Source organism: Pteropus medius, unplaced genomic scaffold (assembly GCF_902729225.1).
Source record: "Pteropus medius unplaced genomic scaffold, Ma_sr-lr_union100, whole genome shotgun sequence".
Taxonomy (NCBI): Eukaryota; Metazoa; Chordata; class Mammalia; order Chiroptera; family Pteropodidae; genus Pteropus; species Pteropus medius.
In genome coordinates, this window is record NW_024349801.1 from 1,898,293 (window position 1) to 2,002,767 (window position 104,475).

A 104,475-nucleotide genomic window follows, 5' to 3' on the forward strand; every position below is an offset into this window, starting at 1 on the left:
TGTGGAGGGAGTAGCATGGAGGGGATGGGGGGTTAAGGGTCAAAAGTCAACGTGGAGCAGCTGCAGGGCCATTGGTGCCAGTCTCTGGCTACTGAGAAGATGTGGACTCCGCATGACAGCAGGAGCCACACTGTGACAGCGGAGGTCAGCAGCTGTGATGGGGACTGCATGGTTGCAGAGCTTAAAATATTGACTATCTGGCCTATCCCAGAAGTTTGTGGGCCCCTGGTCTAGAATGTTCCTTTTGAGGGGGTTGAGGGGTTACACGCAGCCGCCCAGCAGAGGCTCCAGGCACTCAGCTTCCCTGGCTCTCTGGTCGCCTGAGCTGCATCCCCATGGTGGTCAGCTTGGCCTGAAGGCCTACGTGAGTCTCCGCCAGGGTCCCTGGGGAACAGCGATGCCACTCTCATAGGATGGGCTGTCCTGGAGCTCACGGGGAAATGTGTCAGGGAGGACAGAAGAGACAATAGCATGCCCGACCCCCTCAGCTGGATGCCCAGGCCTGTCTTCAGGGTCAGCTACTCACAACTGTCGGGGTTCAACCAAGAGGGGTTGCGGGTCACCTGCGGTGGCCACATGGGCATCCCAGACAGTGGGAGACACCTTGCGCTGTGACACGCACATGTGTGCAGATGCAAGGACTCCTTGCACCTGGAGCATGGCCCCCATGCAGGCCCTGGGCAGACAGCAAGGCACAGGAATATTTTTCCTCTGTGAAGCTTTATTGCATTTTCTTTGGAAACTTGTATCCTCAGGTGACACCTAGACCTGCCTGGGACCTGCCCGGCAGCCTCGGGGAGTTTAAGGGGCCACAAAAGGGTGTGGGTGTAGCCGCAAGGATGGGCAGAGGAGGCCTCCTGCTGTGATCTCATTCCATCAGGCCTCACTCTATTCCCTCTGATTTACGGGGATTTAGCTTAAAGCTGGCTTATGGACCCCTGGCCTTGGTCTTGTGGATAGAACTGCCTGACGAGGTCCTTCTTGTTGATCTTCCCCATCTGGTTCCTCGGGATCTCTTCCACCAGCAGGAGCTCGGAAGGCACAGCGTACGGGGCCAGAACGCCTCTGCAGAGACACGCTTGGCCTGAGTAGCAGGAGATTGCGGGGCCCACACAGCATCCTTCCCGTGGCCCAGAAGCCTGGCCACCTTGTGCCTGTCCCGGAGGGTGCCTTGCTGCAGGACACACTAACACAGAGATGCCCCTCTGCCCACCCAAGGGGAGAAGATGAGCCCCACTTGGGGCCAGGTCTCCCACAGCTGGAGAGAGCTGGTCCTACTCTGTGGCCTGGTCACTACAGCAGCCTTGGACAGATGGACAGAGGAGGAAGTGGTAAGACCTTGGGTGCTGCAGCCACATGGGCTGGCACGGCCGCCCCTCCCCTTCCCTCCCCTGCCCCCCGCCCCACCAGAGTCCAGCACCTAAGCAGCGAGAGAGGCTTGTCTGGTGGTCCAGGAGCCTCCCTGCACTTCCACTCCCATGAGGGGTACCCCATTAGATGATGTGCTCTCCTGTTTTCCTGTGTACGACCCCATCTGGGGTCCCACCCCCATAGGCTCTGCTCTGGAACTCCTCAGGCTGCAGGGCCCGAGTTCTCCCTCCCAAGGCTTCCTCTGGGCAGACAAGAGCTGCCTGCTCCCTGCTCTCTCACAGCAACACCCGGGGCCATGTGCCCCTTTGTAATAAAATAGCAGAAGCACAGGATACTGCCTGGGGTGGCAGCTCCTGAGCTCTGGGACTACTGATAACAATCTTCAGGCCAGGCTAGAATGATTCAGACAGTGGGGTGCAGGACATATGGCCGCAATGTCTGCCCAGAGCCAGCAGGCATGTGTGGCCCTCCAGTCTGCAATTGTGGGGCAGCCTTGGCCACTGAGGATCAGTCATGGTGAGGAGCCAGTGATGGGGGTGGCAGAGAAATCCCAAAACTTACCTTAGCAGCCGGGTGCTTATAAATAAACATGAGCCTAATCGCCCTTGCAGGCTGGGTCCATCTGCCCACAGGCAGAAAGCGTCAGCAGTACTGTGCTGAATGCATTGTTATCTCAGGGCGGCTCCTGCCACAGTCTGCTGCAGGCCAAAGGCTACGGGGGCTCCTACTCCAGGGTGCTCGGGGTGCAGGCTGCTGGTTCATAAGGAGATTGTGCCACCATCTGTAGTCCTGGCAGCTGCAGGAGATGGCTGGCTGCCCATTGGGGCTGGGACGATGTGTGGCTCTGGGTTGGACTTTGCTGGAACAAGTCACCAGGACTGGCCTGGTGACCCTGGTGACTCTGACAGTGCAGCAGGGCAAAACCCTAAGGCCCGACACCCCCACCTGCTCCTGGAACACAGCTGCCTGCGTCCGCCCAGCCTGGCTGCTAAAACTCAGGGTCTCCAGTGGTGTTTGGGTGATACGTTGTGTGGTGTGGCTCTCCCCATGCCCCCTCTTTGCTTTGCTGCGTTAGCGCTGAGCTGGGTGCCAGGGCCCACAGAGGAGAGGGCCCAGGAGAGCGGATTCTTGCGGTGAACACTGCAGGTGAAAAGGTCGTGGAATGTGGAACGCCATTTTCCAGGAACTAAAAGAAAAACCGGTCGATCTAGAATCCTACGTCCAGAGACAGTATCTTTCAAGAATGAAGGTAAAAGTAAGGATGTTTTCAGACATATAGCAGCTGACACAGTTCCTTATTAGCAGACGTGCCCCAGAGGTGGAAGGGTGTCTGCAGGCAGGAGGAAATGCTGCTGACAAGAGTCCAGGAAAAGCCAAGGTAAGAAGAGCAGCAGAGACGGGACACAGATAGTATTTTCCTTATTATTGCATTATCTTTAGGAGATAACCGTTTGAACAAAAGTGAGAGGAATGTAGTGAGGGTGTGTAACAAATATAAAAGTGGACGCATAGCAATAACAGCACATGGGCTATCTGTGCCTGAAGAGACTGAGGTTATGGGAGGGTCACTGGTGCGTCAGAGATGCACATTATAAACCCTAACTTAGCAACCACTGAAAAAGAAACAAAAGCTATAAAAGTTAAAAAATGATCTAAAAGTGCCATGAAGGACATGGGTTTAAAATCTTGGCCTTTGCCATTTCCAAGAACGGTGGTCCCCTGGGAAGGAGACCTTCACTGAGAAACACGGGCTGAGTCTGTGGGCCGGGCCTGCCCTCCTCGAAGGGCTCCAGCTTAGCGACTGAACATGAACTCTCAGAACTGCTTCAAAGCAAAGTGAGATCTCAGACAGGAATCCGGCAAGGCTGAGTTGTTTAAGAGCAAGTTTCCGTGTGAAAAAATGCACATGGACAATAAAGGTATTACCTAGTGCCTTCCACGCTGGTCTCCTGGGAAGAGAGACAGTGGGGCACAGTTGGGACAGGACTTAAGCCACCTCCATTACTCATCGTGGCCTGATCAGATGTCAATGCCAAGAATTCTTCCCGGGTGTGTTAAGTCCCACGTGGCCCATTTCAACTTGGCAGTTTGCGGGGATGGAAGGGTGGCAGGTTGCACACGTCCGAGACCCTGAGCACATGGTGGTACCCAGCTCTGAGGCCGTGCTTACTCCTCGAGACGTGCTGCCTGCACTGGGGCTGCCAGGTCCCCTCTGACTCCTGCTAAGAGCGTACCCCAGGGCAAGAAGACAGCCCTTTACTTAGGGAGCAGAGAAATTGAGGGGGTGGCAAGCATCTTCAGAAATGAAAAAAATGGCAGCAAAAGGGAGAATATTATTAAAAAGAAAAAACCTTTAAAAAGACCGCAAATGGCAGTGAACATGACATATAAAGAAACAGCAGCCTCGCTAAGAAACCAGCAACCAAAGAAAGAGCAGCCCCTCTCCCTTCCCCCATGAACACGGAGGACGAAGATGGTGGCTGGGATCTGGAGCCCATCCTGCCCTTTGAAAGGGAGACCCCTCCTGTCCCTCCAGCCCCTGTGTCAACACCCAAAAACTATCCAATTTGGGGACATAAAGGGCTGGATGCTGGCCTCAGTCTGGGACAGTCCTCATGGAGGCAGATGACAGGCTGGCTTGCTGTTCTACCCAGTCCTGTCCTCCCAGAAGCATCTCCCCAGAGCGCCCCCAAACCCTCTGTACACAGTGCCTGTTGCAGGGTCTTCTCACACCCATGGTACAAGCTACAACCACGAGCGTAGGCCGCTGCAGGGGCTGGGCCAGGAGCCTGGGCTGAACATTAGAGAGTCGGAGAGAGCAGCGTGGGGTGTGAAGGGGCAGGGAGATCGGCCCGGGTGTGCGGGACGCCTGCCCGAGGACGGCCCCGGGGTAACATGAAGCCAAAGCCTGGACCTGAAATGTGCTGGGAGAGCTCTCGGCACAGGACACGGACAAACGTGTGTGTGTGTGTGTGTGTGTGTGTGTGTGTGTGCGCGCGCGCGCGCGTTCGTGTGTGTGTGCATGTGCACACACACATATACGTCCACACACTTTAACAGAGTAATTGTTAACTCAAAGCAGTGTCTCCTTTGTTAAACGGCAGTGCTCCAACAGCGCTTCTGCAAATCCCGGGGGATCTAATTGCCCAGCTGTGCTGCCCCTGATGAAACAAGGATTCCTACTGCTCGTGAAATCATGTTGGACGAGCCAAAAATATCTTCAGCACCAAGGAGAAGGAGACAAGTTGGGGTGGGGTGGGGGGACGTGGGTAGAGGGGATAGGGAGGAGAAAATTCCTGGATTTAAGATACAGAACCCAGGGAAGATTGCTAATTGCCTCCTTCCTGAGCTCACGGGGACACTGCTCCATGGTTCCATCAGGCCCACCTCTGGGGTCTGTCCTGTCCTGTCTGGCCTTTGACAAGGACGGTGGTGGGGTTCAGGTTCAGTCCTGGGACTGACCACTAGGCACTATGGGCACAGGGAAGGGGCCTGTGACCTTGGGACACAGTAACCACTGGGGCCAGGGTAGGTGACAGAAAGGCTTGAGGGAGGGTTTAGGGTTAGGTGAAGGCAAATGAACTAAGATATAGGGTGAGGGACAGGGACTGTGCTGCTGTGCGGGGCCTGGCTCCTCTCAAGGAGAGAGCAGGGAGCTCTGGCCTCTGGCTGGCAGTGATCACCCAAGGGGCATGTGAAAACGCCCCGAGCTCAGTGTCTGTGTTTTAGGGCACAGCCGAGGGACAGGTGCCATGGTTGGGGAGGGAGAGGGCGAGGACGGGAGGGCCCTCTGGGCCGGCCCAGCACCCCAGGGCCACGTAGAATGCTCTGGATCTTGGCTTCAGGTTAACGGGATGTTTCCCTGTCAAGCCTCCTCCTAAAGCCGGCAGAGGACTTACTTGCTCACCACAGACAACCCCGTCCAGGAGCGTGTGTTTCTGCCACCCCAGGACCTTCCACCAAATCTCATAGCTGAGGTGTATGGCTGGGGACGGGGGCTTCTATTTCCCTTTGGGTGTTCATGGCCCTTCTGTGATGGGCATGAATAGGGTTCTACATCTTCTGCCATCATTACAGAGCCTCCTGGAGCACTTCACTGGGGGGTAGCCTCATGGGAGTACCACGTCACCTGACCTTCCAGATGGCCCCTCTGCCCCAGATGACCCCTCTGCCCCAGATGACGGCAAGGCCCAAGACCCCTGCCTGGCCCTCCATCAGACCACGAGACAGCCCACCCCCAACCCATTCATTTCCCTGACCTTGGATGGTCCTCTTTCCCCTGACACCACGAATGCCCCCTGCCCCTGCCTGCCCAGCCCTTACCTGGCCCACTCTTTGAGCTCCTTGTGGGACAGTGAGTGTCCCTCTTGAAGTTTCACCACTGCGGTAACCCGCTGGCCCCATGTCATGTCTGGAACTCCGATCACAGCCACATCTGTGGACAGAACAGCGTGGGGCACCTTAAATGCCACGACGAGCAAGCACTGAAGGCTGAAGATAACCAGAAACGTGCAGGAAATGCCAAGACTCGGAATCCCAGGAGCAAGTCCTGGGGAACAGCCGCCTGGCAGCACTGAGTGCCGGAGGCCTGCTGGGGATGACGAGGGTGGGCTCCCCATGATGTCTCTGCGGGGGTCCAGGGTGGGAACTGCCTGCCCACCGCTCCTGTCCTCCCCTTGCACTGTCCTTGGGGACAGTTGCTAATAAGAGGGCTGAGGATGATTAAAGGTCCAGAACGTTCTGCCCCTCAGGCCTACGGGCTCCCGTGGACAGGCTACCAGGGAGAGCCCCGGTGAAATGGCTGGGTCTGGGTCCACAGGAGCTGCCTCTGCTGTCCTCAGGGTCCCACAGCCTGTGACTCTAGGTTAGGAGGTGGTCTGGGTGGGGACCATGCTTCCTGGACTAGCGCCTGCAGCCACCCGCTCTGGTCCTACCAGGATGCTTGGCCCATGGCCAACCTGAGCATGCAGCTACTTCTGAGCATGGGGATGCCGCCACTCTCTTGCACAGGGGCTAAGTGGCGCAGCCAGACCTGGAACCAGTTGTGGTGTGGGCTGGGCAGACCCTAACTGTGGTGTGTGGAGGGCCCCACTGTGTGGTGTCCACTGCAGGCTGGTCTCTGTTTTGTCTATAATCAAACAGAGAAAAACACATCTGTTCCCAAGAAGGCCGGGTCTGGGCCAAGTACAGCTGCGCTGAAATGGCAGTGCCACAGCCACTTACCCTGGATGCTGGGGTGTCCCAGCAGCAGCCGCTCCACCTCCAGGGCACTGATTTTGTAGCCACCGCTCTTGATGATGTCCACTGACATGCGGCCCCGGATCCAGTAGCTGCCGTCCTTGAACATGACTGTATCACCTGAAGAAAGGGGCTCTGGTCAGCAGGAGGCGAGCTGGGGCTGTAACTCAGCATGTTATGGTCCCTGTGCCCGCAAGGACACGTGTACCTGTGTGGTGAACACTGGGTGTCTGTCTGTGAGTGTTAGCACCACGGGTACGGCAGCCATGTGTGGGGCACTTTTGGGAGAAGGCGGCAAGCACAAAATTCGATGGCTGTGACCCGAATCTGTGATGCCGACACCAGAACGGCCCCCTTTGGTTGCATTCCTATGCAGGTGTGACAGCTGGGGCCTCGTGCTGTCACCGCACAGTGCCCTTCCTGCTGCCTCTCAGGTCCACGGAAACCCAGGAATCGGCTGCCTCCCAATGTCCGCCAGGGGGTTCCAGCCACAACAGGGCCCTGGCGGGGCTGGGCATCACTGCGGCCCCTCCCCGGTGGGGTGCTCCTGGGCCTCACGGGGGTCTCTGACAGGAGGAAAGGGACTCCCTGTTCTCCAGGTGACGGCCTGCTTTTCCACCTCCATTCTCCTGGGTGTCACCCTGGCGGGAGCCCTCCCTAGCTAAAAATCCAGCTGTCCTTTCTCAGAGAGGGTGGCAGAACAGAGGATGACGAGGGCCACGAGGTGTGCACTCCAGCCCAGGGCATCGAGGGTGCAGTGAGGCGGGCCGTTTGAGTGCATACATGTGTGTAAATGTGTGTGGGATGCACGTGTGCGCGTGAGGACGCCCCCGCCCCGCCCTCTGCGAGCAGAGCTGTGCCGTTTCCCTCGTCTGCTCTCACACACCCCGCACTTCACGCTGGGTTATTAGCTGAAATAAATCATAAATATTTCATTATACATCATGCCGTCTGACGCAGGAAGGTGCCATCCATCACCTTGCCACTCCTTGAGACCTGCCGTGGCGTGGGGCGCTCTCCAGTCTATTAAACAAGACGGATGGGTGTGCTCGGACGGGCTGCCGGCTTATTTATAGTGCGGCTGGAAGGCCAGGCTCTAAGAGCACAGGGTGGTGAGTGTGGTGGTTCTCTCTCTCGTGCTGACAGGAAGCTTAGGAAACGAGAGGCTTTGGGGAGACGCAGTGCAGCACCCGCGCAGCCCGACGGTGCAGGCGCGAAGGGACAGGAGTGCGCTGCAGGGACAGGGCGGACACAGCCTGTCCTAAGCCATGAAGCCCACCTCGGCCTTTCTCCCATTCCTGCTGTGTAGCCCTGGCTATGGCCTTGTCCCCTCCACACTGGACAACCGTACGGTCTTCCCCAGTTTCCTGCCCATCAGCTGCCCATCACTTCAACCCAGTCTAGGCTGTCACAGCCGCCTACTGCCCACGGTGAAGCCATGCTGGCGTTTAGGTCCCTCAGATCTCTCCCTGAGCCTGCTCCCACTGGCCTCCGCTTGCCCAGGGACCCAGCAGAGCAACGTGTTGCTGCCTGCCCTAGGCTCTGCCTCTGTCCCTGGTCTTGTTAGGGATGCCGCCCACTGCCCATACCAAGGCTGACGTGGTTTGGGCATCTCTGTTGATGTCATCTGTAGTCTCTCTGAGCTGCTCTCAGCCCTGCTCTGTGTTAATGTAGCTTAAGCCAGGGTGAGAGCCTCTGACCACTGCACCCACACCGGCTCCACCACAGCCCTTGGCCATGACCCCTCGTCCCCCGGGAACACACACTGGCTCCCCGCCTACAATGTTCTAGTTCTCCAGCTGCTGTCTCTCCTTGACTTGGCCCTGCTCAGACATTTCTCTAGCATCTCCAGGTGTCCCTGTCCTGCACACCAGCTCAGCCACCTCAGTGGATGAGACTTCCTTTGGCGCCTGTCTCCTGTTATCAGCCTGATGAAGAGCAGGGAGAACTAGGAGGTCCTCCGAGAAAAGTCAGGCAGCGAAATGGTAAGGATGTGCTGGAGACAGACATACGGAAGTTATATCATGGAGAGGTTTGGGGATTTATGTGCCAAGTAAGGAAAGATGCACTTGGGAGAGCTCCGGTCACTTATTCAAATCATCATCAGAGAAAGACAACACATGATGACAGACAGTCAAGGTCATCCTGGATTACCCAGCGGGCCCCAAATGTGATCATATATGTCCTTAACAGAGGGAGGGAGAGGGAGATGTGACACACAGCAGAGAAGTCCACGTGAGGATGGAAGTGGAAGGTGGAGTGGTCAGCCACAAGCCCAGGAACACCTGGAGGCCCCAAGAGCCGGAAGAGGCAGGAAAGATCCTCCTCCAGAACTTCCAGAGGGGGCGTGGCCCTGCGACACCTGGATTTCAGACTTCTAATTTCCAGAACTGGGAGGGAACAGATTCCTGTTGTTTGAAGCCCCTAGTCAGTGGTCAGTGGATACAGCACACCCAGGACACGCGCATCATGTGTTGCGTCCTGGGGCGGTGAGCTCCGGCAGCATCTGCTGCCTGGCCAGACGCAGAGGCAGAGCAGCCCGGCATTGTGGATCTTGGTCTGGAGGGAAAGAGGCACATGAAGTGGAGGCAAGGGTGGGGCTGAGGCCCATTGTAGAGGGGAGGGGAGGTGTGTGGGCGTGTGTCATGTCTCTTGGGAGCAGGAGTGCGGCTGTGAGGAAGACCCAGGAGAGTGTTGGGGTAGATAACACAGGATGTGCCTGGGTATCCTGTCTTTACCAAGAGCCCCAGAGGCCACAAGAACGTCCAGCACAGGGTAAAGGGACAGTATTGGTGTCTGATAAGCTCCTTCCCCGCTGACTGTGGAAACTGCTGGGCAGTGTGATGACCAGGGCCGATGGTGGCTGCAGCCATGCCCAGGTGGGAGACGGGTGGGTGTGGCAGCAGACAGAGCTAGGGAACTTGGGAGCAGGAAGATAGGGTTGGGGTGGGGGTGTTGCACTGAGGACCTCGGGGAGAGCTGGGCCGGGGACGTGTGTGGGGAGCCAAAGGTGGCTGCTCTGGGGAAAATGGAGCAAGAAAGACCGAAAAGAGTCCTGAGAAAGGCTGTCACGTATGGACCCTTCCAGAAGGCGGGCTGGGTTTCCCAGCCGCTGGGAAGGCTACACAGATGGCCTCACTGCCAGCATCTTCAGGAAGCGCCGGGCACGGACCCCCCACTCCTTGGAGTAGCTGTGGCCAAGGAGTGACACGTGGTGTGAGGCCCAACCAGCCCGGAGCTCCTGAGGGGCCCCAGCTTCCTCACAACCTTCCACGCTGTCTGCTCACCAGGGGGAGCAGAGGCCAGAGGAGGAGGGAACCGACCAGTGGTCAGTGGGGCAAAGGTTCCCTGAGGGGAATATTCGGGAGGGGTCAAGAAGACAGGGGTGGAAATGGCCACTGCTTTCAGAAATGCAGAGGTCCTGGGGCCACAGTCAACAGGAGCTGCTCCTGTGGGATGAAGGGCTGGGAGAGCAGAGGAAAGGACTCTTGAGCTCTGAGGGAGGGAGAGGTGTGGCCGGGCTCCCGGAAAGTGGGAGAGGGCCAGGTTGGGGTGTCCGCCTTCTCTGAGGTGAGTCAGACTGGAGAGAGTGGTGGGACTAGGGGTGAGAATGGAGGGTCTGTGGAACGCAGGGTTCACTGGATGCTACCGTGGAATCATTCTGCTCTCCAGGGGACCCCTGTGCTGCCTGGAGACTCCAAGGTCCCAGTGGAACCATGGAAGGCAGGATGATCAGGTGACACACCTGGGGAGGGGACATGCTCGGAATTGGGAGGTAAGGCCCACATGGCTACTTGATGCCCTGAAAAACAGGGACCCTGAACACCTTTCAAGACCTTGCGCTCCATTTCCTTGGATATGCCTGAAGCAGGTGTTAAACCCTGGCAAAGAGCGTGGTCTCAGCGCTCCAGAGAGGCTCTGACTCACAGGCAGCCTTTCTCTGAAGGTGAAAGTGACATGTTTGCTCCATGGTGCTGACAGAAACAGATTCAGAAAAAAGGGTCCTCAGCCTTCGAGGATGTGGGGGGGATGATGCAGCACAGAAGCCCGCAAGGGTGGGAGCTGCATGTCTACAGAGCAAGCCCCACAGCGACAGCACCAGTATTTACACAGTAAGACTGCTGAGTTCTGCACCTACTCGCTGCACCCGTGGTGCCACCTCCACCCACCCCCATCAGTGGGACGCAGCCATGTGCACAACAGAGGCGGCGAGGTGTGCCTCCCTCGGCTCCCCCTGTGGGCCTGAAAGCACCTGCGTTGGGAGGCATCAGAAATAAAAGAGTTAGAGATCAAAGCACGTCTCCAAACCCCCAAGAGCCCAGGGCCGACAGCGCTAAAACTGTTTAAAAATTAAAAGAACAGCAAGCATGGGATGGCATTTCTGTGACGCTCTGAGGTAGTGAAGTTGTGCTCCCCGCAGCCTCTGTGCAGAGGCCACGCAGTGAGAGAGGGCAGACCCACCCGGATGAAAGCGCCGGCGGCTAGACAGACGGAGCCCCAGCATTCACGCTGGGAAGAACCATTGAAGAGCAGCACCTCTGGATGCATGTGGTGCAATGACAGCACCTGCCAGCCACCTGCAGAGGACCATGCTGGACGCTGGGAGGCCTTGCACGGTTGGTCTCATGGGGAACTCAGCGTTTCCTCTGAGGCTCCCCCACTCCCCTGCCCCGGCCACGTGAGACGCTGCAGGCCCTGAGAGGCTGGGGCGGCCTAGGCCCTCTGGGGGCGGGTGCCCACCACTGCTGGCCTCACCCACCTCACCTTGGAGACTGGCCAGTAGGCCTATGGCCAATGTCTAGACTGCCTCTGGTGGAATGTGGGTTGAGCCTGGTCCGGTGTGAATAAGGGCCCAGCTTATGGGCAGTGGCCCCCAGTATCGGACTGCTCAGGCCTGCTCCACATAACAGGCTGCAGGTCCCTCAGATGAGATCTATTGCATCACCAGAAGTCTTGAGGTGACAGAAATGTTTTTACTACGGGGGCGGTGGTTACGTGGCCCACCACGGGTGATGAGAGTGCACGTGGGGCTGAGCACACACACATGCCGGTGCACACGAGTGCACGTGTAGTGGTAGGACCTGAGTGAGCCTGGGACTTGGCTTTGGTGATGTGCCAATTTCAAAAGATGCTGGCACCTGGGGAAACTAGGGGAAAGTGCCAGGACCTCCCTGCACATTATCTGTCACCTCCTGTGAATCTGTGAGTATTTCAAAATAAAAAGTTTTAAGAAACTGCTGCTTGGTTTATGGAGAAGAAGCTCTCCCCAAACTCTAGGAGAGCATCCTTCTCCCCCGGGTTCACCCCAACATAAGTCACTTGCAGCATCTGCAACACATTATAATTAAGCAATAATTTTTTAAAGAAAGAATTTGTATTAACCAAATTTATGACTGAGAAACAAGTGTTGAAAACAAATGTGGGAAATTGCCTATCAGGATGCTAATTAGATGCCCCATCAGGCTGGGACTATCTTCCTCAGGTGTTAGCGGCTCCACCCTTGCTGGGAACACCTGCTCTGCTCATCCAGCGCCCCACCCCCCGGCCTGTTTGGGGAACCATCAGGCCCTGTGGCTCTGGCATGTTCACAGTGTCGCAGGAGCCAGGGTTTGGCAGGGCTGTGAGGGCGGCTCTTAGGCAGACTCTTCCCTCAGTGAAGTGCTGACACCCCCATGGCCTCCCTGCCCCGGGGGTGCCTGAGTGCATGCAGACTAGGTGGGGTCACGACTCCACCCAGCAACTGCACTGGAGGTACCTATAGGGTTCCGCTGAGCAACACTGAGGGCAGACCCCGGGGGCCATGCGGCCCTCCGGGAAGGAAGTCAGTGCCAGTTCCGTATCCTTCTTGAGGTGCCAGGCCTCTGAGTCAGAGAACACGGTAGCCACCTGTCAGTAAGGGCCATGCCTGAATTCCTATGGCAGCCAGATGGAGTGACTACTTTCCATGAAAGCCAGCTGACAGGAGGTCAGCCTAGCCCTATACCTGCCTCAGGAAGGTTCTGGGGATGCCTGGGGCTCGGCTGGCCTTGCGGGTGGTGGTGCTGTGTCTGGAGTGTGTGCACGTGTACAGTGGGCCCTGACGGACGGTCAGGAAGTTGCATGCCTGCCCTGAATGCAGCCATCACCACATAGCTCCTGCTGTCCCACATCGGAATCCTCGTCCCCCTGGCTGCTTTGGAATTCCTTTCCAACCACAGAGGAGGCATCCTGAGGCCCACAGAAGAAATCCCAAGTCCCTCATGCACCCACTGGGCCCTGTGGGCCCCTGGCCTTTCACGATACTGAGGGGAGACCCTAGGGCAGAATTCTCCAGCGCACCATCTTCCTCCAGCTCTGCACCAATGCCATGTCCCTTCCTGCTTTGCACACATAGTTCCCTCTGGCAACCTGTGCCCCTACCTCCCCCTGGCTGCTGCCTTCTCTCGGAGAGGCCTCCGGACACCACCATCTGAAGGGGCCCTCTCTCTGCATGCTTTGGGGTTTCTGACATCTGGGAGTCGCTGATTGAGCGTTAACGAAGATGAGAACTCTTCTTATGTCCTTCCAGCAATTTCGTCCTTCCAAGCTCCAGCACCATTGTCAGGGCCTGGTACATAAAAGCCAAACAGTCTCAACAGAGTGACAGACAAGCTGCCCCCTCGGGGAGGGTTGTGTGGCAATGGGGAGCTTCAGATACAACTCACAAACAATTTAACAACTTTCACTTTTTGTAACGGCATTATTTATCAAAATGCATTGATTCTGGAATCAGTCTCCTGTTAATGAGCATCCTGCCCCCTGGCTTTGAGGCCCACCCACAATCAGGGAGCTTTGCTCTGACAGACATAATGTCACGATCAATACAGTCATACTTCACAGAGCTCAGGCACATGGGTCTGCAGCAGAATTTATGCACCATTCTCCAATCCAGTGCTAGTTCATGTTTCAGCCTCAAACTGTAATTGAAAATAAATCTGGATGGATGGGTGAGTGTGAGTGGCAGGCCTGGCCCTGCACATGTGAGATCCTTGGATGAAGCGCTCTTGGCTGGTGAGGATCCTGACCCTGGAGCAACACAGGAATAGCACTGTCCCTGTTCCGCTAAGGATCCTGAGCTATTGATGGAGCGACATTGGGCACCTCACATGCTCCGTCTCTGGCTGCATAAAAGGCTGGGGGAGGTGAGTGAGGAAACAAGGTGGATGAGGCCCAGACACTCTTACAGTAGCCAGGGAGCATCTTATACTTGGGCTCCTGATCCTCGAAGAAACTAGGGGAGGCTGAGACCACTGCTGTCAATGCTCCCCTGGGTGCTCGTGAAACACCAGGAATAACATGGCTGTGGCCAGCAGCACACATAGAAGCTAGAAACCAATAGAGATGATTTCTAACCCAGAATTCTATACCCAGCCCAACCAGAAGGACGACTCTGCCAGACATAAGTCCACTCTCAGGAGGCTTCTGAGGGGTGTAAGCCCCAAACTGAGAAGTGGAAGAGGATCGAGGAAGCCATGGGTGCAGGAACAAGAGGGTCTATCCTGGAGGGAGGGATGGACTGTGCATGGGTGACGGTGGGAGCTGTGCACTGATGCGGAGGTGACCAGCCCAGCCTGGGCGGCGAGGCGCTGTGGGGTGGGGCGGGGCTTCTTCCAAAGAGGGAGGGAGGCTGTGTGTGCTACACCGTGGAGCTGGTCTGGGGCGGGGGTGTAAGAGATGGACAGACAAGCCCTTTCCAACTTGGGGAAACAAGAGCCACGGTTCCCACACGGCTTAGCTCTGAATGGTGCATATGTGACCTCACGATGCAGGCACTGCACACGAACTGCTGATGACAGAGCGCTGCGGGGAGGACAGGGTTGGCAGTTTCAGCAGTCATCCAGGATATGGGGATCAATGTCAAAGAAACAGCTAACAAGTATGTGGGGCGGGGGCTGGTTATTGTTCCTAAATTGGTGAAACCAATGGCGTCTTTGAGCCGTGGATGTACAGCTTCGATAAAAAACAAAACCTTAAAAACACCCTCTGCCCAAAGATCTGAGACCAACCAGTACAGGGGGATAAAAAAAAAAAAGGCTAAGGGAACAACACAGAGGCCCAGGAGCGGCTGTGTGCAGCAGAGTTTGATACACGACAGAGGATATGGAGTTTGCACAGGGCAACACATGCCGTGACACTGCTGTGTCACTCCACTCAAAAGCCAGTTCCAGGTGGATCAGAGACTTACATTCGTGAGAGCAAAGCCTGGCAAGTTTCAGGAGGAAATATAGGAGAATATCTTTATGACCACTGAGAACAAAGGATTTTTAAGCAACCTAAAAAAAAAACCAAAGCACACACAAAGGAGACGGCTGCCAGACAGGACTATACCACAACAAAAGCTCCTGCACACAAAAGGTGTCACCGACAAAGGAGACTGCGCCACGGCAGAGCTCAGCCATGTGCAGCAGGGGAAACCCCAGGACAGCTGCAGATTAAATGGCCGACAACATCAAGTGTCCTTGGAGGGACCCCGTCCTCGGACGCAGGCTTCACAGTGACCCTGCTTTCCAGTGAGAAGTGAGGCTCATGTGCGAATTGGTCATTCTTGGATAGCCAGATGTGAAGGTTGTTGACAATCTGCAGTTACATGTGCTATCGCGAACTCACCAATGTGAGCCACTGGGGTCCCTGCATTTCAACACTTTGCCTAACTCCTGACTATGATTTATTTATTGGTCAAAATGAAAGTATTCCTTGTTGGAGAAATGCATCAGAGCTCAGAGCAGCTATGAGCAAGTCGCCTGGGCAAGACATGAGTGGAGCAAACGCTACTCCTGAATGCTCTTCTGAGGCCTTCTTCACATGAGAAGGTTTAAACTTCAGTGTAAAATTTAAAAAACAATTTATACTCATCTGCGTTTATACAAGTAACAAAGCTTATTGAGGAAGCTTATGGAAGAGAAAGAAAAACAAGGGAAGAAATGAAAATCATGTGGCGATAAGAGTCAGCGTTCTGTGCCTGGAATACACAAACCCAAACATGCACATATACACATGTATATGACATATGTCAGCAGGGTTCCTTCGTGTCATTATTCTTCAAAACGTGGTTTCTAAGGCCTCACAATACTCCACTGTTTGGATGGATCACACCACACATACCATCCCCTTCGGCTGAGCAAGTGATTCCAGTTTTTCACTTTATAAATAATTCTGCAACAGGCATCTTTACCCATCCATCTTTGACCACCTCTGATTATTTTCTTTGCATAGATTCCTAGAAACACTGTTGACACACAATTCCACCTGTATATGGGAAGCGGTGTGGCCTCACAGCATTGACACTGTCGGCTTTCAGAGAATCTTTGCCAATCTGGTCAGAGTCAATCTTTGCACGTTTATCTCTTTTAACACTAGGAAGCAACACATTTTCCTTATTTTTATGGCCAATTGCATTTTTCTTTTGAGATCTGCCTGTCATCTTTGCTCATCGTTCCTGTTGGGGTTGACTGGGCTCCCTGCGTCATTCCTTGGGCTGCATAGTGAGCCCTCAAGGTACCACTACAGTGACACCTTAGAGCAGCAGTCTCCAATCTTTTTGGCACTGGGGACCAGGGTGCCTATGAGAATTTAATGCCTGATGATCTGAAGTGGAGCTGAGGCGGTGATGCCAGCGCTGGGGAGCGGCTGCAAATACAGATGAAGCTTTTGCTCACTCCCCCGCCACTCACCTCCTGCTGTGCAACCCGGTTCCTAACAGGCCACAGACCAGTACTGGTTCCCCACCCAGGGGTTGGGGACCCTTGCCTTAGAGAATATCCGTGCTCCATCAAGGCTGCAAATCTCAGACTCTCTCTTCTGTTGTTCTACTGGCAAGTTGTTTTCTTAAACAAATAGCTTTTAATGTTTGTCTCTGACAATAACATCACATGCTCACTGTAGAAGAAAAAGGGAGGAGACACCACCAGACACCCCAATAATGTTCTGGTGACTTTCCTACAGTTCTTTCTCCCAGTTACTTAAATAACCTTCTACACATGTATTTATCTATAATTAGTTTACTATTTACTATGTCACTTCTCAACATTAAACAGTATATGATGTATATTCTTTAAAATAAGTCAGAGATGCTATTTTTGTTTCCTCATGTTCAGTCATCAGTCTCTTTAAAATGACAAAACTGCTCAGGGTAAAGCATCAAGAGGGCAGTAGGACCTGCAGTGTTTGCCCAGCTCTGTTCCCACGTCCTTATCTGTGTCCCGTGTCCCCACGTCTGTCCTGCATTCTCATCTCCGTGTCCCCATCTCCACCCTGCGTCCTCATTTCTGTGTCCTCATCTTTGTGTCCTCAGCTCCATCCTATGTCCTCAGCTCTGACAGCAGGTTCAGTGTAAAGCCTTGAGGATGCCCGTTCCCCTGCCCTGGGCCGGCGCTGAATCCTGTGTGTGTGTTGACCAGGTTCTTTAGAGGGTGTGGCGGTGCTCAGGTGGAATGCAAAGAGTCAGGAGAAATCACTGTGGCTGTCAGGGGAGTTTCTGGGGAGAGACCTCTGATTCCCTCCCTGAGAGGCAGCCCCAAGCCCTGGGGGCTTGCAAGGAGCTTCCTGCATGTTCTCCCTGGCAGAACTGGGCTGCAGGGAAGGATGCAGGCACTCACAGGGCAGGGAGGGCTGGAGTGGATGGAATTGAAGCAGCCAGCCTATCTCCTGTCATCTAGACACAAAGGAGGCCACTGAGGAGGAGCTGGCCGGACACAGCCCTCCTCCAGCTCCTGCCAGAATTCGTGTGGCAGGAGGGGCTGGCCAGTGAAAGGGTTAAGTTTAATTTATCCTGATTTCTATTTAATATCATGCTCTCCCCGTAGGAGCCGGCAGCTGTGAGCTGATTGCGCGCTCTCATTATGCAGTCTGTATCGCTAATGGCCTGTGACAAAGGCATGCGGCTTCCAGGCCTTACCCCCGAGAGCCAATTAAACACACATACTCCCTTCCTGTTTGCAGCGCATTACAATGAAATTAAACTGAATTTCAAAATCATTTTCTCCTAAAGACATCTCTTTACAATAATTAATGCATACTATTCCCTTTCAACTGAAATATTCATCAGGAGTGGTGACTGAAATGTTTTAACGCTGACTGCCCCACATTTTGCATTGCTGCCGCCCCAGTGCTCAGTGAGCCCTGCTATCAGCAAAATCCACAGGGTTTTGGTTCCTGTGCTTTAAAAAAAAATCTGCAGCTTTTTATCTGAATTTTAAAATAAAAGAAGATGGCTACAAAGCGAGTCAAGGTTTCCAAACAGGGGACTGTTCGAAGGGCTGCAGGAGGGACGCACAAAAAACATGATTAGCTCAAAAGTAATATTTCCTAAATTTTGCATCTGATGGACAATAATAGAGGTTTGTTTCCACCAAACTGACCTGTTAATGTGGATGTTTACAGAGGGTAAGGGGTGTGTGTGTATTAATATGCTGACCACATCTTGTGACTGGTAGAAACAGGAGGGTCCAAAATAGGTGATCTGGGCTCCTGGGTCCCCAACCACTAGGCCCTCTGCTGACCCACTCCCCAGATTTGGCTGCCAGGGTTCCTGGGGCACTGGCCTGTTTTGGAGGTTGGCAAATGTCCACTCTGCAAACTCGTTGGAACTCTCCACACACCGGCTCTCTCTGCCCAGTGTGGAGGGACCAGGGGGACAGGACGGTTTCAATCACAGCTGCCGGGAAATATACTTCAGAGGGCATGTGACAAAGCCATGGATGGCTATGGGACTACAGGGTGGATACGGGACTGGCCAAGATCAGCAAGTCCAGCCCCAAGTGCCATCTGCATGGGGGCAGATAGGGGACCACCTGACACCCCTCAGGAGGACTCTTCATCTGCCCCTTCACCCTCAATGGGCGCCTCACCTCAGTCCCATGATGGTAGCAGATTAGAGAGTGAACATGAAATCTGCCCCCTGCAGGTCCATCTGGACCTGAGCCTGGTGAGATAACACATGTGCCAGAGTCAGCCACAGGGTCACCAGGCTAAGGGCCAGGGCCACAGCCATCTGACACGCCCTCTCTCCCCATCAGATGCGCATATGCCATCTTGACAACGCCCACCAGCAGTGTTCTGTCCCATCCGCAGGTGCCCTCCTTTCTCCTGAGCCCTGCTCCCCACAGAAGAGCAGGCATTATGGCGCATTTCTGATTATGGCACCCACATATGATAACGTGAAAATAGGCCTTTCTTTTTAGAAAATATTGCCTTAAGATTATTATAAAATAATGCTCATTCAGCACAAAAGTTTTAGAAATATAGATAGGCAAAAAGAAAAGGAGGCAGCACACAGAATCCCACCACTTAGATATCAGGAACTGCTGTTCTGGTGCATGTTCTAGATAAGCACGCACATCAGTGAGTCAGTGCAGCTGCAAACCTAAGCATTCTCACTATTTGCCGTGTTGTTCACTTCGACAGGACCGCTGGGCCCCAGGAAGTGAGGAGGATGGGGGACAAGGGGGCAGGAGGCTCCTCAGAGCAGGCTCTGGGTGTGTGTCCCAGGTGAGAGGATGCCGGTGTGGGGGGCCCCACCAGCACATTCCAGCAGTGCTGCCTCATTCCGCCCAGGCGCTGGGCCCTGGGCTTTGATCACAGGTTTACAATTGCCCACTCAGGCAGGTGACACAAAGAGTGCAGACTTTAGCACAGAGAATAATGGAAATGAATGACCCAAACCACAAACAAACCACATTCTATCAAAATGACTTTGATGCAGAATGGGGGAGGGGAATATTTACAAAGCAGGGTACATGGGAGGGGGTGAGGAGGGTCTCTGATGTAGAATACAGTTGTGACTGGGAAGCGGGGAGTCCTGACCCAGGCAGAGGCTGCTGGGCCAGGGGACAGGGTGGGAGACTTGCTGCAAGGCCTGGGGCGGGTGGGGGGCGGCGCTGCTGGCCCTCCTGAGGGTTGTGGCCTCAGGAGCTTCCTTCTAGAGGCTGGCAGGGGGCTGGTATGCTGGGTGGGGGCACAGGTGCAAAGACTGAGACACAAAGTCTACCCACCTGCCCTTCACAGAAGATTCCAGGGATGTCCAGGCATGGTGACAACTCAAGGTGGTCTAGTCACACTCCCCATTCCCTTTGGGTCCCCCATCCTCCAGCCCCCTCCCCCTCCAGACCCCCTTACCTGTTTTAAACCAGCCGTCTGAGGTAAACGCTTTCTTTGTTTCTTCTGGTTTGTCCCAGTATTCCCGGAACACAGAGGGTCCCCTGACCAAGAGCTCCCCTTCCTTCTCCTTGAACCCTGGGGTTACCTGAGGTATGGGAGAAAAGCATGCACGTCAGAGCAACACCTCTCAGGATGGGGTCTCCACCTGCCTTCCCTGTGCCCATGGCCGACATGAGGACTATGCATTCTTCTGAAATTAAACACTTAGCTGGAAATGACTGAGAAACAAAGCTTTCAGTGCAGGAACTCAATTATGACGGCACCGAGCTGCTCCCTGAGCTTGCCTTGCCCCGGGTGGGGCTGTGGATCATCTCTTCATCCTATAACAAACAGCCCCATCCTATAGATTTGAAGATGTGAGTAAGTGGCCAGGTCTCAGTGCTCAGGCCTGGCTGGATTAAGCTGTCTGTCCACTTCTAAAAGCCATGTTCCCCATGAAATCCCATCTCCAGGGCATTTCTTGGACAAACCACGGAACCCAGGAGAAGCAGGCGGCTAGCTGTCTGCCTGTGGCTACTGGAAGAGTCCGAGTTGGCAGCTCTCGCCGTAGAGCCCTCTGAAGGTGGTTACTTTGCTTGGTGAGAATGAAGCTGGCAGAGGAGCCAACTGAGAGAAGGGGGCTCCAGGAGGAAGACTTAGGTGCCAGGAGAAAGCAGCACCAGAATTCCCGTGGTCATGGGAGGCAGGGAATCTCAGTGTTTCTCCAGTGTGACCACAATGAAGGGCAGGAGGAAGACTTGGTTTTATAAGCAACTGAGCAGGCACTTCTGCGGTGCCATGAAAAGCATATGCAGAGGAGGCAACAACTCACCAGTCAGGAAGTCCCTGTGGGGTCAAAGGTGCATTCCTCTGGCAAGCCACCGCTGGCTTAGTTGGAGAATTCAATACTCCTCACTTAGTAATAGAGCTAGAAGTCAGAAAACCAGCGAGAATGTGGAAGACCTGAGCAACACCATTAGCTATGGCGCCTAATTGACATTTACACTCCAACCCAAACCAGCAGAACTTTCACCAAGCACGACCACACATTCCGGGCCGTAAAACACACCTTAACACATTTTAAAAAGCTGAAATCATATCAAGCATGTTTTATGACTATAGTGGAATTAAGCTAGAAATAAATAACAGAAAAATCTCCAAACACTTGGAAAATAAACACCACACTTATAAACGATCCATGAGTCAAGGAGGAAGTCATAAGGGAAATAAGAAAACTCCAAACTACTTTGAACTGAATGAAAATGAAAATGCAACATATCAACATTGGGAGTGTATAGCTAAAGCAATGCTTAGAAGGAAATTTATATCATTAAATGCATGTATTAGAAAAGAGAAAGAGTCTCAAATTGATAACCTAACATTTCGCCTTAAGAAACTGAAAACGAGAAAAAAGCAAGCAGAATAAAAAAATGAAGGTAAGAACAGAAACCAATAAAGATTAAAAATAGAAAAGCAAGAGGAAATTCAATGAATCCAAAAGCTAGTTCTTTGAAGAAAGATCAATAAAACAGATAAACTTCTAGCAAGAATAACAAAGAAAAAAGAAATAGGAGACACAAATGATCAGTATAAGGAATGAGAAGGATGTCATTTTAGACTCTGCAGATAGTAAAAGTTTTAACAAGGGAATTCTATGAAAAACTATATGTACATAAATTCAGCAACTTAAATAGACCAGTTCCTCAAAAATCACTACGTACAAAACTCACCCAAGATGCAATAGATGACCCAAATAGTCCAATAACTATTAAAGAAGTTGAATTCATAAATTCTTCCCAAAAATACCCCGTCTAGACCTAGATGGTTTCATTGGTAAATTCTATCAAACACTAAAAAAAACACATAACTCCAATTACATACAACTGCTTCCAGAAAATGGAAGAGGGAACACTTCCCAAATTATTTGATGACGCCACCACTACCCTTATACCCAAACCAGTCGAAAAATAACAAGGAAAAGAAACACAGACCCAAATCCTTCATGAACATAGATGTAAAAATCCTCAACAAAATGTTAGCAAATCAAATCCAGCACTATATAAAACAAATGATATACTATATCTAAGTGGAGTTTGTCCTGGGAATGCAAGGCTAATTCAATATTAGAAAATCAACCACAATCCCATATTAGCAGCCTAATGAAGAAAAATCAATTGATGCAGAAAAAGGCACTGAAAAACATTCAATTCAATTCATGATAAAAACTCTCAGCATATCATAAATAGCATGGAATCTACAAAAAGCCTATAGCTAATGTCATGCTTAATAGTGAAAGACCAAATATTTTCTCCATAAGATCGGAATCCAGACAAGAATAACCACACTTCTATTTGACATCATACTGGAAATGCTAGTCTGGGCAATAAGGCAAGGAAAAGAAATAAAAGGCATACGGATTGGAAAGGAAGAAATAAAACTGTTCCTATTTGCAGAAAACATGATTGCATATCATTGGTCCTCAACCTTTTTGGCACCAGGGACTGGTGCTCCTATGAGAACCTAATGCCGATGACCTGAGGTGGAGCTGAGGCGGTGACGCTGGCTCTGGGGAACGGCTGCAAATACAGATGAAGCTTCACCTGCTTGCCCGCCACTTACCTCCTGCTATGTGGCCCGGTTCCTAGTAGACCACAGACCAGTCCATGGTGTGAGGGTTGGGGACCCCTAGTATATGTAGAAAATCTCAATAAATCTACAAAAAGTTCCTAAAACTAAAAAGAGAATTTAGTAAGGTTACTAAAGGATATGAAGCCAAAACACTAAAATCATTGTATTTCTGTACATTAGCAACGAACAACTAGAAACAAAAAACTCTATACCTACAATAGTTGAAAAAGAGGAGGCAGAGGAGGAGGAGGAATAGGAGAAAAGAAAACAGGAAAGACTTAGGTATAAATCTAACAGAACATGTATTGGATCTATACGCTGAAAACCACACACACACACACACACACGTGCACGTGCATGCAAAGCAGACCTAAATAAATGGAGAGATGTACTTTTCCTCGAATTTATATATTTCATGAAATTTTGATCAAGATTCCAAAAGTTGTTGTTGTTGTTTTTTAATAGATACAAACTATTTCTAAAATTGGTATGGGCAGGGAAAAGAACTAGAATAGCCCAAACAACTTTGATTAAGAAGAGTAAAGTTGGTTTAATAACACTACGATGTAGAAACTTAATATAAAGTTACAGCAATTAAGACTGTGGTATTAGCAGGGGAACAGGCACATAGATCAATGGAAGAGAACATATAACCTATAAAGAGCTGCTCAAATATGTACAATTGATTTGACAGAGCTGTAAATGCAACTCAATGAAGACAATCTTTTCAATAAACAGTATTTGAATAACTGGATATCCACAATGCAGAAAAAGTAATCTCCACCTAAACCTCACATACTATGCAAAAATTTACTCAAAACGCATCATAGATAGGAATGTTAGCTGTAAAACTATAAAACTCTAAGAAGAAAACTTAGGAGAAAACTTTTGTGACCTGGAGTTAATAAAGGAGTTTTTAGACAATAACAGCAAAAGCATAATCCACAAAAGAAAAAAAAAAGGATAAGTTACACTTCATCAAAATTACAAACTTTTGCTCTATGAAATACAGGAGAATGAAAAGACAAGCCACAGACTGGGAGAAAATAATGGCAAATCAGATATCCAAAAAAGAACTCTTAAAACTCAACAGTAAGAAAACGAACTACCTGAGGGGAAGCTGGCAGAGCAGGAAGCACAGGAATCTGTCTCCCCATCTGGACAACTGCTTGGGCAGAATCTGTCTTTGAGGTAACTATTTCGGAACTCTAGGAATCTGAAGAAGGCTTGCAACTTCCAGAGTAAGACTTAGATGGTAAAGTGCAGTTGATTTTGGTCATTTTCAGCTCTCAGCACAGCAGCATCTACCCATCTCTCACCTCATCCCCATGCCAGGCAGCTGTATACATGTTCCTGGAGCAGCCTGCACACAACTTGTAGGAGCCAGGGTGAGCAAAGAGCACTCTGTTCTCCAAATATTGGGGATCTGTGCTGACTGCTGATTCTGATCACAGAGGTGCAGAGAGTCAGGCAGCCGTTGCTCTACATCCGCCCACTGTTACAAGTCTGTCCCCCAGCAGATGGAATGACTTTCAAGAAATTTAAAGGGCTGATGCCCTTCCCTGCCCTCATTTTTTACTTTTCCCTTTTCAGGAACCAGACATTAAAATTAGCACATTCAGAAAAAACTGCATATATGGGGAAAATTAGAAAGTGGCTGCACATGCCCAAGGAAAGACTCAGAAAAAACATAAGAAGACCTAAGTTTATACCTCAGGCTGATCCTCAGCACAGAGACAGCCTATGACAATCAATAAAATAAGAACAATAATCAAAAACAATAACAAAAAACAGCAAACCCTGGGAGAGGGGGAAAACCTGATTCCAATTGTTATCATATTATTAGATCCAAATAGTCAGTATTCAACAAAAATCACAAGGCATACAAAGAAACAGGAAAGTGTGGTTCATCCAAAGGAAGACAACAACAACAATAGAAACTGGCCCGGAAAAAGACTTAATGGAAGATGTACTAGACAGAGACTTTAAAAAAGCTGTCTTAAAGATGCTCAAAGAACTAAAGGAAAATGCGGAGAAAGTCAAAACACTATGCATGAACAAAATGAAAAGATCAATAAAGAGAAATCCGCTCCCCGCCAAAAAAAAACAAATACTGAAAAGTACAATAAATGAAATGAAAAATTCACTAGACACATTCAAAGGCAGATATGCCCAGGCATAAGAAAGAAACAGCAAACCTGAAGACAATGGAAATTATTGAGTCTGAGGAATAGAAAGAAAAGATTAAAAAGAAAACCAAACAGAGCTTGAGGGACCATCAAGCAGACCAACGTAAGCATTATGGGAGTCCTAGAAGAAAAAGAGAGAATATTTGAAGAAATAGTGGCTGAAAACTTCCCACATTTAATGAAATACATGGATATAAATATCCAAGAAGCTCAATGAACTCCAAGTAAGATGAACTCAAAAAGACTAACACTAAGACACATTATAATCAAACTTTCAAAAGAGAAAGAATCTTGAATGTAGCAAGAGAAGCATCATCATATACAAGGGATCTTTAATAAGATTATTAGCAAATTTCTCATCAGAAACTTTGGAAGCCAGAAGGCAGTACACTGATACATTCAAAAGGCTGAAAGAAAAAAAAAAAAAAACCCTATCAACCAAGAATCCTATATCCAGTTAAACTGTCCTTTAAAAATGAAAGAGAAATTAAGATATTCCCAGATAAACAAAAGCTGAGGGGTTGGTGACTGCTATACCTGCCCTCAAAAAATGCTCAAGGGCATCTTGCAGGAGAAAAGAAAGGACACCAGACAGTAACCTGAAGCAGTATGGAGCAATAAAGATCTTAATAAAAGTTGATATATGGGCAATTACAATAGCTAGTATTATTGTAACGATGGTTTGTAATTCCAAATCTTGTTTTCTACATAATTTAGGAGACTAACACATTTTTAAAAAAATTAGTTCATGTTTTGGGCATACAGTGTATCAAGATGTAATTCGGTGACATCAACAACTGAAAGAGGTGGGGACAGAGCTGTAAAGCGGAGTTTTGTAAGCTATTAAAGTTAAGCTGCTATAAATTCAAATTAGTATTATAACTTAAGGATGTTAAATGTAATCTCTGTGGTAACCACAAAGAAATTAGCTATAGAATATACACAAAAGGAAATGAGAAAGGAATTTAAATATTTCACTACAAGAAATCAACTAAATACAAAAGAAGGCACTAATATAAGAAACAGGGTACATAAAAAGCTACAAGGCATATAGGAAACAAATAGCACAACAACAGAAGTCCCTCCCTATCAGTAATTACTTTAAATATAAAAAGATTAAGCTCTTCAGTCAAAAAACAGAGATTGGCATAGTGTATAAAAACACAAGATCCAATTATATGCTGTCTACAAGAGACTCGCCTGAGATCCAAAGACACCGATGGATTAAAAGTGAAAGGATGGAGAGAGACATTACATGCAAACAGTAACCAAAACAGGGCAGGGTGGCTACACTGATATCAGACAAAACAGACTTTAAATCAGAAAAGGTTACAAGAGACAAAGGACATTATATATTAATAATAGTTTCGATACAGCAAGAAAATATAACAATTATAAACATTTACATACCTAATGACAGACCATCAAAATATATGAAACAATATCTATCTATCTATCTATCTATCTATCTATCTATCTATCTATCTATCTATCTATTAAGCAAAAACTGACAGAATTAAAGGAAGAAATGGACAGTTCTAATTTCTTAATTTCCATTCTCAGTTAGGAATCAACAACAAAAGGAAAAATTCTTCCGTGCTTGCCCTTCAGTCTCCCTGCCTTGGGTGCCCTACAGAGGCTTCTTATATCACACAGTTATTCTGTCAGTTTAGGTATTCTTGGTACTAAATGTCACCTGTTCAAATCACTGTGTGTTCTATCTCCTGACTGGACCCAGATGATACCAACTGTATACTAATTTACAGACAGAACCACTCCACTCCATGCTGTGGTCACTCCAGCTCCTAATGTCTGTGGACCCTTTCTTTATTTCTCCATCTGTGTTAAACCTCAGGGTCGAGATCCAGCAAAGCCAAGCCCTGCCCTTCTCTCCATGGCCAAGTGCATGCTGACCACATGCAAGATGGTCTGGGTAGTGGGCAGGAAGCAGGAACCACAGCTATTCAAGTCAGAGAGAGCTTTCTGTCCACCCCCAGCATTGTGTCAATTTCTGATTTCACATAGTAAGAAAAAATATTTATGATCTTATCTCAGGCAAGCTGCCATGAAATGAAGAGATACTAATTCTATTAATTCTGGGAGGTTTTTTTTTTTTTTTTTTTTTTTAACATTTAGCATCTCTGAAACCAGGCTGTGTCTCACCATAGACTAACTTGAAATTGGTGAATGAGAAGGATGACTGCTGTCTGCAGATGTCGCACTGACGTCCTGTGACACACTGACGAGCCCTCCAGCACAGCAGCTGCCAGCATGCAGGCCGTGTGGCCACAGACACATAGAGCGCAGAGCCGAGGTCTTCTGGAATTGAAACCAACTCTTAACTAGGGCCCCTTGAGTCCCTCACCTACAGCTCAATCTCATCCAGCACACAACCTGAGGCCCGTCTTAGGTTCACCAGACACATTCACCACAAGTCTGTACCATAAAGACAGGCACGTCCACTGATCCTAACTTTTTTACAGATTTGCCAAGGAGTATCCAGTCTACAGAAAGCAAGTATCAAGTAACTAAGATATAGCATCATTTTCTTCATGCCAAAAAAAAAAAAAAAAAAAAAAATGTTGAGGGAGAGGGGAAAAATGAACCACCAATATGGAGCTTTAAACACACACAAGTCCGTCACACATCTGCTTATGCTATTCTGACTCACTGGACAGACCTTGGGACAGGAAAGTCAATTTAATTTTGGTGGCTGACATGTAAATTTTAGAGACAAGGTGTGAGAGGATATCAAGAGTGAAGATAAACCATGAGAAAAGGAACAGTGTGTAGAGAATAATATAGAGAAATAGCAAGTAATCTAAAATAGTACATAACAACAAATGCTACCTTCGACTAAAATCTATCACCTGCATGAGTGGGCCATGCACAGAGCCAGAGCCCCATCTGAGTTTCTGCTGAGATTCCTCAGAACCACCACTCGGAGTTAACACCAACATCTGCTGTGATGAGGAACAGGGCTGGGCGGGTGGTCAGTGGGGCCCAGTTCCTGCACCGAGAACCCCAGCTGTTCCTGAGAGCGCTCTAGGTGCAGGTTGGATGGAGCAGGCAGCCAGACCCTGGGTGCTGGCTTGCTCATGTGACTTCACGCCACACCTGCTTTCCGTGCAGCAGTGAAAAGTCTGGGCTGTCTTCACAGGGAACTCCCCATCTTCATGCGTGTAGGAACATTGTGTGACCAAGGGCACATGCACCTGCACATGGGTGCCGCTGCATTTTACTATGACCAGAGCCATGCTTAAGAGCTGCCAACGTGAGAATGAACGCTTCTTCATCTGAAGCAGCCTGAATCCCACTTTCAAAGACTGCGGTGTCTGCTCCAACTCTAAACCATGTTCCACTGGCCTAGTGACCTGCTGGCAGTAGCACTGTTCTTTTCTCTATCAGTGGTAGGTGTTGCTGCAAAGTTACCAGGTGGAACCTCTGACAGCTGCCCAATTCATGATGAGAGGACGCCTCTGCCCTCTGTAGTGGAGGGCATGCTAGAAGGTGGTGCTGGAATGCAGGCAGGTGAGCAGGGGCAGGACCCATGGCAGAGCCCCAAACCCTGAAGGTCTCCTTGGACCACTCCTTTACTGTGGGCTCCTGCTATGTCCCGATGAAGGGCTGCCCAGCTCAGCATTGCCCATTGCTTGGACTAGAAAAATCTGGTCATCTAAGTAGGGATGAGCCAATGGGAGGAAGGCAGGACTCTTTGCCTTGCGTTTCTAAGTGTGCCTTTAAAGCGCATTTGTGGGGCAGGCTCTGGTTGACAGCCAGGGCAGCTGAGCACTAGCAGACATTCACCTGGTGTGTCAGGGTGACAAGTGGACTCACTTTTCCATGTGAGATTCCCTCTTTAGGGTCATGCTGCCTCCTACCTGGCCCTTGATAGAGGTAGTGACCCCATCAGCCCAAGAGGCAAAGAACTGTCTGCCATTTATCTGAGCTGAGTGCCTCTGTGTGGACAGCACTGTTACCATCATGGGGCAGAGCGTGTCCAGGCCCTGCCATGGGTTGCATGCAGCAGTTGGTGGCACACACAACGACAGATGGCAGCAACAAGGGAGGGTACGAGAGATGCTGGTGGTGTGGGGAAGAGAGGCAATAGAGCAGTCTGCTGTCCAGAGTGACAGCCTGCATATGGATAAACTACGAGATAATTAATTTTTAAGGGGAAATAAAAGGAAGCAGAGCTCACTGCTGCTGTCCTCCTGCTCCATACCATGCACATCCCACGTGGGTCTCTTTGCATCCTCAGCAAGATGATTCTGTGTGAAGGCCTGGTTACCCTGTGTGTTATGTACAGCTGTGAAGCCCTTTATCTGCTGATGGACCCCATTGTTGCTGGCTGATGTTAAGCTCTCATGTAAGTGAGCAATTTCCAAAAAAAATAAAAAAATAAATAAAATAAATAAAGAGACAGTGTGCGACGTGCTCGCAGAGTTTACAGGCGGGAGCCAGCTGGAGGCTGTGGCACGTGAAAGATGCATTGTAGCAAACAAAGCCCCCCAGATCTGGGCAGGCATGTTAACCAGCCCAGCAAGGAGACAGTAGACAGAGGAAACCATGAAGGTGGAACCACTTCAAATGGTGCCGAAGAACCTCCCTGTGGGGGAGGGGAAGGGTGCCCACTCTTCTAGCACCTGAAGTCTCACCAGACAAAGCTGCAAGACTCAGGAAGCACGGGCAGCAGAGCCACAGATGGCTGAGACAAGTGAGTGCCGGGGATGCCGGCCATGTTGTCAAGCAGCTGTGGCCAGGGCAGCCCCACACTCAGGGACAAGAAGACACGATGGTGTCACTGTATAAGGACCCATAGTGAGGGCCCAGACTGTGCTCCGCAGGGCACACAGGTGTGCTTTACCACACATCCAGGACAAATGAGTCTTCCCCCTGACCCAAAACAGCCTCCCTCCCCAGCGCCCCCGACCCCTAGCCTTATCCCTGCCTGCACACTACTGGGTGATGTGGGCGTGTGCGGGAGCTAACGGGGATCCTCCTGCTCTCTGGAAAGTACTGCACGGCCTAGCTGCCCCTCTGCCCTGGCAGGGCTCCCATCTTCCCTGGGGGCTCCCTTTCTCAGGGCAGATAGAGGCCTGAGACCCCTGGCCACTCACTCCTGATTCTCAGTGGTGGGTTCTGGCCAAAGAAGCACCAAGTGCTCTTACGCTTCAGAGGCCTAAGGGACACCCACCCTGCACTGCACGTGCCACAATGGGCACCATCACTGTTGATAGCTGTCTGCCAATCCTGACAGCGACATGGGGCTCAGTGCTTGGCCCAGATGGGTCTCCTCATGTGCTAGTTGGATGAAAGAAAGGAGTGGACGGGAGAAGCCGAGGCCATGGTGCCCACAGCAGGCTGGCCCTGAGGAGGTTCTCAGCGAAGGTGTCCTCCCCAAACCTTCATGTTCCACACTCACTGTCACCATGCAGCACACTCCTACTCAGTTGACATGTTCTCTTTCTGATAAATACTACCTGTGCTGACATCATGCCTGTCATTCAGGTCTAAAGGCCTGGTGACTGTCTAACTAAGAAGAAAGTATTTTCAAGTTCAAGACTTGCCTTCACGACAAGCCAAGAAGACACATGACCCCAGACTGAACCTGCAGTGGAGGGAAGATGCCACACATGATGTCGCAGGGTGAGCAGATAAGAGGAACACCCCAATGTGGGACAGAGAAGCTTGCGAGGGCGTTATACCAGCGAATGCCAATCCTGTGCCACAGTCACATGAGTGAGCACCAGGCTATGGAGTGTTTTTTGGTGACGTGCCATGGCTCATGAGGCAGAGAAATCCTGTGTGTGCGGAGAAAGTGGCCGATGTTAATGGTAGGTGATCTGGGTGAGGGGGTGTATGGGCATTCTTTGTACTGTTATTTTTGCAGTTTTTCTGTGAGTTTAAAATTATTTCCAATTAAAAATTAAAAACCACTTGAAATAAATCGTCTTCCGCCATCCTGACTTCTGAATGTTAAAAAATCAGTCCTTAGCAGTTTGGGCTGCACTGAGACTTTATAACGCATTAGATAAGAACTGGAAAGATTTTGCTTGGCGAATCCCTTTTTCAGAGACAGTATCAACACTTCAGCAGCACATTCACAATCTGTGTAAGAACCGAGAAGACTGCGACCTCCTGCAGCATCACAGAGGCCACCCCACACCAACGGTCACTACGTGCATCACAGCTTCCTCCTTTACTTATTAGTAATCACAGTCCCCAACGAGGCCACAAGTTAGTTCCTGTTTCTGCTGCAACATGTCACTGAAATCGACAGAAACACGTTTCCTTCAGGATGGCCTAGTCTTTGCAGTTTTCACGCCTGCTGGCCTAACCCTGCCTGGGGTTTGTCTTACTCCCTGCAGTGCTGATGGGCTCTTGGAGAGGCACAGGCATGGAAGTATGGGCCCTGTTCGGCTCAAAGCTGCGGCTGCATCCCACGGAGTGGAGCGCCCAAATGGAAAGTTCTATGTAGGTCACGGCCCGAGTCCTGCTTCGCTATCACTTTACAAAGTCCTGGTATGGGGGAAGGTGAAAAATATCTCTGAGTCTCCACTTCTAAAAGGTGAATTTTGACAAATGCCATCAAGACCAAGAGGGCGGGGCCACCACTCTACTCATGGGCAAGACCATGAGGCTGTTTACGGGCTTGGGCCCTCGCAGGTAACATGCTCGAGATCATGTGTTCTACTGCACTGTAGCTGGCGTCAGGCAAATTGTGCCACGGTAGGGGGCTCCTTCAAACAAGAACATAGGGAAAGAAAAGCAGGTCCCTGCAGCTGAGATTTACCTGGGAGTCCCTCCTATGGTCCTGGTCACCTGGGGGTGGCCTCTGCCTAGCTCAGCCTTACTGGTCATAGGATCAAACACCAGGCCCAGAACTGCCATAACCCTGCGCATGGGACAACAGGCCCTCTGGTGTCTCTTCCTATGGAGTGGTCCTCAGCTTCCGTGCAGCCATCGAGGCAGGCTCCAGTCTTGACTGTCACACTGATCCCTTCACTGAGTTGGAAATGTTCTAGAACACCCCAAACATGCCATCATGAGTGCTAAATCTCCTTACTTTCACATTTAGACAGGCTGTGTCTGTATGGGGCTCATCATGCAGGAAGGAAGGAGACCCTAGCTCCCTTATCTCCCCTCTAACCTCCATGGCCCATCGGGCCCCCAGCTGTTGGCATCTGCTCTCCTCCAGCTCCCACCCTGCAGAACAAGTAGTTTCTTCTCTCTGATTGTCAAGGCGCTCCAGGCTAGGGCTGCCAGTTCTTTCTATTTTAAGCACGTTTCAATGCACAACTCTCTGTAGACTGAAACAAAGACAGGAGAGAAGGAGCTGTCAGATGGCCAGCCGCTTGCCACTGCAGGTGCGAAGCAGTTAAATTGTATTGTAATTTAAGAAGCTGCTCCCCACCCCCACTCCTTCTCTCTGGCAGCACCTCTGCCACCTCCAGCAGAACAGGTGCACATAGAAGCTGAGCCATCAGGTGACTGGCACCTGGTGGAGGTGGCACAGTCATGGATGATGCTGCCTGTGCTGCTAGTGCCTGGTGGCCCCACACACACCCACCGGTTTCTCTGCTGGGTACGTCCTGATGGAGCAGTGTCCCTGAACCCACACCCCAGCCTGCACATTCTGCTGGCCATCCCTGGCCCAGTGCACAGCCTGAGCATCTAGCAGGGAAGCAGCTATGAAACGCAGGGAGGCTGGTGACCTGGGTGTAAACAGGATCTATCAGGAGTCAAGGGGGGAATGGGTGGTACAGGGGACTGGCTGAGAGCCAGAAAAGGATTCTAAAGTGTGACTGTGGCTGAAGGCTCTGGACGGACCAATGGGGCAGAGGCGAGAGCCCAGGCAGAGGGTGGTCAGGGAGTGACAGCAATGGCTCAGGACCCTAAGAGTGCCACGGAAACTGCCCATAGGCCGTGAAGGAGCAAGGCCGTGTCTGGAGGTTGTCACATCTGGGGAAGAGAGCCTGAGAGAGTGACAACCCAGCGAGGGCTGCAGGCGGGCCTCTACGTGGGTACATTCTGTGTGCCTATGGGCCCACCAGGTAAGAGGTTTTCTTAGGTAAAGAGAATACCTACTTCTTGATGTCATTCTGAAAATTTTCATAATATTACACTTAAAAGTATCCAATTTCCACCTATTTCCTTACACGAAAACATTCAACAACAATCTCCTCAGTCCTCCCATTTTAGATGTGTAAACTGTGTCCCACAGGGCAAGTCCTGTCCTCAGTCTCTCCTTGCACAGGTGAGATGCAGAACTGGGAGTCTGACTGGGCCAGTGATGCTCATGAAGAAGGAAAAGGTAGAATGAGGACTCAATATTTTCATTTTTGAAACCTCAGGGTAACAAAAATCAATCGCATGTGATGTCTAGTATGGATATTAGCTACAGAGAAAATAATTTCCTTTTAAATCAAAATTCCATTTCCCACTAATCTCTAAACCTTTCTGGTACTCCCCTTCACTTAGGATCAGCGCTTTTGTAGCTATTAAAATCTTCACTGAACTAAAACAAATAAGACAATGTTCCTTTCTTCTTCTTTTTTACCCTTGCCAATTTTAGAACATAGAAATTAAGAGAGGAACCAATGATCTCAGTAGAAGTGGGTAACCTTAATTCTCTGGGGCTCTGTGAACTGCCCAAAGGCCTTCAGTAAGGCTGCTGCAGCAGCTACACCTGCCATGGCAGTCTGTGTTGGCGTCCGCTCTGAGTGGGTGCTAGGGTCCTACCAACATAGAATTTTTAACCATGTCTCAACTACAACGACCTGTTTTAACTTGGACTGTCCTTAGCCAAGGCTGTCATGACTCAACTCAAAGCAATCCCAGTGGATGGATCCCAGGGAGGGGTCAGGCAGAGTGCTGGGGGTCAGGGCACAGCTGGGCCTCAGTTGTCCTCTTACACTGTCCACATGGTGGGCAATGCCTGGAAACACTAGTGGACGCCCATGGCAAATGCCAGCTAGCATCTCCATCATCCAGGAGGGCTGTCCCTGTGCAGTGGCGACTCCATCTCCAAAGCAGAGAGATCTTCAACCTTTGTGACTGGCCTGCTGGGTGGTCATGATCGTGCAATGCCCATGTGCTGCCAGCTGAGAGCAGAATGACTCACCTTAGTGTCCTTCTCATTTCCTTCCGCATGGAGGATGTAGGGGCAGCCCTCCTTCTGAGGGCTTGGATTTTCTGAGACAATGCGCACCTCAACGCCTGGCAGCGGGATGCCCACAGAACCTGCAGGGAAAGGAGAAACATGAGAAAGGAGATGGGTCAGAGGCATTCCGAAGGAGAGGACCGCATGCCTGAGGTGCTCAGATCCCACCTGGATGTCACGCACAGAGGGGAGAAGACCCGAGAACCAAGAGCACGGGGCCCCACCCTGCTCCAGCAGCAGCAGCAGCAGCAGCAGCAGCAGCAGCAGGCACCGCCAGTACGCGCAGCTGCCAACAGGGGGTGAGGCCTAGCTCCGAATGCTCCACAGCACCTTCATTCACCTCGGGAAGGCCTGCCGGCACCCAGGGCAGGATGCTGGGATGGCTTCCACTTGTACTCCAGCACCTCACTGAGCAATAAAGGGCATAGAAATACTCCTGTACAGAGAAGGTCCCAAGGGGCACCGATGCCAGAAGTTAGGTGGTGAGCAGGGATCCTCATGGCAGGGGGATAACATATCACTGGCATTCTGGCTCATTTATTAGCACGTATGGTTTATTTAGTGTCTACATCCCAACCAAAGCCCCTAGCATGGTGGGCCAGCTTACAATCAAACTTTGAACCTACACAGGTAGGCAGGTGACCAGGATGTGCCCCACAGCCACTGTAATGAATGACTAAGGTGGGACAGAGATTCTAACACCAAACACTCAGCATCAGTGAGAATTCACTTCAAAGTCTCAGGCCCTTTGTTTTAATAGCTGGACTCAACGAGGATCTGTTAGGGGATAAACGTCCCAGGAAGGCAGGTCAGCAAACTCTCTGCAATCCACTCAGTGTCCTCCATGCAGATATTTCACATGGCCTGTTACATCAGTCTCATTTTACTACAACAGTGCTCTCTTGTCCTCCTCGACCTGTCTTCTGTGCCTCAGGTCTTGGTGGGGTACAGCCTGGGCCCTATAACCCTGAGCTCTCTGCTGTTTCATGTTCTGGAGGTCTCGCTCCTCAACTCTGGTCTGAAATGTATCCCTGTCCTGTGGGAAGCAGAGGCACCAGCATTCTCCTATCTCTTCTTCTTTCTTCTCCTTCCTCCTTCTCCTTCTCCTCCTCCTTCTTCTTCCTCTTCCTCCTCCTCCTCCTCCTCCTCCTTCTTTCTCCTTCTTCTCTCCTTCTCCTCCTCCTCCTCCTTCTTTTTTTGCTTCCAAAGATTTTTCAAATTAAAGTGAAATCCATATAAGATACAATAAGATACAATTGATCATTATAAAGTGGCAATTCAGTGGCATCTGCCACATTCATGGTGTTATGCAATCATCATCACCATCTAGTTCCAGAACTTTTCATTACCCCAGAAGGAAGCCTGTACCTAGCAGCAGCCACTTTGTACCCCCACCCCACTCCCATCCCCCTGCACCGCATTACTGATCTGATTTCTGTCTCTGTGGATTTGCCTGCTCTGGACATTTCATATAAAAGGAATAATGCCCCCATCTCTTCTTTGAGGTACACCTACATAGGTACCAGGACACTCAAGACTCTAGATAACCTGGAAGCAGGGGCATTTCATTTGCAGTGTGGAGACAAGACATAGAGACCAGAGACGAGGACTAGCCTGTGAATGTGGAAGTGGGTCCAAGCCTAGACCTTCCTGACCTCAAAGGCCATGCTTTTCCTGCTGCATGGCTCAGCCTGACCCTGGGTACAGTGAAGACCAGCTGCCACTTTGCAGACACTAAGTTCAGTTTCCAGTTGATCTCAAGGTCATCATCTTTTCTAGACTAAATGACTCCTTTCTTTGTGGATCTCTCTTTTCAGTGACAAGTTTAATTCCTGTCATCTACACTATTCTTCTCTGGACTTAATGGTTTGATGAGGACTAACAGACACACTGGCAGAGTGACAAGCCGGGGCCACAGCCCTGACTGCTGGGATGCTCGCCCAAGCCAGGGGTCCGAGGTCTCCAGATGCTCCCAATTGCTCATGTTTCATGGTGAAAGCTTCAGTAGGCTAACCTTGGTTTTAGCCCTTAGTGATTAGTATGTGTGTAAACCCCACAAAACATACAGTTCAAGGGAGGAATTGGGCAGATAATGTGCAGAAAAGAAAGGCCGCATGTGAGAGGCAGGGATGCTCAGACAGGCCACACTGACCTGGTGCCCTTGGCACTGCTGCAGACCCTGTGGAGCTTACAACACTCCCATAATCTGTATCAATAAGATGTTTCTTGCTGCTTGAACAAGGGTGATGTAGTGCTGGGCAGGGTGATTAGCCTGAATAACGAGAAAACAGCAAATACTGGAAATTGATTTATTACCCTCTGAGACTGGTCAGATATGATTTCTTCAAGTACCTGCCAGAGATAAAGAGTTCCATGAACACACCTTAAGCAATCAGGCAGAATGTGATTATTTCATCAGCAGGCACTTCATCAACTTAAGTACAGAATCTTAAGCAGGACCAACCACCTCACTCAGAAATAAAAGCCAACTTGCTCCTTGTTCCCTTTCTTCCGAGAGGCCCATCTTGGTGGCATGACGCCTGCTCAGGCCTTACAGAGGCCTCTCAGACAGCAATGCCTCCTCAAGTGTAAGCCCTGCGCTTGTCTCCCCAACAGGAAGAAAACAGAGGCTCCATCCAGGTCCTGGGACCACAAAGAGATGCGTGTGGACAAGGAGGCCTCAGGCAGGGGAGGCACATAGCTATTGCGGGGAGCACATGTGGAGAAAGTTAAGCACCTGGTCTGACAAACTGCCCCTCACCTTCAGTAGGTCACTTTAGTGATGCCAGTAACAACTGGTGTTAACCACAGCTTCTGCCTGACTTGACTACAAATCAGAGGTTCCCACAACCCCTTCCTGGGGTTCAATAATTTGCTAGAGCGGTTCACAGAACCCAGGAAAAACAGTTTACTTACTAGAAGACCAGTTGTCATAAAGGATACAATCTCTGAACGGCCAGATGGAAGAGTATCTAGGGCAGGTATGGGGGAAGGGGCTTCGAGCTTCCATGCTCTCCAGGCGAGCCACCCTCCCAGCACCTCCATGCATTCACCAGAATTTCAATTATGCAGGCGCGACTGATTAAACCATTGACCACTGGTGATTAATTCAGCCTCCAGCCTCTTTTCCTTCCCAGGTGGTTGGGATGGGGCTGAAGTTCCACCTTCCAATCACCTGGTTGGTTCCCCTGACAACCAGCCCCCATCCTTAGGAGTCTTCCAAAAGTCATCGCATTAACACAAACTCAGGTGTGGTTGAAACAGGCTTGTTATAAATAAACAAAGACACTTAGGACCTAGGAAATTCCAAGAGTTTTAGGAGGTCTGTGCCAGGAATAAGGACAAAGACCAAATATATATTTCTCATCAGAAAAGAGATACATGGTCTTCCTCTTTGAATGCAAAAAGGCCAGCCTCCCCATCCACCACCCTCTGCCTGCCTCCTTTCAATCCACTCATTTCTCTTTTGAATATTTTTTTTAATAAGGAAGAAACTACCCCTCCACACACACTCTTCCTGCTCCTCTCTGTTCAGTAAGGCCTCTTCTCTCCTCTCAAAGTGAAAGTTACAAACCGTTAAGCTCTATAATGAAAGTGCTGACCGAATATTAATTAATCATGGCATCACGAACACAACAATAGAGTTAAACTGTCAAGGCAGAGACAATGACTTCAGTTTCACAGCCCTGTTGATTCATTAAAGTGAAGTCCACGCAGGGAAGAGACTGAAGCCAGGGGTGGGGCAGCCACAGAGCCCCGCAAACACTCCACCCCACCCCCATGCTGGCCCTGGCAGAACAGGCTCAATTGGCAGCAGCCACCCCCTAGCACCATGCTGACATCCCACTCCCCTAGCACCACGTGGACCGTGCCACCCACCTAGCACCATGTGGATAGTGCCCCTGCTTAGCACCACGTGGACAGTGCCGCCCTCCTAGTGTCCATCCTGGCAGCAGTGCTGGCCACAGTCAGAAGGGGCATGTCATTCTTCCGCCTCTCTAAAACAGTTGTCAGCTCTTTCCAGATAACTTTAATTGGCCTGCAGTTCCGTCCAGCATCTGGGGAGCGAGGCCGCTCTGCAGCTGGTCCCGAGAGAATGGAAACAGGCCAATAAGGTCCTGGAGCTCCTGTCAATGATCCACGGAGTCCCACTGCAGGAGCCATTAGCGCCTCTGATCTCAACCACCAATTAGAGTGTCATTAGGCCCAGCAGCACTCAGCCATGAATTATTCATCTCCCTTCACGGTACCCACATGGGACACAGGGAATGAACGATGGGATCAGACCCAGAGCTTAACACTCGGCAAACATCCACCCTCACGCAGTGAGTCCCTCCTTTGAGGGTGACCTTGCCCTTCCATGCTCCCGTCAGGTTTTGAGAGCCTTTAAATGAATCCTAGTGGTAGTTAGGCGACCACAGGAGCATCATTTAGAGGCTGTGCAGGCACCAGAAAGGGGCCTCCAGAAATAACCCCCGCGCTGGGAGCAGGTGTAGGAAGGTCAGGAGGAGCAGCATGGCTGTGTCCTGAGTGTGAAGGGGACACAGGCTGGGGCTCCAACATGAGTCCACAGCCTCTGGCTGAAACAAGCCCCAGCCCAGGAAGAGAGGTGCAGAGATCTAAAGAAAACCTCCTCAACCGGATTTTTCAAGAAATGTATTTTAGGGATTTTCATGTAGCACACTTGAATTTAATATTGAGGGTTACTTTATTCACTTTTTTTTTCCAAACCAACGAACTAGCAGTGCACTTGACTGTTAGAGGCTTGCTTTATAGATGAGAAACCATCATGGATATTTGATACCAGTTTTTAGAAGAGTAACTACACCTAGTTTACTTTCTAATGTTCCACGCATGGTCTTTAAGGCCTGAGTAAGAGCTGTAGCCATAAATTAAGATTCAAAAATTTCTGCCCAATAAACAAGTCTTGAGGTTCCACATCAGAGGGAACTGGAGAAGGCCAGGACAGTTGGGAACTTTCTTGGTGTATCTCTGTCCAGGGTGGCTGCTTTCCTGGCTCCCTCCACCATCTGAGGGTGAATCCCCAGCTGGGCCTTTGAGCCTCCGACTTGCAACTTGCCTGCGGACAATCCCCAAGTCTCCTTCCTACGGATGGTCCCTACATCGCCCTTTGCTCTCTCCATCCCGTTCTGGCTCCTGGTCTTGGCTTCTCAACCTTGTATTTGCTCTTGCAATAAAGGCTCGGAAGGTTTCCTGTCCTCCCCGCCCCCTTTTCTTCCTTTAAACTGGGCTGTCTACTGTGCCACTGTGCCCTAGCAAAGTGGGCATCCCTATCTAATGGTGTGAATGTCTGCTCGGTCATATACTCGCTCTGTGGCCTTGGGCAGGTTACATGATTTTTTGAAGCCTCAGTCCTTGTCTGTCAGTTGGTAAGGTCATCTTTATATCAGGGGCTGTTCTGGAGACAGTTGGGCAGCTTCTTAGAAAGCGGAGCACAGACCTACCTTCTAACCTAGCAATCCCACTCCGAGGGATTTACCCATGAGAAACAAAGACAATGCTCACATGAATCTCTGCACAGCACGTTTACAACAGCTCTGCTGGTAACCATCCAGAACTAGACATAACCCAGTATCCTTCGGCTGGTGAACAGTTTAACAAACAGTGGCCATGAATCTTATGTGGCAATGTAAAGGGACATGTGACGACACAGAGAAGTCTCAGATTTATCCTAAGTAAGAGAAACCAGATCCAAAAGGTTGTGTAAACACAAGTAAGTGCCTACCTGGCTGTGGGGAGGAGGTGCTGACTATGCAATCTGAGGCAATTCAACCCTTCTATATCTTGGGTGTGATGGTAGCTACACGACTACTCACAGAACTGAACATGAGAAGGGTGAATTTCATTGTATATACAAGATAAATAGATCTACAGCTAAAATTATAGATGTAGGATTATTTTACTTTTACTTCTAATGAGACATCGCTTGTGTTTTGGACACACTGGAGGTGACTTCTCGTGAGAACAAGGAGAAGGCTGAGAACAGACAGAACACATTCCCATCTTGGGTCTTTTCTCTGCTTGTTAAGGACCCAGGATGTGAAGGTCTGTTTAAGTGAAAGTCGGAGTGGAACATCTTAGAGGAGGCTGGACAGGAAGACCAAAGGACAAAAACCCGTCTAGAGCAGTGGGTCATCCAGATGCATGTAGGTCACTGAGCACAGGCGGTGGATACTCTCACCCCCTCCCCCCGCACCTGCTGTCTCTCCTGACACTGGTCTTGAATGGCTCAGGGAACCTGTGGGGGGCTGCCAATGTGCATTGGTCTGGATATAAGCAGCACCCACGCTAGGAGGTAGTCTGCCAAGCACATGGGTTCTGGTAGTTCCCCTTCTCACCTGTCTCCCCAGGTCACCTGAGAAGGACACTGGTATAAAGAACGCCTTCTGTCCTGTCCTTAACTGACCATTTGGGAGAAAAGTGAGTGTCCAAAGGGAATAGGCGGTTCTCCAGGCCCGGTGGGGCGGCATCCTCTATACACTGGCCCACCTGAGGGGTACAGAGGGAGAGTCCACAGCTGGTGGGCACTGTGCATACCTGGCAGGCGAGCTGCTGCGGTCAGGGGGTTAGACAAGGCCATGCCGGTCTCCGTCATCCCGTACCTCTCCAGCAGGATGTGGCCTGTGATGTTCTTCCACTTCTCCAGCACAGGCAGGGGCAAGGCGGCCGATCCTGAAACCATCAACCTACCCAGCAAACCAGAGGTGACCTTAGCTTTTGAGATGACACCATTCTTCAGTACAATAAAAAACAAGGCAGAGCATTCTTCATTCAATATCACTATTTTAAAATTCATGATAAAACTATAGTTGGGGCTAAAATTTAATTTGTTCTTTGAAAAGAATTTGTTGGGTAGATTTTAAAATATAAATAGGTCTTCAAAAGGATGAGCAATCAAAGTAAAAGAAGAAAATAGTCTTAGGATCTTTGGTGGCATTCTTTGCAAATAATTAATATGCCATTCACAAATAACCCTAAATAACAACAACAATAAGATGATTATGACAGAATTTAGTTCATGGATAAAATGCTACCAGGTCAGAGGAGTAGGTGAGGCAAGCGAGAGGAGACAGTTCACGGCTGAGGGATGTATGCACTACCTTGTGCTAATGGGCTCATGAAGGTGACAGTGACATTTATAAAACATCTGAGAGCTCCACAATGCTCTGGCATATACTGTGTCACTTAAGCATTATGTGTAGAAAGGAAGAGATTTTTGGTTCTAGTTCAAGCAGAAGTAATGACCACTGCGCTTCCTCACAAGTGTGTACAACTCACAATGTCATGAGCCCAAACTGGTCAGGTCTCGGGGTCTCTGTCACCCCAGAAATCACCCTGGTTTCCTCTCATATCATTTCTGCCCTGGGTTCTGTAGGAATCGGTAGAAAGTGCTCCTAAGCCCATGTTCATATTGGTGGCTGAGCATCGGACACTTCCATCAGCAGCTGCCCAAACCCACAGTTCCCCGTGAGAGGGTGGGCTGGCAGCTGATGGGCAGCCGGCAATCTCAGACTGGGGCTGTAGTTCCACCAAAAGAAGAGGAACAGAGGAGTGGTGGGAGCGAAATCATAATAATATCAAATATTTGTCTTGGCTAATTCGGAATTCTCTCTGGGAAACAAAGGTGCCCTTCCTGTGTTCTTAAGGACTAAGAATCGGATGCACAGAATGGCACGAAGTCCACGGGGATATGCACACAAATACATTCAGAATTTAAAATTCTTGTTTGTCTAGCAGCTCACTCACTGAGGTGTTAAAAGGTTGTGCTCGCCACAGACATAGCTTGTGTCTCTGTGGTGATGTGCGTCTTTTGGGCCTGTGAAACTCACCACGCTGCTCACTTAGGTGTGCGCTCTAAGGGTCACACTTCAATAACAAACGGGGAGAGGAGCGTATCACGTCCACAGTTCTTAAGAGTAAAGAGCACACTTCACGTCACTGAAGGACCCCAAAGACTCTGGCGTACCTCTGTCAAGAGGGATGTGATGGGGCCCCCAGCAGGGAGGACTCCAAGAGCCGCAGACTATGCTGGAGAGAAATGATACAGAGGGGGTGGGGGCACATAGATGTGGGGTCAGAAAGGACGGAAATGAGACGGTCAGTTCACTGTCCTCACCCCCATCTTTCAGACTCTGCCGCAAGACCGATAGAGAAAAACAGATAGAATATAGAGATATACATGCAGATCGCTCTACAGAGGGATAGGCTAGAGATACAGATACAGAGTACATGCAGATATGTAGAGACTGTAGATATAAATACGTACATGTATATTTTAAAGGAAATGGAAAACACCGCTTCCTAACACTTAGCAGAACTGATTTATTAGAAGTAAGTTATATTTGTGGATCTTTAAGACTTTCTAGATGGGAAGATGGAGTATTTTCATTTACCTGATCTTTTCTTTACAAACTGCACGTACGAAATCCTGGACATGAGGCTGGGTAAAATGCTTGTCATAATAATCCATCAACTTGCTGTATATTGTAGGCACTGCCATAAATACATTAACCTGTGGAGTTTCAGAACTTAAGAACTTTTCCCAAACCTAAAAAGAAAGAAAAAAACATAGTAAAAAAGATCAGAAAGCATGCACACATGCACGTGCATGGATGCCTCTGTTCCAGGAACAGTGTTCCTAATGGAGGCTTCTCCTTTTCTGAAGTGTTAAAGGGTCCATAAGTGGTTCCCACCTAAAAAGGCATCTCGCTTTTATATGGTGACGACGTCTCTGGCCATTCCCGTGGAAGTCGCTCTGTGCTGGAGGACATTCGTGTCTGGCCCTAGGTATGACCTGCGAGGAGGAAGAAGGTCCAGAGAGAAGGGCAGGTACAAGGTTCCAGCCTCAGATCTGCTGTCAGGAGAGATGTGGCACCTCAGACTCCTCCGAGTGGCCATCGGTGAGTCTGAGAGTCAGCACAGTGACTGGCCCAGAGGGGCAAGTGACAGATGGTAAACAGACGACATTTTCTCTTCTATTGAAAAAAGCCAAGTGAATTTTGTATTTCACTCCATGACAGATGCTTTTTGTTTTAATATAAAGATGCTTCAAGTTTCTCACCAGTTAAAGTGCTTGTGTGTTATCCCTAATCTTCAAAAAAAAAAAAAAAATCTGGTGTATTATGCTCATTTTGAGGTTCTCGTCACAGCAGTCGTGTATATGCCCATGGTCAGGAAAGAGAGCAGAGAACTCATGGCACTGGGTGCCCAGGACACTGTATGCAGACAGAGCTTGCACCTAAGTCATTTGAAACTTTGGATAAACAGATACCAATGCTGCAGTCCAGCCCCGACCAATCTTAATTCCTAATTGGAGGGTAGTAATTACTTCCTCACCATAGCTGCCAGACAGAGGAAAGGATGCCTTTCTGGGGAAAAATAATATCATTCTTTTAAAGACAATGACTGGCATCTCCCTCCCTCCCCCAAATTACAAAGCATGTAAGAAAAGAGAAAAATGTGAACCATGATTAACAGGAAAAAAAAGTCAACAGAAGCAGACTCTCAGAAGATCCAGATGTTGGAATTTTCCGACAAGGAATTTAAAATAATTACAATAAGTGCTAAGGAATTTAGAAGAAAGATGAACAAAATGAGGGAAAATCAAAGATTTCATCCAAGGAGTGGAACTGCAAAAAGGACCATTCTAATACTGGAAAATATATTATCTGAAATTAAGATAATATATTGGATAGACTTAACCGATTAGATGCAGCAGAAAAAAGATAAAAGAAGTGAAAAATGAGTCAGCGAAAATAATCTAAACTGAAGTATAGACGGGGAAGAAAAAGGAAAAGAATAGAGTGTGAGTGACATGTGGGCCACATGAAATAATCTAACATGATATAATTGTAGTCCTAGAAAAGGAAAAGAGAGAAGAGCTAAATAAGTGGAGAGATAATCCATGTCCGTGGATTGGAAAACTCGATATTGTTAAGATGGAACTCTCCGCCAACTGAGCTATGGCTTCAATGCATTCCTCCCCACAAACCCCAGCAAGCACTGTTGTGCAAATTGACAAGCTGACCTTATGATTTACATGGAAAAGCAAAGGATCCAGAGGAGCCAAGACTTCCTTTCTCAGAGTGAAAAAGAAGAAAGAATAAAGGTGAAGGATACATCTCCTACTCCAAAACCTACTCTAAAGCAACAGGATCAATGCAGTATGGGACACAGAGATCAAGAGAACAGATGAGGGTCCAGAAATAAACCAATACATTGCTGGCCAAGTGATTTTTGACAAAGGGGCCAAGTCACTTCGATGGGAGAAAGAATAATCTTTTTTAACAAACTACTGAGACAACTGAAATCCACATGCAAGAAGATAAATTTTAGACCTTGACTTTACCGTACACAAAAATTAACCCAAAGTGGATCAGAGACCTAAATGTATGAGCTAAAACTACAGAACTTCTAGGAAAAACAAGAGAAAATCTTCATGATCTTTGGTTAAATAAATTTTCTTAGATATGACACCAAAGCATGATCTTGAAATTTGAAAATTTATAAAATGGATTTCATCAAAATTATATACATGTGTTTCAAAAGATGCCATTAAGAAAATGAAAAGACAAGCCAAACCAGGCGAAAATATTTGCAAACCATATATCTGATAAAGAAGTTGTGTCCAGAATCTATAACAAACCCTTACAACTAACAATAAGAAGACAAATAACCTAGTTTAAAATAGGCCAAAGATCTGAATAGACAGTTCACCAAAGAGGTTGCAAGTAAAATCGTGAAAAAATGTTCAACATCATTAGTCCTTAGGGAAATGCAAAAACATCGACAACAACAACAACAACAACAAACCCACGAGATACTTCGTTTCCACTATAATGACTATAGCAATAATTCACAAATCCAGTAAAAAAGTATTGGCGAGGATGTGGAGAAACTGTACCCCTCAAACACTGCTGGCAGGAATGTAAAAATACAGCACTTTAGAAAGCTGTTTGGCAGTTTTTTTAAAACATTCGACATAAACTTACCACACAACCCAACAACTCTATTCCTACACATCTACTAAGGTAAATGAAAACATGTCCACATGTCTGTATGCAAGTGTTCACAGCACCAATATTCTTAATAGACAAAAACTGGAAGTGATCCAAATGCCCATCAAATGGTAAATGGATGAACAAAATGTGGGACAGACGTACGTGGGATGCTATCCAGGAACAAAAGGAACAAACTACTGATACACATGGTACAATATGGATGAAACTCAAACATGCCATACAGAATGAAAGAAGCCAGACACAAAACACTACATATTATACGATTCTATTTATATGCAAGGTCCGGAAAAGGAAAATTCTAGAGACAGAAGGCAGACAGGGACTGGGTGTGGGAATAGGGATTGAGATAACGACTGCACGACTCTTTAAATTTACTAAAAATCACTGAATCATTTATAATAGGTGAATTTTGTGGCATGTGAATTACATGCATGACCCTGTGACAGAGTAATTTTACCCGTTTGCTCTAAAGAAATATAAGAGTACATGTAGAAAAAAACTTACATGAGAATGTTCCCAACAGCTTCATTCATAAAGCCTAACATGGGAACAACCAAAATGTCCATCAACAGGAGAATGGATGAACAACAGTGGGCTACTTGGTGATAAAACAGAACTAACCACTGACACATGTAACATGGATAAATCTCAAAAATATTATGATCAGAGAAAGAGGTGAGACACAAAAGAGTACACATGCTATAGTTCCACTATATGCAAAGTTCAAGAGCAGGTAAATGAATTTAAAGCGATAAAAATCAGAAGAGGTGGCCTCCTCTAGTAGGGTGACTGGAAGGAGGCATGAGAAACTTTTGGCATGTGGGAATGTTTTATAGCCCCACCAGAGAGTACATGACACAGGTGTATTCATCAGAACATACTAAACCACACACTTAAATCTGTGCATTGCACTTCATGGGCACTATACTCCAATAAAAGGAAATTAAAACATACCCACCCGAGTGGCTAAAACTGACAAAACTGACAATACTATGTGTGGGTAGCACGTGGAGTAACTGGAGCGCTCACACACTGCTGGTGGGAGTAGAAAACATGCAACTACTTTGGAGAACCCTTTGCTGTTGGATCAAAATTAAATACACTTCCAGCCCAGCTGGTATCTAGCACAGTACGTAGAGATCTAAAAGAAATATCTACAGAAAGATCTGTATGAGAATGATTATAGGAGCTTTATTCATAATATACCCAAACTAGAAACAATCCAATGTCCTTCAATAGCAGAATGGATAAACTGTGGCCTTTTATATAACACAATACAACACGGCAATACAAAAACAAAACAAAACAACAACAACAACAAATTACAATCGATGCAATGGAAGAATAAAGCTTAAAATAGTATGATAAACTAAAAAACACAAAAGAACACATACTGTTGAATCCACTTACACAAAGAACACATAAAACTAATCTACAGTGACAGAAACCAGACTGGTGCTACCTCTGAGTGTGTGGGGATGTGGGGTACTGACAAGAAAGGGTATGAGAGAACATTTTGGGGCTAAATGTTCTCTGTCTTTACTGATGGTAACTATTACACAGATGTATTCATACGTATAAATGCATTAGCTGCATACTTAATTTACATGCATTGACTATAAGTCATACCTGCATGTAAAATAAAAGAATCCATGACAACATTCCATATTTTACAAACCATACCAAATTAACGGCTCTAGGTAGTAAGCATCAGTGAGTGCTGACATCACAAAGTGAGAGACAACCAGGCATATGTGCCCCTGCTGGAGGAACATGGATAGCATCTCTGAAGTCTCCTTCCCACCAAAGCAAAACAAAAACCCTGAATCTTATCATGCCCCGAGATCTAATTACCAATTTCCAGCAAATACAGGGTATAGGGACACACATTAAATAACACCACAAGCATGCAATCCACAAAAACAGACTGTGGGAAAGTCTACAGGACATACAGCCTAATTTCTTAAAAAATGCAAAGAAAAGACCAAGAGGACCTGCACATGAAGCAACACAAGCAACATATCAACTAAGCTCAAGGCAGGGACATTATTCAGATCTAATTCAAACAAACTTAAGAAACGAGGGGGCACTGACAGTGACGGCACTGGCAGTAATATGCAATATTAAAGGATTCTTGCTCATTACCTCATTGTGATGACCGTGCTGTTGCTAACTTTAAGAAAAAGCATCCGTACCTTTTAGAGATGCTAAAGTGATATGATATCTGGGATTCATTTGAAAATAATCCTGAGGTAGGGGATGTTTCTAGATGAAACAAGAATGGCTCTGAATTCATAATTGCTAACGCTGGGCAATGGCTCATGGGTATTCATTTCTCTTAATGTTCTGAAACATTACATAATTTAAAAAGTTTTAAGATTACGATGAAAAGAGGAGCTAGATTTGGGTTATCCCTCTAAGGGCCCTTAAAATTCATATTCTATAATTCTTTACAGGCAAAGAAGTGACCTAATATTATTTATGAGAAATATATTAACAACTCATTTTAAACCAATCCATATTTGGAATAACTGAGAGAGTTCATTTTTATTAATGCCATTTTAATTTCCCTGTTGCTGAGTAGCTAGGAAATCAAGGTGTACAGAAATGAGAAGTAGAGATAAAAAATGTGGACATAGGGTTCCCTTTCCCACAATTACACTTCTTCCTATGCTGAGTAGAGAGGAAATAAACTTAATGGCTCAGAATCACTGCACACTAAGCAGTGGGCCGGCAGAGAGAATGAAGTGCTGGAAATCCAGGCGTGCGTGAATCCGTGGGGACAAATCCACTGACAGGCCACCTAACTGCCCCAGGAGGGGCTATGACCTTGACCAAGCCCATCAGCTTCTCTCTGTCTTCTCACAACACAATATTAATTTGTACTAAATCCCTCAGGTCCCTTCCAAGCTCTAAAATGCAAATATGCTGGATACTGTGTGGCATCCTACTTCCCATTGGCTTGTAAAGAAATATGGGTCGGTGCCACCCTGTCACCAGGGAAGGTGTGGGTCCTAGGAGGAGCATGGCTGAGTAGATATACTGGATAACACTCGGGCTTCCTGGGAGCGTCAATATCCTGACCTGATATGGCTGAGGAGGCGTAGCCTTGACCCCACCCCCACCCCGATCTCCTCGCCCACTGCAGCATTTACAGCTGAGTGGCTTTAGTTTGGTTGACCCGTGTGCAGACCCCACCACTACCCAGTCCTGACAACAGCCTCACCTTAGCCTGGCCTTTATTTCACTCACAAAGGACTTGCTTGCCTGTTACCATGAGCACTTGGAAAAGAGGACACAAAACGGTGGAAATTTAAACTGTATATGACCCAGGTATGCCCTGGCACAACAGGAGGGAGGATAGGCTATGTGAGCCATCTATCCACACTGGGGACCTCTGGTCCCAGCCAGGCCCCCTCCACTGGCTGAACAAGTGGTCCCCACCCAGGCTTCCCACAGGAGGCTGAAGGAAGGACGGAGCACACAGTCAGCCAAATGAAGGATGTTAACTGGTCTACGGTAATCTATGCAGATATGTGACCCCAGCACAGAGAGACATCTGCCGGAGAACAGCCCCCAGCTGAGGAGGCCGCGTCACTCTTGGATTCACCCACATCAGCAAAGGGGGCAGCTGTTGTCCTGAAGCATATATTTAAAACAGCAGCATGCCTCCTCCAGGTTGTTCCAACACTTCCATACCTTAGAAATCATAGCTCTGAGGGATCCCGCCTAGGCCTTGCACTTCACTAGTGAAAACTCTTCTACCTGCTCTGATGTGAGCTGTCAGAGCAAGACCAGACAGCAGTTCCCAAATCAGGCTGCAGGTAACAGGGTTCCCAGCAGGTCAACACAAAAGTGAGTACCAGCCGCACAGTCCTGCCCTGATTTATATGCCCTGCTGCTGGATCCCGAGGAAGCTGGCCAGAGCAAAGTCATCTGAGACAAGAAATCGATCGAGACTCTGGACAGCTCATCAACAGCCAGACTTCGTTCTGCAGAGGTGACGTTGGGCAGTTTGCCCATCCATCTTCCCTCCCATCCTCCAAGTCACTGTCACCTCATCAGTCAGCCTTGCAGGATGTGACAGCCTGTCACCCCGCTGTTAGCATGCATTTTGTTCAGCAGGATGACTTGAAGATCCCAGGATTTAAGGCCATTTAAAAACCACTGGAGGTTTCTAGTCACCTTGCACCACTGCTTTACACAAATTTCTTAAATATAAGCTTTAAAAAACCTCCAATATTTAATAATACTGAAAGCAGGATTTTACTAATATAAAATTCAAAATTCACAAAATTCTAATCTTTTATCAACCACCATATCAAATTTATTTCAATATTCAGCTCTGTTGCAGTTTTGAGAAATCCTAAGTCAGTGCCAAGAACCACGAAGGTCTGAGATTGGACTCTCCTTGTGAGCTGTGCTGGTGGCCCCTTGTCCCCAGCACCTTGATAGGTGAAAGGAGCATCCTAATGACAGACAGTTCAGAGCTGTGCAGGCGTGATGGTTAAGGCACCCACCCACCCAGTCGCTTCCAGGGCCCTAGGTGGGGCCACCGTGATGAGGCGAGAGAGTGCCCAGGAGGTCAAAGAATTTATACACATAACCTGGAGCTCTGGCAGCAGGTAGGAGATATCTGTAGGATTTTCCCCTGTTGAATCCTTAGTTGTCCAAAATCTGCTCTCATTTTCACATTTAAGCTACACAGGTACATGTTCAACAAAGTCAATTCCATCAAGCTTTAAACCACTAAGACCTCTTCAGAGGGTGAGACACCAAGGATGGCAGGCAAGGCCTCCCACATGCCAAGGATGAAGTTCTCTGCCATGTTGACATATGAAATCTCCCACAGCCAAGGACACTGATGAGCCCACCCACACAACATGCGATCCAGGGCCATGGGCCATGAGCCCAAGAGGCTGGATCCTGCTGTTCTGGTCTTTACAAACACACACAAACCCAGAGCTTTGAAGGGAAGTTTATCTCTTTAAGGGACTCTGATCATGGATTTTAAGTAGACAACTGTGTTGTACTGTATCTATTTAAGCTCTGATTTCAGAGGAGCTGATATAGTAAAATTTTATTAAACAAATAACCACTCCCCTAAGTGATTTAAGGGACTTTGCTCCCATATGCTGCACAAATCCAGACAGTTGTGATGATGTTTAAATAAAGTAAGACTATCTATAGAGAGGGTGTTGAACCTGCCACCTGCCAGCATGTCCTTATGGTCCACATAGCCAGTGGCTCAGCCTGCTGTCCTGAGAGGCATCTTTAAGCTGTAGATTGTTCATCTAAAATAACTAAGGGACCTGCAGCTCCAAACAAAACACAAAAAGATGAAGGTCGAGCTTAGTGGCTAAAGGAGGAAGGGAGGAAGGCCCACAGCCCTGCCTGCTGGCCCCTCTCCTGCAGCTGCATCAGGCTCTCAGGATAGGGTCAGGGGAGAGCTGTGTCAAAGTCTCAAGTGTCAAGTGGCAGGGTCAGATCCCGGGTCCTTTCACCTCCAAAGCAGCATCCTTCATTGCTGTGCTCTGCTCAGCAGTGATGGCTCTGCTCTCACCTCCCTCTCCACATGGCCACAACCACAAGTCCCCTCCCTGAGACCTAACGGCATGCTGGGAAGGAACAACGTGCTGAAAAGGGGGACTAGCAGGGAAACTCATAACGATTCCCCAGCTGGACCATCTACTCTAAAACAGTGCAGTGCCAGTGTGCTCAGCTAAAGAATGGCCCCAAAATGTCCACATCCTGATCCCCACAGATGTGGTACCTCACGTGGCAAATGGAACTTTGCAGATGCCCTGGATACTCAGTGGGCCCAGTGTGATCACGGGGTCCTTAAAGAGGGAGGCAGAGGGAGATGTGACCACAGAAGCAGAGACTGAAGTGATGTAGCCACAAGGCAAGGACTGCAGCAGCTCTAGAAACTAAAAAAGGCAGTAACAGATTCTACACTGGACCCACCAGACGGAATCAGCCCTGCTGACCCCTTGGTTTTAGCTCCCTAAGACTCATTTTGGACTTCTGACTTCCAGACTGTGAGAGAATAAACTTGGGCTGTTTTAAGCCCTCAGTTTGGGAACTTTTGTTACGGTAGCAACAGGAAACTTGCACAGCTGGCAAAGTCTACACACATAGAGAAAGGTGCCTGGTCCACAGGTACCCTAGGCACCATGCCAAGGACCTGTCCCCAACTTACCAGCTGGGCACTGAACTCCGGCAGCATCACACAGGTGGCTCCCACCCACAGTGGACACAGCAGCTTGTTGACTATGCCATGGATGTGATGCAGCGGGAGGACGTGGAGGATCACGTCATCTTTAGTCCACGCCCACTTTTGGACCAGCCCCGTCACCTGCAGGACAACAGCACAGTCTCAGACAGGAGGGAAGCCACCACGCAGATGGAGGAGGTTAGACGGGGCCTCCCCAACTGAGCGGAGGAGGAGGGGGAAGAGAAGGAGGAAGGCTCGTTCTTTGTTGCTCCATCCTTAACAGCATCTACAGAAGATGGTAATGAAATGATGAGGCTCTGAGGGTCTGTGTTTTTCCTGCTTACTCCCACGTTGGAGAACAGGGCCGTACAGACAGGAGCTTTAGCCAGCTCGAAAGGGTTTTTGATTTGGGATCTCATGGCCTCTGCAAACACTCTTAGTGGCTTCCCCCCAGGTAGACAGACATGCAGTTTTGGCTCTGACAGGCCCTGGGATTTGGGGCCTCACTAGAAGCCAGTGTTGAAACCAGCCACCCAACCCACACTGCACCTCAGAGATCCCTGCTGCTTCCAGCACCATCCTCACTCCAGCTCAGCTGTGAAGAAACCCAGAGCGGGGTGTCCACGCATATCCTCAGCTTTTACTGGGAAGCAGTGTGAGACTTGCCCATTTGAATCTTCTGAAGTCACCACTGAGCACATAGTCCTACATGCCTCAGTGACCACTATGTCAAACACATGTGAGATGCTCACTCTCCTTAGAAATATAAGTCAAGAGACGGTCTCTTCAGATGAAAAGTGCGTCTCCTCTAGGAGGCAGAGGTACCATATCAATAGTGCTTCCTTGCAGCCAGCCGGGACTGTTTACCACTGACTTACAAGACTGAGTTAGCCTAAGACTCGATGGCATTGACCTCCTTCTTGTGGTTTGAACTTCTGTTTTATTTTATTGCTCCTACTGTATAAGAGTCTTTATTGTGCACTGAAACAGTTTTTGAAAGGAAGAAGAGTGTAAATTATAGATAAATAATACGGCTGAGGAGTTTTGCAAAGATGGTAACTAAGACTACAGAACACAAAAACAACACCCAAGACATGGGCACATGTGAGCTCCTCCTTTCAAGTTTCCCAAATAAACGATTTTAGGTGCTAATCATACATCTTCATATTTGCTTTAAGGCTGGTCTTGGAAGACCACCTCAACATCATGTCTAGTGACCCAATCTGTCCTGCACATGCCATACAGCCCAGAGGGAGGCCCTCGATAGGCCTATAAAGCCTACACTTGAATGCTTCATTCTGTTGTCCCTTTCCCAGGAGCTGTCGTACATGGTTTAGTGGGACTCCTGGTCACACGGCACTGTGACTGCATGTTTCAGGTGGAATTGGTAGGATGGTGACAGCTGTGAATGGTTCTACAGAAAAGCAAATGAATGCCACCCCACCCCCAGAGGCCATGCTATAATTGCTGCCATAACTGCCTGACAGAGACACAGCAGACCTCTCCCAACAGCGGTGGCCAGAGCACACACTCACCATAGCCTTGATGTTGTGATGGGTGCTCAGGACGCCCTTAGGCCTTCCTGTGGTCCCGCTGGTGTAGATGATCATGGCGCCCCGATCTCTCCAGTCCCGCTCCGGCAACTCCCCCTCTCCAGGCTCCTCGGCCGCCCCACTGTATATTGCAGGTGAGAGAGGTAGGAGCGGGACCCCCAGTTTCCTGACTACCGGATTCAGGAGCTCCACATACTCCTGGCCGGCAAGGACCATGGAGCTCCGGGAGTCCTGGATGAAGTACTGCAGATCGGCCTGGGGGTGCTTCCTGTAGAGAGGGACAGCGATGCCTCCGCTCATCCACGAGGCCCACTGTGCAACCACGTAGGAGACGTCATTGGAGCACATAAAAGAGATCCTCTCCTCTTGGAGGTCCCGGCTGGCATGCTCTCGGAGCCTGCAGATCTCCTGGGACAGGCGGAGGCTGTGGCAGTAAAGGTCCTTATACGTGTGGCTGCCATGTTGGTCAATGAGGGCAACTCTGTCCCGAAAGACCAGAGCACGGGTAAACACCGGGGCACTCCTGTCAGAGTGGGTTGCTGGAGCCACATGCAGATGGCAGCTTCTTCCATATCTCAAGGGAGCCAGCCTATGGGAGGCCACTGCACGGACCAGGTGCCGGAAGGACATTACCACGTGAGGTATCATCACACTGACAAGCATCAACTTGGTCTCTTTGGGGTGGGACTGGAAGAGGAAGAGAGGGCACCACGTGTTACTGCACCTGATCATGTCCTAATGCACCCGAAGAAGATCTAAAATCTCCAACCAGACAAGTTCACCTTTCTCCATCATAATGTACATCCTGAATAGGAAATGCTGACTCTCACAACGTACCACCTTTGGAATTTAAATGTCCAACATTTCAGCTTTTTATTTAATCTCATTAGTTTAAGGATTTCAACAACATACAAGATTCCAAAACAATGAACTAAGTAAAACCGAGAAGCACATAGAATTCAATGAACTTGTGGGGAAGGGGGAAACCCCCCTCCTCTCCTCTGGTTCTTTTGGCTGGTGGACAAATCAAATCAACAAGAGACAGATTGACAAAGAAAATCAAATTTAATTTCACGCGCATGGGAGCCCCACATACATGAGAGAATCAGAGACCCCGTGCGTGAGAGGTTCATAGATAGAAAGGGAAAATAGGTACACAGGACATCTGAGCTAGGGATGAGGTAAGGCACCTTGGGGCCTCTGAGGGGAGGAAGGTCACAGCAGTACGATTAAAAGAGTAGATGGTCAGTAATTAGAAGTTCACCCTGCCATACAGATAGGTCAAAAAAGATTATCTCTGATAATCTCTATTGTGGGCAAAGCTCCTAATTCAAATTCCTCTAGATAGTTAAACGTGAGGGGACTAGAAGTTTCTCTGGAGCCCACAGGGTCTTGGTTGCCTTTAGTTCAAAATAATCCGCACACCACTGAGACACATCTCGGGGTGGCTTATTCCAAACCCCCACACACTTAAGGTATATTCTGAATAATGGTTTCAAAAATCTGAACATGGAAAAAGACTAGCTAAGAGGGGTAAGTACTAACAGCCACTGAGCAAATGTTTTCTCTCCATCAGCAGGCGAAGCCTTGAGAGTCCAGGGAGCGCACACAGACTCAGGACTCACTTCCGCTCTTGAATGCTTCCCAAATGGTGGATATTTGGGAACTTAGTGATGTACAAGGTCTTAAAGAAAGCAAGATCACGGGTCTAAAGTTTCAGTCTGTTTTTTTAAAGCCGAAACATAATTCTTCCCTTTTTTCCCCAAAATATAACTACTAAATAAAGACCAAAATGGTGAGCAAGAAGTGAGAACTTGCTGGAAGGAGCTGTGACCAGCTGACTTTCAATTAGAGTTCTTCAGAGTCAGGGAGAAAGGAGACCTGGGAAGGGGGCCAGGTAGCCACCAGCGGTCCGTCAATCCAAAGTGCCTGACTTCAAGAGCTGGTGTGACTCTGGGCCATATCCTGCTCTAAGACACTGACCCATGGGGACAGTCCCGTGAGTGGACACACACTTTCCAAATTGCTTCTGCACTGACGGCAGCTTACAACAAGTTTAGCTCAGTTCAGACATCAAGCGCCCACCCACTACCCGAGACTCCTTACTATCAGCATAATTGAAAACGGGTCCTTCCCAGCACTAGTGTGGCTTATTAAGGTCAATACCTATTTGCTCTGGTTTGAAATCTCCAATTTCACAGCTCTTTCAGGAATCATTCCTCCTCACTGTAGCCTCTGAATCTGAGAAGGGTCTCTGTGCCTCCCTCCCTGAGCAGCTCCTGGCCTCTGCCCCGCTCTCAGCTTTAGCTGTGGCTCTGGGTCAGAGCAGGGTCTGTGACGGGAGCTGAAAAGTGGATCCAGAAAGATTTTTAATAAGTATTATTTTGACAGTAATAATACACTTAACATATTATGCTGTTTTTATCTTGTAATTTCACCTTTAGCCACCCCGTTCAGTAAACAAGGCAGCAGCTTTTAATCTATTTTACACACGAGAAAACTCAAAGTTGCTCAGCTCCTAAACCAGAGTCAGGAGCCCAGCTAGAGCCTTTCCACCCCCAGCCATCTCTTCCCACCATAATCACCCACCCCAGAAGCCCATAGCTACTTTAGCCCTAATGAAATGCCTTGATGGCAATTTTGTAGTGGATGGAATGCAACTCTAGCTGTTCCCATGGTGGAAGTGGGGAGGTAGAAGGCACAGAGACTCCCAGAAGGCACTTCTGAATGCCAGGGGCTGACAGGATGCCTGCCAATGGGCCATCCAGCAACATTATAGAATAAAAGCTGTAAATCTCGACCCCCCCACCCCCACTTCCAACAGGCCCCGAAAAACGGAAGGTCAAGAATCACCTAGCAGGTGGCCCTGCTCAGCAGGAGGTGACCCAGGATGCCCCCAGGCTGGCACTGCCTCCCTGGGAGCTCTCTCTCTGTCTTTTACACCCTGCCCACATCCTGCTGCTCCGAGGGATCTCCTTCCCTCATGTTCAGCATTTCTCCTGGATAAATCCTCACTTTTCTCTCTCTTTCATTAACTTGCTATAGTGGGAAAACCAATGTGTTGTTTGTTATATGTACTTAACAGTTTTGTTCTCTGTTCTTAATTTAAAAAACAGATTACACACAACACTTCATAATTACCTAACAAAACAAACAAACTCCACAACAACAAAAATGGCCGGAGCCGAGTTATGCTTTGAACTGGGATCCTCACGTGTAGACTGGGCTGTGCCTGTTAGCCTCCCAGGCTGGCTTCTGCAGCCAAGGGCTCCTGGTAGACAGTCAGTCTCTCTGTCTGGCCAGCTGGGGAACAGCTCCAGCTACCAGTCTAGGCAGGAGGAAACTGAGACCACAGAGACACCCCTCGCTGCCCCCAGGGGCTTCTGGTGGATCCCTCTCACCTCTGGCAGGTTGTTCTCAGGTCTTGTGCAAATATTCCTTAAGGCTCCACAGCCTTTACCAAAGTTCAGGTCCAAATACACTTGCCCATACTGTTTCCAGATGAAAGAGGCCATCTATCAAAAGTCAGAGAATGTCCTAGGACTACTCCATGATCTCTCCATGCTCTGCCCTCCGCACATGGTTCAGAGGTGGGTTCACAGCTGGTTTTACAACCTGGATTTCTGTTAACTGTAAAGAAACCTGACATACTGTAAGAAAGCAGGTGGGCTCAACCAGAGAAAACAAGAAATGTGATAAACATGTGTGACAGGCCAGTTTCAGAAAGTAAGCCAGTGAAAAGCAAACCAGGGCAGCTTTAACATGTTTCCTTTCCTTTTAGCAAATTCTTCTCTATTTGCTTTGGAGGTTTGGGGGTTGGGACAGAGGGACTAAAACAAAGACAATCTTCAAACAGAAAACCTGCTATATGGTATTTTTGGATTATGGCTAAGGCCAGTTTCTTGCCAGTGAGAGAGCACTCAGAGAGATGTCCCATGGGTGCTAGTTGAAAGTGACATTTTCTAGGGTGCTATGAAGCAACTGGGTACAGCTTACACAGACACAAGGAAGACAGATGGATACCCCAAGGAGCTAGGAAGCAACTGCTTCTTCTGCCCCTCTCCCCAGGAGGCATCAGAGGGGTGTCAGATTTAATGTCATAACTGTGGTCACCAAAATCAACATGACTCTCTTTTCTTCAAGGCCTCCTCTTTGGGAGTCTTAGAGAACAGGAACCTCTCATCTCTGCCTGGTTCCCCCAGGGGCCCCAGTAGCTGCACCATGCTTAAGGAGGGGGCAGTCAGCTTGTGATGGAAAACTGGAAAACGGGGCTGAAGCACCCTCCCTCCCTAGCCGGGGGCTTCAATTGAGGGCAGGACGGTGGCCAAAAATCTACTGTGTGCTGGGAATAGCTGTAGTGAGCAGTCATAGCAACAACTCAAAGAAATAGGCCACAAAATAACTGGTGAAACAGTGATCCGAACTCAGGCCTGGCTGGTCCCTTGTGTCTGCCACACCGTAAGTGGGGAAGAGTCTGTGATGAGGAGGAGCATCTGTGATGGGGAACTGCCCTGAGAGAGGACATCACACATTAATTCAACGGCGCCTCACAGGCTGCACGTAGGGCTGCCCCAGTCCAGGTGTGGTCCAGGGCATCCATTCAGCATCAGAAATGGTACTTCACAATTGCTTCAAAATGAGATATGAAAATAGGAAATGTGGGCCATTTGTTCCATGACTGTATTTTAAAATGTATCCTAAAGAAATAATCAGAGGCGAACATGAACATGCACATATGGGGTATTCAGTGCAGTGTTATTTATAATATTGAAAAACTGGAACTAAACGAAGTGGTCCAGAAGAAGTCTGAGGAAATCAGGGCACACGCAGTGGAGTGTTGGGGCCATAGCCAGACTGTGGGTGGCAGGAGCTGACTGGGAGAGGGAAAAAGGATGGTCAGTTAAAAAGACGACGAGGTAAACACCCAGATGTTCACAAGGTTACAAGGTGGCAGGTGACTTTTGTTTTACTCACAGTGCTTCTCAATTTTCTCCAACTTTTTCTGCAATGAGCACGTATGACTTTTATAATCAGATTTTAATGTCATTAACTTTTTAAAAATGGAGAGCTTCAACTTCAGTATTAATGTTGTCTTTTATACATAAAGACAAAAATACCAAAAAAAGGTGCCCTGGATGATAGATCCACATACAGTGTGTATGTAACTGTTTAGAGCTCTTTAATTTCTCAAAATGATAGAAGCCAATAAAAATAAGATAATAGCATTCTTCTTTTAAAGCATAAAAGGTCTATGCAAAAAACAAAAAAGCGAGTTCTGACGAAAGCGTTTCAAATGCATGCTGCACTAACACCGAGCTCCGAATAGGCCACGCATCTGCGGCAGCAGAGACCTGGGTACCACTCCCCACTCCTGCCACTGCATCTCCTGCCACCAAGTCTCTGAGTGTCTGGGAGGTGGCAATACCTAGTCAGGCTTTGCATGGGGATGGGCGTGAGCCAGACAGACACTGTCCCAGCCTCTTGAGCAGAGCACTCCTGCAGACAACTCTTCTTGGATGGACCAGTATAGCTAGAGCTCAGAGTGAGAAGAAGCCAGCCAAGCAAACATGCAGGAAAGGAGATGGGTGATGATTGTAATTGTGCTTATACCAGGTGTTAGTGGAGCAGATGCTCAGAAGTGGCCCAGCATGATGCTCACTGCGGAGCCTCATAAGAAAAATCACTTTTAATTTGGGTAAATATTGCCAGAGTCGCCTTCAGAGAGGTTGCAGTAATTTGTTCTCCCACCAAACATGTGGGAGCATGGGGCCACCATCCCTTCAAAACAAGTTTTATGTCCCTCAGGTATGTGGCCCTGAAACCATTCCATCATAAATTCTTTCGCTACAGGGCTAAACTCTTCAAGATCATGGGGACCAGGGCTCTGCTTTGAACAGATAAAAATCTGTTCAGGGCAAATGACTGTCCTGAAATCTTCTAGGTCCAGAAAGACCAAGAGCTCCCTCAGAAAGACAGTCTCCACCTTTCAACCACAGGGCTTCCCATGGTCGTGAGGCTCCCCATCACTCCCAGTGGCACAGCTGCCACCAAGTAAAATGCAATTCAGCCATGGTTTTCTCTTTTTCAATTAACTAACTTGCTCTCAGCACCTAACCAACCCGAGATAACCGATGTCACCATGCATCGCTGTGAAAGCACAGAAACCTCCATTCTGGTGAGCAAGGATGGCCTTCTTCCGGAGGACGACATATTGCTCTCAGATTCCTCTGGGAGGCAGGAGCCCAGCCAGAGACTTGGTAGAGACTACTTGGTGTTCTAACCATCCAGAGTCTTACTATCCCAGGTTCACAGTTAGACCGTCAAGGCACACAGACCTCTCAAAACCATCAGCCAATGCCAGGAAGTTTGCATCTTTTGGTTAAGAGCTCAGATTTTAGAGTCAACAGATTCAGACTGGAACATCCTCCTTTATTCTTAGTATTCTTCACCTGTCTAAGCCTTCATTTCTCCATCTATAGATACAGTATGAACAAGACCTCCACACACAGTTCTGTGAGAATGACTTGGCACATGCGGATGGGGAAACAAATGTAGGTACCATCCTTAGCAAGGGACTCGCCATGGAGACGCATGACAAAAATTACTTGATAAGAATGATACTTGCATTCAAATGAAGGTGGCTGGTTTCAAAATGAGTAAAATGGCACCTGACTGATTACCATTACCCTGACCCCCGCCCCCCACCACCCTGAATTTAAAGCTGACCCCAGCACTTCCTGTTGTCTGCTGCCTGGTGAAGGTATGAGGTGGGATAAATGGACTGCACTCTTCCTGCGGTGGAGGACATTAGTTTCAACACGATGCCTGCGGTTTGGCGGGGTGGGGGTGGAGGCAGGGTTGTTCTCAAAGTTATATTTTTAAGTAACAGACATTCTCACTGCATTCATGAGTACTACATTCAAATCAAAAAACCAAAAGGGAAAAACATACACCTAACCCCCTATCCATATTAGGAAGTAAAATACTATTTGAAAAATGACATCTAGAGGGACGAAGCGTACTATCCCAGGCTCACGGTTCAATCCACCAATTCAGTCTGCCCCAAAGAGGGATTCTGGAACACGGAGTGACAGTAAGAAAGCCTCCTGGGCTGGGAATCAACAACTCCCCAAACACATAATTTCTGTTCCCACCTCTAAGTTCTCATTCTTTCCCTTTTTGGCAAACTCCTAATCGTCCTTCAAAGCCCTGCTCAACATCACCTTCTCTTTAAAGTCTCCCCTCTCTTCGGAATGTTGCCTGCTCACAAGGCCTTCAAAACATCAGGCACTTACATATTGTCACGTGTTTTGGACATGAACATTCCCAGAGGAGCTAAGCCGGCTTTAAAACTGCAGAGCACAGAGCAGAGCAAACAAACAATAAAATGGGCGGGGAGCAGGTACTTCAAGGTTGATTCCTGCAGGCCTACTGAGAACGGAAATGGATTTTAGAAGCAACAGATCAAGTTTCTAACGATGGCTGAACATGAACTCGACGAATTCCAACATCCTTTCGGGAACGCTGCGTGCGGAGGGACCCCTGCTCCCGCCCCCACTCGCTCCGAGGGCAAAGGTTCCTTCATCTGACATGGGCACCTGCGGCCAGGTAGAGGTCACAGGAGGAAGAGGGCGGGGCCGGGACGCGGGGCCAGCAGCCCCAGTAGCCGTCGGCCTGGCCGGATATCTGTGGGGTTGGGGGAGCGGGAGGAGGTGCCGGGGCGGGGGCGGCAGGGGGCGGCGGGGGGCGGCTGGCTCTACCTCTCGCGGCGCGTGCTCCCGCTCTTCCGCCGCCTCCTCCTTCGCCGCCTCCTACTCCTCCCGACAGGTCGGAACCGGAACCATGGCTGTGGGCGCACCCCGCGTCCGACGCCCAAGCGCGCTCCCCGTCATGGCGCCGCAGCGGCGGGTTCCGGGCTCGAACGTTCCCCCCGGTTCTCCTGCGTGTGGCCCCAGAGCGCCCAGAATGAGGCCGGCAGAACGAGGGGTATTTGTTTTTAATCTCACTTAATTTAGTGTCATGACTGGACAGTGCAGCTGTCGACGAAAGCGGCTCAAAATCAGAATTTTCAGCGGGCTAGTTACAACGCATCTTGGCTCCCGGTCCTCCCTGGGATTGGGGAAGCCTGAGGGTCAACCCGCTCCTTGGGCATTTAAGCGGTCTTGTAACTGGGTTACTGATACTCAACAGATGTTTTAACTTTCTGTACAACAAAACAAACGTTTACAGCCAGACACAAAAGTCCATTCAGTTGACTGAAATGTGTAATTTTTTCTAAAATAAAAAATAAAAACACACAAGCTGTGCCAACAATAAGCACAAGTTATCTGTAGAACCACGTACTGCACAGCTTGTAGCATATATATTTTCTCTGTGCTCCTCTTCCTTCCTTCCTGGTGATGATAGTTGAGGAGGCAGCTGACCTGTCCTTGTAGAACCCGGAGATCCCTGAGGAGCCTGAAGATGTCTTTCTTGGGAGAAAGAAGTTGGATCTCAGAGAAGCTTGTGACATTGAGCATGGGCCCAAACCTGAACTTGTGTGGCCTTGGCTGTCACCCTGATAGGTGTCACGCAGAAGAGATGAGTCCGATTCTCTGTTATGAATCAACAGGATGCTCTGAGAAAGAACATTCCGGCCACACAAAGGAGCTGTTGGAAATTAAGAATGAAGAAGAGCCGAAAAATCTCCCCAAAACAACAAAAAGACAGAGATGGAAAACAGGAGAGGAAAGAAAAGCTATGGGCTTGTTCAGGAGGTCCAATGTGGAAGATAAAGTAGCTTCAGGAAAGGAAAGCAGAGAAGACAGGGAAGAAAATTGTCAAAAAAATTCAAGAAAATTAGCAGAACTAAGGGGCATGAGCTTCTGGGCTAAGAGGCAGAGTGCCTAGTACAGTGAATGAAAGTAGGCCCACAGCAACTGAGCAAATGACGTCAGGATATTTCAGAACACTGGGGTATAGAAGATCCTAAACTGCACACCCAATATCTCACTTGGACATCCAAGAGAATCCAACAACTGACAGGGCCCCACCTGAACTCGCGATCTTCTCTATTACGGACTGAATGTGTCCCACCAAATTCGCATTATGAAACCCAACTCCCAATGCATTGGTATTAGGAGGTGGGGCTTTATGAGGAGGTGGAGCTTTGGGAGGGGCTTAGGTCATTAGGGCAGAGACCCTATAAATGGGATTAATCCCCTTATAAAAGAGATCCCAGAAAGCTCCCTTGTCTCCTCTGCCATGTGAAGAGGACACAGGGAAAATATGGCTATCTATGAAGAAGCAGCTCTCACCAGATGCTGAATCTGCCTGTGCCTTGATCTTAGACTTCCAGCCTCCAGAATTATGAGAAAAAAAGTCTTGTTTATAAGCCACTCTGTGCTGTTTGTTACAGCAGGCCGAATGGACTGAGACAGTTCCTAAGCAGTTGCCCACAATCTTCTCATCTCATCCATTATTTCTGGTGCTCAGTCGTACAGACTACTTTCCTTCCTTCTTGCTTCACATCCAGTCCTGTTGGCATTTCCTTCAAAATCTTTCAGAAACCATCCACTTCCCACCAACTCCACTGCAACCACCCTAGGGGGCCCTGGGAAACTCTTACAGCTGAATTACTAAAATAGACTCCTCCTGGTCTCCTCACTTGCACCTCCCTCCTCAGTCTGTTCCTAGCACAGCAGCCAGAGCGGCCCAGTCAGATCTTAGCTTCCTCTCCGGCCCATCTCCTATGACTTCTGGGGGACCCCCATCTAAATACATAGAAAAATGATCAAGAAAAAATGAGATGATGATGAAATACTGGATAAACAAGATGCACAGCAAAGACAAAATAATTACATTCTAGGAGGCTTGGTTCCCAATAGCATTTATAGAATAAAAATAACATAAACCTTTATAATAATGTAAACATTTATAATGTACAAACATGGATGTTGATCTAACCAAGTTTATGGCAGACTCTTAGAGGGAGGCATGGGGGCTCCAGAAGAGTGTGGGTGGAGGACAAATTGTGGTGGGAGAGAGCGAACCCCGAGTGTTCATTGCGGGAGCACACAAATGTGAACAGGGAGGACCAAGGAGGCTATTCAGGCTAGAGGTAAATATTAAAGGAATCGGTTGAAAGTTGGCACCTCTGGTGATTGGGAAGGGGAGAGTGGTTCCTTAAACTTTAGATGTACAGCTGCGTGTAAAAGATAAAAGTTAAACTAGACTATAAAATAAATTTTAAAGGAGGGGTCAAGGAAGTGCTTTGAGGGTGTCCATGTAGGTGGAGCTCCTCTCAGCCTTTAGGCAGCCCCCGCCCAGCACCATTATCTCAGCTGCACTCTTGCCTCTGGTCTCCCAAACACTCCAAGATGATTCCAAAGGTTTGCTTTCCACTAGGCACACAATGAGAAGAGGAACTGGATCACTGTCTATATACAAATCCTATCATCATGCCTCCAACTTTTAGTGAGTAACACAAGACCCACAGTGCTCTCATGACCTCCCCTTGGTCTCCCAGCAGTTCATGAGACAGATAGGCAGGTGTTTGTGCACATGCGTGTTCTAGGCTTGGGCATGTAGGCAGAGCGCTTGTCCTCCTGCAGCTAACATGCTCATGGAGGGAAAAGAAAAGTGAATAAATAGACAAATAAACAAGTAATATGCCATGTGATGAGGTTATGGACTGAACGTTTTATCCCCCGCAAAATTCACATGTGGAAAGTCAGCCCTTTAATGTGATGGTGTTATGAAGTGAGATCTTTGGGAAGCAATTAGGATTAGATGGGGTTGTGAGGGTGGAACCCCTACAATGGGATTAGTGGCCTTATAAGAGTCATGAGAGAGCTTACTTTTCTGCTCTCCAACATGTGAGGACGCAGCATGGAAATAGATGACATCTACAGGCCGGGAAATGAGCTCTCATCAGACACTAGATCTGCTGGCACCTCCATCTTAAATTTTCAGCCTCTGGAATTGTGAGAAATAAGTATCTGTTCTTTAAGCCCCCTAGTTTGTGGCATTTTGTTATAGCCACCTGAGATGACAAAGAGATGATAGTTCTCTGAAGGAAAATCAAACCAGGCAAGGTGATGGTGAAGGCTTTCAGGCACGGAGACCCTAGGCCCCTCTGAGGAGGGGCACCCATCAGAGCAGGGACCCGAAGGCAATGAAGCCATCGGCCATGGGACTCTCTGGAAAGGGCTGAGTTGTACTCATTGTACAAATGAGGAAACTGAGGCTTAGAGAAGTTATGTCGCATGTTTATGCTCACACTCCTACAAAATGACAGAGCTGGGATTTGAACCTAGAACTCCACATGCTGCTTTCCTGCTACGTGCCTGTCACGTAGGCTTTGAGACTGAATGAACAAGTAGATGTGTGTGCTCTTTCCATGGCTATGAGATTGAATGAACAGACACATGTGACCCTGTGCTTAAAACCAAACTCTTCCCCACACAATGCTAGATCAGCTCCTTCCATAAAGAATGAATTGTCTCCACAAACTATGTCCTTGAATGTGTTCTTGGACGTGTTATTTTTTATAGCCACAAACCAGGAAACAGCCTAAGTATCCTACTGCAAGCTTAGTAAATTAGGAGAGAGCAAAATAATGAGAGATTACATAGTCATTAAAAGGATAATAGTGAAGGTATACAGAAACACTAGAATTGCTTATAGCTATCTATGGTTGAATAAAAGTAGTATAAAATAATTTTCTAAATCCTACAATTTAAAAATAAGAACATGAAATTATGTGTATCGTAGAGTTTCCCACGATGTACGTGGACAAGTTCTAAAGGACAGCGGGAAAAATGGAAGCAGCTGTCGTCCCCGGAGATCGCTTCTAGCTCTGCCGTGTGAATCCATACATTCTCCCCACCAGCTGCATGTGTGGTCAGGGGCTGGCATGGCCTCAGGGGGCCTTCAATTTAGTGGGGAGCTGGCTCTGCATGTAAAAGTGCTGAAAGCCATCTTGCACCTCTGCTTAGAGCTGGGAGGCCTGTGTCACCTGGGAGGTCTGTGTCACCAGGAGATGAGCCCACTGGGCTGAGCTTGCTGCCCCTGACTCCTCCAGAGGGAGTCCAACCTGTTCCAGTCCTGAGCTGCATTTGGATCTAACCCTTGGAAGAGAGGTGCCCTTGGGAGAGAGTCTTGGTGTGGCCTCTACACTGCTGTGTGACGCTGTCCTCTCAATCTGCAGCTGCTTCCAGCTGGGAGGTCCCCTGAGAATGTGAGGTAGCATTGCTGGTCGCTGACTGCTCTCATCTATAAAAGTGGGTAATGACAGCGACCAGCTCAGTTCCTAGCTTAGTCCTGCTGTGAGGATCAAGGAACCAGGATACTTAAAGCTGTTCATAAATATTAACTGCTGCTCCTCTTCACTGCTGTAATTATCAGCATCCTTATGGCCAGTCTCTCATGTAGAAACTCCCAGAGCAGGCACTAGCAAATGGATGCTGAAGGAATGAGGATGGCTTCTCCAGAGGCAGACAAGAGCGGCTGTGGCCTCTGCATGGGGCAGATGGTTCCCGCCTGCCCCAACAACTTTGGCAGAGTTCTGGTGCAGCTCAGCCTTTTCCCGAGGCGCCCCACTTACTCCCAGCCCACAGCCTTTCCCAGAGGAAATCCTTCCAGCTGGAGCATCCTGGGAACTCACACAGAGGTGGGTAGGAATCACCCCCCTTCCCTCAATTCTGATTCCCCGTTTACACCTCCAGCTTAATGAGCCCAAACTGCTGGGGGCGTCTAGGTCACACCTTTTCACTTGATTAAAGCAAAACACAAATCTGGCTGGCAGCAGTTTCTTCACAAAGGGAGCTTCTGCAAACTGTGAACACATTACCTTCCCCTGCAGGCCTTCTCACTGCTAACTGAGAAGGGGTTCCATGGTGCTGAGTCAGCTCTGGAAGCATTTATGGAGGATTTCCTAGTCAGCTGCAGCTTGGGGTAGGGTTACAGACCCCAGTGTTAGAGTCAGACAACATCTGGGTTCTGACCCTGCCCGTGGCTTGCCAGTATCCAAGATGGCCACAGAGGAGTCTACCTCCTGGCATTTGTGCCTACTTGTAGTCTCATCTCAACTAAATAAGAAAGACTGACCGTCAACAACAGGATTTCGAGGAATGGCGAGAGGCTTCTGGGTGAGGTCATAAAAGGCATTAAGCTTCCTCTTGGCTCTCTTTAGGACCATGTGCTCTGGGGGACCAGCTGCCATGTTGTTAGGACACTCAAGCAGCCCTGTGGAGGGTCCACATGAGAAGAAACTGAGACCTCCTGCTCACGGTCTTATGAGAAGCCACCTTGGAAGAGGCGCCTCCAACCCCAGTTGAGTCTTCAGATGAGACGGCAGCCCCTGCTGACATTCCAGCTGCAGTTTCTCAAGAGGCCCTTAGCCAGAACCACCCAGCCGAGGTGCCCACAGAAACTTCGAGATAATAAATTTTTTTTTTTATTTTAAGTCACTAAGTTTTGGGGGTAATTGGAACATAGCAATAGAGAACTAATACACTGCTTCTCAGTTACAGCTGTGTGATTTGAGGTAAATTAATCTCTCTGAGTCTTAGTTTCTCATCTGAGGAAAAGAATGCCTACCTCCAATGGATGTTATAAAAATTAAATCGATATTACGTGTAAAGCTGTTAGCCCTGCCTGGAATATAGCAAATGCTGAATAAATAATCACCATTATTATAAAACATCTATATAAATGTTTATATCATAAGCTAGAAAGGGATCAGGAAGACCTCAGTTCAGACAGGTGCATTCAAGGAAGGCTTCGTGGATAAGACATTTGAATTGGTCTTTGAAGAATAAGCAGGATTTGCACATGAAGAGTGGGGAGGAGGGGGCAGGCAGGGCCCGCTGTAGGCATTTCACGCTCAGTGGAAACTCGGAGCTTGGAGAAGTACAATGAGAAATAAGACAGGGAAGGCTGGTTGGGATCAGATTGGAGTGGTAACATTTAGGAACCTAGAATTTTCACTGTGGGAGATGGGAAGCTGCTGGAGGATTCTGAGTCAGCAGTGTAAAGCTGGAGGGAACCCCAAGGCTTGGCACTTCATGCCTGGTTCTCATGATCTCCCCAGCATGAGGAAGGTACTCAGAGAGCTTGAACTGGGTCCTCTGCACCAGTGCTTCTCAGTCTACCACCCCAAGGACTCAGGGCTCTTTATGAGGGTCCATCAGGTTAAAACTAGCTGCATAATAACATCGAGACATAAGGCCTCACTTGCTTTTTTCACAAGTTTACCTTTGCACTGATGGTGCAAACGTGAAAAGGTGGCAAAACTGCGGCTGCCTGAGCTCCGTCGAGGCCGCAACCCCGAGCCGTGCTCACGGTCACAATGTCCTTCACACTCACACATACAAAGAAACACGGCTTCCCCTGAGACTATCCTTGATGAAGCAGCAAAACGATGACTTACATTAAATGTCAACCCCGAGTAATCATCTTTTAATATCTTCTGTGACAGAATGGGAAGTGCACATAAACCAGTTTTCTTGCTCCGGTGGTTAATTTTATGTGTCAACCTGACTGGGCTCATGTATGCCCAGGTGGCTGGTAAACTTTATTTTTGGGGTGTCTATGAGGGTGTTTCTGGAAGAGATAAGCATTTGAATCGGTAGACTGAGTACAGAGAGATGCCCTCCCCAAGGCGGGTGGGCGTCATCCTTTCCACTGAGGGTCTGAACAGAATAAAAAGGCAGAGGAACGGCGAATTTGCTCTCTGCATGAACGGGGATGTGCATTGTCTCCTGCCTTCATGCCCCAGAGCTCCTGGTTCTTGGGCCTTCAGGCTAGGACCAAATTATACTACCGGCTTTCTTAGTTCTCCAGGTTGCAGACAGCAGACCGTGTGACTTCTCAGCTTCCATATGCATATGTATGGCATGCACACATATGTACAGGTGCGCACACACATGTGACACATATACATATGCACGAACACACATGTATATGGGCACACATAGATATGGCACATAGACATAGGCATGGGAGCACACATGTGTATGAGCACACGGATATGTATGGACACACATAGGTATGGCACATAAACGTGTCACATGCATGTGTGGGTGAACATGCATGTGTGGTGCACATATATGTATAGGCGCACACTCAGCAGGGTCATTTGTGAGCCCCTCCCCTTTTCTTTCCACCGATCTCTTCCTTTTCCAGCCAAGGCCCACATCAAGGGGACGAGGATCACAGAACCTGACTGGAGCGTCTGCCCGCCTGGACTTGGGGAAAGTTCTGCATCAGCTTCACACATTCCAGGCTCAGCCTTGCTGGCACCGCACAGAGGGCCTAAGCCCCACTAGATGTTCATGCTGTTACCTAGAACCACACAAACTGTGGGGACCAGGCCCTGTGGCTAACTTCCTTTCCAGAAGTGTGATAAGCCAGGCTGACCGTTCAGGACTGACGCCACAGATGTGGGCACCAAGAGGAAGTCAGCAGAACAGAGCAGCTTCCAGCACTGGCGTGCCGCGACCTCAGCCCCCTGTAGGCAACGGCTCCCTCCACGGAGCCGGGAGAGGTGAAACTGTCCACGTGCCAGTGTCTCCAGGCCAAGTACTAGCTCCTTATGCGTGGCACAGCAGCCAGCTTTGGATGTACTTGGGAAGTGGCCCCAGCCCTCCTCGGCTGTGCTGGGGATGAGTTTCCTGGCAACTAGAAATTGGACCTATTTACAAATCCTCCATCTTCCCGTCGTACTCCTTCTCCTCCTCAGGCCCTTTCTCCTTCCTCCATTGCTGTCCCGAAGCCTGCACTCACCCCATGCGCCTCTCACTGCACAGTGCCATGTGTATTTGCCATCACCGGGGCAGGCAGACACAGTGTCTCCTTTGAGGGCCCCAGGCTGAGGCTCTGTCTGCTGCACGGTGCCAGGGGTCTCTGAGTCTCAGTTTTGCCCTCTAGAGAGGGGACAGCTGGCGCTGTAGGGAAAGGAACCTGAGGAATCCGGAATTGGTTCTCGAGAAAGGAAACCTTGCAAAGTTACAAGTCTTCTCCTGAGCCAAGGAAAACCTGGACTCGAATGGGAAAACCTGGAGCCAGTGACAGAGAGAAGTTCCCATGAGTCTCAGTGTGTGCAAACCAGATGGTCCCTCAGCCTCAGAGTTGATGAAAACATGTCCTCACTTGGCACTTTCCAATTTACAAAACTCTTTCCCAGATGCCGAGCCACTCAAATTGATCTTTGAAACATTCAGAATTACTGCCATCTCCACAAACGGTTGGAGAAGGGGTGCCGGGAGGGGTGTGGGGCCGGCTGGGCACAGTGACAGATCCTATGAGCCAAAGTCTGGCTGAGTTTGGAGTGTCCAATAAGTAAGATGCTCATTCATTCATTCTACCACTCCACCAATATGCGGAGGAGGGGGGGCGAGGAGGAAGATGGAAATGGGGTAATCTGGGGGATGGGATGAGGAATGGGCCCAAAGGAGGATCAGGCCCCAGGAAACCATCTCATCTGCAGAATGTTCTCAGGATGCCTGTGCCCAGGGGCTGAGGGGTGCCCATCCACCGTAGGCCTGTCAGAGTGGCCCAGGTCCTTGGGCTGTTGGCTGAGATGAAGGGATTGAGCTATTGAGGGAGGAACAGTTGCATGAAATGCAGTGAGGTGAAACCCTGGAAATAAAATGGGACGATTGTTTTAAAAAAATAAAAATCATCCTAAGAAGGAGTGGGGAGGCCCCAGGCACCTGGAAGTAGAGCTGCAGAAAGAAACCTGTGCCTCTGCTGCCTCAGAATAGGGCGAGGGACAGGATGGGGGTTGGGGCTGCTCCCCCTCTTTTTGGCACTTTTCTCCCTTTCACTCAGGGCTCCCGGAGTCTCTGAAAATGAGAGTACATACAGAGCAAACCGCCAGCTGGATTCATGCAGTTCAATGCGGGCTCTCACCCTCAGCTAAGGTCCAAGGGAGAGGGTGTGCAGAGCCTTTCATATCCTCTTCCCTTCTTCCTTCTCTCGCACCACGATCACGCAGGTGTCCCCCTGCAGGCCTCAACGCAGCAGAAGGAGGTGAGCCAGCAGTCTGGGGAAACCAAGGACAGGTGCGCGAGGCCTGTGAGCAGGCAAAGGCAATCTGTTTGATCCTCAGTTATCCCGGCAGGTGAGCCAGATCACACACCTAGACACCTGGACACCTGAATATCTGAACACCTGAATGGCCCTTTCTTTTGCCATCAAATATGAGTTGAGAACTCCCGGAGGAAGACGGCAGCTGAGGGGTTTGTCCATGAGGCCACAGGAATTTCTGAGGTTACCCAGGGCAGAGCCATGGGGCCAACTGGCTGGAGAGGTTGCCTGGGCTTCAGGTTCAACCCCAGCTCTCCGAAGCATGCTTACATTCAGGAAAACGATAGACTTGGGAAACTTCCAGACTATTCCATGGCCCAGCTCTGCCACAATCTGGACCCAGCAGGAGGCCCTGGAGGGGGTCTTGCTTGGCTCATGTCCACATCTCGGGCTTAGCATGGGCCTGGGGCAAGAGGTGAGCTGTTCACGGCGTTGGCTCCCAGAGGCCTGCCCGGCCCCCTCAGCAAGTCCAGCCACCTACTGCAAAGACCCAAAGGCCTGGGCCCTGAGGAGACACAGCGGCAGAGCTCTTGGCCTGGCCTCCATTCAGCAGTCCTGCTGGGGCTTGCCCTCCTGTTCCCATCCTGAGGCCTGGACTCAGCTTCCACTCCTAGCCTCATCTGCTCTTCTTCATCAGAATAATTTTTGAATTCACATCATTTTGGGCTCAATGCCCCGTTTCCAGACCCAGCATAGAGTCCTAGGAGCCGCCCATGCTTCTTCAACCAGGCTTCTCCCCAGGCAGCCTCAGTGGGGGCAAGGTGGACCCAGACCCAGTCCCGGCACCTGCCTGCTCCTGGCCTCCCAGCAGGTGTGGGCTGTTCTAGTGACCAGAAGCAGCGGGCAGAGGCCAGTGGATGGAGGGGCTGCCCTGCATGGGCCTCCAGCTGCCACAAGGAGCCTGAGACCTTCAGGCTTGCTCCTCATACTTCCCCCTTCCCTGCTCCCCAGGAAGCAGTTCTGGGAACACTTCTTGATGCTTGCGCTTTTCATTTACATGCTCCCAGAGCACATTTGCATCTGTAGTAGGGCATCTGGATTTAATCAGAATGACAGCTGAGTGGTCTCAGCCTCTTGCCCCAGGCTGTTCAGGAGTGGGCTTGGTGCCAGACAGTCTGTGGCACAGCCGTCCTGTCCTTGTACCCCTCCAGCCACCCCTCTGGGCCCCTCTGGGCCTCAGTCTCCCTTCCTGGAGTGCAGGAGGTGGGACCATATGGTCCTGTGCCCTCCCAGGGCCCTTCTTGCAAGGGACCCTGTTTCATCCCCCCAGACAGGAGCTGCTGCTCCTGGGTTACCTGTACTTGGGGGATAGCACAGGAGCCAGCCAGCCCCTGGGCAACCTTCATTGTCACAGATGCAAAGTCACGCCGATTCTTGGCCCAGGAGAATGTCATCTCGGGAAGACAGGGTGGAGAAGCATTGGAGGCGATGTGCAGAGAGTGCTGGGCCACCAACCATCTAGGGCAATATAGACTGGGCCCTCAGGGAACTGGAGAAGACACAGGCAGGATAAGGTGACAATGATGACGACAGTGATGACACCAGTGACATGGTGCCAAGAGTGGTTCACCAAGCTCTAATTCCAGGTCCACACGAGCCAAGCGATGTCACAAAATCGCCCATGCGAACTTCTCGAGCCCACAGAAGGGGCTTCTACAGTTGAAGAAAGTGCAATGGGGAGACCACATGTGGTGAGCAGCAGGCACGGCCAAGAGCCTGGTGGATGCTCCTACAAGGGAAACACATGGGTACCACTGCATTAAAGTCCAGGCCAGCCTCATGAGTGAAGGCCCAAGGATGCATCCCTTGGAGGTGAGAAGGGTAGGAGCCCCGCTGGCTAGACCAGGAGAAGCCGCAGTCATATTCCAGACACCCTTAGGGTCCAGAGATGAGGACACAGCCCCTGGAACTGGGAGCAGCAGCAGAGGAGAGACATGGGTGTTGGGTACCAGCTCCACTACTCACCGCTCATATCTCACGGAGCCTCAGTCTGCTCATCTGTAAAATGGGTCCGACATGGCACCAACTGCACAAGGGTGGAAGGATTGGTTGAGAATGTCTGAGAGAGGTAGGTTTGACTGACAAACACTGTTCCTCTTTTTCCTCTGTCTCTTAAATAGAGGCCAACTTTGAAGGAGAAGCTCCAGAAGGAGCCAGCAGTGGCCCAGCACACACCCGATGTCCAGCCTCCTAGAATGAATGACACAAGAGTCTCACTGCTGTCCCCTCCCTGTCCCCTCATCTTGCTTTAACCACAAAGCTCATGCGGAGACCCTCCCTGACAAAACTAGACAAAATTCTCGTTGAATGAGCCTCCCCTGGGCCAGCCTTTACCCTCACTGAGCATGTTGCCCATTTTACAGTGGGACCACAGGCTCAGAGAAGCCCAGTAGCTTGCCCAGGGCCACACAGCAAGCTCGCGACAGTGCAGGATCCAAGCTCAGACCCCAGGGCAGAACTGGCCTCTGCTTCTGGCGTGTCCAGAACATGGGACAGGTGCCTAATGTTGCCCTGCAAATATTTGCTGATGGCAGCGATAAGCTGGGTGGGGTGTACCCACGTCCACGTGCAGAAAAAGAAAGGACTCCTAAGGCACTGTCAAGTCTGAGCTGCAAATCCGGTCAAACCCAGCTGTGGAGGCCGTTTATTTGGCCAGCACAATGATTATGTTTTAAAAGTTTGGTTTTCTTTGGGTGGGGCATGACCTCCCATTACTCCCACCCCCGATCATCTCCTGGTCTGCACCTGGCTGCACCCCTCCTTGGTTGTCACTGCTCCTAGTTGACGGCTGGTGAATATGGGAACAGTGACAAGGTGTGAGGAACGGGCAGCTTCCTGTCACCTGCCCCTCCCTGACCCAGATGATTCCACACATGACCTGCTCTCTTGAAGGTGACAAGAACCTCGAGACGCAGTGACACAATTCCCACCCCCCACAGGAGGGGACCTAAGTCAGCTTTCACACATAGAGATGCACAAGTGCCATAAAGGCTAGCAGGGCGAGGGCTCCCTGAGTCGAGTCAGGAGCTGCAGCTCTGAGTGAGAGAAAAATTCCCAAGAACTTCAGACCAACAGGGAGTCCCTCAGACCCCTACTCAGGGGACCAGCTCCAAGGCTGTCCACCCAGGTTCCGAAAGACCAGGGGGGTGACCTGCTCCAAGGGACCAGGCAGGGACCTAGATTCTGGGTTAGCTTCATAGCCTGCTCTTGGGCCTCAATTTCTCTTATGTAGATATATGAAATCCATACTTTATATTTTTACCACATCTATCTCTCTGAGCTATCCTCCCCTCCAAAAATGTTTTTGTTTGTTTGTTTGTTTGTTTTTTATGTGAGAGCTCAATATTTACTCAATATTGAACAGGAATCTGTAAATCAGACTATTGGAGTTCCAAGGATCTGGGGTGGAGGGCTGAGAATTTTGCTCGTCCACCCCCAAGGCAACCTCTAAGGGGCCTGCAGAATCCCCAATCTCTTGGGAACCCAGTCTGAGAACACCTGGACTGGGCCACAGATCAGAACTCCCCAGCTTGGCCTGGGAGTGTGTGGTGGCCCAAACTTCCCAGCCTCCCCCACCACCGCCGCCGGGGGGCTGGGAGCTGAGCAGGAGCAAGCCCTGAGTGCTCGCAAGCTCACGAGACTCGGAGCTTGGTTAACGCTCCGTTATCAATGTCTCGAAATACTTCATACTTTTTAAACAAGTGGCATAAATTTTTATTTGCTATGGGCCCCACAGATGAAGTAGCTGGTCTTGCCTCTGGGCCTCAGTTTCCTCATCTGCAGACGGGGGTAGGGTAGATAACGGTGAAAGCTGGTGTGGGGCTGTGCTGAGTGACACACGAATAGGGGCTTGGAGCAGGAGTCTTGCTCACCACGTGGACCTCCTCCAGCAGGTTGCCCACATGGGGCCCCAGGACACGGAGGCCATGCTTGTGCACAGGTATCCTGCTGTCCCCGCTGGCCCCACTGACCTTGAGCAGAACTGTCTCATTCTCTGGCCAGTGAGCCGGCTGTCAGCAGTGTGCCAGCAGGCTAGGTACGGTGGGGCCTCTTTCCCATATTCTTGAAATGCATCCCTCCCAGACCTTGAGCTCCAGAAGAATACCCAGAGTCCAACTAGGTACCTGGGCAGAAGACCGGCTCCCACACCTCCCTTAACAACTCTCTTGGTGGACCCTACCAGCCCTCACCCATAGGCCTAGCAATTTCACTTCCCGGTCCTGGGTGGGTGGGGGTTGCTGCGGGCGGAACATCCCTGCGCCCACACACTGCATGCATCAGCTCAGGTGCAGCTGGGCTTGGCCAGCCTCCGGTAGCCCTCAGTGCAAGATGGGGCCGGCTTACCAGCACATGGGCTGGCTGGGGCCATCCCTCTGCTCTGACAGGCCTGGGCTGCAGCAGGAGCAGATGGTCACTCCCTAGGGCAGAGGATAAACTACAGAGCCAGCTGATGGCAACAGAAGACACATGCTGGAGGAGGGGTGGGCCGGGGGCTCCAAACCAGGCCCTGGGTCTGGGACACCCTCCTGGGGCCAGTAGACAGAGTGAGTGTGCAAGTATCAAAACAAGTGGCTCACCTGCCCATGCTTTAAGTTCATGAAGCATTCTAGAAGTAGTGACCTGGCCTGAGGCTGAGCCCTCTCCTGGAATGGCCCTGGCAATTCTCAGGGCTCTTCAGGGTATTTCCTATAAACTCCTGCAGCCTCTGGGTCCTCCGGGCAATGGAAGGACTACATAGGCCAGAGGGAAAACTCTTCTGTGGAATGAGAGGCCGGGTCTCAGTCAGGTATGGCCAAGAATTTACTGGAGTACCGGGGACAAGAACTCAGTCTGGGTCACTAGGGGCCCTTCTGGCTCAGGATGACCATGGGGGAATGACAGGGAGCTGGATCCCTGAAGGCCTGTTGCCCAGAGAAGAATTGGTGGGGCCTCTGGGGGTCCAGGCTATGCCTTTGATGTTCTCGCAGCTGAGCATCCACCCAGAGGTCAACTTGCCCAGGCCTTGGGACCCCAACAAGCTGGGGGGTGGGCCTGAGCTCTGGGCTCCAGAGGCCAGTTGGGTCTTGGGCCTGGTGTGTAGGCAAAGGGAGCCACTGAAAGGGCTTTGAGTCGGTGTCTTAGGAATAACAGTGGTGACAGTGCATGGTGCTCACACTCGAAGGTTTGTAAAGCTTGAAGGGTCAGATGTAATGGGCACAGAGAAGACACTCACTTAATAAACATTCTCTCCTTGAATCACCACATGGCCTCCCCAAAGGGAGTTCGCTCGTGAGTGAAAGAAGGGAGAAGCTTCCCATACCTTTGAACCTGTGCAGGGAGGGGAGGAACAGGACTCGCATGTGGAGCATCTCAGATGAACCGGCTGAGTTAAGCACCGCCACTCCCAGCCAGCAGACGGAGAGACAGGTTCAGAGAGGAACACAGGCAGACAGCGGGAGGCAGGTCTTGGACTTCAACCATTACCTGCCCAGCCGGGCCTCACCGTGCCCAGGGCCTAATTAGGGGTCCGGAGGGACCGTCTAGACTGTTTGGTGGCCGAGAGGCTGTGCCTTCCGGGGGAGCACCTGGGACACCAGGCATTGACTGTTCCCCACCCCGACCCTTGCAAGAAGCAGAGATTATAGGGCCGAGCTGTGGTGGCTTATGGGGCTCAGGGCTTGGCACTCGGGTGGAATCAGGGATGTGGCCCCCTACAGTGAGGCAGCAAGACTCAGAGCTGCTGGGGTTCAGAGGGAGCTGAGAGTCTTCCGGACGGCCCAAGTCCCTGGGGAGCCCTTGTGCCCCTCCTCCACCCCAGTCCCCTCTCTGAGCCAATGACCAGGAATTCCAGTTCAGAGTACAGGCTTTTGGGTAGCCTCTCTTCTCAGCAGGCCCCGGGTACACATGGGGACACATGACCCTAGCCTGCGGACAGCTGTTCTGCTGTCCTGTGGTCTAGGGTGGTAGGCTGAGGTGGGTCACGAGCTCAGTTGGGTGGCAGGCCAGCCCACGCTTCCGGGGCCCCACTGGGTATCTAACAGGGGCTGGCTGTGCTGCTGGGAAACTCCCATGAGCTGGGCCCTCCCTGTGCCCGGTCTCCCTTCCTCTTTCTTCTGGCCTGGCCTGGCCGGACCACACCTGGGGGCCATGGCCTGCTGCCTATGCCTTCCCTTTTCTCAGCCTCTACCCACTCAGGCCTCCCTCTGAGGGCTCTGTGGATGTCCCAGCACCCTAAGTACACAAAAGCCAGCAGCCTCCTCCCACAAGGAGGAGGTGTGGGGTGAGGGTCCCTCGAGACCCCTGCGCCCTCCTGGTACAGAAAGGAAACTGAGGCCCAGAGCGTAGGGAATGCCTGCTTCTGGCCACGCAGCCAGGGAGAGGCTCCACAGTGACTGTCTTCAGAAAGTATTGGGCCTGGGGGGCTGTAACGATGGCTGGATGTGGCCCTGTGCATCTGCCATCCACAGAAGAGAAAGATGTCCAGGCCCAGAAGCCAGAGCAGGGACTGGGTCACCACACTCCCTTTGGCCTCCTAACCCTGCCTTCCCTTACTTGTCTGGGCTTTTGTTCTGCCACCAGAGAGCCTCTGGCATCTCCAGCCCTGGGGCCAGTGGTCCTAGCCCAGTGGGGCTGGCCCAGTAGACCCAGACCCCGTTATGGGAACTCACCAGGTGTGGGGAACTGACCGTTTATGGGCAGGGATCCTGGCTCTGTCCTTGGGTCAATGCACAGCTGCAAGGGATACTTATACTCTGCAGATGACAGGTTAAGAGTCCCCACGTCCTCCAGGACTGTCCTTGAGACACGGCCACCGCCCACAGCCCGTTCTAGACCCACTTGGTGTCCATACCCTTGAAGGTAAAACCCAGAACTGACTGCCATCCTCCAGGTGGCTTCAGACTAGCTCAGAGTAAAGGGTGACATCCTCCCTGCCTTTTGGGCTTCTTTCTGTGAGGATACTTGCAAACCAGCATTTTCGGCTTCCCTCGGGCCTCGGTGTGCATCCTGAGAAACATTCTCAAGGACCTTCTCTCTCCTTAGCTCCCACCGAGCTCACTCCTTCCCTGGATTCTCTGCAGACAAGGTCTGGGCACAACCTGCCCAGGTTGCTCTGTCCTCATGTCCCCAGTGACCACACACGAGGAATACTTTCATCCTTCTCACCCCACCTGTCTGTGCTCACAACACTCCCCGCCGTGTTCACCTCTGGGGCTCCTGGGACCCTCTCCTCAGTCCTCTTCACAGCCTCCTCCCCCTACCTCCTCCCCGACCTACCCATTAATTATAGTTGCTCAGGCTCTGTGCCTGGCCCCTCCTGGGTGGGAAAGGTGAGAGGGAAGGTTGCAAAGGGGCACAGAGGGAAGCACAAAAAGGAACATGTGAAGTATCTCAGTTGTGAAGGTTTTGTGACTGAATGCGTATGGCAAAACTCAAATCGTACATTTAAAACATGTGCAGCTTATCATGTGTTGATTATGTCTCAATAACACTGTTTAAAGAATGGTGTTAGTGGCCGGGAGAGCGAACCTGAAGAATATGCTAGAATTCTATAAGAATGTAAGGGAGAACATAGAGGATGCACAGGGCAGCATGCAGGTCCTGCACAGATGGCTGACATTCCTGTGAAGAGCCAAAAACAGGTGAGACAGAAGCAACAATCTGTGATGTGACGGGAGGGAACTTTCCTCATCTAAAAGTGAAACGGCTCACCCTGCATCTGGTGATGTTAATGAAAGGGAAAAAAAAAAAAACCTTAGATGATTCTCCGAGAAACAAATATTTTAAATGTTGAGACTGAAGAAATAATTATATTAACTTCCAGGAAGAAAAAAAATTTTAATATTACATCAAATTCATCACTTTTTTTTTTTAAATAACAAATTTTGAAAACATTTGGGCAATACAGAGTTTTGAGAGAAAATGATTCCAATCTAAGATTTTGTATAAAACCACGATATTATCTTGTGTGGTATTAGCACAGAAACATTCTCAATTACACTAAAATTCAGAAATCATGCCGCCGGTGAACCACGATCTAACAAAGAGAAGAATTGGAGGGGGGTCCCCACAAGAATAAGGAACTAGTAGTACCGAAGACCATTTGAGAGCAAAAAAAATTAAACATGAAAGCAAATCAAAATAATCATCTTAATGTGGATTCAAAAACAGGAGACAAGCGCCATAAGTGATTTTAAAAGAAAATGGAATCTGCTGAAACAAATAATACCAACCAATCCAGTCTTTCTTTTCCTAATATGCCAATAAAAATAAGGAAGGGTGGGATTGGGAGAGCTGGGGAGCAGGAGCCAGCGTGGGCGAATTTCCTCAGATCACAGCAAGGGGATTCATAACTGATGCAGCTATTTACAGCAATAGGAGGTCAGACACATTTTTAAAAATAAGGTAACTGCAGGATAATTTAAAGCAGGAAGAACATCTCCCAAGCATCTCCCAAAACAGATTAAAGAAAGTATAGCCTACCTGCCAATAGTTATGAAGGAAATAGCAAACACATGGGCATGTGCGTGTGTGTGTACACACACACAACAAAACAAAAACAGAACAAGAGCCCCAAGATGACAGAAGTAATAACAAACATAACACTGGCTTGTGTAACAATAAATTTAAATACATTTGATTCCTTTTTAAAAAGACAAAGCCTCTCGGGTTTGATAAAAAATCAAAATCTAGCTAAAATCTGTAAGAAAATTCATAAAAGAAAGCAAATCAGAAAGGTTAAACGTTGTAAGTTAGACAAGACAGGCCAGGAAATGGAAACCAAAGGGGGAAAAAAAAAAGTTTCAGTGTTAAATGTGCAATTTCACACACAAAGTTTAAAATAAGATAAAAGAGATCAATTCTTATTGATCAATGGTATAAACTATGAGAAAGTCATAACAACTGAAAACCAGTGCTCATTAATATTTAAAGAGTGCTCATCGATATTTAATGACTCATTAATACTTATTAAATGGACAATGAGTTGCGTATACCACGTACCCAGTGTTTGACAATCCCGAAGGCAGAGTCCCCAAACCGTCACAAATAGACCGTTTTCAAGGTTTTCTAGAACTTAAGGCAATTTTAAAATTAAACTTTTTATTTTGAGATTATTATAGATTCACACACAGTAGTAAAAAGTAACATAGAGAGACTCTGTGAGGTCTTTATCCAGTTTCTCCCAATGGTGCCATGTTGCGAAACTAGAGTACAATGTCACAGTGGGATATTGACATCGATGCGGTCAAGACATAGAGCATTCTCACCCTCACGAAGACTCCTCATGCTGCTCCTTAGCTACCTCACCCTGACTCCTGTTTATTCTTATCCCCTGGCAACCATAAGTCTGCTCTTCATGTCTGTAATTTTGTCATTCCAAGAATGATATACAAATGGAATCATGCAGTATGTAACCTTTGGGAACTGGTTGTTTTTCACTCAGCCTAACTCCCTTGCCATTCATCTGAGCTGTTGCATGTATCCATAGTTTGTTCCTTTTATTGCACTGGTGTGAGTAGACCACAGTTGGTTTAACCTTTCACCTATTGAAGGACGCCTAGATTGTTCCCAGTTTTTGACTATTACGAGTAAAGCTGCCATGAAAGCTGCTATGAACACAGGTTTCAGTGTGAACATAATTTTTCATTTCTCTGGGATAAATGCCAAAGAGTACAGTGCTGGGTCATATGGAAGTTGCATGTTTTGTTTTTATAAGAGACTGCCAAACTGTTTTCCTGAGAGGCTGTACCAGTTGACATTCCTAATAGCAATGTCTGAGGGATCCAGGTTTTCTGCATTCTCACCACCATTTGGTATGCTCGCTATTTTTTATTTGAAACATTCTGAGATATGTATAGTGATATGTTATCGTGGTTTTAATTTTCATTTCCCCAAGGCCAATGATGTTGAATGTCTTTTCATGTGCTTATTTGCCATAGCTTCTTTGGCGTAATGTCTGTTCACGGTTTTTTCTCCCCATTTTCTAATTGGATTGTCTTTATAGTGTTGAGTTTTGAGAGTTCTCTATATAGTCAAATACTAGTCTTTTGTCAGATATATAGTTTGCAAATACTTCATCCAGTGTGTAGTTTGTCTTTCCATCCTCGACAAGGTGTTTTACCAAGTAAAAGCTTTTAATTTTCATGAGGTTCCGTTTATCAATTTTTCCCATTTATGTTTTTGGTGTCAACTCTAAGAATGAAAACCTTCAGGTAGCCCTAAGAGATTTTCTCTTGTGTTTTCTTCTAATAGTTTTACAATTTTACATTTTACGTTTAAATCTGTGATCCATTTTGAGTTCTTTTTTTATTCTGGTAAAATGCACGTAACATAATTAGCATTTTAGAGCACACAATTCAGTGGCATTAAGTATATTCATGATGCTCTGCAACCATCATCACCAACTAGTTCCAGTGCTTTTTCACCATCTCAGACATAAACTCTGTACCCATTAAGCAGTCATTCCCCATTCCTTCCTATCCCAGCCCCTCCCTGGCAGCCACAGTCTGCTTTCTATGGCTATGGATTTGCTTATTCTGGATACATTTTGAGTTAATTTTTGTGTAAGGTATGAGATTCATTTTTTTGACTATGGCTGTCTAATTGCTCCAGCACCATTTGGTGAAAAGGCTGTCCTCCCTCCATTGCATTGTTTTCATACATTTGTCAAAAATCAGTTGGGCATATTTATGTGGATTTATTTCTGGGTTCTCCATTCTCTTCCATTGATTTATGATCTATCCCTCTACCAACATCATGCTATCTTCATGCTGTAGTTGTATAGTGAGCTTTAATGTCAGGTAGAATGATTCCTCCATTTTCTTCTTTTTTTTAAAGATTGTTTTGGACTACTCTAGGTTCTTTATGTATACATTTTAGAATAAGCTTGTCTATGTCTACAAAACACCTTGCTGGGGTTTTGATAGAATTTGTGCTAAATTTGTGGAGCAGTGTAGAAGAATTGACATCTTTACGATGTTGAATCTTCCAATCCATGAATATGGTATGTCTCTCCATTTATTTAGGTCTTTGATTTTTCTTTTTCTTACCTTATTGTACTGGCTAGTAAATCCAGGACTATGTTGAATAAGATTGGTAAGAGTGGATATCCTTGCCTTGTTCTTGATCTCAGAGGGAAAGATTCAGTGTTTTCCTATTAGGTATGATGTTAGCTGTAGGTTTTTGTAGATGCTCTTTATTACATGAGGCAGTACCCCTTTATTCCTAATTTGTTGAGAGTTTTATGATGAATGGATGTTAAATGCTTTTTCTGCATCTTTTGATATAATCACATGATTTTTTTTCTTTAGCCTGCCAACTGATTTTTGAATGCTAAACCAGTCTTGCATAGGTGAAATAAATCTTACTTGGTAATGGTGCTTAATTATTTTTATGCATTGCTAGATTTCATTTGCTAATATTTTTGAGGATTTTTGCATCCAAATTCATGAGAAATATTGGTCTATAGTTTTCACTGTTTTTTAATGCTTTGGTTTTGGTAATTGAGTAATTCTGGCTTCACAGAATATACCGGAAAATTTTTCCTCTTCTATTTTCTGGAAAAGTTTGAGAAAGATTGGTGTTAATTCTTCTTTAAATGCTTAATAGAATTCTTTATTGAAAGCATCTGCACTTGAAAATTTACTTTTGAGGAGATTTAGGGCATGAATCTGTAATGTTACTCAGATTGTCTATTTCATTTGGTTGCGTGCTTTTCAAGGAACTGGTCTTGCTTCCAAGTTGTCAAGTGCATGAGTGTAAAATTTTTTGTAGTATTCCTTGCTTATCTTTTTAATGGCTGCAAGATCTGTGGTGATATTCCTTGGTTAATTCCTGATATTGGTGATTTCTGTCTTTTTTCATTTTAGTTTTGTCAGTCTTGCAAGAGGTTTATCAATTTTACGATAATAAATTTTTATGTGAAAAATAATGGTGCTGCAATATATAAGGCAAAATTTGTCTGAAAAATATTTAAAAATTGATGAATAGAATAGCAGTGGTGATATACATTTCTCTCAATTTTGACTAATCAAATTAGCAAAAAATAGATATAGAGAAACTGAGAAATAGTATTCATTAAATTAATTGAGTAGCTATAAATTTAAACTCTGTACCCTTCGAGTAGGAAACACATTCTTTTTAAGTACTAAAACAAGTCACATTTTAGGTGACAAAGAAAGTCTCAGCTATTAGGGTGACCAGCTTATTTCCGATTGCCCAACCCTAAAAGTCTGTGTCATGGGAAACCCTTTGGCCTCAGGAAAACCGGGATGGATGGACACCCCAGATATGATCCAGGCAGAATTCAGAGACTGCAATACATTAAAATTTTTAATTAATAATTAAAGTTTCCCAATTGAAATTTAGAATATAACCTAATTGATTATTTTAACAAAAAGAAAACCAAAACTGTGATTACAAAATACTTAGAAACTAGCATAATGAAATTTTCAGATGTTTATACTTATAGGATACAGTTCAAGCAAGACTGAAAAATATAGCAATGGTCTGAAGTATTTTCATGGGGTAAAAGACATACCAGTTAAAAGAAAAGAGAAAATAAACCCAAACAAAGTAGAATGAATGAATGAATGAGTAATAGCACAAAAAATAAATTAAGAGACAGAAAAAGTGATATTAATAGTTGTAGCTATTTAATTGAGAAATTGATTAAGCAAACAATAAAATAGCTTACCTTATACTTAATCTAATCCATAAAATAAGAAACTGGGGCTAGTGCAGAATAAGAAAGGGGATATAGCTACCAGTTCTAAGAGTTTAAAAATTACAAAAGAATATGCACAATTCTATCCTAATATATTCTAAAATATTATTGAAATACATAATTTTCTAGAAATAGAAACTGACCTAAAGAAGTAGAAAGTCCAAATACACAATGACCACCACCAAAGAAGAAACTGAAAAAATAATCTAAAAGTTACTCCAAGGAGGGCAATAAGCTCAGAAGATTTTATAGGCAACTTCTTCTGAATAGCCGAGGAAAATAAATTCCCTACTTATTTTATGGAGATAGCTTAATGATATCAAAACCAAACAAAGATAACACACAAAAAAGAGGACACCACAGACTGCTCTTACCATCAATATAAACCCAATACGCTGGAAATAAATACTGGAAACTGAATCTAGCCATATATTAAAGAATAATGTAGTTTGACCAAGTATGGTTCACTCAGAAATCCAAGGATAGTTCAATATCAGGAAATCTAAATAAGTCGTTATACTGACACACCAAAGGAGAAAATTCCATTTGATAAAATGATCATCCATTACTTCTTTTTGGGTGAAGGTGTGTTTGTTTATTATTTTATCACTTTTTATTTTGAAATAATTTCAAACTTACAGATAGTTTGGAGGAATTGTGTAAAGAACACTTTTAACTCAGTTTCCCTAATTGTTAATATTTTACTACATTTATCACTTTTTCTCTAGATAAACATATTATTATATTTTTCTGAACATTGAGAATAAATTGCAGACATAATGCCTCTTCACCCCTAAATACTTCTGTGTAACATCTTTTCTTAATGAAAAACAATGACCTTCTTAGTAAACTTCCATCACAGACGTGATTGCGGAACCAATAAATATTAAGCCACAAAATTTTCCTGATGGGCATAAAATAAGGTTTGAATGGAGCCTTCTCAGACTGGCTTGAGTAAGCCATTGGTGTTCATCTCTTCCCTCTCCTTGTTCAGCGATGTCCCCTTGGTGCCTTGGAATGGTGGGAGAACTTACACCAGGAAATTGGCAAATACAGCCAAGCAGAGTTTTGATATATTTTGGAGGGCTTGCTTACTAGTACACTGCTGCGATCCAGTTCACGTAAATCGGTGCACACACGTGCACATACAGCCATAAACCCCAGCTGGGAGGGCACACACAGCCCTAGTCACCCACGGAGGTCGGGTAGGGGGCTGGGAGTGTGTCAGAATCAGACTGCCTGGGCTTAGAACTGTCTGCCACTCACTGAGTCTCCAAGCCTTAGTTCCCTCCTCTGTAGGTGGCAGTAACGACATTTCAGGGATGTTGGGAGAACTGACTGCAGGCAGGACCCACCTGGGGTGAGGGGCTGGCACACAGCAAGTACCCCACAGATGTTAACTGTCTTGCCTGTCTTGTCAATGCTCCAGGGACTGATGCTGTAACACCTGCCCTGCATCTCTCACCAGTCCTGTGCATTGCCAAGCAGGCCTCAGTGCAAGCCCCAAAGAGAACCTTGTAGGCCTTGCCCAGGCCAGCCCCAGGGCAGCCACAGTCAGGTGCCTTCCCTGAGGGTAGAAACACTGCCACTGCAGCAGGCAGCTCTGTCTCCCACAGCGGCTTTGATCAGTGTCTGTGAGGGACGAAAGCTTCATGAATGGGGATTGGCCACTCTGTCTGGGAGCTGTCCCTCCACTGATCCATTCAATTGCCACCTGCCACCCATTCTCCTGCTGGGAATGCAGCTGGAGCAGAACAAAGGCCACTCCCCTTACAGAGCTGCCATTCTGGTGGAGGACAGTCAGTAAAGAAGACAGGTCAGTAAAATAGAGCATGTTAGTTGCAGCACTACAGTGAAAATTAAAGCAGGGGAGAGGTGTGGGGTCAGGCATGTGTGAGGTATATAGAGACTCCTCCAAAAAGGTGTCACTGCAAAGTGGGCATTTGAGCAGAGATCTCAAGAAGTGATGAGAGCCATGTGGATTTCTGGAGGAGGCATCTTCCAGGCTGATGAAACAGCCCGTGCAAAGGCCCTGGGGCAAGAGCTGGGAGCGTGTGTTCCATGAAAAGCGTGGAGACCTGTGGGGACAAGGCAGGAAAGGAGAGGGGACACCTGCAATTAGTCTCCATCACTTACTACGCTTGATGATTCCTCAGCTCTTTCAGGGCAAGTTACAACAGTAATAAACAGGATCACGCAGCTAGAAAGGCTGACTCGGAGTGACTCAAGCCCTCCTGTCCTGGGATGGGAGAGACAGGGACATGCAAGTCCTTGGGGAGGAGTGTCTCACCCTGCTCATGCCCAGCAGAGCTGGAAGGATCTGGGAGACCTCTGGACTCGTGACTACCTGCTGGGCCGAATGGGCCAACCCCTGAGATCTCTTTCAATATCTGGAACCCCAATGGTGGAAAGGGGCAGAGGGAGTGAAAGGAAGACATGGGCACACTGTCCACTCGCTTAGCCAGACTCATATGTCTCCCAGGTGCACACATGCTCATGTTTACAAGCATGCACAGGCAGACAGGCAGGCACACACCTCACAGACCACCCACGGGCTCAGATGTGAAAACAATGGTTTTCACCGATATGGCACCTGCTCCCACCTGTATGTCTGGAGCTCCACTGAGGCCTCATCTAGCCCATGAGGAGTACTGTCATTATGTACTGAGGGAAACTGAGGCATGGAGGGTTACAGAAAGCGCAATGCGGTAAGGCTGCACCGAAGGGAAATTGGCTCTGGACTGAGGCTGTCGGTCAGCATGTCTCCATGTGTGCAGCCACCAGGCAGAGATGCAGATGGTCCCCTCCTCCTCGCCTTCCAGTTCCGTACTCTGCACAGACCCAGGGCCAGCAGGCTGCAGAGCTGTGAGGCTGTGTGGGGAGCAGTGGGCAATCCAGGGCTCCCTGGGGAATGTCCCTTTTCCAACCTGATCACCAGGAGAAGCCCCTCTGCCAAGGCAGGCAGCTCCAGGTGGTGCCTGGCCGGAGTTCTGGGGGCCAAGGGAGGCAGGTGCAGCCCGGCCACCCACCCATCCACCATGGCTAGAGAGGGGCTGGGGTGAGAGGCACTTAGCACCCATTTGGCTGCCTTGAAGGCATGCACCAGGGTGACTCAGGCAGGTCCTACGGCTGGCCCTGCCAGCAGCCCCCGGTGATGTATGAGGTAAGAGTCTCGCAAGCAGCAGGGTGCTGACCTTAGCTGGGGGCCCCCTGACTCAGCCTATCCATAAGGGTGACAGGTAGAGCCCAGACGGATTGGGGGGTGGGCAGGTGTGGGGGAGGCTGTGTCACCAGCAGGCTCACACACAGGCATCCTGAGGGGAACGAGGCTCAGGGTCATTCTGCCTGGTGTGGCTCTCTGGTCAGACCATGGCTGCGGGTCCACATTCCCCACGGCCTGCCCCCCCCCTCCAGACTCTCCCTAAGCAGAGCCAGTCCCAACACCACACTGAATGCCAATGTCCACATCAGCTCCCCCCAGCTCAGTGGTCAGTGAGCTCCTTTCATTTCATCTTAGCAGGACATTCTGGTGCCGTCATCCTTCAAGTCTACATGAACTAAGAATGGGAAGGTCTCCAGGGAGGCAAGGCTGAAAGGTCAGGAAGTCTCCAAGTGAGGCCATTGCTTCCAGAACCTCTTCCAGCCAGGGGCCCAGAGACTCATATGTCTCCCAGGTAAACAGAGAAGAAGGCCCAGTGACCTAGAGGTCAGAGGTTGCCCCTGGAGGTCACACCAGAGCCTAAATGCCTACTTTGACCTGGAGCAGCGAGAGCCTGGGTGGGCATGGACTCTGAGCTGAAAATCGGTACTTATTCAATCTAGAACTTTCCCTGTAGTCACTGGGCCTCAGCCCCATGAGAGCATGAGCATTCTGTGGTAACTTTTTCTTTTCGTACATTTGGGGCACTTCGAGGCATTTTGAAACTAATTAAGGTTGTCAAGCCTTGAGGCACCCTGGTAAGAAAAAAAAAAAAAACCCAGAGAAACAAAGTAGTGCCTGAGGACACGAGGGGCTTATAGAGGGCTTCTGTCACCCAGAGCCCAGCAGTCCGTCAGTCGCCCCTTCCAATCGCAGATGAAGGGAGGTGTTCAGGTGAGGCCACCTGAATCAGATGAGTTTGCTTGGGGTGACCTTTGACCCAGAGCCAAGCTGGCCTGGGGGTCCAGATGGACCCCTCGCGTCAGCTCTCTGGCTGCGTCGCCATCCTACCCCTGACGCGTCCCTCCCACCTGCATCCGTGAGGATGTCGGTTCCCGGCCCGGCTCATGGGAGGCTTGGTATGGAAATTGAAAGCAACATTGTTTTTCCTGTGCGAAGAGAAGGTGAGAGGTGGGCAGTGGGTGGAATGGCCACTCTCGGGGCCACCAAGTCTGCTCCTTCCGGCTCCACCTTGAGGCACCCAGCCCGTGCTCAGAGCAGGAAGCGGGGAGGGTGGGAACACATGACGGCTGCATCTGCTCCCATCCTCTCCCCGTCCCTGGGATGGAGCGCTCCCTGCTCCAGGGACCCGACAGATGGTGGGATCACCCAGTAGACTTCTCTGAGCAAGGGAGAGGGTGCTAATGGCCTTGAGTAGACAGCTGGCAGTGTCCACCTGCTGCTCTCTCATCTGGAGGTCTAAGATCTCTTCCAGTATCTCTGTCCTGGCTCGAGGTTGGCCTTGACCCTCACGTCTACTTGGAACCCTGCTCTGACCCCTCAGTCAGACTCAGTGGACACTGTACAGACAGCCTTGTGCATCACAGAGCCATCACATCTCCTCAAAGCAGCATGTCTAATCATGTCCCTTGCTAGACTGTCGGCTACAGGAGGCCAGGCTCACGCCATCTAGTTGGCCGCTTAGCAAATGGCCTGGAGTGGGCACTCCACAAATAAACATACCTGAGAGAAGGGACAGGGGCAGGATGTGGGCACCGCAGCAGCGAGGCTGAGGCTGGGGGCTGGGCAGGGCGCCAGGGTAGCCGGGGCCAGGGTGAGCGGAAGGACCAGGCTGGTGACAAGGTGGACCCAATCAGGAGGCTCCCAAATGCGACATGAATATGAGGTTCTTACGTAAGAGGAGGGCTATAGGAGAGGAAGGGATGAGCTTGGGGCTGGAGTTTTCACCGCTCGGCAGCCCGGCTCTCTGCCGCCGCCCGCTTCTGGGCTTTCTTGGCTGGGGCTGCTCCTGACAGAAGGGATGCGTGTTGCCGGGGGCGGGGGGGTTTGGCTTAAAGCGTGTGTGAGTATGTGTGTGTGTTTAAAATACAAAAAAAAAAGGAGCGTGGCTACACCCAGCTGCAAGAAGCTGGCCGGGCTCCGTCCGTGCCAGTTCCCTCCGAGCTGGCACCGTGGGGACAGGAGGAGGGAGAGGTGAGGAGCTGCTGCAAGGGGAAGATGGACGCTTGCCATGGACGAGCAGCGGGCTGGGCGCCTCCCGGGTGCCCGCGGGCTCGCGGGGCCAAAACTCACAAACAAAAACCACAGCAAATCGCTGGCAGCCCATTCGGGGGAGGCGGCAGACGCTTGGCAGAGGAGCCACAGAAGACCTGGCTGGGAGCAGGTGGACGGTGGCGGCCAGCGCGGCACAGGTAACGACCGAGAGGGGCTCACTGGGCAGGTGGCTGGGTCTCGGCCTGGGTGCGGCTGATGTGGCACAGTGGCTTTCAGGGATGGCTGCGTCCAGCTGGGTTCTGGGGTGGCACAGTCAATACTCTCACCTCCTGGCTCCCCGTGCACTGCACTGGGCACAGGAGATGGTCCATGGCCCCAGGCCTGTTTGTCCAGGTGTGGGTGCCAGGAGTCCTCCAGGTGGCGCAGGATCCGTTCTTGCACAGAATAAAGCAGGGCTGGCTGGCTGGGTATGGGCAGCGCTGGGGTTTGAGGGGACAGCAGCCACACATCCAGGGTCCCCAGCATGGCAGCAGCTCTGGCTCTGATGCTCAGGCCCCTCCCTCTGGGGTATCATGGCTGCATTACCTCCACCCTATCCCCTGCTGGCTTTCAGGGCCAGGCCCTCTCTGCCTCATTTTTGGAAAAGTGTCCCCAAACCGTCCTTGAATGTCTGTCTCTTTCTTCTCGAAGGCCAGCCCAGGGACTCAGGTGGGGGTGGGAGGAGGATTAGAAGGTGACACCTGGAGGGGCTGAGAGATCCCAAGAGAAGCATCTTCCTTCCCTCCCTCCCATCTGCCCAGAGCCCCACAGCCTGGCTTGGCACCGAGGTGCCGGTGGGACCACAGCCAAACATGGCCGTCAGAGGGAGATCGGGCAGCTGTGCCAAGGAGCCCAGCTGCCGAGGGCACAGGGGCGAGCTGCCTGGGTGGGGAGCAGCCATGCCTAGGGGCTTCAAAGACAAAGCCGTGCTGGGCAAGAAGGGCCAAGGCAGTGGCAGGGACTCTGCGAACTTCTCGCCTGCCGGGAGGTGGTGGCAGGAGGGCTCGTGTGGCGTGGTGCCAGCCCCGGTGCTCGGCCACCCCTCATGGGTGAGACCCATGGTGAAGGTGGGAGGGAGCCGCCAAGCCCATTGGGCGAAGGGTACAGGGATGCATGACTTGGGCTGGGGGCATAGGACCAGGGGAACACCGTTGCCTCTGCAGGGACTCTGGGCTGGATGGTGTCCTATGTGATGCGCGGAACAGCAAATGTCGATCCAGAAGGAAGGTGCCGCATGAGGGGGCATGGGGCGCAGGGCTGGGGAGGGCGTGCTTGGGGACCTGTGGGGCCCGTGTCCTGGGCAGTGGCCAGTCCAACTCTGCTGAGTCGGGCGGGGCATGGGCTGTAGGGGCATAAAGGCCGAAGAGCTTCACCCTGGGAGGGCATGAAAGGGTCTCCAAGGTCTGGGCTGGCTGAAGGTCAGCAACATGAGGATGACCCAGTGCTGAGGGGCACAGAGGACACAGGACCTGCAGTTTGGTGTGTGGAGATGAAACATGAGGCGCTTTGGGGTTTCGGGGCTCAGACCTTGGCAGAAGCCCAGCCACGAGCTGACTCAGGCAGAGGGCAGGGGTTCCCAGTGATGGGTCATCCTCTCAGCCAGGTGCATAATGGGAGGTTCTGAAGAGGGTGCCCAGCGCCAGCCTGGCCAGCCCCCAGAATGGGGCCCGCAGTGCACGCTGCCGGTCAGATCACTGGGTAGACAGCTTTCTCTGTAGAACGTTCTAGGAAGCAAGCGAGATGGCCCTGAGTGCTGGAGCTGGACCTGGGGTCTACACGCAACAAGGCAACCTAAGATCTCAGACCATCGGTTTGGTCGCTGTGAGAGGCTGGTGCCCCTCAGTGCATAGGCTGTTGCAGATCAGGAGGGTCCTGTGGATCACACCCTGGCACTGGCTCAGGTTTGCCCAGGTCTTTGAGGCTGTGTGGGGGAGGGGGGTTTCCTTCTGTCCCTTAGGACTCTATCGCTGGCCCTGACACCCCCACTACCAGGGCAGGTGTTGCCCTGGTCTGAGTACTCAGTGAGGATTTCAGAACTTGAGGGGCCACAGGCAGTGGTGACGGTCCACTGTGCCTCCAGCAATGGGAGGCAGGGATTCCCCCAACCACAGCCTCATTCCACAGCCCAACCCCCGTCAAGTGCAGATGGGCTCCCTCTGCCTCCCTAGGCTGCCCTAGTTCCCAATCTTGCCCCAGTCTGTGGCCTCGTCTGGAGATTCAGACCCAAGGGCCCCCTCTCTCGAGTAGCTCTGACCTGGCCATGGGCCTGGGTGGGGAGAGCGGGTAGTGGGAGCCATGCCCTGGGAGAACCAGAGAGTTCACCCATGACGTCCACCCCCCAGGACCCTGCCCATACCTGCACCCACTGACAGGTAGGTCTTTGTCCATGGCATCGGAGTGGGTGGCCTGAGCCAGTGTGGCGACAGAAAGAGAGCTGCCCTCAGCGGCAGAGGCCAGCGCCCCTACCCACCGCCTCTGCATTTTACAGTCCTGCTTCCTGCACAGGCTCCCTGGAGAGTCCAGCCAGATGTTCCTTGGCCAACACATTGCTTCCCTAATGAAATATTCATGCAGTCTTTCTGCCTCTTGACAGAAAAGCCTCTGCAGCTCCCACATCACAAGAAGTGAGCCTAGCACCCAGCTTCCTAGAGGGTACTGGGAATGAGCAGGCGTCAGCCACCCCCATTTACTCTACCTTCTCCAAACCTTGGCCACCATCCTACTCTGCAGCTTAGCAGGAAAGGGCTTCATCATTTCCAATGGCCCGCCCTATAGTCCCCCCAAAGTCATCCCAGACTCTGGTGGCCAGAAGCTCTTCCTGGCACTCTAGTCACCTACCATCCATTCATCTATCCATCCATCCATCCGTCCATTCATCTGTCCATTCATTCATCCATCCGTTCATCTGTCCGTCTATCCATCGGCTCTCCATTCATCCATCCATCATCCATCATCCATCCATCCATCCATCCATCCATCCATCCATTTGTATGGTATCAGCTGAAAGCCTACGATGTGCCATTTTTGTACATGGAGATTGGGCTTCATAATATCCAGTGAAATAAACCAACCCTGTTCTCTGGGCCAGACACACATGACATCCTCCATGTACTAGGCATGCTGGATATCCCCCAGGGGCTTGCAAAGTACATGGAGAACCCCAACCACAATCTATAGCCTCTGAGGGGCCAGCTCAGGTGGCCCCCCCAGGTCCCTGAAATGCAATGAACAGGATCTCAGTCACTGTGTCCCCTTCCCAGCCATGCCTAAGGGGAGCAGGTACAAGAAAGCAGGAGGCCATGGTTGGGCACCAGCCCCAGGACCAGCTGGCTGAGGGCCCTTGGTGGGGTCACTTAATCAGCTCCTCCACCTGCTGGGCAAATTGCTCTCACAGGTGGGCCAGGTGCTCCATGTGTGCACATCCCAGGCTGGGATGAGGTAAGCTCTTGTGCCCAGCCCACCAGCCCCCCAAACCTGCTATAACGCTCTGTGAAACAGGAGCATTGACTGGCTGCCAGGGCTCCAGGCCCAAGCCCTGTTGTAAATACCTGTAAGTGGCTACCCTGGAGTCATCTGCCTGGCTGAGCCCTGGGCAGACACTCACCGATGGTGCCAGGTGCATCCTTGATGTCTCTGAGGCTGGCTGGCTGTACCCTCCTGTCTGGCCCCACCCCAGCCTCTCGGCCAGCACCTCTGTACCTCTGCTCAGGCAGCGACTGCACCTGGTGGATTCGTGGGGCGTGTCAGCAGGAAAGCGAGACTCTCAGTCCTTGTGGCTGGGCTGTTGGATGAGAGGTTAGGGGCTGGATGGAGAGGAGAGGAGGGTGAGGGTGGCATGCCCAGGGCTCAGGTGGCTCCCACACACTCTCTTCGTGCCCATGCCCATTTGATGCTCTGCTCGGAGTGGGGGGCTGAAGCGGGGAGGCAGAGGGGCACAGGAGTGAGGGGGCAGTGCTAGATGCTGAGTGGATATGGCTTGGGGCTGGCCAGGCTTAATTTGAGCCCCTGCTCTGTGCTTGCTGTGTGACCTTTGTCCCCTCTGAGCCTCCACTCTCTCCTCTGTGAAATGGTCCCAGCCACACTAGAGTTCATGGAATGGCAACTCTTGGCTTGGTACCTGGCTGGAATTACCCTCATAAATGCCAACGTTGACCAGGCTCCATTCGGCCAAGGCCACCCACTGGCATCAGCCACCCCGGGTCTAGCCAGCCCCTCTGATACCATGACCCTCATAGAGGACAGGAGGGCCTGGGCTCAGAGGAAACTTCCAGTTTAGCTGCCTCTGGGAAGGAAGAGCCAGGGAGTGGTTGGGGCTGTTGGCAGGGAGAGGGGATTAGAACCCTTGGACTCTGGGCCCAACCATCCTTCCTTGAGGGGCCATCGAGGCTGCCCGGCCCTCCTTCAGGGGCCTGTTTCTTCTCATTGGGAGACAGAGTGCTGGAAACCAGCAGCTTCTCCACACTGTGTGAGCTCCCTAGGTACCACCTTGCTCCAGACCCCACGGCTGGAGAGGCAGAGCATAGCCCTCTAGAGTGAGTGGCTCGGGGAGCCCGGGAGGAGGAAGGAGGTGGCCCCTGTGGCCCTGGGTCTAAGGAAAGGAAATTGACATGGTGGTCTTGAACAAAATCCTCCATACGGTCGGTCATCTGCAGAGCTGAAGGCTGCTTTCCTTGGTCCCTCTGCTCAGCCAGGGTCTCCCTGGTGTAAAGGGGGGATAGTGGGGGCAAATGGCTGCCCCTGAGATCCCCACAGAGGGCGGGTAAGCACAGTGATTGCCACTGTGTGAGGGGTTCATGAGACCCTGGGCTCCGGTCCACAGGTGGTGGTCACAGGGAGGCCTGAGTCCTGCCTCTCAGGCATGCCTGGGCAGCATGCGTCCCTTAGGTGCTCTTAGGCGGTCTGCCCACTCTAGGAGACTCTGCCCGGGATCAGAACCAGGGCCCAAACCTGAGCTGCACTAACTCACTCCTAGGGGCCAGCCTCGGCCCAGGAGGGGCTCCTGGCAGGCTCCAGGGCTCCTGGCAGTCTCCAGGGTTCCAGCCCTCCCCAAGCCTGCACTTGGCCTTGCCCACCCACTCTGGCCTCTGGACTAAGTCTTTATCATGAACTGCCTGCTCTGACCTTGGTAACTGTCATCTACAGTGACAAGATAAAAACTCCGTAACAGCGCCATTTACTGAGAGCTGAGCTTGAACTTAGCCCCAGTGGTTTTGTCTAATTATCTGGGAGGCAGGCACAGGGGCTCCACATTTGAGGCTCAGAGAGGTCAAATCACCTCCCCAAGGCCACAGAGCTAGACAGTGCAGGAGTGAAGCAGCCCAGGGGTGTCAGGCCTGGAGCCCTGGATATTGCCACCAGGATGGGCAGACAGGAACTGAGACCCTCTCCCAGGAATGATCCCAGAGCTGGACCCCAGGCCTCCAAAGATCACGATCTAAGGATCCAGTGCCAGTCCCCTCCTTTTGCAGGCGGTGGGCTTGGTAGAGCCCCTCAGCTCTGGCCAACCCTCTCCCATGCTGCTGGTGAGGTAATAAGCTGTGCGTGTAATGTAGAAATAAAACATGTTCTGCAGAACAAATGGTGTTAATTTGCAGCGTGCTCCACAGCCTGGTGTTACCGAGCGCCTAGAGGGTGGGGGCAGCAGCTGCACCAGAATTAACAGCCGTGTGCGGCGAATTAGCAGGGCCATGCATCTCCATCAGAGGCACAAAGTACCCCAAACCCCATCTCAGGCAGCCCCGCACGTCCCTGGGGGAGGCTGCTTCCAGGGAGGAGAGAAAAGTGGCTTTCTGGCCCCTCTCAACCTCCCAGAGGTCCGTGCTAAGAGTGCTCAGTGCCTACTGTTGGGCCCACCCAACAGCACCCCCAAGGCCCTGCGTGGGGTCAGATGTTGGGTCAGGTGTAGGGTCCGCTGTGGCTTCAGGTGTGGGGACCAATGTGGTTGTCTGCTGGATCCTCTGCTCCAGAACCCATATCAATCCTGGTGGCATGGGACAGGGCAGGCAGCTTTGTCCTATCTCAGTGGACCCCTCATCTATTGGGCTGCAGAAATAAATTTGGGGTCAGTCCTGCTCTGGACATTGCCCTCTCAGGCCCCCTCTCCCTGGCGACCTTAGCTAACACCCCCCTCTTCTTTCTTTCATCACTCGAGTTTCTTAGAGCTCCTGGCCCCTCCCAAGACCTCCCCACAAACCCCAGTTAATCCATCCACTCATTTGTCTTATTTATTTATTACTCGCTGTCACTGCTCAGAGATTCAGGTCCCTATTGATCCATAGTGATGTTGGAGGCTCAGAGATGTTCGGCTTCTCCTGAGTGATTTCTCTTCCTTGACTCCACTTCCTTGACCTCACCCCTGGCCCTGGAACTGATGGGTGTCTGCCTTACGTATGAGGGGGAAGCTGGATCTCACATCATAGCTTCGCGGGAGATACCAGCCACTTTACTGTATCCAGTGAATACTTAACGTCATCCATTCGTCCCTATAGGGCTTGCCACTGGTGGGGCCCCTGTGCTTCTGCTCACCTTCCTGACCCTCTTAACTCTGGAAATCTAGGCTATTTCGGGGAAAGGCAGCAGGAAGAGGGCAGGTGCACAGGGCAGGGGTGTTTGTCTGCCCTGCTGGTCTTCGCTGGACCCAAGGGACCAAGGAGCTCATGATGTGCAGAGTTGGGGTCCTCTCTGCTTTCTGGTCTTGTTTTCACTTCTCTTTTCTGTGCAGTGGAGGTACATTCTGGAATTGAACGTCTTCTCTCAGGAATCCAACCTCACTCTTTCTGCTGAGTTCAGTGCTGGGTACCCAGAGGCCTTCAGTCAATGCTTATGAGGCGATAGATGAACAGATGGACATGTTAATTAATAAAGTCCTGGACTCAGAACTTCACACAAGGAAGGATCTTTGGAGAGCATCTAGTCCAACAGTCCTAGAGTACAGATGGGGAAATTGAGGCCACCTGGAGTAGAAACCTCCCTCTCTCTGGCTATCAGTGTGTCCAGCAGAACAGGGCACCAAATCAGTCATCTCATGGGATTTTCTGTGGGCAGATCTTCAGGTGTGCTGAGCTAAGGGCCAGGAGCCATGGGTGCCACAGAGTCCAGAACAAGATGCAATCCTGCAGGGGCTTGAGGGCAAGTTGAAGAGACCCTCTCAGACTCTAGGACATTAAACCACACTCAACAAGAATAAATACAGCATCATGGAATGGAGGTCTGGACTGGGGCACACAGTCGGGAGATGGGCCCAGGGTGGGTGACTGAGGTGGAGGTGGGGGTAGGACTTTCAGGATGGTCCCCTGGGAGCCAACCAAGGCAGGAAGTGTGTCCAAGGTTCTACTGATGGACGTGGGGAGGGAAAGGCTGCAAAGATGGATTGGGAAGAGTCAGGAGTGATGGGACTGATGAGCAGGGAGCTTGGGCTTCTTGGCCCCATTAAAGATGGGGCCCTTTAAGAAAAGAGACCAAGGGAGTCTGGCCCATCCTTAGCTCCCAGGGCTGCCTGCTTCCCCTGGACACCATGCACCCCTGGTGCTCAGGCGGCCTTTGTTTCCTGGTCTCTCCTGCTGTTTAAATCCCCACTTTGCAGGGAAACACCTTTTGAGATGAACTATAACCTAGATCCATGATATATAAAGCAGCTTGTTAGAGGTGCCCCGCTAAGAGGGGATGAGAGATGAGGGGCCCACGTACATAGCCACCCCCGCCTATTCCGCATGGAGGCCTCTCGGGCAGCTCCAGGGCTCATCCAACATAGCCTGAAACCGCTGTCCTAGACCCAGTCCAGTGGAGCTGACCACCCCGCCCGGGCTCCAGCCACTGTGTGGCCCTGACTGCAGGCACCATGAGGAGATCTGGCCAGGGCGGGGTGGCGGGATTCTTGTTTGCAGAGGGGATATGGGGTTTGGCTTGTGGGGAAGAGGGACAGTGCTCAAGGTCTTCCTTTGCTGGGGCCAGAATGTGGAGGGGACCGTGCACCCCTTCCTGAGCCTGGGTGGCTGGCGGTCACTGCCAGGTCACAACTGCCGGGCACACAGGAGCAGCTCCAGATGTACCAGAAGGGCCATGCTCGAATGTCAGTTCCATCTTCTCACAATCATTTCAGCATCCTCTTAGCTCCACAAACGCAGCCTGCTCGTTTGAATGCGTAATTAGCCGAGCAGTCTACCTCGCTAATTTCGAGGCAGGGGAAGGGAGTGGAGGGGGTTTAGGAATTTGCATATTAATTTAGCCGAGGGAGAGAAAAATTGTTTACCACTTCCTTCTCCAGTGGCTCATAGAGGACTTAACTCTTTCCTGCTTGCTGTCTGGAGCCTTGGAAAGAAGACATGAGGGGAGCGCAGCCAGCCAACCCAAAGCCCCCTGGCTCACCCAGGTCTCCTGCTGTGTGCCACCCCCAGGGTGGCTGACAGCGTCTGTTTCTTGCAGGGTCCACATGGGGTCACTTCTTGGGCCGGATGATACAGGGACTGGTGTTGCTGGGGACCTGCTAATGACCCCAAGCTGCCTTCCTTGGACCTGCACCTACAATTTTCAGGAATTGGAGGTACCTGAAGCCCTTTAGCATCCCCATCATCTTCATGTATTTGTTTATTCCACAACCTTCACAGTACACCAAATCCAGTCTCAGAACAGTGCTGGAGACCTTGGGGGTACACAGGGCTATTTTCCCCACTGAGTGGACTGGCAGAAGGTAAAGAGCTGCTGAGTGTCCTCTGATTTCAGAGTGCAAGATGACCTTCTGCTGGACTAATTAGTGCAGGCTTCCTGGAGGAGATAACATTTGCTCTGGGCCTTAAAGGAAGAACCTTCTCACTGGCAGGGAAGGATGTCTCTTTAAGTGATGGAGCTGGTGAGAAGAAGCGCCTGAGGGGCAGGAGGCACATGGGAGCTTGGTTCTTTGTTCTGACCGGATTCAGGGCTTGTGAAGTCTCAGAAGCTGGGAAGGTTTGTGAAAGGCCCCTGATGATCAGTTGAGCAAGGTATGTGCCCTGGCACACAACTAAACTATTCTGAGACTCTGTCTAGTTTGTCAGGTGGATAATAATAATTTCGAGGGTTGTTGCAGGATGGAATGAGACACCACGATATCTTCAGCACGGTTGTGTCTTCAGGCAATGCCACCACGTGCTACAGTTGAGATTCCCAATCAGAAAGACAGCAGCATCCACTTAGAAAAGGTGTGATGCATCACAGTGATGCAGGCAGCTCTGTTTCCCCAGAGACAAAGTTTAATGGGGGCAATGTTTCTAGCTGAAGGCCTGATCTTCACCATGGCAGATAACGACAGGCACCATATTCCATCCCCTCCGGGGTCTGGTGAGGACCAGATGAGGCGAGCTGCAGAGAGCCCGTCCATGCCCACCCCACACATGGTGATCTGGATAAGAGCCGCCCATCGTCACACCGCCTGATGGCAACTAGGAATACACATCACATCTGTGACAATGAAAAGCATTTTCTAAAGTGCACAGACATAGCTAAACTGCAGCTGGTCATACAAGATTTTACCTTCTTTAGAATCAAGACAGTGCACCCCAAGTCAGGAAGGAAACTTAAGGACAGCTGCTGTGGGCACCCATGGGGGCCATGTGCATGAATCACAAGGCATGGGGTGCCCTGGGAGAAGGCCGACCAAACAGACCGAGACTATCATCCACAGGGGAGAGACCAGGCCAGGCCAGCCCCCTCTCCTCTCAGAGACTCAGTTTCTCTGTATCGCCAGAGGCCTGATCCATCCTGAGCCAAGGCAGACATCACTAATCAATCACAGTGTCTTTCCTACATCTCCAGGGGATTCCAGGAGCTTCTCTTTGCCACCTGGATTAGATGATCTCCAAATGCCCCCTCAGGGCTAGTCTTCACCCCACATGCAGGTCACTGAGAACCCTGTATGCCTGCTAGCATCAAAGGACTAGGCCATAGACCCATGAACATCCTGCTCCCTCCAAGCTTTCTCGTAGCTGCCAGCCCCACTGGCAGCTAGCAAATGGTGCACTCTGGGGTCTTCAACCTGGTCGGCTGGCTTCCCACACCAGATATGAGATCTGACCAGCACGCTGCCCCACTCCTGGCTCTGCAGCACACTGTGACCAAGAACACAGCTTGGGGTCAGAGACCTAGGTTCCGGAAGGCCTGGGTTCTACCACTGGCCATCCTGTGGCTGGGATGGGATGCCTTCCATGGGGTTATGTATGTGCCTGACATGTAGCACGTGCTCGGTGAAGTCAGTGCCAGTGAGCACCAACACATGTGCTCAACTAACAAAGCTGACAATGACAGGAGCTGCAGACCAGCCAGTAGACCATAACATAGGACACAGGAACATGCACCTTCCAGCATATGAGGACTGAGGGTGGAGAAGGAGGGCAAAGAGAACATGGAAGTAAAGTCTCTCCACAAAAGCACACATGGTACCAACACGCCACTGGCTGGCTCAGCACCTGGGTCCTGTGGGCAGGAAGGGGCAAATGGCAGAATCAGAGTCGTTGGCTGTAGTAAGATAAGGAGGGCTGGCTCACAAGGGGCAGCCCCAGACCACTAGCCACACAGCAGCAGGTAGCAAGGCACTCCAGAGCCAGTGTGACTGTGTCAGAGCTGGATAAGTCCTCGGTCCCCCCAACCTGGCAAGGCACCTGGCTGGACCCTCAATATGGGCCCCCCTGCTGGGGGGCATGGAGGCAGAAGGTGTGACCACCACAGAGCCTCACACTCTCAGTTAAGCTGCCAAGATGTGTGCCTGTGGTGTAGGAGAAACTGAGGCACAACAGGGTAACCTACCCAAAGCACACAGCCAGTGTAGGGCAGTTTGTCCCTCCCCCCCCGCCCCCCCCGCCCCGCAGGGACTCTGGTGGAGGGCTGGTGCTCTGGCAAACTCTCAGGGGCACAGCCCAGGATTCTGGCAGACACAAAGGTAGACAGGCTGTCCTCCCACACCAGGCCAGGAGGAAGTCGCTGCAGGAAATGAGGGGGCGCCAAAATCACTGCTGCATCTGGTAGGAGGGGAGAGAAAGAAGTCCAAGCCTACACTCGCCCAAACCAGCAATCACCACCCCTCATCCCCTGCCTCTGGCAAAGGAAGGTGAGGAGGCCCAGGGGCTGAGAGCAGGTGATGCTGAGGGTGGGCATCCACAGGGCTTCTCAAGGTGGTCCTGGACACCTTCATGGAACTCAAAACACCTGCCGAGAATGCAGATTCCTGGGCTCGCCCAGTCCTGATGAGTTCGGATTCACTTTCAGGGTCCTACTGCATGATTATTGGGACCTTCCCAGGGCCATTTCCCACCCAGGGTCTGAGAGCCCAGTGACCTCGAGTCTCATGTGGAGCAACAGCCTCCCCCTCCTGCCCTTCTTCCTTCAGAGAACCAGTGAGATGAAACAGCAATGGACTTGAAAGCTGAGCCACAGCAGAGGTGGTGGGGGCTGCCGCTGGGGGAGGAGTTGGTAGAGCTCAGACCGCTGTGTGTATGGACACAGGCCCCCAAGGAACCATGCCTGCTCAGGTGGGTGCTGCCCAGCAGTGGGGTGGGAGCAGCTTGCTTGGCCCCCTGCAGTCCCCGCTCATCCAAGTGAGCCAGGATGGTTCCTTTGTTTGGCTCTGTGGGTGACATGGGCTGGATCTGGAGGTAATCTGTCTGCCTCCCGCAGCTGGCTGTCAGCTCACATCTGTGAACCAGCTTCATTTTCACTGTCATTAAAAATCCCAGGTCTGACAGGTAGAGAAAATCCGACGTAAAAACAACAACCCAGGGACCAACTATAGCTCTAGTGGGACCCTGGCTTCCGGCCCAGGGCAGGCCCTTCTGGGAGATGGGGTGGGGACCCCACTTCGCCTCCCCCGCATTGTTCTGGTAAGCTGAACAGGTGTTGGCCTGCCATCAGCACAGTAAGACCACAGAAGAGACATGGAGAGAAGGCAGAGGGAGGGAATGGAGGAGGCGTATGAACCCAGGCAGAGACCTGCCCTGGGCTGTACCTGCACATCGCAGGGGATGCTGGACACCACTGCTGGTGGCTCAAACTTGCCCCATCAACAGATGAGGAAAGGAGGCATGGGAGTTCAGAGATTGTGTACCATGACAGTGTCACAGGGCTGGAATCCAACACCCACCTCCAACCCTACTGGGCCTCCTAGAACACTCCATCTGCTGTCCTTGAGGCTTGCCACCTCCCAGGTTTTCTGGGTGGGGGAGGTGCACCTGTTGGGGGGCCCATCAGGGCCCTGGGGGAAAACCTGATGTGTCCCTCCTCGGGCACTAGAGGAGACCTGGTCCTCCCAACAGGTTACATGGTCCGAGGGGCATTGATGCAGGTTACAAGGACAGATGTCAATCCCGCGTCTTGATATTTCTTTGTCGCTCAGGCAAACCACTTGCCCCTCTGAACTTGCAGGGCCGAAACTATAGACAGTGGTAGGTGAGTGGATGTGCTCAGCTTGGGCATATGAAAGGGGTCAGGCCCTTCTCTACCTGTCAGGCCTGGGTGGTGGGAATGGCTCTGCAGATCACCCTGGGATCCTGCCCTTGCTTCATCCCACCAGGCCCCGGGCTGTGGTGACTCTCTCTGCTCTCAAGAGAGCCTGCCACCATTGCTTTCTCTCAGAAGGTCAGAATGCACACCGGATGTTGCCCTTAGGTCACAGATCTGGGAAGTCTATCCTCAGCACTCACCCCCGTGAGGTCCTACCTCCATGATGAAACAGGAACATCAGGCCTCATGCATTCTCTGCCACTGCACTCAGCTTGGCTGGGGCCACTGGGAGCCCAGGTGGGGCTAGTCCCATGGAAAGTCCAGGGACTGGCTGAGTCTGTGCTGCCCAGGGCCTTGGCTGGAGCCCAAGGTGGACTCAGAGCCTGGGTCTCAGAGCCCTAGGATGCTGGCTCTCATGCAGTTGTCAACCTCTGAAAAAAAGTTTACAGAGGGATTGGGAAAATGTACCCCTCCCAGCCTGGCCAGCCCCCTCCCACTGGGGGACAGGGAGACCCCTGCAAGGCCAGGACCACCCACCTCTGGAGCCAAGGCAGCTTGGGAGCTTAGGAGCCGGCATGTGTAGGGTTAACCGCTGATTATAGCTTTGTCTCTGCATCGGGTGCATAATGTGCTCATTTGCATACTGCAGTGTGCGCTCAATTAAAATGAACTTTTAATTTCTTCTAAGTAAATTACTTCTTGCCGGTACGTGATGTGCACAAATGTCAGAATAATGGGAGAGCCTTAATGAGCTGGGGAGTGAAGTAGGGTGGGGGCTGCTGGGAATAACCCCAGGAACATGCATGTCCACAGGCACACACATGGACAGACGTATAGACCTGTGACCCAACTGGCACACTCATTCCTCTGCATACAGCCCACCCCCAGCTCTCCCTCAAGAGTGGTCACACCCATGTGCACATACAGGTTTCCAAGCTCCTACCTAAGATGGACACAGTCACACAGACACATCCCTCACCTTGCTTTGGCCTCCTTTTCTGCTGCTTCTTATTTAGCTTATAAGTAAGAGTGTAAATTTAGAGGGGTTAAAACAATGAAATAGAATCCAGAGCAACAAAGAAGTGAGGCTGGAGGGAGCCCAGGACTGCACTGCAGGGACGCAGGTGAGTCCACAGGCTGCTGGTCCAAGTGGCAAACATCGCCCCTCCACTCTGGCCTGCCAGGAGCTTGAGATTTGATCTCCATTATCCCTCCTTTTGTGGCATCTGAGTGGAGTAGGTGGCATTAGTCCCACTGGCCGGTAGGGGAAACTGAGGCTCAGAGAGGTGATGTAGTCTGCTTGGAGCACACAGGTTGGTCCTGTGAGAGAGCAAGAGAACTGGCCTACCTGCCCCGAGAGCCTATGTCCTTTCCTCTCCTCACCCTTGGCAGCCAAGATCAGAGAATGTGAAGATTGCGTCAACCTTCTGCTGGCCAGCCAGGGAGAAGGGCGAGAGAGAGGAAGCTGACCAATGCTTTGAGCTCCCAAGCCTCTTGCCCAGCTTAGAATCATTTCAGCACCTTGGAGAGGGCCAGAACCGCAAGTGGTGCCCTGATCCCAGGCAGGGCTGGGGGTGTGAGAGGCATGAGTCCAAATCTGGTCAGGGCTTGAGTTACTAGGAGGGTCTCAAGAGAGGCTCCAGCCTCTGCCCAGAGTCTCCCAGAAGGTCTGTCTCTGTCCAGAGGAGGCAGCAGACGTATGGGTGCTGGGTTCACGTAGCAATGTGATAAAGCGTCAGCTCCAGCTCCCATGAGCCAAATGTCTCTGAACAATTCATAGAGCCTGTCCACCACACGGCTGTCTTCTCTACATTTGCCTGGGGGCTCCCTGGGTCTTGTTTAATCCCTGACCTGTGCTATGATAAAGCCACTATTAGGCAACTCTGTGACCAGTGAACACCCCATGAAACCTGGCTGGAGCCTCTGCTGGATGCCTGCAGAGCCACAGCTCAGACGCTCCTCAGGCAAGTGTCCCCATGGACTCCAATGCTTGAGTCTTGGGGAGGCCAATATTCTTGGCCTCCTCAGGTCCCAGAAGGGTCAAAGGAGAACGAATAACATTGTAATGAATCTTTGAATGTGCAGACACAGCTCCCAAGAGGACAGAGAAGAACCAGGAGCCAGCAGGCATTCATCCTGGGCCTGCGGTGTATCTTGTGGTGTCTTAAGATGACCATGGCCCTGTGGGGAGGAGCATAGACATCACTGACAATGTAGAATGAGTGTCTGCCCTTAAGATGGTGGTCAGGGAGGGCTTCCTGGAGGAGGAAAGCCTACAGATTGACATATCAGGGTGAAGATTTGCTTGAAGAATGTAGGGACCAAATGATCTAGGCCAGCAGAGGGTTCATGTCCAGGCAAATTGGAGGATGAGGTGGAGGGATGGTGACTAGGAGTGCACCAGGGAGAGGCACACACATAGGCAGGAATGGCACATGAGGGCCATGGGTGCAATGTCTGGGCTCAGGGACACACACTAGAATGCCTGAAAAGAATGTGCTAGAAATGACTGACCTGAGGGAGGTGATTGAATGGCTCAGAGTTGTGAAGAAGCCACAGGAAGAGAGGGCAAGGCCCTGGGGGGTCCAAGGCTCAGGTTGGAGCCCCCAAGTTGGGCTGTGGGGTGATTCCTCAGCATGGGGATACACTGAGAAGGTGGCAGGTGCTGCATTTGCAAATAATTTGTGGGCTGGGGGAGGTCATGTGGCAGACAGAGTGAAGGGCAGAGGCTTGCAGGGCCACTGCCCCCCTCCTCTGATGGAGCCTGAGGTACTCAGGACACAGATGGAAAGCTCCTGCCCAGCCCTCTCTGAGCAAGTAGAGAAACCAAGGCACAGAGGATCTCAGCCAGCCCGGCCTGGTAGAGGGCAGCATGAGAGGGGTGGCCCAGCCTGGTAGGTGGGGTGGCCAGGCTGCCTATGCCAGCAGTGGGAGATGGTACCTCTGCCACATCTGCCTGCCTTTGAGACCCCACGGTCTCCTTTCAAAGGGGCAGGAGAAGCAAGTGGGAGGAGAACCAGGAAGGCAGCAAAGGCAGAGAGTAAAGGAGAGAAAGAGGCAGCCCAAGCTAGAAAGCTCAGTGAGAGGAGTCACAGTCCTGCTCACACCCCTCTACTGCTCAGGAATATTCCATGGCTCCCCAGTGCTGCCTGAACAAGAATGATGCCTTGGCTGGGCACCTGCCCCTCAGTGCACCTCATGCTCAGCCAAACTAAGTGACAACATGCTATCCCCAAACTTGCATGCTCTGGCCTCCCTGCCTTTGCTCACTAGGTCTCTGCACCTGGATGCTCCCATACTACCCTGACTGCCTGAATGAACCTCTGGAACTAGTTGAACTGCTGTCCACCCAGCAGAGTGTATTTCTCTCCCTTCTGATCTGCCACAAGGTGACATCACACTGCACTGGTGGCCCTGAGCGATCATGCCCCTTACCCTCACCTTCCTGCATTTGGAGGACGGCTACCAGCAGTGGGGGTGCAGGGACACCCACAGGGCAAGAGATAGCACCCAGCTGAGCGTGCCTCTCTCCCAATCTAGGGGCAGCAGTGTTCCCCTTGGGCTGTTGTGATATCAGAGGGTTCAAGCTTGAATCCTAACCAGCTGGACAGTCCTGCCAAGTTCCCACCTCCTCTTTGGGGGAAGGGCATTTCTCCTCCTGCTCATGCAAGCACCTGTGCCTTTAAGAGGAGGAATCCCCCTTCGGCCTCCTTCCTCCCTGTTTTTCACGCCAGTCTCTCCCCCTGGATAGGTTCTGACAATTACCACTTCTCTGGCAGCTGGGTTGTGCTGCGTGTGTGTGTGGTGTGTGCGCGTGTGCGTGTCTATCTGTGCACATGAGGTGACTGAGCCCAGCTTTCCCCCATTGCTGAAATTTACATTGAACTACAAATTAATTTCATAATTTTTTCCTCTCTAATTATGCCAACATCTGCTGCAAAGCCAAGCTGTGCACATGCATTTTAATATTCTCTCCCCCTTCTCTCCTCCTCACAGCATTGCTGTCTGTCTCTGCACTGAACTTTTCAATAATTATCACCAAGAGAAGATCTTGACTTCCATTTCTCTTGCCTTTCAAGAGGGGGAGAGAGAGAGGGGAGAGATGAGGGATCAGGAGGCTGGAGAGAGAGAAAGAGAGAAGGAGGGAAACAGAGAAAGAATGAGTGAGAGAGAAAGAAGAATAAGGGGGAGAGAGAAAAAGGTAGAGAAAGAATGAGAGAGAGAGGAAAAAATGAGGAGAGCAGAGGGGAGAAAAGGGGAGAGGAGGG

At 50.0% G+C, this 104,475-nt stretch overlaps 1 protein-coding gene across 5 annotated transcripts; it reads right to left on the reverse strand.

The window, feature by feature from the left end:
- Positions 1-701: 701 nt before the first annotated feature.
- On the reverse strand, positions 702-60,461 carry ACSF3 (acyl-CoA synthetase family member 3). Of its 5 annotated transcripts, none has more exons than XM_039888643.1 (11): positions 60,317-60,389; positions 55,958-56,185; positions 52,539-53,243; positions 50,989-51,144; positions 42,159-42,313; positions 40,303-40,451; positions 33,706-33,824; positions 19,741-19,867; positions 6,595-6,729; positions 5,695-5,806; positions 702-1,065 (listed from the first exon to the last, which is right to left on the reverse strand). In XM_039888643.1, exons 2-11 carry the CDS (start codon positions 56,069-56,071, stop codon positions 918-920), a joined length of 1,920 nt encoding a protein of 639 aa, XP_039744577.1. In that variant the 5' UTR covers positions 56,072-56,185; positions 60,317-60,389; the 3' UTR covers positions 702-917. The 5 variants fall into 5 exon arrangements, with proteins under 5 accessions (XP_039744577.1, XP_039744580.1, XP_039744579.1 ...); XM_039888646.1 differs by lacking the exon at positions 60,317-60,389 and adding an exon at positions 54,723-54,900 and having other exon boundaries at positions 55,958-56,195; XM_039888645.1 differs by lacking the exon at positions 55,958-56,185 and having other exon boundaries at positions 60,317-60,461.
- Between the last annotated feature and the right edge of the window lie 44,014 nt (positions 60,462-104,475).

Bases quoted from the DNA above. Each gene is read 5' to 3' on its own strand.
- ACSF3 (XM_039888643.1), bottom strand. From the start codon at position 56,071: ATGGCCTCTTTCATCTGGAAACAGTATGGGCAAGTGTATTTGGACCTG. The intron at 53,244-55,957 runs GTGAGAGGGATC...TTCCTCTTCCAG, and splicing joins CTGAGAACAACCTGCCAGAG to TCCCACCCCAAAGAGACCAA. The intron at 33,825-40,302 runs GTATGCACAGTG...CTTTCCCTGCAG, and splicing joins CGCAGCAGCTCGCCTGCCAG to GTTCTGTGGGCATCCCGCTG.